This window comes from Mytilus edulis, chromosome 5 (assembly GCF_963676685.1).
Source record: "Mytilus edulis chromosome 5, xbMytEdul2.2, whole genome shotgun sequence".
Lineage (NCBI taxonomy): Eukaryota > Metazoa > Mollusca > Bivalvia > Mytilida > Mytilidae > Mytilus > Mytilus edulis.
The window spans coordinates 52,461,336-52,578,610 of NC_092348.1; the positions used below are offsets into that span (position 1 = coordinate 52,461,336).

Consider the following 117,275-nt stretch of genomic DNA (forward strand, 5'->3'; position numbering starts at 1 on the left):
CACTGCCTTCAAATTGTCTTCACTGTCCTTTAACCAGAAAAAAAACCTTGTTTTCCCCTTTTTTGCCCTGAATTCATGTATGGTTTGAGCCATAACCCCCAAAGTCAATCCTAACCATTCCTTAGTTGTATGGAATCTTGTGGTATAATTTCAGAAAGATTCATACACTTTTACACAAGTTATTGTCTTGAATCTACAACTAGAGGCTCTCAAGAGCCTGTATCGCTCACCTGATTCTACTAAGTTTTTGAAATCATATAAAAAAATATAAAATTTGGCTAAAAGTGACAACACAACCCGATTTATAAGGAAAGGAACATGTTTAATTTCATTCAAAAGTCCCCCACTGGCGGCCATCTTGGATGACGGATCGGCTACAAAGTAACAACACTTGGTCAGCACCTCATAAGGAACATTCATACCATGTTTGGTTTTATTCCATTCAGTGGTTCTCTAAAAGAAGTCATTTGTATGCATTTCCCATAGGGTCCTATGTTAAACTAAGTCCCCCACTGGCGGCCATCTTGGATGATGGATCGGCTACAAAGTAACAACACTTGGTCAGCACCACATTAGGAACATTCATGCCATGTTTGATTTCATTCCATTCAGTGGTTCTCTAAAAGAAGTCATTTGTATGCATTTCCCATAGGGTCCTATGTTAAACTAAGTCCCACGCTGGCGGCCATCTTGGATGATGGATCGGCTACAAAGTAACAACACTTGGTCAGCACCACATAAGGAACATTCATGCCATGTTTGGTTTCATTCCATTCAGTGGTTCACTAGAAGAAGTGATTTGTATGCATTTCCAATAGGGTCCTATGTTAAACTAAGTCCCCCGCTGGCGGCCATCTTGGATAATGGATCAGCTACAAAGTAACAACACTTGGTCAGCACTCCATAAGGAACATTCATGCTATGTTTGGTTTAATTCCATTTAGTGGTTCTCTAGAAGAAGTCATTTGTATGCATTTCCCATAGGGTCCTATGTTAAACTAAGTCCCCCACTGGCGGCCATCTTGGATGATGGATCGGCTACAAAGTAACAACACTTGGTCAGCACCACATTAGGAACATTCATGCCATGTTTGATTTCATTCCATTCAGTGGTTCTCTAAAAGAAGTCATTTGTATGCATTTCCCATAGGGTCCTATGTTAAACTAAGTCCCGGCTGGTGGCCATCTTGGATGATGGATCAGCAACAAAGTAACAACACTTGGTCAGCACCTCATAAGGAACATTCATGCCATGTTTTGTTTCATTCCATTCAGTGGTTCTCTAAAAGAAGTCATTTGTATGCATTTCCCATAGGCTCCTATGTTAAATTAAGTCCACTGCTGACAGCCATCTTGGATGATGGATCGGCTACAAAGTAACAACACTTGGTCAGCATCCCATAAGAAACATTCATGCTATGTTTGGTTTTATTCCATTCAGTGGTTCTCTAAAAGTAGTCATTTGTATGCATTTCCCTTAGGGTCCTATGTTAAACTAAGTCCCCGGCTGGCGGCCATCTTGGATGATGGATCGGCAACAAAGTAACAACACTTGGTCAGCACCTCATAAGGAGCATTCATGCCATGTTTGGTTTCATTCCATTCAGTGGTTCTCTAAAAGAAGTCATTTGTATGCATTTCCCATAGCGTCCTATGTTAAACTAAGTCCCCCGCTGGCGGCCATCTTGGATGATGGATCGGCTACAAAGTAACAACACTTGGTCAGCACCTCATAAGGAACATTCATGCCATGTTTGGTTCCATTCCATTCAGTGGTTCTCTAGAAGAAGTTCAAAATGTAAATTGTTAACGACGACGGACGACGCCAGACGCCGACGACGGACGCCAAGTGGTGAGAAAAGCTCACTTGGCCCTTCGGGCCAGGTGAGCTAAAAATGCTTGTTTTTGGCCTTTTTTGGACCCTTATTCCTAGACTGTTTGCCCCATAACCCTTAAAATATATCCCAATCTTCTACTTATTGTATTTAACATTGTGGTACAATTTCAGAGCAATTGAAATACTTATACACAACTTATTGTCTTGAAACTAGATAAATGATTGTTTTGGGCCCCTTTGGGCCCTAATTCCAAAACCTTAGGGACCATAACCCCCAAAATCAATCCCAACCTTCCTTTTGTGGTTATAAACATTGTGTTAATATTTTATTGATTTCAATTTATATTTTAAGTTATTATCCAGAAACCATCTGACTTCCGACAACGCTGACGACGATGACAACGTGATTTCAATGTACGACCAAATATTTTTTAATTTTTGCAGTTGTATAAAAACTTTACATGCAAAAAGTTGAATATGATCATGGTACACTTTTAATTCTTTATTGAAACAAATACAAATCACAAATATCTACTTTTTACCAGTGGATTTACCACCAGATTTTATGTCACTTTTTTCAGTGCTCTTTCCTTTTTGAGAATCTTTCTTTTCTCCATCTTTTTCATCTTTTTTAATGTCCTTTTTATCTTTGGATAAATCTTTTCCTTCATTTTTCTCTGCATCACGATTTTGTACCTTATTACTTATTAGATTATGCAATGCAATGACAGATCGAATCAGCGAAGCAAGATAAACAACCAACATCTGATCATTGGTTTTCACATAAACAGACTTTACAAAGTCCTGCAGATTAACATCTGGCAGCAAATTAAACACATCTTGCAGCTGATAAATGATTTGATGATTGACTGGTAGTTGACCTGATGATACTTTCTGTAGATAGGAGTTAATATCAGTGATGTGAGAGTGCAGACCTTTCAGTCCCATCAGTTGGTTTGTAATCCTTTGGGACAGTGAGCCAACGGATGTATCTTTAATGTCTCTGAAATTATCAAAAAAAAAAACAAGTTTAAGCGGTCTCAAAAATATTTGCTTAAAATCTCTAGAATCATTCCTGTGACAATTCTTTAAAATATATGTTCAATACATTATTTTCTCAAACTATAAATCCTCATTGAAAAAGCACTTCTATAAACATCATAAATTAACCAGATGCTCCACAGGGCACAGCTTTATACGACCGCAGAGGTTGAACCCTGAACAGTTGGGGCTAGTATGGACACAACATTCAAGCTGGATTCAGCTCTAAATTTGGACTGTGATTAAATAGTTGACACAGCATAGGTTTCTGACACAGAATGAATGTGATCTAATGAACTTAAAATTTTTGTTTTGCCTTTGAGCAATTCACTATGCTGTTGAAACTTAATCCTCTCAAAAAAATAGAAGAAATTTTCTTTTTATTTATGAAATCTGAAATGAGAAAAATTGACCCCCCCCCCCCCCAATTTTTTTCCACATCCCCTTTCCCTTATTCCAAAACTGATCTCAATTCAAATTTCTAATGGCCCCTAGCAATAACTACTCATTTAAATACATCATAAAATATTAAAATGTAAAAAAGTGCTTGTTATCACTGAATAGTAAAGATTGTTTTAATTTATCAGTTGGTAGTAAAAGTGAATATACATTGTATATTGTATAAAACAATGATTTAAGTTGATTAAACTACTATTCTGGACAAAGAAAGATAACTCCAATTGAAAATTTCTTGCTATTGCGCAATACTGTGCAATTGAAAATACTTGCCTTTGAAAAATACTGTGCAATTGAAGATTTCTTGCTATTGCGCAATTCTGTGGGGTATTGTGATGAAATCAAAAAAAGTTTAAATTTGGACCCCAATTTGGGCCAACTTGAAAACTGGGCCAATAATAAACAAGAGGCTCTCAAGAGCCTGAATCGCTCACCTTAATTCTTTTGGTTAAATCTCTCATCAATGATTATTTTGGCTTTTCAATTTATTTAAATGTTTTTTGGATCGTCCTATTTTCTTCAAAAGCCCCAAAAAATAATCATTTTCTCCTATGTTCTATTTTAGCCATAGGAGCTATGTTTCTTGACATACAAGGAAATAAAATATAAAATTTATACTAGATACTCTGAAACTCATTTAGCCTAAGTTTGGCTGAAATTGATACAGCAGTTTCAAAGGAGAAGATTTTTTAAAGTAAGTCAACATGATGAACAAATTGTGAAAAAAGTCTTTAAAGGGCAATAACTCCTAAAGGGGTCAACTGACCATTTTCGTCATGTTGACTTATTTGTAAATCTTTCTTTGCTGTACATTGTTCCTGTTTACAGTTTATCTCTATCTATAATAATATTCAAGATAATAACCAAAAACAGCAAAATTTCCTTAAAATTACCAATTCAGGGGCAGCAACCCAACAACAGGTTGTCTGATTCATCTGAAAATTTCAGGGCAGATAGATCTTGACCTGATAAACAATATTACCCACATGTCAGATTTGCTCTAAATGCTTTGGTTTTTGAGTTATAAGCCAAAAACTGCATTTGACCCCTATGTTCTATTTTTAGCAATGGCGACCATGTTTGTTGATAGATCATAACTTCGGATACAATTTACAAACTAGATACCCTAAGGAACATTCAATTAAAGTTTGGAAGTATTTGGCCCAGTAGTTTCAGAGGAGAAGATTTTTGTAAAAGATTACTAAGATTTACGAAAAATTGTTAAAAATTGACTATAAAGGGCAATAACTCCCAAAGGGGTCAATTGACCATTTCCGTCATGTTGACTTATTTGTAAATCTTACTTTGCTGAACATTATTCCTGTTTACAGTTTATCTCTATCTATAATAATATTCAAGATAATAACCAAAAACAGCAAAATTTCCTTAAAATTACCAATTCAGGGGCAGCAACCCAACAACGGGTTGTCTGATTCATCTGAAAATTTCAGGGCAGATAGATCTTGACCTGATAAACAATATTACCCCATGTCAGATTTGCTCTAAATGCTTTGGTTTTTGAGTTATAAGCCAAAAACTGCATTTGACCCCTATGTTCTATTTTTAGCAATGGCGACCATGTTTGTTGATAGATCAAAACTTTGGAAACAATTTATAAATTACATACCTTAAGGAACATTCAGTTAAAGTTTGAAAGTATTTGGCCCAGTAGTTTCAGAGGAGAAGATTCTTGAAATAGTTTACGACGACAGACGACGGACGACGACGGACGCCAAGTGAAGGCATAAGCTCACTTGTCCCTTCGGGACAGGTGAGCTAAAAATCTAAGAACATTTTTAGATTCAGCATATCAAAGAACCCCAAGGATTCAAATTTTGTTAAAATCAAACTAAGTTTAATTTTGGACCCTTTGGACCTTAATGTAGACCAATTTGAAAACTGGACCAAAAATTAAGAATCTACATACACAGTTAGATTTGGCATATCAAAGAACCCATTTATTCAATTTTTGATGAAATCAAACAAAGTTTAATTTTGGACCCCTATTTGGACCAACTTGAAAACTGGGCCAATAATTAAAAATCTAAGTACATTTTTAAATTCAGCATATCAAAGAACCCCAAGGATTCAATTTTTGTTAAAATCAAACTAAGTTTAATTTTGGACCCTTTGGACCTTAATGTAGACCAATTTGAAAACGGGACTGAAAATTAAGATTCTACATACACAGTCAGATTCGGCATATCAAAGAACCCCAATTATTCAATTTTTAATGAAATCAAACAAAGTTTAATTTTGGAACCTTTGGGCCCCTTATTCCTAAACTGTGGGGACCAAAACTTCCAAAATCAATCCCAAACTTCCTTTAATGGTCATAAACCATGTGTTTAAATTTCATAGATTTCTATTTACTTATACTAAAGTTATGGTGCGAAAAAGAAAAATGCTTATTTGGGCCCCTTTTTGGCCCCTAATTCCTAAACTGTTCGGACCTCAACTCCCAAAATCCATCCCAACCTTCCTTTGTGGTCATACACCTTGTGATTAAATTTCATTGATTTCTATTTACTTGTACTAAAGTTATTGTGTGAAAACCAAGAATAATGCTTATTTGGGCCCTTTCTCATCACTTTGCGTCCGTCGTCGTCGTCCTGCGTTAACTTTTACAAAAGTCTTCTCCGCTGAAACTACTGGGCCAAATTTAACCAAACTTGGCCACAATCATCATTTGGGTATCTAGTTTTAAAAATGTGTCTGGTGACCAGGCCAACCAACCAAGATGGCTGCCATGGCTAAAAATAGAACAAAGGGGTAAAATGCAGTTTTTGGCATATAACTCAAAAACCAAAGCATTGAGCAAATCTGACATGGGGTAAAATTGTTTATCAGGTCAAAATCTATCTGCCCTGAAATTTTCAGATGAATCGGATAACCGGTTGTTAGGTTACTGCCCCTGAATTGGTAATTTTAAGGAAATTTTGCTGTTTTTGGTTATTATCTTGAATATTATTATAGATAGAGATAAACTGTAAACAGCAATAATGTTCAGCAAAGTAAGATCTACAAATAAGTCAACATTACAAAAATGGTCAGTTGACCTCTTTAGGAGTTATTGCCCTTTATAGTCAATTTTTAACCATTTTTCGTATATATCTCACTAATCTTTTAGAAAAATCTTCTCCTCTGAAACTACTGGGCCAAATTAATCCAAACTTTGCCATAATCATCATTGGGGTATCTTGTTTCAAAAATGTGTCCGGTAACTCGGCCAACAAACCAAGATGGCGGCCATGGCTAAAAATAGAACATAGGGGTAAAATGCAGTTTTTGGCATATAACTCAAAAACCAAAGCATTTAGAGCAAATCTGACATGGGGTAAAATTGTTTATCAGGTCAAGATCTATCTGCTCTGAAATTTTCAGATGAATCGGAATTTCCGTTGTTAGGTTGCTGCCCCTGAATTGGTAATTTTAAGAAAAGTTTGCTGTTTTTGGTTATTATCTTGAATATTATTATAGATAGAGATAAACTGTAAACAGCAATAATGTTCAGCAAAGTAAGATCTACAAATAAGTCTACATGACAAAAATGGTCAGTTGACCTCTTTAGGAGTTATTGCCCTTTATAGTCAATTTTTAACCATTTTTCGTATATATCTCACTAATCTTTCAGAAAAATCTTCTCCTCTGAAACTACTGGGCCAAATTAATCCAAACTTTGCCATAATCATCATTGGGGTATCTTGTTTCAAAAATGTGTCCGGTAACTCGGCCAACAAACCAAGATGGCGGCCATGGCTAAAAATAGAACATAGGGGTAAAATGCAGTCTTTGGCATATAACTCAACCAGATGCTCCGCAGGGCGTAGCTTTATACGACCGCAGAGGTTGAACCCTGAACGGTTGGGGCAAGTATGGACACAACATTCAAGCTGGATTCAGCTCTAAATTTGGATTGTGATTAAATAGTTGACACAGCATAGGTTTCTGACACAGAATGAATGTGTTTTAATGAACTTAAAATTTTGTTTTCTCTTAGAGCAATTCACTATGCTGTTGAATATTAATCCTCTCAAAAATATGTTTGAAGAAATTTTCTTTTTTATTTATGAAATTTCAAATGAGAAAAATTGAACCCAATTTTTTTAATCACATCCCCCTTTCCCTTATTCCAAAACTAATCTCAATTAAAATTTCTAATGGAGTTTGCAACAATAACTACTCATTTAAATACATCATAAAATATAAAGATGTAAAAAAACTGCTTGTTATCACTGAATGGTAAAGATTATTTTAATTTATCAGTTGGTAGTAAAAAGTGAATATACATTGTATATTGTATATAACAAAGATTAAAGTTGATTCTGGACAAAGAAAGATAACTCCAATTAAAAAAAAATCTTGCTATTGCACAATATTTTGCAATTAGATATTTCTTGCTTACTATTCTGGACAAAGAAAGATAACTCTAATTAAAAAAAATTTGCTATTTCACAATATTGTGCAATTAGATATTTCTTGCCATTGCGCAATACTGTGCAATTGAAAAGACTTGCTATTGCACAATACTTAATATAATAATTTTAGATCCTGATTTGGACCAACTTGAAAACTGGGCCTATAATAAAAAATCTAAGTACATTTTTGGATTCAGCATATCAAAGAACCCCAAGATTTCAATTTTTGTTAAAATCAGACTAAGTTTAATTTTGGACCCTTTGGACTTTAGTGTAGACCAATTTGAAAACAGGACCAACCAGGTGCTCCGCAGGGTGCAGCTTTATATGACCGCAGAGGTCGAACCCTGAACAGTTGGGGCAAGTATAGACAAAACATTCAAGAGTGATACAGCTCTGAATTTGGATTGTGATCAAATTTTTGACATTACATGGGTTTTTTTTTACACAAATGTCAAGATTTTACAAATCAATTAAAGATTTCTTCTTCAAACTTTTTAAATCTAAAATTAAATAGTTGACACAGCATAGGTTTCTGACACAGAATGAATGTGGTCTAATGAACTTAAAAGTTTTTTTTTGCCTTTGAGCAATTCACTATGCTGTTGAATATTAATCCTCTCAAAAAAATGTTTGAAGAAATTTTCTTTTTATTTATGAAATCTGAAATGAGAAAAATTTAAACCCCCCCCCCTTTTTTTTCACATCCCCGTTTCCCTTTTTCCAACACTGATATCAATTCAAATTTCTAATGGAGTTTGCAACAATAACTACTCTTCTAAATACATCATAAAATATTAAAATGTAAAATAAAGTACTTGTTATCACTGAATGGTAAAGATTGGTTGGTAGTAAAAGTGAATATACATTGTTTATTGTATAAAACAATAAAAAAAACTTCATCAGCAACATTCTATATTGGCAAATTTCCAATGAAGTTATTTACATAAAGTTATTGGCAAATAAAAATAGAAAATGACATCATAGTCATGTCTGGCAAATGTCCAACATACATTATCTAAAAACATTTTAGATAAGATAAGGAAAATAAACTTCATCAGCAACATTTTATATTGGCAAATTTCCAATGAAGTTATTTACATAAAGTAATTCGCAAATAAAAATAGAAAATGACATCATAGTCATGTCTGGCAAATTTCCAACATTTATTATCAACTACTATTCTATACAAAGAAAGATAACTCCAATTGAAAATTAATTGCTATTGCACAATATTGTGCAATTAGATATTTCTTGCTATTGTGCAATACTGTGCAATTGAAAATTTCTTGCTATTGCACAATACTTGATATGGAATCCTGATTTGGACCAACTTGAAAACTGGGCCCATAATCAAAAATCAAAGTACATATTTAGATAAAGCATATCAAATAAGCCCAAGAATTTAATTTTTGTTAAAATCAAACTTAGTTTAATTTTGGACCCTTTGGATGTTAATGTAAACCAATTTGAAAACGGGACCAAAAATTAAGAATCTACATACACAGTTAGATTTGGCATATCAAAGAACCCCAATTATTCAATTTTTGATGAAATCAAACAAAGTTTAATTTTGGACCCCGATTGGGACCAACTTGAAAACTGGGCCAATAATAAAAAATCTAAGTACATTTTTAGATTCAGCATATCAAAGAACCCCAAGGATTCAATTTTTGTTAAAATCAAACTAAGTTTAATTTTGGACCCTTTGGACCTTAATGTAGACCAATTTGAAAACGGGACCAAAAATTAAGAATCTACATACACAGTTAGATTCGGCATATCAAAGAACCCCAATTATTCAATTTTTGATAAAATCAAACAAAGTTTAAATCTGGACCCTTTGGGCCCTTTATTCCTAAACTGTTGGAACCAAAACTCCCAAAATCAATCCCAACCTTTCTTTTGTGGTCATAAACCTAATGTCAAAATTTCATAGATTTCTATTTACTTAAACTAAAGTTATGGTGCGACAACCAAAAAAAATGCTTATTTGGGTCCCTTTCTGGCCCCTAATTCCTAAACTGTTGGGACCTAAACTCCCAAAATCAATACCAACCTTCCTTTTGTAGTCATAAACATTGTGTTTAAATTTCATTAATTTCTATTTACTTAAACTAAAGTTATTGTGCGAAAACCAAGAATAATGCTTATTTGGGCCCTTTTTTGGCCCCTAATTCCTAAACTGTTGGAACCAAAACTCCCAAAATCAATCCCAACCTTTCTTTTGTGGTCATGAACCTTATGTCAAAATTTCATAGATTTCTATTTACTTAAACTAAAGTTATAGTGCGAAAACCAAGAAAATGCTTATTTGGGCCCTTTTTGGCCCCTAATTCCTAAAATGTTGGGACTAAAACTCCCAAAATCAATCCCAACCTTCCTTTTGTGGTCATAAACCTTTTGTTAAAATTTCATAGATTTCTATTCACTTTTACTAAAGTTAGAGTGCGAAAACTAAAAGTATTCGGACGACGACGACGACGACGCCAACATGATAGCAATATACGACGAAAATTTTTTCAAATTTTGCGGTCGTATAAAAATCAAAGTACATATTTAGATAAAGCATATCAAATAATCCCAAGAATTTAATTTTTGTTAAAATCAAACTTAGTTTAATTTTGGACCCTTTGGACCTTAATGTAGACCAATTTGAAAACTGGACCAAAAATTAAGAATCTACATACACATTTAGATTTGGAATATCAAAGAACCCATTTATTCAATTTTTGATGAAATCAAACAAAGTTTAATTTTGGACCCCCATTTGGACCAACTTGAAAACTAGGCCAATAATTAAAAATCTAAGTACATTTTTAAATTCAGCATATCAAAGAACCCCAAGGATTCAATTTTTGTTAAAATCAAACTAACTTTAATTTTGGACCCTTTAGACCTTAATGTAGACCAATTTGAAAACGGGACCAAAAATTAAGAATCTACATACATAGTTAGATTCGGCATGTCAAAGAACCCCAATTATTTAATTTTTGATGAAATCACACAAAGTTCAATTTTGGACCCTTTGGGCCCCTTTTTCCTAAACTGTTATGACCAAAACTTCCAAAATCAAACCCAACCTTCCTTTTGTGGTCATAAACCTTGTGTTAAAATTTCATTGATTTCTATTTACTTATACTAAAGTTATGGTGCAAAAACCAAGAATAATGCTTATTTGGGCCCTTTTTGGCCCTTAATTCCTAAACTGTTGGAACTAAAACTCCCAAAATCAATCCCAACCTTCCTTTTGTGGTCATTAACCTTGTGTTAAAATTTCATTGATTTCTATCAACTTTTACTTAAGTTAGAGTGCAAAAACTAAAAGTATTCGGACGACGACGACGCCAACGTGATAGCAATAAACGACCAAAAAATTAAAATTTTTGCGGTCGTATAAAAATGAAGAATCTACATACACAGTTAGATTTGGTATATCAAAGAACCCCATTTATTCAATTTTTGATGAAATCAAACAAAGTTTAATTTTGGACCCCGATTTGGACCAACTTGAAAACTGGGCCAATAATCAAGAATCTAAGTACATTTTTAGATTCAGCATATCAAAGAACCTAACTGATTCATTTTTTGTCAAAATCAAACTAAGTTTAATTTTGGACCCTTTGGACCTTAATGTAGACCAATTTGAAAACGGGACCAAAAGTTAAGAATCTAAATACAAAGTCATGACAGTTAGATTTGGCATATCAAAGAACCCCAATTATTCAATTTTGATGAAATCAAACAAAGTTTAATTTTGGACCCTTTAGGCCCCTTATTCTGTTGGGACCAAAACTCCCAAAATCAATACCAACCTTCCTTTTATGGTCATAAACCTTGTGTTTAAATTTCATAGATTTCTATTTACTTATACTAACGTTATGGTGCGAAAACCAAGAAAAATGCTTATTTGGGTCCCTTTTTGGCCCCTTATTCCTAAACTGTTGGGACCTAAACTCCCAAAATCAATACCAACCTTCCTTTTGTAGTCATCAACATTGTGTTTAAATTTCATTGATTTCTATGTACTTAAACTTAAGTTATTGTGCGAAAACCAAGCATAATGCTTATTTGGGCCCTTTTTTGGCCCCTAATTCCTAAACTGTTGAAGCCAAAACTCCCAAAATCAATCCAAACCGTTCTTTTGTGGTCATAAACCTTGTGTCAAAATTTCATAGATTTCTATTAACTTAAACTAAAGTTATAGTGCGAAAACCAAGAAAATGCTTATTTGGGCCCTTTTTGGCCCATAATTCCTAAAATGTTGGGACCAAAACTCCCAAAATCAATACCAACCTTCCTTTTGTGGTCATAAACCTTGTGTTAAAATTTCATAGATTTCCATTCACTTTTACTAAAGTTAGAGTGCGAAAACTAAAAGTATTCGGACGACAAAGACGCCAACGTGATAGCAATATACGATGAAAATTTTTTCAAATTTTGCGGTCGTATAAAAATCTAAGTACATTTTTTAATTCAGCATATCAAAGAACCCCAAGGATTCAATTTTTGTTAAAATGAAACTAAGTCTAATTTTGGACCCTTTGGACCTTTATGTAGACCAATTTTAAAACGGGACCAAAAATTAAGAATCTACATACAGTTAGATTTGGCATATCATTTATTCAATTTTTGATGAAATCAAACGCAGTTTAATTTTGGACCCCCATTTGGACCAACTTGAAAACTAGGCCAATAATTAACCAGATGCTCCGCAGGGCGTAGCTTTATACGACCGCAGAGGTTGAACCCTGAACGGTTAGGGCAAGTATGGACACAACATTCAAGCTGGATTCAGCTCTAAATTTGGATTGTGATTAAATAGTTGACACAGCATAGGTTTCTGACACAGAATGAATGTGTTCTAATGAACTTAAAATTTTTGTTTCTCTTAGAGCAATTCACTATGCTGTTGAATATTAATCCTCTCAAAAAATGTTTGAAGAAATTTTCATTTTTATTTATGAAATTTCAAATGAGAAAAATTGAACCCATTTTTTTTAATCACATCCCCCTTTCCCTTATTCCAAAACTAATCTCAATTAAAATTTCTAATGGAGTTTGCAACAATAACTACTCATTTAAATACATCATAAAATATTAAGATGTAAAAAAACTGCTTGTTATCACTGAATGGTAAAGATTATTTTAATTTATCAGTTGGTAGTAAAAAGTGAATATACATTGTATATTGTATATAACAAAGATTTAAGTTGATTCTGGACAAAGAAAGATAACTCCAATTAAAAAAAAATCTTGCTATTGCACAATATTTTGCAATTAGATATTTCTTGCTTACTATTCTGGACAAAGAAAGATAACTCTAATTAAAAAAAATTTTGCTATATCACAATATTGTGCAATTAGATATTTCTTGCCATTGCGCAATACTGTGCAATTGAAAAGACTTGCTATTGCACAATACTTAATATAATAATTTTAGATCCTGATTTGGACCAACTTGAAAACTGGGCCCATAATAAAAAATCTAAGTACATTTTTGGATTCAGCATATCAAAGAACTTCAAGATTTCAATTTTTGTTAAAATCAGACTAAGTTTAATTTTGGACCTTTTGGACTTTAGTGTAGACCAATTTGAAAACAGGACCAAAAATGAAGAATCTACATACACAGTTAGATTTGGTATATCAAAGAACCCCATTTATTCAATTTTTGATGAAATCAAACAAAGTTTAATTTTGGACCCCGATTTGGACCAACTTGAAAACTGGGCCAATAATCAAGAATCTAAGTACATTTTTAGATTCAGCATATCAAAGAACCTAACTGATTCATTTTTTGTCAAAATCAAACTAAGTTTAATTTTGGACCCTTTGGACCTTAATGTAGACCAATTTGAAAACGGGACCAAAAGTTAAGAATCTAAATACAAAGTCATGACAGTTAGATTTGGCATATCAAAGAACCCCAATTATTCAATTTTGATGAAATCAAACAAAGTTTAATTTTGGACCCTTTAGGCCCCTTATTCTGTTGGGACCAAAACTCCCAAAATCAAACCCAACCTTTCTTTTATGGTCATAAACCTTGTGTTTAAATTTCATAGATTTCTATTTACTTATACTAACGTTATGGTGCAAAAACCAAGAAAAATGCTTATTTGGGTCCCTTTTTGGCCCCTAATTCCTAAACTGTTGGGACCTAAACTCCCAAAATCAATACCAACCTTCCTTTTGTAGTCATTAACATTGTGTTTAAATTTCATTGATTTCTATTTACTTAAACTAATGTTATTGTGCGAAAACCAAGAATAATGCTTATTTGGGCCCTTTTTTGGCCCCTACTTCCTCAACTGTTGAGACCAAAACTCCCAAAATCAATCCCAACCGTTCTTTTGTGGTCATAAACCTTGTGTCAAAATTTCATAGATTTCTATTAACTTAAACTAAAGTTATAGTGCGAAAACCAAGAAAATGCTTATTTGGGCCCTTTTTGGCCCCTAATTCCTAAAATGTTGGGACCAAAACTCCCAAAATCAATACCAACCTTCCTTTTGTGGTCATAAACCTTGTGTTAAAATTTCATAGATTTCCATTCACTTTTACTAAAGTTAGAGTGCGAAAACTAAAAGTATTCGGACGCCGGACGACGACGACGACGACGCCGACGCCACCGTGATAGCAATATACGACGAAAATTTTTTCAAAATTTGCGGTCGTATAAAAATCTAAGTACATTTTTAAATTCAGCATATCAAAGAACCCCAATTATTCAATTTTTGATGAAATCACACAAAGTTCAATTTTGGATCTTTGGGCCCCTTATTCCTAAACTGTTAGGACCAAAACTCCCAAAATCAAACCCAACCTTCCTTTTATGGTCATAAACCTTGTGTTTAAATTTCATAGATTTCTATTCACTTATACTAAAGTTATTGTGCGAAAAACCAAGAATAATGCTTATTTGGGCCCTTTTTTGGCCCTTAATTCCTAAACTGTTGGAACCAAAACTCCCAAAATCAATCCCAAACTTCCTTTTGTGGTCATAAACCTTGTGTCAAAATTTCATAGATTTCTATTCACTTAAACTAAAGTTATAAATTTTTGCGGTCGTCTAAAAATGCTTGTTTTTGGCCCTTTTTCCTTAACTGTTGGTACCATAACCCCTTAAATCAATGCCAACCTTTCTTCTGAGGAATTGAACCTTTTTGTAAAACTTCATTGAGATCCATTCACTTAAACTTAAGTTATTGTCTGGAAACCAAATGGGTCTTTGGATGATGATGAAGCGCGACATGATAAAACACACTCCTGTTTTATTTACAAAGTGCCGTTACTCAAAAACTTTAAATCTTATTTTCACCAAAACGTATACATATTGTTTGACCATCATAAGAAACAACTATATTAAGTTTCATGAAATTTAGATAAGTGGTTCTCAAGTTAAGGTGCGACATGTGGACATGTGGACATCGGACAGACACACAACAGCCAGACATGTGTAAACCATAATACATCCAGTCAAAATTTTAACGGGCGTATTAAGAATTGATGGAGGGAAAATTAGTATCTTTAAGCAATTTTTAATCTGAACCAGTTTTATAAATGACCCATCTTCTCTAGCAAGTATTTTTCAGAAATTCAAATTAAATGAGTTATATTTCATTTCATGCTAAGAGATACAACTTGACATCATAGGTCAAACTTTGATGTCATTCAGTATATGATGTCACGCCTGGTATGCTATAAAGGGTATGTGATATGGGTTTAGCTATACGAAAGGGGTGTGTGATACAAGGCAGGTGATACAGACTTTGGTGCACTTACTATTGAGCATACAATAATTTCTGATTTTACAGTAGTTGTTACTGAAGCGCAGTTTCAACAATTATTTTTCTGCTTTTACAAGATATTCTCCAAAATTGTGTATGCATAACATAACATAGTTTTTCTGTAGTATTACACCTAGTTATGTGAACTAATCATTTGTAATTGCTTCAAGAGGCATTCTTATGTTAATTAGATGAAAGCAGATTTTTGTTTCTTTGAAGTTCAATCTAGCTGCAGTAGTTCAACAGAAATCTTCAATCTTATTTTATTTGGTAAATGAAATAATGAGGTTCAGCATCAGCCTTTTACTTATAAGATATGATTGTGTTGTAATCAATCCTTGAAAAATTTACTAATTGATATAAATTTGAAATGAGGAATGATTATGCTATAGAAATGACATACCTATAAGTATTCAACACACATGTACTGACCATATTATAATGAAAATGTGTACATCAGTAGTGTATTGCCATACTTATCAGGGAGAACAAAAGCTATTGTATTTATTTAATCGTACTTATTTTATATCTATAGCTGATTCTGAATATAGGTTTTATTTCTTACACATACTTTTTTTTTATTATAGATACATACCTAAGTAGATGTTCTACTCCAACTTCTTCTGCTTCCTCAGCACCTATTTCACTTGGAACATGGTCAAATGTTTTAGATGTTGGAGTTCCATCCTAAAAGTATTCACATATATTAACAAAAAAACAATCAAATGTTTTCTGTGATACATGAACAGTCAGAGCTCAGACATAAACAGGTCTATTTCTGTTTTTGACTTAAAGAAGTCAATTCATGTATTTAACATAAAAATGTGTTTTCAATTTTAGACTTATCCAAGCCAGAAAATGACAGACTTGTTTAGGTCTATTTATGTTGATGAAAAAACTTAATTTTACTTGGTGGCCAAAGTACACCACCTATGACAGCAAAAACCTGTCTGAGAATTCACAAGGACTTGACCTATCTATATTTAATTATCTAATTGAACATCCTTACTAAACACAGATGTTTTACCTCATTAAGTGTGGTTCCAGGTGGTTGCACTGTAAGGTAAATTAACATTATCTCCGATTTTTTAGGCTCTCATTCATATTTTTTTTTAGAAGACAAAGCATTGTCTTTCAATGTTGTCATTATTTGATTTAGATGCATGACCTTTTTATAAATATGCGTGGGTCTTGAAGTTAACAAATTTTGATAACTTATCGTCTTGTAGGAGTCGATAATTGCAACTTTTTAATTCTGGTCAATTGTTTCTTGCTTAACAATATTCAACTTATTAAAGTCGTATTTTGTCTTGCAATAAAGGGAGACAAATCCTAAAACTTACAAGTTTAGACCTCTATGAGTCAAAAGCAGATTCAGACTCATTTATGTCTGAGCTCTGACTGATGAAAGTCATAACCAATGTTGCTATAAGCATATGATACAAGATTTTTAAATTGTAAACAATTGTTACCTTCCACATTTACAATACATAACAAAAGTCTGAACAGTTAGACTGCAACACAAGAGCTATACATGTTACTTTAAAAGAAATTTTTTAAAGTCAATAGACCAAATACTCCATAAATAGATACTTTAAAGAGCCTGTGTCTCCCACCTGCATCTTGGCCACTTAAGTAAAAAAAATCATAATTAAGAGAGGAAAACTCTATTTAAAAGCTGACAGACAATTTCAGTCATGTTGACATATTTATAAACCTGATCCTGCTGATCATTTTTTTTTTTTTTTTTATGTTTTCAATTATCTATTTACACAAAAATTTGTAAAAAAATATCATTTAAGAGCAATAACTACATTATGAGTTGATATACCATTTCATCTTTAATGATTTCCATTTAGAATTTGTTTTCCTGATCATTTTTGCTATATGTAGTTTCTATCTATTTGTATAGTTTCGAAGATAATACGCAACTAGAGGGTTTCAAGAGTGACAGCAAACTGGATTTTCCTGCAGAGGTCAGACCCTGAACCGTTGAGCAAGTATTTACACAACATATAAGCTTAAAACTGCTCTGAATTTGGATTGTGATTAAATATTCAACACAGCACAGGTTTGTGACTCAAAATGAATCTGGTCAAAGAACTAACTAGAGGCTCTAAAGAGCCTGTGTCGCTCACCTTGGTCTATGTGAATATTAAACAATGGACACAGATGGATTCATGACAAAATTGTGTTTTGGTGATGGTGATGTGTTTGTAGATCTTACTTTACTAAACATTCTTGCTGCTTACAATTATCTCTATCTATAACAGTACTTTCTGTGGAAAATGTTATTGAAAATCTTCAAATTTTAAGAAAATTGTTGAAAATTGACTATGAAGGGCAATAACTCCTTAGGGGGTCAATTGACTATTTTGGTCATACTGACTTATTTTTAGTTCTTACTTTGCTGTACATTATTGCTGTTTACAGTTTATCTCTATCTATAATAATATTCAAGATAATAACAAAAAAACAGCAAAATTTCCTCAAAATTACCAATTCAGGGGCAGCAACCTAACAACCGATCATCCAATTCATCTGAAAATTCCAGGGCAGATAGATCGTGACCTGATCAACAATTTTACTTCCTGTCAGATTTGCTCTAAATGCTTTGGTTTTTGAGTTATAAGCCAAAAACTGCATTTTACCCCCATGTTCTATTTTTAGCCATGGTGGCCATCTTGGTTTGTTGGCCGAGTTACCGGACACATTTTTTTAAAGACCAAACAGCCTATTGTTTATGCGCATCAACTAACGCAACTTGGTAGTGACATAAAAGCTCTATGACGTTGTTTCTAGCAATGAGAAAACGTCAAAGTATGACGTCCTATTTCGCGTTTTTCACGGATTCCAACATGGTGCACGCTTTTAAAAAAGTACGTCTCCCAAGAAAAGAGGAATTAAACGTCGAGCTGATAGCTTGTGGAAATTTAACACAAATGGATACAGACACTATATTTAACATTCGTTCTAATAAAAACAATAACATATAAATTTTGATCTCGACTTTTTTGCACCGATCTGCATTTCTTTTTTTTTTTTATTCTTTCACATGCGTAGATTTTGTCTTATATTTCCGCCGATCTGCATTTCATTTTTTTTTATTCTTTCAATTGTGTACAGGGTACCGGTTATTAGATAGGTGATAGTTTTTATGTTCAATTTATGTTTTCTGGCCCGTCCGTTCGTCCGTCTGTCCCGCTTCAGGTTAAAGTTTTTGGTCAAGGTAGTTTTAGATGAAGTTGAAGTCATATCAACTTAAAACTTAGTACACATGTTCCCTGTGATTTGATCCTTTTAATTTTAATGTCAATTTTTCAAAGTTTTTAAAAATTGAGTATTCAGAAGGTCAGGCCGATAAACAATTATTCCTAGAAGTTTTGACATACTGGCAACGTATGCATGTAACTGATGTCTGGATGATTATCGTTAAATAATGTCAGATCTTGCAATGAATTTAAAATTTATTTATACTGCTTATTTGACAAAATCTTATAATTATGACAAAGGGTCATTGTCGTTTGTCATTTGTTTCATTTTAAATTGTCTTAAGAAGTAATGGTAAACATTTCGCCTGATCCCACTGATCGTACAGCTAATTTCCTAATGTAAGTAGATCAACACTTTAGTTAGTTGCTAGCTTTATTTGTATATTTTGTGATAATGTCCAACTGAATTTAAATATCATATAAGGTTTACATACCTATATATGAAGATAATATTAATTACAAAGCTTGAATAAATATTGATACATACAAAGCAAGGAAGCCAACCAAAGTTTCACCCTACATGCATTAGAAAATTAGCTGTAAGGCAAAACATATAAAACAGTTGTAAATTTAACTTAATATGACAAAAACAATTGCTTCCAAGGATAATATCCAACATAAAATCCCCCGTTTCATTTAGCTAAAACTATGACCGGAAAGATTGAAAACAAATTTCGATTTTCAATGCCGGCAACAATTTTGACTTTTTTTTTATTTCCAAAATTAGCAGTTTAGATTTATAATATTTTATCCCATTTGAGAAATCTTACTTTGTAGTTTTCAACAGAAAATTATTTCTAAATTAATTTTTGAATTAAAACTTTTTGTAATTTATATTACTCTCTGGTTTATTCAAAACACGTGAGGTAGCAATAACAGGGATTGTATTTCATGATAGATGTATAACGTTTTAGAATCAAAAACTTTAATTCATATATTATACCTATAAATTTTGATAACCTTATATCTTAAATATTCAGAAATAATGAGTTCACAAACTAGATGGAATAATTTCTATACGCTCGTCTTAGTCGGGAAATAAAATGGTATAAAGAAGTCCGTCCATGCTTTTGTATATCCGGTCTGTCAACAGTAGTAAATGAGTTCGTTACGGCAAACTTCTGAAATTGACGTGATAAAAAAAACCACACTTATATAGTCTGATATAGTCAAATACTCTGTACTTAGCCAGTGCCATCTTTCATTTCTTTTTTTTCAATAATTTTGCTTATGAGGGGCAGAGGACAAAAACAGATTTTCCTAACAAAAGCGGCGAGAAAGGTTATTTCAAACAATTTTCCATTCCGACGGATGGGGTTTCTGAAGGTTATTATTGTGAGGCAACAACATCATAAGATCTGATACTGACACGTGCATTTAATCTCTTGTATTACCGGATAATAAAGTAGGTGAATATAGTTGTTAGTCTTGGAAATTTAAATGTGGGTTTCAAACGTCCAATTTGCGATTGTTTTCAAATAGTGCGCAATCAAGGAAAGTGTGTACTATGACGGCAGATGCAATGTTCTGAAGAAAGACAACTCTTTTCTTCAAAACGAACGAGAAAAAAACATGAAAATTACTCATAACTTTTTTGAAAAGTCGGTGACATACACTTTTTTTGGCTTTATTTTGTAGAGTGCACATGGCACTTTCCTTCTTGAAATTATTATGTAGAAATCACTGGTAGATATTTTTTAATACTGGAAACGTTTTTCATTTCTACGTTTTATTTTTGGCGGGAATGAAATAAAACATATTTTTAAAGATCAAAACAATATGAGTCTTAAATTCTTGAACCTGTATTTGATAGCTACAAATCTACTGTTTAACGTGAAACAAGAATCATGCTTGTAGGTTTGATATAAAGGATTTTTTGGAGAGTTTAATTAAGAAGCAAATATATGTTAATATTCGGGAAAACACGAAACTGAGGTTGCTATAGCGACAAAACTAAGTCGGTGACCCCCAATTTTTTTCATCATATTTTGTTCCTCAAATCATGAAATACCTTCACACAAAATTTTAAGGAAAAATCACTGGTAGAAATAAATAGGCTGTTTGGTCTTTTAACTAGATACCCCAATGATGATTATGGCCAAGTTTGGTTAAATTTGGCCCCGTAGTTTCAGAGAAGAAGATTTTTCTAAAAGATTACTAAGATTTACGAAAAATGGTTAAAAATTGACTATAAAGGGCAATAACTCCTAAAGGGGTCAACTGACTATTTCGGTCATGTTGACTTATTTGTAAATCTTACTTTGATGAAAATTATTGCTGTTTACAGTTTATCTCTATCTATAACAATATTCAAGATAATAACCAAAAACAGGAAAATTTCCTCAAAATTACCAATTCAGCAACCCAACAACAGGTTGACCGATTCATCTGAAAATTTCAGGGCAGACAGATCTTGACCTGATAAACATTTTTACCCCATGTCAGATTTCCTCTGAATGTTTTGGTTTTTGAGTTATAAGCCAAAAACTGCATTTTACCCCTATGTTCCATTTTTAACCATGGCGGCCATCTTGGTTGGTTAACCGGGTCACGCCACACATTTTTTAAACTAAATACTCCAAAGATGATTGTGGCCAACTTTGGATTAATTTGGCCCAGTATTTTCAGAGGAGAAGATTTTTGTAAAAGATTACTTAGATTTATGAAAAATGGTTAAAAATTGACTATAAAGGGCAATAACTCCTTAAGGGGTCAACTGACCATTTCGGTCATGTTGACTTATTTGTAAATCTTACTTTGCTGAACATTATTGCCGTTTACAGTTTATCTCTATCTATAACCAGGTGCTCCGCAGGGCGCAGCTTTATAAGACCGCAGAGGTCGTACCCTGAACAGTTGGGGCAAGTATGGACAAAACATTCAAGCGTGATACAGCTCTGCATTTGGATTGTGATCAAATTTTTGACATTACATGGTTTTTTTTTACACAAAACAAATGTCAAGATTTTACAAATCAATTAAAGATTTCTTCTTCAACCTTTTTAGATCTAAAATTAAATAGTTGACACAGCATAGGTTTCTGACACAGAATGAATGTGGTCTAATGAACTTAAAAGTTTTTTTTTGCCTTTGAGCAATTCACTATGCTGTTGAATATTAATCCTCTCAAAAAAATGTTTGAAGAAATTTTCTTTTTTATTTATGAAATCTGAAATGAGAAAAATTTAACCCCCCCCCCCCCCCCCCCTTTTTCACATCCCTGTTTCCCTTTTTTCCAAAACTGATATCAATTCAAATTTCTAATGGAGTTTGCAACAATAACTACTCTTTTAAATACATCATAAAATATTAAAATGTAAAATAAAGTGCTTGTTATCACTGAATGGTAAAGATTGGTTGGTAGTAAAAGTGAATATACATTGTTTATTGTATAAAACAATAAAACCAGATGCTCCGCAGGGCGTAGCTTTATACGACCGCAGATGTTGAACCCTGAACGGTTGGGGCAAGTATGGACACAACATTCAAGCTGGATTCAGCTCTAAATTTGGATTGTGATTAAATAGTTGACACAGCATAGGTTTCTGACACAGAATGAATGTGTTCTAATGAACTTAAAATTTTTGTTTTCTCTTAGAGCAATTCACTTTGCTGTTGAATATTAATCCTCTCAAAAAAATGTTTGAAGAAATTTTCTTTTTTATTTATGAAATTTCAAATGAGAAAAATAGAACCCAATTTTTTTAATCACATCCCCCTTTCCCTTATTCCAAAACTAATCTCAATTAAAATTTCTAATGGAGTTTGCAACAATAACTACTCATTTAAATACATCATAAAATATTAAGATGTAAAAAAACTGCTTGTTATCACTGAATGGTAAAGATTATTTTAATTTATCAGTTGGTAGTAAAAAGTGAATATACATTGTATATTGTATATAACAAAGATTGAAGTTGATTCTGGACAAAGAAAGATAACTCCAATTAAAAAAAAATCTTGCTATTGCACAATATTTTGCAATTAGATATTTCTTGCTTACTATTCTGGACAAAGAAAGATAACTCTAATTAAAAAAAAATTTGCTATTTCACAATATTGTGCAATTAGATATTTCTTGCCATTGCGCAATACTGTGCAATTGAAAAGACTTGCTATTGCACAATACTTAATATAATAATTTTAGATCCTGATTTGGACCAACTTGAAAACTGGGCCCATAATAAAAAATCTAAGTACATTTTTGGATTCAGCATATCAAAGAACCCCAAGATTTCAATTTTTGTTAAAATCAGACTAAGTTTAATTTTGGACCCTTTGGACTTTAGTGTAGACCAATTTGAAAACAGGACCAAAAATGAAGAATCTACATACACAGTTAGATTTGGTATATCAAAGAACCCCATTTATTCAATTTTTGATGAAATCAAACAAAGTTTAATTTTGGACCCCGATTTGGACCAACTTGAAAACTGGGCCAATAATCAAGAATCTAAGTACATTTTTAGATTCAGCATATCAAAGAACCTAACTGATTCATTTTTTGTCAAAATCAAACTAAGTTTAATTTGGACCTTAATGTAGACCAATTTGAAAACGGGACCAAAAGTTAAGAATCTACATACACAGTCATGACAGTTAGATTCGGCATATCAAAGAACCCCAATTATTCAATTTTGATGAAATCAAACAAAGTTTAATTTTGGACCCTTTGGGCCCCTTATTCTGTTGGGACCAAAACTCCCAAAATCAATACCAACCTTCCTTTTATGGTCATAAACCTTGTGTTTAAATTTCATAGATTTCTATTTACTTATACTAACTTTATGGTGCGAAAACCAAGAAAAATGCTTATTTGGGTCCCTTTTTGGCCCCTAATTCCTAAACTGTTGGGACCTAAACTCCCAAAATCAATACCAACCTTCCTTTTGTATTCATTAACATTGTGTTTAAATTTCATTGATTTCTATTTACTTAAACTAAAGTTATTGTGCGAAAACCAAGAATAATGCTTATTTGGGCCCTTTTTTGGCCCCTAATTCCTAAAATGTTGGGATCAAAACTCCCAAAATCAATCCCAACCGTTCTTTTGTGGTCATAAACCTTGTGTCAAAATTTCATAGATTTCTATTAACTTAAACTAAAGTTATAGTGCGAAAACCAAGAAAATGCTTATTTGGGCCCTTTTTTGCCCCTAATTCCTAAAATGTTGGGACCAAAACTCCCAAAATCAATACCAACCTTCCTTTTGTGGTCATAAACCTTGTGTTAAAATTTCATAGATTTCCATTCACTTTTACTAAAGTTAGAGTGCGAAAACTAAAAGTATTCGGACGCCGGACGACGACGACGACGCCGACGCCGACGCCAACGTGATAGCAATATACGACGAAAAATTTTTCAAATTTTGCGGTCGTATAAAAAACTTCATCAGCAACATTTTATATTGGCAAATTTCCAATGAAGTTATTTAAATAAAGTTATTGGCAAATAAAAATAGAAAATGACATCATAGTCATGTCTGGCAAATGTCCAACATACATTATCTAAAAACATTTTAGATAAGATAAGGAAAATAAACTTCATCAGCAACATTTTATATTGGCAAATTTCCAATGAAGTTATTTACATAAAGTTATTGGCAAATAAAAATAGAAAATGACATCATAGTCATGTCTGGCAAATTTCCAACATATATTATCAACTACTATTCTATACAAAGATAACTCCAATTGAAAATTAATTGCTATTGCACAATATTGTGCAATTAGATATTTCTTGCTATTGTGCAATACTGTGCAATTGAAAATTTCTTGCTATTGCACAATAGTTGATATATGGAATCCTGATTTGGACCAACTTGAAAACATGGCCCATAATCAAAAATCAAAGTACCTGTTTAGATAAAGCATATCAAATAAGCCCAATAATTGAATTTTTCTTAAAATCAAACTTAGTTTAATTTTGGACCCTTTGGACCTTAATTATGTAGACCAATTTGAAAACTGGACCAAAAATTAAGAATCTACATACACAGTTAGATTTGGCATATCAAAGAACCCATTTATTCAATTTTTGATGAAATCAAACAAAGTTTAATTTTGGACCCCCATTTGGACCAACTTGAAAACTAGGCCAATAATTAAAAATCTAAGTACATTTTTAAATTCAGCATATCAAAGAACCCCAAGGATTCAATTTTTGTTAAAATCAAACTAAGTTTAATTTTGGACCCTTTGGACCTTAATGTAGACCAATTTGAAAATGGGACCAACAATTAAGAATCTACATACATAGTTAGATTCAGCATATCAAAGAACCCCAATTATTCAATTTTTGATGAAATCCCACAAAGTTCAATTTTGGACCCTTTGGGCCCCTTATTCCTAAACTGTTGGGACCAAAACTCCCAAAATCAAACCCAACCTTCCTTTTATGGTCATAAACCTTGTGTTTAAATTTCATAGATTTCTATTTACTTATACTAAAGTTATGGTGCGAAAACCAAGAATAATGCTTATTTGGGCCCCTTTTTGGCCCCTAATTCATAAACTGTTGTGACCTCAACTCCCAAAATCAATCCCAACCTTCCTTTTTGTGGTCAAAACCTTGTGTTTAAATTTCATTGATTTCTATCTACTTATACTAAAGTTATTGTGCGAAAATTAAGTATAATGCTTATTTTTTGCCCTTTTTTGGCCCCTAATTCCTAAACTGTTTGAACTAAAACTGCCAAAATCAATCCCAACCTTCCTTTTGTGGTCATAAACCTTGTGTCAAAATTTCATAGATTTCTATTTACTTAAACTACAGTTATAGTGCGAAAACCAAGAAAATGCTTATTTGGGCCCTTTTTGGCCCCCAATTCCTAAAATTTTGGGACAAAAACTCCAAAAATCAATCCCAACCTTGCTTTTGTGGTTATAAACCTTGTGTTAAAATTTCAAAGATTTCTATTTACTTATACTAAAGTTATGGTGCGAAAACCAAGAATAATGCTTACTTGGGCCCCTTTTTGGTCCCTAATTCCTAAACGGTTCAGACCTCAACTCCCAAAATCAATCCCAACCTTCCTTTTGTGGTCATAAACCTTGTGTTTAAATTTCATTGATTTCTATTTACTTATACTAAAGTTATGGTGCGAAAACCAAGAATAATGCTTACTTGGGCCCCTTTTTGGCCCCTCATTCCTAAACGGTTGTGACCTCAACTCCCAAAATCAATCCCAACCTTCCTTTTGTGGTCATAAACCTTGTGTTTAAATTTCATTGATTTCTATTTACTTATACTAAAGTTATTGTGCGAAAACCAAGTATAATGCTTATTTTGGCCCTTTTTTGGCCCCTAATTCCTAAACTGTTTGAACTAAAACTGCCAAAATCAATTTCAACCTTCCTTTTGTGGTCATAAACCTTGTGTCAAAATTTCATAGATTTCTATTTACTTAAACTACAGTTATAGTGCGAAAACCACGAAAATGCTTATTTGGGCCCTTTTTGGCCCCCCAATTCCTAAAATTTTGGGACCAAAACTCCCAAAATCAATCCCAACCTTCCTTTTGTGGCTATAAACCATGTGTTAAAATTTCATAGATTTCTATTCACTTTTACTAAAGTTAGAGTGCGAAAACTAAAAGTATTCGGACGACGACGACGCAGACAACAACGTCAACGTGATAGCAATATACGACGAAAAATTATAATTTTTGCAGGGTATAAAAACAAAATGAATGATGTGAGAGGATGTCACTCTGGTCAACCACATAGATAATTGATGGCTTCAAGCCATCTTTTCCCCAAAACTTCTGACAGTTTTAATCAGTGATATAATTGTTTGTCTCAAATAACATCCAAAATTTCTCCTAAAGAAAAATCCCAATTACCCAAAAAATGGCTTAAAATTCCTTCCAATAAGTTTTACATTTTTCCCAAAAGTGAATGCATTGGAAGTAATTAATGGTACCGTAAATTTTGCATTCATGTTATTATTTTGATATTATGAAAGGGCCTTTGAGATCCAGGTTTCTAATCAGAATCAACACAGTGTTTGTAAAAAAATGTGGTTTTCAATGCATTAAGAACCATCATTGTTTCCATCTCTTTCGCCTCACCATAAATCACCTTTCAGATTGAAAATTCTGACAATCAAAATACTCCTGACAAAACTGTGCAATAAAAAACAGGAAAGTTTAGCAAAAAAAACTTTTTGATTTTAGTCATCGATAAGTAGAATCGCTGCCCTTTAAACAACCTCCTTTCATCACTATTACTACATTTGACATTTCTTTATGGCTCTAATTATTGAAGCATCACTTTTTATATTAATCAACATCTTACATCATGGACTTCCTCTACTGAAATGTAAGCTTCTGTAGGTAATCCTAAATCTTTAGGCTTGGCATCAATCACAACTAATACCTGTAATACATAGAAATTATTTATCATTGGCATTTTATTTAATAGTACAGAACTTAATAAACAGCTGTGCCACGAGTGCATGATGTGCCCGTCGTCTTGTGTGTGAAGTTTGATACAATAATCATAAATAGTTTCTGAGATACGTTGTGGTGAAAACACCTTTTTTTCTGACAAAAAACTCAATAACTCTAAAATAAAATTTTGAATCATCACCAAAAGGTATACAGATCTTCAGCTTAAGGATGTACACCTTTGAGGAGCCAAACATTTCTAGAATTAAACTTTTTTTCTTAATCTGATTTTTGGGTTTATAAGACTGTAACAAAATAATTGGTGAAGAAAAAATCATATGGTGGTGCACTTCTTTTTTTGGTACCTTTAAAAAGGTTGATTTTTACCTATTTTTGGGCTATTCTCATGAAAAAAATCAAAGTTCCACAATTAAACTTTTTTTTATACTTTCTATAAAGATGGAGTGGACCAATCTGAATACATTTTACTTAAAACAAGAGTGCACACTGTGACACACTGAAATGTCTCGCCTTCTTTACTAATCATTGATATTATGTTGATAGTCCTAAGTATAAAGCTTTATTTCAACGGTCACATAAACTTAACATTAACCAAGATAGCTAAATGAACCATGAAAATGAGGTCAAGATCAGATGAACCATGCAAAGCAGACATGTACAGCTAACAAAGCTTCCAAACAACAAATATAGTTGACCTATTACTTTTAGATTAGGTAAGAAAAATAGACCAAAACACAAAAACTTAACACTGTGCAATGAACCGTGCAATTGAGGTCATGGTCAAATAAACCTGTGGGACTGACATATAGATCATAATATATTTCCATACACCAAATATAGTTGACCTTTGGCATATATTAGATAACCAGGTGCTCTGCAGGGCGCAGCTTTATACGACCGCAGAGGTCGAACCCTGAACAGTTGGGGCAAGTATGGACAAAACATTCAAGCGTGATACAGCTCTGCATTTGGATTGTGATCAAATTTTTGACATTACATGGTTTTTTTTTTACACAAAACAAATGTCAAGATTTTACAAATCAATTAAAGATTTCTTCTTCAAACTTTTTAAATCTAAAATTAAATAGTTGATCATGACACAGCATAGGTTTCTGACACAGAACGAATGTGGTCTAATGAACTTAAAAGTTTTTTTTTGCCTTTGAGCAATTCACTATGCTGTTGAATATTAATCCTCTCAAAAAAATGTTTGAAGAAATTTTCTTTTTATTTATGAAATCTGAAATGAGAAAAATTTAACCCCCCCCCCCCTTTTTTTCACATCCCCGTTTCCCTTTTTCCAAAACTGATATCAATTCAAATTTCTAATGGAGTTTGCAACAATAACTACTCTTTTAAATACATCATAAAATATTAAAATGTAAAACCAGGTGCTCCGCAGGGCGCAGCTTTATACGACCGCAGAGGTCGAACCCTGAACAGTTGGGGCAAGTATGGACAAAACATTCAAGAGTGATACAGCTCTGAATTTGGATTGTGATCAAATTTTTGACATTACATGTTTTTTTTTTACACAAAACAAATGTCAAGATTTTACAAATCAATTAAAGATTTCTTCTTCAAACTTTTTAAATCTAAAATTAAATAGTTGATCATGACACAGCATAGGTTTCTGACACAGAACGAATGTGGTCTAATGAACTTAAAAGTTTTTTTTTGCCTTTGAGCAATTCACTATGCTGTTGAATATTAATCCTCTCAAAAAAATGTTTGAAGAAATTTTCTTTTTATTTATGAAATCTGAAATGAGACTGATATCAATTCAAATTTCTAATGGAGTTTGCAACAATAACTACTCTTTTAAATACATCATAAAATATTAAAATGTAAAACCAGGTGCTCCGCAGGGCACAGCTTTATACGACCGCAGAGGTCGAACCCTGAACAGTTGGGGCAAGTATGGACAAAACATTCAAGCGTGATACAGCTCTGAATTTGGATTGTGATCAAATTTTTGACATTACATGTTTTTTTTTACACAAAACAAATGTCAAGATTTTACAAATCAATTAAAGATTTCTTCTTCAAACTTTTTAAATCTAAAATTCAATAGTTGACACAGCATAGGTTTCTGACACAGAATGAATGTGGTCTAATGAACTTAAAAGTTTTTTTTTGCCTTTGAGCAATTCACTATGCTGTTGAATATTAATCCTCTCAAAAAAATGTTTGAAGAAATTTTCTTTTTATTTATGAAATCTGAAATGAGAAAAATTTAAAGACCCCCTTTTTTTTCACATCCCTGTTTCCCTTTTTCCAAAACTGATATCAATTCAAATTTCTAATGGAGTTTGCAACAATAACTACTCTTTTAAATACATCACAAAATATTAAAATGTAAAATAAAGTGCATGTACTCACTGAATGGTAAAGATTGGTTGGTAGTAAAAGTGAATATACATTGTTTATTGTATAAAACAATAAAAACCAGATGCTCCACAGGGCGTAGCTTTATACGACCGCAGAGGTTGAACCCTGAACGGTTGGGGCAAGTATGGACACAACATTCAAGCTGGATTCAGCTCTAAATTTGGATTGTGATTAAATAGTTGACACAGCATAGGTTTCTGACACAGAATGGATGTGTTCTAATGAACTCAAAATTTTTGTTTTCTCTTAGAGCAATTCACTATGCTGTTGAATATTAATCCTCTCAAAAAAAATGTTTGAAGAAATTTTCTTTGTTATTTATGAAATTTCAAATGAGAAAAATTGAACCCAATTTTTTTAATCACATCCCCCTTTCCCTTATTCCAAAACTAATCTCAATTAAAATTTCTAATGGAGTTTGCAACAATAACTACTCATTTAAATACATCATAAAATATAAAGATGTAAAAAAACTGCTTGTTATCACTGAATGGTAAAGATTATTTTAATTTATCAGTTGGTAGTAAAAAGTGAATATACATTGTATATTGTATATAACAAAGATTAAAGTTGATTCTGGACAAAGAAAGATAACTCCAATTAAAAAAAAATCTTGCTATTGCACAATATTTTGCAATTAGATATTTCTTGCTTACTATTCTGGACAAAGAAAGATAACTCTAATTAAAAAAAAAAAATTGCTATTTCACAATATTGTGCAATTAGATATTTCTTGCCATTGCGCAATACTGTGCAATTGAAAAGACTTGCTATTGCACAATACTTAATATAATAATTTTAGATCCTGATTTGGACCAACTTGAAAACTGGGCCCATAATAAAAAATCTAAGTACATTTTTGGATTCAGCATATCAAAGAACACCAAGATTTCAATTTTTGTTAAAATCAGACTAAGTTTAATTTTGGACCCTTTGGACTTTAGTGTAGACCAATTTGAAAACAGGACCAAAAATGAAGAATCTACATACACAGTTAGATTTGGTATATCAAAGAACCCCATTTATTCAATTTTTGATGAAATCAAACAAAGTTTAATTTTGGACCCCGATTTGGACCAACTTGAAAACTGGGCCAATAATCAAGAATCTAAGTACATTTTTAGATTCAGCATATCAAAGAACCTTACTGATTCATTTTTTGTCAAAATCAAACTAAGTTTAATTTTGGACCCTTTGGACCTTAATGTAGACCAATTTGAAAACGGGACCAAAAGTTAAGAATCTACATACACAGTCATGACAGTTAGATTCGGCATATCAAAGAACCCCAATTATTCAATTTTGATGAAATCAAACAAAGTTTAATTTTGGACCCTTTGGGCCCCTTATTATGTTGGGACCAAAACTCCCAAAATCAATACCAACCTTCCTTTTATGGTCATAAACCTTGTGTTTAAATTTCATAGATTTCTATTTACTTATACTAACGCTATGGTGCGAAAACCAAGAAAAATGCTTATTTGGGTCCCTTTTAGGCCCCTAATTCCTAAACTGTTTGGACCTAAACTCCCAAAATCAATACCAACCTTCCTTTTGTAGTCATAAACATTATGTTTAAACTTCATTGATTTCTATTTACTTAAACTAAAGTTATTGTGCGAAAACCAAGAATAATGCTTATTTGGGCCCTTTTTTGGCCCCTAATTTCTAAACTGTTGAAACCAAAACTCCCAAAATCAATCCCAACCGTTCTTTTGTGGTCATAAACCTTGTGTCAAAATTTCATAGATTTCTATTAACTTAAACTAAAGTTATAGTGCGAAAACCAAGAAAATGCTTATTTGGGCCCTTTTTGGCCCCTAATTCCTAAAACGTTGGGACCAAAACTCCCAAAATCTGTACCAACCTTCCTTTTGTGGTCATAAACCTTGTGTTAAAATTTCATAGATTTCCATTCACTTTTACTAAAGTTAGAGTGCGAAAACTAAAAGTATTCGGACGACGACGACGACGACGATGCCAACGTGATAGCAATATACGACGAAAAATTTTTCAAATTTTGCGGTCGTATAAAAACTTCATCAGCAACATTTTATATTGGCAAATTTCCAATGAAGTTATTTACATAAAGTTATTGGCAAATACAAATAGAAAATGACATCATAGTCATGTCTGGCAAATGTCCAACATACATTATCTAAAAACATTTTAGATAAGATAAGGAAAAAAAGCTTCATCAGCAACATTTTATATTGGCAAATTTCCAATGAAGTTATTTACATAAGGTTATTGGCAAATAAAAATAGAAAATGACATCATAGTCATGTCTGGCAAATTTCCAACATATATTATCAACTACTATTCTATACAAAGAAAGATAACTTCAATTGAAAATTAATTGCTATTGCACAATATTGTGCAATTAGATATTTCTTGCTATTGTGCAATACTGTGCAATTGAAAATTTCTTGCTATTGCACAATACTTGATATGGAATCCTGATTTGGAACAACTTGAAAACTGGGCCCATAATCAAAAATCAAAGTACATATTTAGATAAAGCATATCAAATAAGCCAAAGAATTTAATTTTTGTTAAAATCAAACTTAGTTTAATTTTGGACCCTTTGGACCTTAATGTAGACAAATTTGAAAACTGGACCAAAAATTAAGAATCTACATACACAGTTAGATTTGGCATATCAAAGAACCCATTTATTCAATTTTTGATGAAATCAAACACAGTTTAATTTTGGACCCCCATTTGGACCAACTTGAAAACTAGGCCAATAATTAAAAATCTAAGTACATTTTTAAATTCAGCATATCAAAGAACCCCAAGGATTCAATTTTTGTTAAAATCAAACTAAGTTTAATTTGGACCCTTTGGACCTTAATGTAGACCAATTTGAAAACGGGACCAAAAATTAAGAATCTACATACATAGTTAGATTCGGCATATCAAAGAATCCCAATTATTCAATTTTTTATGAAATCACACAAAGTTCAATTTTGGACCCTTTGGGCCCCTTATTCCTAAACTGTTAGGATCAAAACTCCCAAAATCAAACTCAACCTTCCTTTAATGGTCATAAACCTTGTGTTTAAATTTCATAGATTTCTATTTACTTATACTAAAGTTATGGTGCAAAAAAAATGCTTATTTGGGCCCCTTTTTGGCCCTTAATTCATAAACTGTTGTGACCTCAACTCCAAAAATCAATCCCAACCTTCCTTTTGTGGTCATAAACCTTGTGTTTAAATTTCATAGATTTCTATTTACTTATACTAAAGTTATGGTGCAAAAATAATGCTTATTTGGGCCCCTTTTTGGCCCTTAATTCATAAACTGTTGTGACCTCAACTCCAAAAATCAATCCCAACCTTCCTTTTGTGGTCATAAACCTTGTGTTAAAATTTCATTGATTTCTATCAACTTATACTAAAGTTATGGTGCGAAAATCAAAAATAATGCTTATTTGGGCCCCTTTTTGGCCCCTCATTCATAAACTGTTGTGACCTCAACTCCAAAAATCAATCCCAACCTTCCTTTTGTGGTCATAAACCTTGTGTTAAAATTTCATTGATTTCTATCAACTTATACTAAAGTTATTGTGCGAAAACCAAGAATAATGCTTATTTGGGTCCTTTGTTGGCCCTTATTTCCTAAACTGTTGGAACCAAAACTCCCAAAATCAATCCCAACCTTCCTTTTTTTCACATCCCCTTTTCCCTTTTTCCAAAACTGATCTCAATTCAAATTTCAAATGGAGTTTGCAACATTAACTATTCATTTAAATACATCATAAAATATTAAAATGTAAAAATAAAGTGCTTGTTATCACTGAATGGTAAAGATTGTTTTAATTTAATTGATCAGTTGGTAGTAAAAGTGAATATACATTGTATATTGTATAAAACAATGATTTAAGTTGATTCAACTACTACTCTGGACAAAGAAAGATAACTCCAATTCCTGCTATTGCACAATTGAAAATATTTGCTATTGCGCAATACTGTGCAATTGAAGATTTCTTGCTATTGCACAATACTGTGCAATTGAAAATTTCTTGCTATTGCACAATACTGTGCAATTGAAGATTTCTTGCTATTGCTGAATACTGTGCAATTGAAAATTTCTTGATATTGCACAATACTTAATATAATAATTATGGATCCTGATTTGAACCAACTTGAAAACTGGGCCCATAATCAAAAATCTAAGTACATGTTTAGATTCAGCATATCAAAAAAGCCCAAGAATTCAATTTTTGTTAAAATCAAACTTAAGTTTAATTTTGGACCCTTTGGACCTTAATGTAGACCAATTTGAAAACGGGACCAAAAATTAAGAATTTACATACACAGTTAGATTTGGCATATCAAAGAACCCCAATTATTAAATTTTTGATGAAATCAAACAAAGTTCAATTTTGGACCCTTTGGGCCCCTTATTCCTAAACTGTTGGGACCAAAACTCCCAAAATCAAACCCAACCTTCCTTTTATGGTCATAAACCTTGTGTTTAAATTTCATAGATTTCTATTTACTTATACTAAAGTTATGGTGCGAAAACCAAGAATAATGCTTACTTGGGCCCCTTTTTGGCCCTTAATTCCTAAACTGTTCAGACCTCAAATCCCAAAATCAAACCCAATCTTCCTTTAGTGGTTATAAACCTTGTGTTTAAATTTCATAGATTTCTATTCACTTAAACTAAAGTTATAGTGCGAAAACCAAGAAAATGTTTATTTGGGCCCTTTTTGGCCCCTTATTCCTAGAATGTTTGGACCAAAACTCCTAAAATCGATCCCAACCTTCCTTTTGTGGTCATAAACCATGTGTTAAAATTTCATAAATTTCTATTCACTTTTACTTAAGTTAGAGTGCCAAAACCAAAAGTATTCGAACGACGACGACGACGCAAACGTGATACCAATTTACGACCAAAAAATTTTTAATTTTTGCGGTCGTATAAAAACTAGCCAGTAATTAATACTTTATGCGATACCCTTAATTTATTTATAATACCGTTACGGAGACGGATCAACTTCTGGCAGATATAATTTGGGGGCGAGATTGTTACATCGACGTTAGTGTACTGGTAAAAACGTCATCAAAATCTGATTACGCTGATTTATGGAGGCCGATGCAGATGTTTTCAGATTAGTGCATTAATAATTTAATTTAACATGTGTATATGTGTATATAATGATTATTAAAATAATTTATTGAGGAACTATGATTTTTATGGTTTTTATTTGAGCAAATCAACATCAGAACACTGAAAGTCTGAAAGCATAAACTGAAAATATATTTATTTTTAACATACAATGAATAAACTTGTTGTCACATAACAGGCATAACTAGTAGGTATGTAAAAATTTAATTCAGTTGTGTGTATGTTTATTTGGTGAAAATAATAAGTCGCTAGTTATTTATCTTCAGGGGATAAAAAAGGGGGAGGGTAATTAATTTGCAAAAAAAATTAAAATAGCCTTCCAAGACTTCATAATTATTTGGACTAGCTTCCAATCTACTGTATAAACATGCAATATTTCTATTGAATTTGTTGCTTCAAAACGTATTGAAAAAATGATTCTTTGTGGATTTTTTTATACTTTAAGGGGATTTAATGATATTTTTAAATGGAGCTGCCAACAGATTGCATGCAGATATTTCAGTTACAATAATTTACTCAGCAATACTAGTTGGAAGAACAAAGAGCAAATTAGTTTACAGAAAGGAGAACATGACATGTATCCTTGTGCAAAAATAACCCAGGAATCCCAGTGGCAGTGCAATTTGAATTGGTGCATGTATATCCTGCTGGGATTTATTTTTGGAATCCTGTTTTTTTTCGGGAATCCCAGTATATTCCATTCAAAATCCCAGCATATTTCCACTGGGTTTTACATCGGGATCCCGCTTCTTTTACGGGAATCCCGAAATTTTATCCCACTACATTTACATTGGGATCTCGCTTCTTTTGCAGGAATCCCGAAATTTTATCCCAGTGGGATCCCAATTGAAATCCTACAATATCCCAGTATATTTCAACCGGGATTAACATCGGGAATCCCAGATTTTTTGCGGGATTCCCGAAATTTTATCCAGGTGGAATTAGGTGGGATCTCAATTGGAATCCAATCAAAATTCCAGCCGGGATTCCAGTGGAATTCCAGATTTATTTTCTCTTGGGTTATACTAAAGTAAGAATGCAAAAACAAAATGTCTTAGGATGACGACAACAACACCAACATCATACCAATATACGACCAAAAGATTTTCCAACACAGAATGAATGTGGTCTAAGAACTTAAACTTAAAAACTTAAAATTTTTTAAATTGGACATTTACCTATTATCATGATTATGGTCCAATATTCAAAATCTAAATATATGCAGGTTAGATTCAGCATATCATAGAACCCCAAGAATTTAATTTTTTATGAAATCAAAAAAAATTCAATTTTGGACCCTTTAGACCTCAATGTGGACCAATTTGATAACCGGGCCCAAATATTAAAAATCTACATACATGGTAAGATTCAGCATATTCGAGAACCCCATATATTCAAATTTTGTTGAAATCAAACAAAGTTTAATTTTGGACCCCAATTTGGACCAACATGAAAACTGGGCCCATAATCAAAAATCTAAGTACATGTTTAGATTCACCATATCAAAGAACCCCAAGGTTTAGACCAAAACTCCAAAAATCAATCCCAACCTTCCTTTCATGGTCATAAACCTTGTGTTTAAATTTCATTGATTTCTATTTACTTATACTCAAGTAAGAGTGCGAAAACAAAATGTCTTAGGATGACAACGACGACAACATCATACCAATATACGACCAAAAATTTTCAATTTTTGCGGTCGTATAAAAAATGCAAAATTTCCATAATTTTACTAATTCGGGGCAGCAACCAAATATCTTGTTGTCTGATTTGTCAATTTTACCTTCTCAGATTTTTTCTAAATGCTTTAATTTCACCATGTTCACAGATATAAGCCAAAATCTACATTTTACCCCTATGTTCTATTTTTAGCCATGGCGGCCATCTTGGTTGATTGACCAGGCCATTAGACACATTTACTAAACAAGATACCCCAAGGATGACTGTGGCCAAGTTTGGTTGAATTTGGTCAAGTAGTTTCAGAGGAGAAGATTTTTGTAAAAGATTACTAAAATTTTAGAACATAAAAATAGACTACAAAGGGCAATTTCTCCTTAATGGGTCATCTGACAATTTTGGTTTTGTTGACTTATTTGTAGATCTTACTTTGCTGAACACTAAATTGCTGTTTACAGTTTATGTATATCTTTTATAATTTTCAAGATAACCAAAAACTGCAAAAATTTCTTAAAATTACTCATTGGGGGGCAGCAACCCAACAACGGGTTGTCTTATTTGTATGAATATTCCAGGGCAGACAGATCTTGACCTGATGAACAAATTTACCCCATGCCAGATTTGCTCTGAATGCTTTAGTTTCAGAAATATAAGCCAAAATCTAAATTTTACCCCTTTGTTCTATTTTTAACCATGGTGGCCATCTTGATTGGATGGCCAGGTCATCGCCAAGTTTGGTTAAATTTGTCCAAGTAGTTTCAGAGGTGAAGAATTTTGTTAAAGTTAACGGACACCAAGTGATGTGAAAAAGCTCACTTAGCCCTTTGGGCCAGGTGAGCTAAAAAGACAATTAAAAACTCAAAAATTTAACTTTGACCACTGAACCATGAAAATGAGGTCAAGGTCAGATGACACCTGCCAGCTAGACATATACACATTACAAGCATTCCATACACCAAATATAGTAGACCTATTGCATACAGTATAAGAAAAACAGACCAAAACACAAAATCTAACTATAACCACTGAACCATGAAAATGAGGTCAAGGTCAGATGACACCTGCCAGTTGAACATGTACACCTTACAGTCCTTCCCATACACAGACCTATTGCTTATAGTATCTGAGTTATGGACTTGACCACCAAAACTTAACCTTGTTCACTGATCCATGAAATGAGGTTATCGAATAACTTATAATAAGAGAGAATTTAACATTACAAAAAATCTTAAACTTTTTTTTCAAGTAGTCACTGAACCATTAAAATGAGGTCAAGGACATTGGACATGTGACTGACGGAAACTTTGTAACATGAGGCATTTCTAGTATGAAGCATCCAGGTCTTCCACCTTCTAAAATATAAAGCTTTATAAAAGAAGTGTGCTAATGTTGCCGCCAGATCACTATCCCTATGTGGAGCTTTCTGCAACTTAAGTTACAGGCTCGACAAAAACCCTCGTTTTTCACCCTTTTTTGCCCCTATTTGCTAAAACAATTTCAGCCTATAACCAAGACTCAAAAAGTTTAAATCTTATTTTCACCAAAAAGTATACAGATAGTTTGACCATCATAAGAAACAACTATCATGACTATATTAAGTTTCATGAAATTTCGATAAGCTGTTCTTAACTTAAGGTACGACATGTGGACGCTGGAGAGACGGGCGCCAGACATGTATATACCATTATATGTCCCATTCAAAATTTTGACAGGGGTATAAAAACAAGAATTTTAGTGTTAGTCTCAGTCGTTTGCATTGAGTGTGTAGGCAAAGGTAATATCTTTGGTTAGCTTGCTTGCTAGCTAAACCGTGAAGTCATAATTAGGTTAATAGGTAAACTATCCTCCTAGCAGTCAGGATTCTACTTCGTCAAAATTATCTCCCCATTACGCCAGTTTATTTTCACAATCGTAGAAATGGAAGCCATTGTAGGGATGACGCGCTGCCAATTTTGCTCTTGAAAACCGATAAATTTATCCGCATAGCACCATTACAATCCTTATATGTCAGTTGTATTTTAAAAGACAAATGTATCTACTAGCTAATGAGCATCAGTTAATGATCTTGTCTGCATTGATTCAACTTAGAATTATTGTCATGTCAAATCGGTTGTCAGGTGGAATTTTTGAAAATTCAGAAATATTTTTAACCAGATGCTCCGCAGGGCGCAGCTTTATACGACCACAGAGGTTGAACCCTAAACGGTTGGGGCAAATATGGACACAACATTCAAGCTGGATTCAGCTCTAAATTTGGATTGTGATTAAATAGTTGACACAGCATAGGTTTCTGACACAGAATGAATGAGGTCTAATGAACTTAATAATTTTGTTTTGCTTTTGAGCAATTCACTATGCTGTTGAATATTAATCCTCTCAAAAAAATGTTTGAAGAAATTTTCTTTTTATTTATGAAATCTGAAATGAAAAAAATTGAACCCCCCCCCCCCCCAAAAATTTTTTTCACATCCCCCTTTCCCTTCTTCCAAAACTGATCTCAATTCAAATTTCTAATGGAGTTTGCAACAATAACTACTCATTTAAATACATATTAAAATGTAAAACCAGGTGCTCTGCAGAGCGCAGCTTTATACGACCCCAGTGGTTGAATCCTGAACAGTTGGGGCAAATTTGGTCACAATATTCAAGCTTGATTCTGTCTGAATTTGGATTGTGATCAAATTTTTGACATAATATAGGTTTTTGTCACAAAATTAATGTGGTCAAAGATCTAACAAATCTATTGCACAATACTGTGCAATTGAAGATTTCTTCTTGAACCTTTTTAAAATTCAAAATTTCAAAAATGTTGAAAAAAAAGGAAGCCCTTCAAAAAATGGAAAACAAAAAATCCCCCCCCCCCCAACTTTTTGAAACCCCCTTGGAGCAATAACCCTTAAACTCAATCCCATGCTTTCCATTGCAGTATTGAACCTTGTAGTACAATTTCTGAGAGATCCGTACACTGAAACACAAGTTATTGTCATGATTGTTTGGAAACTAGAAACATGCTTCTTTTTGGCCCTTTTTGGCCCTTTATTCCTACATATTTAGGCAATTAACCCAAAACTTAATCCCAGCCTCCCCTTTGTTATATGGTATATTGTGGTACAATTTCAGAGAGATCCATACAATTACACCTAAGTTACTGTCTTGAAACTAGCAAAATGCTTGTTTTGACCCCTTTTTGGCCCTTAATTCCTAAACTTTGGCCCCATAACCCCTAAATTGAATCCAAACCTTCTACTTGTGGTTTTAAACATTGCGGTATGATTTCAGAGCAATTGAAATACTTCTAACAACAAGTTATTATCCTGAAACTGAGAATGCTTATTTTGAGCCCCTTTTTGGCCCTTAATTCCTAATCGGTTAGAACCATCATCCCCAAAATCAATCCCAACCTTCCTTTTGTGGTATTGGACCTTCTGAAAAAATTTCATGAACCTCTATTCACTAAAACTAAAGTTATTATCCGGAAACCAATGTGTCTTGGGACGACGACGAAGCAGACGACGCAGACGACGACATCATACCATTATGCGATCCCCAAAATATTTTGGGGTCGTATAAAAGTGCTTGTTATCACTGAATGGTAAAGATTGTTTTAATTTATCAGTTGGTAGTAAAAGTGAATATACAATGTACATTGTATATTGTATAAAACAATAATTTAAGTTGATTCAACTACTATTCTGGACAGAGAAAGATAACTCCAATTGAAAATTTCTTGCTATTGCACAATATTGTGCAATTAGATATTTCTTGCTATTGCGCAATACTGTGCAATTGAAAATATTTGCAATTAAAGATTTCTTGCTATTGCGCAATACTGTGCAAGTGAAAATTTCTTGCTATTGCACCATGCTGTGCAATTGAAGATTTGTTGCTATTGCTGAATACTGTGCAATTGAAAATTTCTTGCTATTGCACAATACTTAATATAATAATTTTGGATCCTGATTTGGACCAACTTGAAAACTAGGCCCATAATCAAAAATCTAAGTACATGTTTAGATTCAGCATATCAAAGAACCTCAAGAATTCAATTTTTGTTAAAATCAAACTTAGTTTAATTTTGGACCAATTGAACTTTAATATAGACTATGTGATCCTTGTAAACTCATCGAACCTTTAAACAAACTTATAAGTAAGGGTTATCGTACCAATATTGTAATAAGATCTCTGAATATAGTTCACATTGGCACTAATATTGATATTATCATTAGCAAATTAAAACATAACTAAATTTCATTATCTTTTGAGGCGAGATGTATAGAGACACAGACACGTTAACTTTTATTTCTATAGAAGTCGCTCTTCACTATACTACTACCTGTCGATACATTTATTTTTGGCATTGCACAAGTCATGTCTTCTTTGACTATTAATGACGTTAAAATACTAAATCCCTGTGATGTGTTTTAGTCGATTTTAGTCTCTGATGCATGATTTTTTATTATTAATTGGTTTTGGCTTTTAACTAGCTGTCAGTTACTGCGATTACTCTCAAATCGTATTTTCTTGTTAATTCGACCTGTTGATACTGTTTATAATGTTCTTTGTTATTTTTTATTTATATGGATCTTGTCTGTACTCCAGCTTTGATTATTTGTAATATCTTCAATTTTTCACTTATTCTTACAACATTTGTATAAACTTCAAGATTATAAAAAAAAACGTTTTTTTTCTAAAGTTAACATTGATTGGTTAAATATTTCTCAGTCATGTCCTGCGTTTGAATTTGTTTGTTAGCTTTTTGGTCATGAATGTTTGTCTCTAATATTTAATTAACTGTGCATTTGTATTCAGATATCGCAGATCAAATTTATTCGTTCATTGTTTAATCATACGTTTTTTGATTGAGTTAAGTCTGCCAATTGATATTTTATCGTATGTTTTTCTTTGTTGTGATGTTATGCTATTGTTTCAGAAAAAGGGAGAAGGTTTGGATCCATTAAAACGTTTAATCCCGCTGCAAATGTTTGCACCTGTCCTAAGTCAGGAATCTGATGTACAGTAGTTGTCGTTTGTTTATGTAATATATACGTGTTTCTCGTTTCTCGTTTTGTTTATATAGATTAGACCGTTGGTTTTCCCGTTTGAATGGTTTTACACTAGTAATTTTGGGGCCCTTTATAGCTTGTTGTTCGGTGTGAGCCAAGGCTCCGTGTTGAAGGCCGTACTTTAACCTATACTGGTTTACTTTTTAAATTGTTATTTGTATGGAGAGTTGTCTCATTGGCACTCACACCACATCTTCCTATATCTATTTCAATTTGAAAATGGGACCAAAAATTAAGAATCTACATACACAGTTAGATTTGGCATATATATCAAAGAACCCCAATTATTCAATTTTCATGAAAACAAACAAAGTTTAATTTTGGACCCCAATTTGGACCAACTTGAAAACTGGGTCAATAATAAAAAATCTAAGTACATTTTTAGATTCAGCATATCAAAGAACCCCAAGGATTCAATTTTTGTTAAAATCAAACTAAGTTTAATTTTGGACCCTTTGGACCTTAATGTAGACCAATTTGAAAATGGGACCAAAAATTAAGAATCTACATACACAGTTAGATTCGGCATATAAAAGAACCCCTTTTATTCAATTTTTGATGAAATTAAACAAAGTTTAATTTTGGACCCTTTGGGTCCCTTATTCCTAAACTGTTGGGACCAAAACTTCCAAAAACAATCCCAACCTTCCTTTTATAGTCATAAACCTTGTGTTTAAATTTCATAGATTTCTATTTACTTATACTAAAGTTATGGTGTGAAAACCAAGACAAATGCTTATTTGGGCCCCTTTTTGGCCCCTAATTCCTAAACTTTTGGGACCAAAACTCCCAAAATCAATCCCAACTTTCCTTTTGAGGTCATAAACCTTGTGTGATTAAATTGTGGTCATAAACCTTGTGTGATTAAATTGTGGTCATAAACCTTGTGTGATTAAATTTCATTGATTTCTATTTACTTATACCAAAGTTATTGTGAGAAAACCAAGAATAATGCTTATTTGGGCCCTTTTTTGGCCCCTTATACCTAAACTGTTGAAACCAAAACTCCCAAAATCAATCCCAACCTTTCATTTGTGGTCATAAACCTTGTGTCAAAATTTCATAGATTTCTATTTACTTAAACTAAAGTTATAGTGTGAAAACCAAGAAAATGCTTATTTGGGCCCTTTTTGGCCCCTCATTCCTAAAATGTTAGGACCAAAACTTCCAAAATCAATCCCATCCTTCCTTTTGTGGTCATAAACCTTGTGTTAAAATTTCATAGATTTCTATTCACTTTTACTAAATTTGAGTGCGAAAACTAAAAGTATTCGGACTACGACGATGCCCACGCCAACGTGATTCCAATATACGACCAAAAATTTTTAATTTTTGCGGTCGTATAAAAATTCTAATTAAATATTTCGTGGAAGGGCAGACTAGATTTTTTTAGTGGTTGTTGTTGAAGACTATTTATATAAACCTTAGTTATCACACAAAAAATTATTAATTTTCGAAGACATGCATTTTCATCATCAAAATTGAAAGACTTGTCTTCAAGTACTTTTAGTAAAAAAATAGCTATTCGAACACACCTTCTCTGTTTTTATGATTCATTAGATAGCTATTTCACTTGACCCATATATTTCATCTTTTAGAACCGTGATTTTTTAGGTTATAAAGTCAACCTGTAGCTTTGATATATAACAAGAGGCTGTCACAACGACAGCAAACCGGATTTATTAACATTTATTTGTGTCCTGGCAATATCACAAGAACCATTACTGATGAATGGTGAAAGTGAAAATCGTCAATATCAAATTTGACCTCCATTTTGTCATCAGTATCAACATATTAAAATTTGAAAAGCTTAGATTGAATGGTTCATGAGTAAATGCAACAACCTGAATGGAAACGCCATTTTACGATCTTTCAAGAATCATAACTCCTGAACGGTAAAAGTCAAAATCGTCATTATTGAACTTGACCTCTATTTTGTCATCAGTAACAACATATTAAAATTTCAAAAGCTTTGGTTGAATGGTTCATGAGAAAATGCACGGACACGACGGGAAAAACCATTTTTCAATCTTTCAAGAACCATAACTCCTGAACGGTAAAAGTCAAAATCGTCATTATTGAACTTGACCTCCATTTTGTCATCAGTAACAGCATATTAAAATTTCGAAAGCTTTGGTAGAACAGTTCATGCATAAATGCATGGACACGACTGGAAACTCAATTTTTCAATCTTTCAAGAACCATAACTCCTGAACGGTAAAAGTCAAATTCGTCATTATTGAACTTGACCTCCATTCTTTCATTAGTAACAACATATTAAAATTTGGGAAGCTTTGGTAGAACAGTTCATGCGTAAATGCACGGACAACTCCATTTTTCAATCTTTCAAGAACCATAACTCCTGAACGGTAAAAGTCAAAATCGCCATTATTGAACTTGACCTTCGTATAGTTGTCAGGAATAACATATTAAAATTTTAAAAGCTTTGGTTGAACGGTTCATGAGTTAATGCACGGACAACATTTGATTGCCGCCCGCCCGCCCGACAGCCCGACCGCCCGCCCGCCCGCCGTACATCCCCAAATCAATAACCGACATTTTTGTCACAAAAATCCGGTTAAAAATGATAGAATCTGAAGCGAGATGATGTATCAAATATTCTTGCTTTGTACGTTTTCAAGACAAAATATTCAACTCAAACACGCACTAACATGACTAACATAAAAAGATGCACTCAATTTTCTCTTTTCGCTACAATTGTTACCCATTTTTTAGAATTTTTTCCTGAGTCACATATAATGGAAAGCCAGATACAAAAATTATTGAACTTATAGATTGATATGTTCTCCGTCCATGGTATTTTTTTTCAAGAAAATCGGAGGTAATGCATTTTCTACATCCAACTTGATAGATATCCATGTGGTCAACTTGATATCTAATTGTTCTGCTTAACTATGTAATAGATGAATTGAAACCTTATGCAAATGGCGTTTTTAAAATAGAACACTTCGTAATTGAGAAGAAATTGTCATTTTATTTGTTTCTTTTAACTTTTGATTTTTTTGTTACTATAGTAAACATTACAGTAAGCATTTATCGCCTTCTCTAACAAAGAGCTTTGATTCTTTTGTTCTATTTCAACCGGGTTTCCGCCTGCCTAGTCTGACAGATCAATCTATCTGTCTGTAGGACTAGACGACATCTAAAGGAGGGTGGGTAGTACACCTTACCTGACACTTTGTAGTATGGAAACTAAACTTTGTGGTATAATTTCAGAGAGATTGATACACTTTAACACAAGTTAATGTCTGGAAACTACAAAAATGCCCTTTTTTGGCCCCTTATTCCTAAACTATTGGGACCATAACCCCCAAAATCAATCTCAACCTTCCTTTAATGGTTATAAACATTTTGTGTAAAAATTTTATTGATTTTTATTTACTTATACTTAAGTTATTATCCAGAAATCATCTGACTTCGGACCACGCTAACAACGATGACAAAGCAGACGAAGTGATACCAATATATGACTTATTTTTTTTTAATATTTGCAGTTGTATAAAAAATTTGTACAAGATTACAACTTGTACGCAACATTTAAAGCATTCAGAAAATTAGTTTATGCAATATAACAAAGACTTCATACAATTTACCAAAGAATGTCTTTTAAAAAATTAGTTTTCTCCCTTTAAACTGAAATATGGTTTAACGTATTAAATAAAGTATTCTAGCATTAGATATGGACCATGATAACTCTGGTCTGAATCATCAGATTGGAATAAAATAAATCAAAGTAATATATTCAAGAACAATGAAAAACTAGAGGCTCTCAAGAGCCTGTGTCGCTCACCTGTTAATGTGTTTACAGATGTTGGCCATCTTCGTTGGTAGGCGGGGTCATTAGACACTTTTTTTTTTAAAAAGATACCCTAGTATTATGATTGTGGCCAAGTTTGGATAAATTTGGCCAAGTAGTTTTAGAAATGATTTTTATACAAGTTACAAAAATGACGAAAAGTTGTTCAATATAGGGGTCCTCTAACAATTTTGATCATGCTGACTTATTTGTAGATCTTACTTTGCTGAACATTATTGCTGTTTACAGTTTATCTCTATCTATAATAGTATTCAAGATAATAACCAAAAACTGCAAAATTTCCTTAAAATCACCAATTTTAGGGCAGCAACCCGACAACAGGTTGTCCGATTCAATTGAAAATTTGTGAGGGGATATATCTTATTCTGATGGACATTAAAATCTTGAAAGATTTGCCCTAAATGTCTTAGTTTCAAAGATATAAAGCAAAAACTGCATTTTACCACTATGTTCTAATTTTAGCCATGTCGGCCATTTTGTTTGGTAGGCTGGGTCATCGGACACATTTTATATACTGTAAACCACAGTGATAATTGTGGCCAAGTTTGGTTAAATTTGGCAAAGTAGTTTCAGAGAAGAAGATTTTTAGAAAAGTAACAAAAAATGACGAAAAGTTGTTAAAAATTTACTATAAAGGGCAATAACTCCTTAAGGGGTCGACTGACCATTTTGGTCATGTTGACTTATTTGTAGGTCTTACTTTGCTGAACATTATTGCTGTTTACAGTTTATCTCTATCTATAATAGTATTCAAGATAATAACCAACCAGGTGCTCCGCAGGGCGCAGTTTTATACGACCGCAGAGGTCGAACCCTGAACAGTTGGGGCAAGTATGGACAAAACATTCAAGCATGATACAGCTCTGAATTTGGATTGTGATCAAATTTTTGACATTACATGGGTTTTTTTTACACAAAACAAATGCCAAGATTTTACAAATCAATTAAAGATTTCTTCTTCAAACTTTTTAAATCTAAAATTAAATAGTTGACACAGCATAGGTTTCTGACACAGAATGAATGTGGTCTAATGAACTTAAAAGGTTTTTTTTGCCTTTGAGCAATTCACTATGCTGTTGAATATTAATCCTCTCAAAAAAATGTTTGAAGAAATTTTCTTTTTATTTATGAAATCTGAAATGAGAAAAATTTAACCCAGGGATGATTCCAGGAGTTTTCAAATGGGTCCCTTGAACATCAAATTGGGAATTTTTTATTCTAATTGGGAATTTTTTCAGCATAAAATCTACGACGAAATAACATTATTTTCCTGTAAAAACGGAAAATGTATATTATTAAGTTTAACCTGTACACTGATGTTCATGTTAGTTGTACCATTTTGAATAATTCTTGATGGGCTACTATTATTACATGAATATCATTGAACATGATGCACTACTCTATCATCTAAGCTATAGTTACCTAGGCCTATTACAAAAACATATATTTCAGCTGCTAACATAAACCACTGAAAATAATCATTCATCGGGTATTTCTTCAACAGCAGGTCATCTCTATAAATTTACCTTGATTCAAATGGATTTCAAATTGAACTGGTCAATTGTCGAATTCAGAAAAGTAATTACAAAAGTTCATATACTTAATTGATAAGATATTTAAAGCATTGAACCAGTGTTCTTTGAAATTATTTGAATCATCTTCAAAACTTTTGAAATAGTTCCATAAGCATGATAATGAAGACATCGTATTTCATGAATGGTCTATCATCAACATTATTTTCAAAAAACGCTCAAACTTTTGTCTTTTGAGGAAATAATTTCTTTTACAAAACAAGTATTCATCATATTATATAACCGGCTCTGCTGGGCGATCTGCTTTTACGAATTTCATACATCAATGTTATATCAAAATTTGAATTTTCTCTCTGCCGAGGTCTGCTTTGACACCCGTTTTTATCAACCTGCTGGGCGATCTGCTTTTACAAGATCAAATACTTCTATAACATATTAATCAATTGAATTCGGCTGATAAAATTGTTTGGTACTTTTTGACATAATTAAATCGTTGTTAATAAAATGCGATAGTAAACAGCATTCTTCTCCGGATTTTAAAAACGTTTAGACAACAAACTATGAAAAATTATAGTTGCCTTAATTGTTGACAGAAACTTTTCCGGAAATATCGATTTTTATTTTATTTTCCTGAATTGGAATTGGGAATTCATTTTCATGTATATTTTTTCGGGGCCGCTGGCCGATTTAAGGGCCGCTCAGCGTCCCTAAACCATATAGTGGAATCATCCCTGTAACCCCCCCCCCCTTTTTTTTCACATCCCCGTTTCCCTTTTTCAAAACTGATATCAATTCAAATTTCTAATGGAGTTTGCAACAATAACTACTCATTTAAATACATCATAAAATATTAAGATGTAAAAAAACTGCTTGTTATCACTGAATGGTAAAGATTATTTAAATTTATCAGTTGGTAGTAAAAAGTGTATATACATTGTATATTGTATATAACAAAGATTTAAGTTGATTCTGGACAAAGAAAGATAACTCCAATTAAAAAAAATTCTTGCTATTGCACAATATTGTGCAATAGGATATTTCTTGCTTACTATTCTGGACAAAGAAAGATAACTCTAATTAAAAAAAAATTTGCTATTTCACAATATTGTGCAATTAGATATTTCTTGCCATTGCACAATACTGTGCAATTGAAAAGACTTGCTATTGCACAATACTTAATATAATAATTTTAGATCCTGATTTGGACCAACTTGAAAACTGGGCCCATAATAAAAAATCTAAGTACATGTTTAGATTCAGCATATCAAAGAGGCCCAAGAATTCAATTTTTGTTAAAATCAAACTTAGTTTGGACCCTTTGGACTTTAATGTAGAATTTGAAATTTGAAAACAGGACCAAAAATGAAGAATCTACATACACAGTTAGATTTGGCATATCAAAGAACCCCAAGGATTCAATTTTTGATGAAATCAAACAAAGTTTAATTTTGGACCCTTTGGACCTTAATGTAGACCAATTTGAAAACTGGACCAAAAAACTTCAATAATCAAGAATCTAAGTACATTTTTAGATTCAACATATCAAAGAACCCAACCGATTCATTTTTTGTCAAAATCAAACTAAGTTTAATTTTGGACCCTTTGGACCTTAATGTAGACCAATTTGAAAACGGGACCAAAAGTTGAGAATCTACATATACAGTTAGATTCGGCATATCAAAGAACCCCAATTATTCAATTTTGATGAAATCAAACAAAGTTTAATTTTGGACCCTTTGGGCCCCTTTTTCCTAAACTGTTGGGACCAAAACTCCCAAAATCAATACCAACCTTCCTTTTATGGTCATAAGCCTTGTGTTTAAATTTCATAGATTTGTATTTACTTATACTAACGTTATGGTGCGAAAACCAAGAAAAATGCTTATTTGGGTCCCTTTTTGGCCCCTAATTCCTAAACTGTTGGGTCCTAAACTCCCAAAATCAATACCAACCTTCCTTTTGTGGTCATAAACATTGTGTTTAAATTTCATAGATTTCTATTTACTTAAACTAAAGTTATTGTGCAAAAACCAAGAAAAATGCTTATTTGGGCCCTTTATTGGCCCCTTATTCCTAAACTATTGAAACCAAAACTCCCAAAATCAATCCCAATCTTTCTTTTGTGTTCATAAACCTTGTGTCAAAATTTCATAGATTTCTATTAACTTAAACTAAAGTTATGGTGCGAAAACCAAGAAAATGCTTATTTGGGCCCTTTTTGGCCCCTTATTCCTAAAATGTTGGGACAAAAACTCCCAAAATCAATACCAACCTTCCTTTTATGGTCATAAACCTTGTGTTAAAATTTCATAGATTTCTATTCACTTTTACTAAAGTTAGAGTGCGAAAACTAAAAGTATTCGGACGACGACGACGACGACGCCAACGTGATAGCAATATACGACGAAAATTTTTTCAAAATTTGCGGTCGTATAAAAACTGCAAAATTTCCTTAAAATAACCATTTCACAGGCAGCAACCCAACAACAGGTTGTCCGATTCGTCTGAAAATTTCAGGGCAGGTAGATCTTGACCTGATCAACAATTTTACCCCTTGTCAGATTTGCTCTAAATGCTTCGGTTTTTGAGTTATAAGCCAAAAACTGCATTTTACCCCTATGTTCTATTTTTAGCCATGGCGGCCATCTTGGTAGGTTTGACGGGTCACGCCACACATTTTTTAAACTAGATACCCCAAGGATGATTGTGGCCAAGTTTGGTAGAATTTGGCCAAGTAGTTTCAGAGGAGAATATTTTTGTAAAAGTTTACGGACGACGGACGCAGGATGCAGGACGACGGACGACGGACGCCAAGTGATGAGAAAAGCTCACTTGACCTTTCAGGTCAGGTGAGCTAAAAAGTGTGGAAAACTGCTTTGCCAGACTGACGGATGGACAGACGGACAGAGTGCAAACCTAAAGTCCCTTTCGACTTTGTTGTGGTAGGGGACTAATAAACGTTATTTCCTTTGAAAATCCAGTTTTACCCTATGTTCTGTATATTAGCCATGTCGGCCATCTTGGTCGATAAGCAGGGTCACTGGATATATTTTCTAAATTATAGACCCCAAAGATAATTTAGGCCAAGTTTGATAAAATTTTGCCAAGTAGTTTCAGAGGAGAAGATATTTGTAAAAGTTATAGACAACAGACGACGACAACGGATGACAAGACGGACGATGACGACGGATGGCAAGTGATGAGAACAAGGGCATGATACTTATAGAATAACTAATTGAAGAATTCAAAATAGAGAAAAATATTCAACGAGTGACTGAACAACACATTAATTGACGAATGCGCTTAGCGCATGAGTTAATTATCAGTGTTGTTCGATCATGAGTTGAATATTTTTCGATATTTGAATTCTTAAATTAGTTATTCTTTTTATTACATTGGCAAATGGCAATTTTTAAGAAATTAATGTAAAACATGTAAGGAACTATATCTTTTTTCTACGCATTGTTTTGATCCGCCATTATCGACTTCTTGACAACAACCTATTGTTGTATGACGTCAGAGAGTGAAACAACCACGTTTATTTCACATGTGAAATTATCAGTTTTTATTTAACTGGGAAATCAATGTAATTCATTGCAACCATTGTAATAATTTCTTTTCCCATATATAATATTGTGCTTTACATACTAAAACATGGTGTTCTACTTACAGAATTAGGACAATATCGCCTCATCAACTCATTAACAGCAACATCATTCTGGTGAAGTTTGGGGCCAGTGTGGTACCAACCAACAACTCTCTCACGAGCTATAAAATAACAAATTTTTATATTATTTAAAAATATTAAATAAACTGTTGCCAGTGAATTATGTCTCATTTGTCAGCATAAAATTCAAATAATCCATCAGAGGGACAGTAACATTTATATAACCAGGTGCTCCGCAGGGCGCTGCTTTATACAACCGCAGAGGTCGATCCCTGAACAGTTGGGGCAGGTATGGACAAAACATTTAAGCGTGATACAGCTCTGAATATGGATTGTGATCAAATTTTTGACATTATATGGGTTTTTTTACACAAAACAAATGTCAAGCCACCCTATCATCATTATCATCTCAATTCAAATTTTAAATGGACTTTGCAACCATAAACACTCATTTCAATACATCAGAAAATTATAAATTTTTTTATAGAAAATGACATGATAGTCATGTCTGGCAAATTTCCAACATACATTATCTAACCAGGTGCTCCGCAGGGCGCAGCTTTATACAACCGCAGAGGTCGAACCCTGAACAGTTGGGGCAAGTATGGACAAAACATTCAAGCGTGATACAGCTCTGAATTTGGATTGTGATCAAATTTTTGACATTACATGGTTGTTTTTTTTACACAAAACAAATGTCAAGATTTTACAAATCAATTAAAGATTTCTTCTTCAAACTTTTAAATCTAAAATTAAATAGTTGACACAGCATAGGTTTCTGACACAGAATGAATGTGGTCTAATGAACTTAAAAGGTTTTTTTTGCCTTTGAGCAATTCACTATGCTGTTGAATATTAATCCTCTCAAAAAAATGTTTGTGTTAACTACTGTGTTTTCTATTATTTTGTTTATATTATTTTCAGGTACATGTTACTTGGTGGGTTTAGTTTATAGTTTAGTAAAGACATTAGAATAGACAATAGAATTATATTGAAGCCATAAATAGCCAATCAACAGTGGTAGCAGAGCTTATAAAGATGGCAACAGCACCTAGTTACAAGAACCCACCAGGTTTGACCAAAGATAAAAGTTATCAACAATGGAAAAATGAAGTTTGTAGAATCACTTGATCCAGGACTTGATCAACTTACTTGTAATGAAAGTCATGTACCATTCAAATTTGGTGATGGACAAACAGTATATTCATATCAGAAAGTGAAAATTCCAGCACTAATTGGGTCAGTTAAGTGCTCAATTGAAACAGAAGTGGTGGATTGTGAAATACCGTTATTGTTAAGTAAAACCTCTCTGAAAAGAGCAAGCACTATCCTAGATCTCAGCAATGACAAGGTTACCATGTTTGGACAGTTAGTGGATGTAAACCTAACTTCAAGTGGTCATTACTGTATCAACATTAAAGACAAGCAATGCACGAACAGAAATAAAAATGAGAGTGAGGAGGTTTTGATCATTGATACAAAATTATCTTTTAAGAAGAAAAAGGAGATTCTTTTAAAGTTACACAAGCAGTTTGGACATGCATCATTAGATAAACTTTTATCCCTTTTGCAAAGTGTTGGTTCTGTTGATTCTGAAACAAAGACCATTCTTAAAGATATCTGCACAAAGTGTTTAACTTGCCATAAGTTCAAGCACCCAAAAGCTAAACCAGTGGTTGCCTTTTCACATGCAAGTGATTTCAATCAAATTGTGGCAATGGACCTTCATGAAATTGACCATAACTTTTATTATCTACATGTTATTGACTTATTTAGCAGATTGAGTGCAGCTGCAATAATCAGAAGAAAGGACTCTAAAGTCATTGTAGATAAGTTCATGCAGATATGGGTTGGCGTTTATGGTGCACCTGAAGTTGGTGTTTACACAGATAATGGAGGTGAATTTAATTCACAGATATTTAGAGACATGGCAGAAAACTTGAACATGTCAGTTAAAACAACAGCAGGATATAGTCCGTGGTCCAATGGTGTAGTGGAAAGACACAACGCAACGCTTACAGAAACAATCAATAAAATGAGAGAGAGCTCTAACCTTTCATGGGAGACTTCCGTCAGTTGGGCAGTTCATGCTAAGAACAGTTTGTTGAATGTCTATGGCTACAGTCCATATCAAATAGTTTTTGGAAGGAACCCAAACATGCCATCATCTATAGTTAACAAGCCTCCTGCATTAGAAGGTACAACAATTAGTAATGTTATGGGAAAGCACTTAGTTGGCTTACATGAAGCTAGAAAAGCATTTATTGCGGCAGAATCCTCTGAGAAAGTAAGAAGGGCACTACGTAAGCAAATCCGGCCTTCAGGAGAAAAATTCACAAATGGTGACAAAGTTTTCTTCCTACGAGACAATCAGTGGAAAGGACCAGGCTGGGTAATTGGTCAAGATAACGTAGTTGTTTTTGTAAGATATGGAGGTACATATGTGCGTGTACATGAAAGTAGAATAAAAAGAGACATTGATGTTGAAAGAAAACAAAAGATTATTCATAAGCATACAGCAAAGTCAACTCCTGTGCGTAAGCCGCAAGCTGCAACATATAACAACACTGAACCAGATCATGACTTAGTATACTATGAGAGTGATGATGAAGAGCCTCATCAAAATGATACTGAGAATGATGAAAACCAAGAAAATGTTGAAGAATCTGCAGACGAAAGTGCTGATCAAGATGATTATCATGCTGGTAGCTTGAATGGTAGTTTGAATGGTGAAGATAGTCCTGAATCTGAAGGGAGAGACAGTTTTGATTTGGAAAATCAGGCAGAGAATGATATACATGAGGAAAGTATGGAACATAATCCTGGGTCACAGGCAAATGATTGTATGAAATTAAAGAAGGATCAGATAGTGAATTTCAAAATCCCTGGTGAAAATGACACAAGAGAAGCAATAATTTTAGGCAGGGCAGGAAAGGCTACAACTGTTAAAAAGAGCTGGTACAATATAGAATACAATCAGCCAGAAAATATGAGAGGTGATCAGATATCAATTGATCTAAGAACAGTCAATGATTTGAAAGTTGTTAACCAGTCAGATGACGTGAATGAAGATGTACTTTTAAGTGATATTGATTTTACTGAGGCTAGAGAGGCAGAACTGGATAACTGGAACAAGCACAATGTTTATGAAGAAGTTGAAGACAATGGTCAAAACTGTATTTCAACAAGATGGGTTTATACTATGAAAGAATTAGAGAACGAATTTCATAGAAAAGCTAGATTGGTAGCAAAAGGTTTTGAAGAAGACAGCCTAGATGAGATACCAAAGAATTCGCCAACATGTGAAAAGTAGTCTCTACGACTAATTTTATCAATTATTGCTAGTAAAAGATGGTCAATAAATTCAGTTGACATTAAAACTGCTTTCCTTCAAGGAGAGAAAATGCAAAGAGAAGTCTACTTAAGACCTCCTAAAGAAGCTAAAGCAACTGGTAAAGTCTGGCGCCTTAACAAATGTGTATATGGTCTTGTTGATGCATCCTTAAAGTGGTACGAAAAAGTTCAAGCAACATTGCTAGATTGTGGAGGAACAGTGTCCAAAATTGATTCAGCAGTATTTTATTGGTATAATGAAAAAGGTTTGACTGGTGTCCTAGCAGTTCATGTAGATGACTTTCTTTGGGCAGGATCCAGTGCCTTTGAGAAAACTGTTGTGTCCAGAATTAGGGATATGTTCAAGGTAGGGAAAGAATCCTGTGAGTCTTTCAAATATTTGGGTCTTGACCTCAGCCAAGAAAATGAAACTATTGTTCTCAGCCAGCAAGACTATGTCAGAATGTTGAAGACTGTTTTAATAGATAAAGACAGAGTTAAAACATCTCCTCTTTCATCATCAGAACAGACACTATTGAGGTCAAAAATAGGACAATTATTATGGTTAGCAAGACAAACACGTCCAGACATTGCATTTGATGTTGCTGCTATTTCATCAAAAATTAAGTCTAGCACTATTGAAGATCTAAAGAAAGTCAATAAAATAATTAGGAAGGTGCAAAAGGATCCCGTTTCACTGCAATTCCAGAATCTTGGACATAATGTGAAATTTATTTTGTTCAGTGATGCATCATTTGGAAATCTTCCAGATGGTGGAAGTCAGGGTGGTTATGTTGTGCTTTTGATGGGCGATGATGGTAAATTAAAGTGAACCCAATCACTTGGCAATCTAAGAAATTAAGAAGAGTTGTACGTAGTACTTTGGCAAGTGAAGCCTTGGCCTTAGCTGATGGTGTGGACTGTGTTATATCTTTAGCAGCTCTGTTTAAGGAATTAATGCATAATGAGAACGATTTGATGCATACTCCAGTAGATTGTTTCGTTGACAATAAAGACCTTTATCATGCAATATACTCTGATAAACCTGTTGGAGAAAAGAGATTGAGGGTGGAGATCAATGCAATAAAGCAATTGCTTCAAGGTGGAGAGCTTAAAAAAGTAAAATGGATTCAGACTAATGAACAAATCGCCAATGTTCTTACAAAGCATGGTGCTTCTGGACAAGACATCTTATGTTGTTTTGAAAAAGGACTTTTGAATTCAAGCCTTTTGTAATTAGTGCAACTGACAATAAAAAAAAGGAGAAGAAAGATCAGATAAATACTTACTATGACATTTTAATTGCCTTCATTTTCATTTTTTATTTGGACATTAACATTTCTAGTGAAAAGAGAAAAGGATTAGATTGTTAACTACTGTGTTTTCTATTATTTTGTTTATATTATTTTCAGGTACATGTTACTTGGTGGGTTTAGTTTATAGTTTAGTAAAGACATTAGAATAGACAATAGAATTATATTGAAGCCATAAATAGCCAATCAACAGTTTGAAGAAATTTTCTTTTTATTTATGAAATCTGAAATGAGAAAAATTTAAACCCCCCCCCTTTTTTTTCACATCCCCGTTTCCCTTTTTCCAAAACTGATATCAATTCAAATTTCTAATGGAGTTTGCAACAATAACTACTCTTTTAAATACATCATAAAATATTAAAATGTAAAATAAAGTGCTTGTTATCACTGAATGGTAAAGATTGGTTACAATGGTAGTAAAAGTGAATGTACATTATTTATTGTATAAAACAATAAAAAAAACTTCATCAGCAACATTTTATATTGGCAAATTTCCAATGAAGTTATTTACATAAAGTTATTGGCAAATAAAAATAGAAAATGACATCATAGTCATGTCTGGCAAATTTCCAACATATATTATCACTCCAATTGAAAATTAATTGCTATTGCACAATATTGTGCAATTAGATATTTCTTGCTATTGTGCAATACTGTGCAATTGAAAATTTCTTGCTATTGCACAATACTTGATATGGAATCCTGATTTGGACCAACTTAAAAACTGGGCCCATAATCAAAAATCAAAGTACATATTTAGATAAAGCATATCAAATAAGCCCAAGAATTTAATTTTTGTTAAAATCAAACTTAGTTTAATTTTGGACCCTTTGGACCTTAATGTAGACCAATTTGAAAACTGGACCAAAAATTAAGAATCTACATACACAGTTAGATTTGGCATATCAAAGAACCCATTTAATCAATTTTTGATGAAATCAAACAAAGTTTAATTTTGGACCCCCATTTGGACCAACTTGAAAACTAGGCCAATAATTAAAAATCTAAGTACATTTTTAAATTCAGCATATCAAAGAACCCCAAGGATTCAATTTTTGTTAAAATCAAACTAAGTTTAATTTTGGACCCTTTGGACCTTAATGTAGACCAATTTGAAAATGGGACCAAATATTAAGAATCTACATACATAGTTAGATTCGGCATACCAAAGAACCCCAATTATTTAATTTTTGATGAAATCACACAAAGTTCAATTTGGACCCTTTGGGCCCCTTATTCCTAAACTGTTAGGACCAAAACTCTCAAAATCAAACCCAACCTTGCTTTTGTGGTCATAAACCTTGTGTTAAAATTTCATTGATTTCTATTCACTTATACTAAAGTTAGAGTGCGAAAACCAAGAATAATGCTTATTTGGGCCCTTTTTTGGCCCTTAATTCCTAAACTGTTAGAACCAAAACTCCCAAAGACAATCCCAACCGTCCTTTTGTGGTCATAAACCTTGTGTCAAAATTTCATTGATTTCTATTCACTTATACTAAAGTTAGAGTGCGAAAACCAAGAATAATGCTTATTTGGGCCCTTTTTTGGCCCTTAATTCCTAAACTGTTAGAACCAAAACTCCCAAAGACAATCCCAACCGTCCTTTTGTGGTCATAAACCTTGTGTTAAAATTTCATTGATTTCTATTCACTTATACTAAAGTTAGAGTGCGAAAACCAAAAATAATGCTTATTTGGGCCCCTTTTTGGCCCCTAATTCATAAACTATTGTGACCTCAACTCCAAAAATCAATCCCAACCTTCCTTTTGTGGTCATAAACCTTGTGTTAAAATTTCATTGATTTCTATTTACTTATACTAAAGTTATTGTGCGAAAACCAAGAATAATGCTTATTTGGGCCCTTTTTTGGCCCTTTATTCCTAAACTGTTGGAACCAAAACTCCCAAAATCAATCCCAACCTTTCTTTTGTGGTCATAAACCTTGTGTCAAAATTTCATAGATTTCTATATACTTAAACTAAAGTTATAGTGCAAAAACCAAGAAAATGCTTATTTGGGCCCTTTTTGGCCCCTAATTCCTAAACTGTTGGGACAAAAACTCCCAAAATCAATCCCAACCTTGCTTTTATGGTCATAAACCTTATGTTAAAATTTCATAGATTTCCATTCACTTTTACTAAAGTTAGAGTGCGAAAACTAAAAGTATTCGGACGCCGGACGACGACGACGACGCAGACGCCAACGTGATAGCAATATACGACGAAAAATTTTTCAAATTTTGCGGTCGTATAAAAACGACGATAAACATAAATTTTTAATCTATATTACAAAATTTAACAGACCTATAAACATCCAATTGCACGAGTTGCTTAATCTATTTATATCCATGTTTATGTTTACATCGTTTATATGGTCATATAAGGTCAATTCAATAATTAATTAGATGGCGTCTTGGTTAAAATTCACACAAAACGAAGCTATATCTTATTAAGACCATGTCCTGTAAATTGTTTATTTTATACTTTTAGATAGTTTGGAAAAATGTTTTACATTGTTATAAATAAAATATGAGAATTTGAGTCAAATCGGTGACCATGAATTTGGAAGCTAGTGCCCCTTTAATTTAACTTTTAATATAGGCAGAAAACTTAATAGCTTATTATTTCAAAATCACTGGACCATGATGTAGGGACAGGGCCTTGTAGTCTAGTAGAAGTTAAACTAATATGAACTGATAATAACATGAATAATGCAACTTTATAGAAAATATCATTGATTTATCATAAGTAGCTTCTATCATGATTTACGACCAGTAGTTCCTATCAAACTATCTTAGCAGAAAAATTTACATAGAACATTGCAAATTAGTTTAAAGTCACTTGACTATGATCTAGCTAGGGGACAGGGTCTCAAAATAGCTGCCAAACTGATATGTACTTATAGTAATGATAGTAATGCAACTTCATACAAAATATCATTGATCTATGACACATAGTACTGCCTATCAAACTAACTTAAAACAGAAAACTTAACAATTATCAATGCCATCACCTTTGTGACGTCTCGCTTTTCCTGACTTTCATTACAAGCGACTTCGCGAGACAAAAACCAACATTTGTATATTTTTAATTATTACTCTTTTCAATGAATAAGATCAAACCCTATGTTCCATATAACCATAGTGGCTGTTTCTTGACATACAAGATTATTGGTGGAGGATGCCAGAGTGCCTGGAAAAACCCACTGACGTTCGATAAGAAAACTGACAATCCTAGTCAAATAAGATTGGAATCAAGTGCAGCCGCATGAGCGGGTTTTGAACTCACAACCTCAGTGTTGACTGGCTAGTGATTAATTTACAGTAGTAACTACTTAAACCACTCGGCCATCAAGGCCCCTAGTATTCATTGAAAAAATGAACTTATAACAAGCGATAACAATGTTATACATTGAGCGGCCCCCAGACCCCTCGCCAAAACTTTTTCGCCTCACGAATATACTTTGCCTCACTTTTAGAAGTGGCTAATTACGGTTTTTAGAATCACAGTATAACCTTTATATAACGATTTTAAACCTATAAGCACCCCACAACACTGTAAATATCTGTGAGAATATTTGTTTCAGCATGAAACCAATTTATTCCAAGTGGGAGTGTTCCGATTTAAATATATAACAGCGGAAAAACCTGTACAGAATAAAAGATTGGTTTCTTTTCCCCTGACTGATATTCCCTATTAATCTATCAAAAAATGTTCGTTGTTTAAATAAAGTACAAAGAACTTCTGAAGGATTTGCCTTCAACTGCAGTTATAATGTACGCTGACGGTCATACCCGCTGCAGGTTTGTGCACCTGTCCTGATTGATTCAGGTACCTGTCGTTCAGCAGTTATCGTTTGTTGATGTGGTTCATTGGTATTTTTCCGTTTGGAAATATAAATTAGATCGTTGGTTTTCCTGTTCGAATTGTGTACAATACTAAGTTGTGGTCCCTTATAGCTTGCTGTTTGGTCTGGATCAAAGCCCTGTGTAAAAGGCCGTACTTTGACCTATGTTTGTTATTATCAGGTTATCCCTCAGACAAGGGCCTTGAAGGGGTCATTTTACCATGTTTACTGTTGTAGAAAAGAAAATAGAAATACTAAGGATTTGTATAGTGCTACTCATGCTACTATACAAAACCTTTGAAAACTTAGAATTTTTTACTCAAAAAAAGGAGAAATACATTATATTTTAACTGACAACTTTTCTAAAAGAGGGGTCCACTTATTTTGAATAATATTACACTGTTAAAGTAAATGTGTTAACTTGGTTAAAGTCAAGGAATATTACAAAATTCTTTGACATGTTTTGACCATTTAATACCATATATATAGATATTATAGTTCTTTGGGAAAATATTAACCCTTTTGTACTAAAAGTGTTTTTACAAAAAAAATATATAATAACTTATATTGACCCCTCATAAAAGGGATATTCATAACATTAAGGGGTTGTTCTGAACCTGATTATGACTTGGATGGAGAATTGTCTCATTGTCAGGCACACATACATAGACCAGATTTAATTATTTAATTATTTCTTGTTGAACAGGGAAAAAATACTTCATAAATTAAAGGAATGTCAAGGTACAAGTGAAAAATCAAGTTTTAATATAGTCAAAACCTACTATTTTATGTTTACAAAAAAAAATTATAATCGCTCGCCTTTACCTTTTAAGCTAGGCCACAAAAATTTGCAAATAAAATATTTTTTTATCAAAATTTTCAAATCGCTTGCTCGCCCCAATTTTTGGAGTAAACAAGAATGTGTCCATAGTACACGGATGCCCCACTCGCACTATCATTTTCTATGTTCAATGGACCGTGAAAATTGGGGTTAAACCTTTAATTTGGAATTAAAATTAGAAAAATCATATCATAGGGAACATGTGTACTAAGTTTCAAGTTGATGTAACTTTAACTTCATCAAAAACTACCTTGACCAAAAACTTTAACCTGAACTTCGCACTATCATTTTCTATGTTCAGTGGACCAGGAAATTGAGGTCAAACTATAATTTGGCATTAAAATTAGAAAGATCATATCATGGGGAACATGTGTACTAAGTTTCAAGTTGATTGGACTTCAACTTCCTCAAAAACTACCATGACCAAAAACTTTAACCTGAAGCGAACGGACGCACAGACGGACGGACAAGCGAACGGAGGCACAGACCAGAAAACATAATGCCCCTCTACTATCGTAGGTGGGGCATAAAAATCCGTAGAACAAGAAATTAAATTGGTGTGGCCTAAAGAATAGAAAAAAATTAGTAATTGAATGAAGAAAACAAATTTGAAAATAAGAGGTGTTTAAATTTACAGAAAAGTGAAAATTTGTATTAAAAATAAAGAAAACAGAAAAAGACAACAAAACCCATACTGTTATTAAGACCCTCTTTAACTTCCCATAACCTAAAGACCTAAAAATTTAAATTTTAAAGCTAGAATTATGTAGACATGTCTTAGACATGTCTATAGTAGGTATCTTAATCATAGGAAAAAATAAAATTGAGATATCTTTCTTTATTCGGGTGTGCTCCTTCTTTGGAGGATTAAACACAGTACGTAGAAGAAGAAAAAATTATTAACACTGGCTATTGATTTTATCATTTTCGTATCATAACTGCGGGCAGTCAAAAACAATTTCTTCTGAATTTGCTATCTTTTATCAGAAAACAAGTAAAACTATGTATTTTAACAAGTTGATTATGGTTTTCGTCTTCATGTCAGTAACGCTTTCTTCATACAACTACGGTAAACATGGCAGCTTTATACAACCACAGAGGTTGAACCCTGAACGGTTGGGGCTAGTATGGACACAACATTCAAACAGGATATAGCTCTGAATTTGGATTGTGATTAAATAGTTGACACAGCATAGGTTTCTGACACAGAATGAATGTGTCATTAATGAACTTAAAATGTTTTTCTTTTTACTTTTGAGCAATTCACTATGCTGTTGAATATTAATCCTCTCAAAAAAATGTTTGAAGGAATTTTCTTTCTATTTATAAAATCTGAAATGAGAAAAATACAAAGAAAGATAACTCCAATTGAAAATTAATAGCTATTGCACAATATTGTGCAATTAGATATTTCTTGCTATTGTGCAATACTGTGCACCGCAGGGCATAGCTTTATACGATCGCAGAGGTTGAACCCTGAACGGTTGGGGCAAGTATGGACACAACATTCAAGCTGGATTCAGCTCTAAATTTGGATTGTGATTAAATAGTTGACACAGCATAGGTTTGTGACACAGAATGAATGTGTTCTAATGAACTCAAAATTTTAATTTTCTCTTAGAGCAATTCACTATGCTGTTGAATATTAATCCTCTCAAAAAAATGTTTGAAGAAATTTTCTTTTTTATTTATGAAATTTCAAATGAGAAAAATAGAACCCAATTTTTTTAATCACATCCCCCTTTCCCTTATTCCAAAACTAATCTCAATTAAAATTTCTAATGGAGTTTGCAACAATAACTACTCATTTAAATACATCATAAAATATTAAGATGTAAAAAAACTGCTTGTTATCACTGAATGGTAAAGATTATTTTAATTTATCAGTTGGTAGTAAAAAGTGAATATACATTGTATATTGTATATAACAAAGATTAAAGTTGATTCTGGACAAAGAAAGATAACTCCAATTAAAAAAAAATCTTGCTATTGCACAATATTTTGCAATTACATATTTCTTGCTTACTATTCTGGACAAAGAAAGATAACTCTAATTAAAAAAAAATTTGCTATTTCACAATATTGTGCAATTAGATATTTCTTGCCATTGCGCAATACTGTGCAATTGAAAAGACTTGCTATTGCACAATACTTAATATAATAATTTTAGATCCTGATTTGGACCAACTTGAAAACTGGGCCCATAATAAAAAATCTAAGTACATTTTTGGATTCAGCATATCAAAGAACACCAAGATTTCAATTTTTTTTAAAATCAGACTAAGTTTAATTTTGGACCCTTTGGACTTTAGTGTAGACCAATTTGAAAACAGGACCAAAAATGAAGAATCTACATACACAGTTAGATTTGGTATATCAAAGAACCCCATTTATTCAATTTTTGATGAAATCAAACAAAGTTTAATTTTGGACCCCGATTTGGACCAACTTGAAAACTGGGCCAATAATCAAGAATCTAAGTACATTTTTAGATTAGCATTATCAAAGAACCTAACTGATTCATTTTTTGTCAAAATCAAACTAAGTTTAATTTTGGACCCTTTGGACCTTAATGTAGACCAATTTGAAAACGGGACCAAAAGTTAAGAATCTACATACACAGTCATGACAGTTAGATTCGGCATATCAAAGAACCCCAATTATTCAATTTTGATGAAATCAAAGTTTAATTTTGGACCCTTTGGGCCCCTTATTCTGTTGGGACCAAAACTCCCAAAATCAATACCAACCTTCCTTTTATGGTCATAAACCTTGTGTTTAAATTTCATAGATTTCTATTTACTTATACTAACGCTATGGTGCGAAAACCAAGAAAAATGCTTATTTGGGTCCCTTTTTGGCCCCTAATTCCTAAACTGTTGGGACCTTAACTCCCAAAATCAATACCAACCTTTCGTTTGTAGTCATTAACATTGTGTTTAAATTTCATTGATTTCTATTTACTTAAATTAAAGTTATTGTGCGAAAACCAAGAATAATGCTTTTTTGGGCCCTTTTTTGGCCACTAATTCCTAGACTGTTGAAACCAAAACTCCCAAAATCAATCCCAACCGTTCTTTTGTGGTCATAAACCTTGTGTCAAAATTTCATAGATTTCTATTAACTTAAACTAAAGTTTTAGTGCGAAAACCAAGAAAATGCTTATTTGGGCCCTTTTTGGCCCCTAATTCCTAAAATGTTGGGACCAAAACTCCCAAAATCAATACCAACCTTCCTTTTGTGGTCATAAACCTTGTGTTAAAATTTCATAGATTTCCATTCACTTTTACTAAAGTTAGAGTGCGAAAACTAAAAGTATTCGGACGACGACGACGCCAACGTGATAGCAATATACGACGAAAAATTTTTCAAATTTTGCGGTCTAATAAAAATCTAAGTACATTTTTAAATTCAGCATATCAAAGAACCCCAAGGATTCAATTTTTGTTAAAATCAAACTAAGATTAATTTTGGACCCTTTTGACCTTAATGTAGACCAATTTGAAAACGGGACCAAAAATTAAGAATCTACATACATAGTTAGATTCGGCATATCAAAGAACCCCAATTATTCAATTTTTGATGAAATCACACAAAGTTCAATTTTGGACCCTTTGGGCCCCTTATTCCTAAACTGTTGGGACCAAAACTCCCAAAATCAAACCCAACCTTCCTTTTATGGTCATAAACCTTGTGTTTAAATTTCATTGATTTCTATTTACTTATACTAAAGTTATTGTGAGAAAACCAAGAATAATGCTTATTTGGGCCCTTTTTTGGCCCTTAATTCCTAAACTGTTGGGACCAAAACTCCCAAAATCAATCCCAACCTTCCTTTTGTGGTCATAAACCTTGTGTTAAAATTTCATTGATTTCTATTCACTTTTACTAAAGTTAGAGTGCGAAAACTAAAAGTATTCGGACGATGACGAAAACGAAGACACAAGACGACGACCGATTCATCTGAAAATTTCAGGGCAGATAGATCTTGACCTGATAAACATTTTTACCCCATGTCAGATTTCCTCTAAATGCTTTGGTTTTTGAGTTATAAGCCAAAAACTGCATTTTATCCCTATGTTCTATTTTTAGCCGTGGCGGCCATCTTGGTTGGTTGACCGGGGCAGGCCACACATTTTTTTAAACTAGATACCCCAATAATGATTGTGGCCAAGTTTGGTTAAATTTGGCCCAGTAGTTTCAGAGGAGAAGATTTTTGTAAAAGTTAACGACGACGGACTACGACGACAGACGACGGACGATGAGGGACGCCAAATGGTCTTTTAGTTTTGGTGCTTTCAACAATAATCATCATTCAAGAATCATGAATGCATTGACCATTGTTGTGGTTCTGACTAGTAGATGCTCTGTTCTCTGGTTCATTCATAAATAAATTCCAAATATTTAACATTGTTTAATAGATTTATCAAATGAACATGTAAGAGTTACACACATTTGTTCGGTCATTTCCAGGTGAAAAGCTCATGAAGCAACAACATCAAGCAGACATCATCTAAGTCTTTTTTACTGAAGATAAAATTGAATCCTCTTTAAAGGTTTTTCATAGATATTAGAAGATGTGGTATGGTAGCAAATAAATAGGTTCAACAAAATTACAATCAAATTCAGACTTAACATGCTTAAGGCACGTCTAATTTCATTGCACAATTAAATCATATGAATTTAATTCAACATACCATTGACCTTTTTAAACATGCTATACATATTTTCTAAATAGTCATGGTCCAAAAACCACACAGATCTGTCTTTGTCATCTTCATCAAATGGAACTGTAAAATAAGAAATTAAATACAAACAATAACATATGTAACACATTAATCAACAAGAGTGCACACACTGAAATGTCTCACCTTCTTTACTGATCATTGATATTATGTTGATAGTCCTAAGTATAAAGCGTTATTACAACTGTCACATAAACTTAACATTAAACAAGATATTTAAACAAAGACCAATGAACCATGAAAATGAGGTCAAGGTCAGATGAACCATGCCAGGCAGACATGTACAGCTAACAATGCTTCCATACAACAAATATAGTTGACCTATTACTTATAGTTTAAGAAAAATAGACCAAAACACAAAAACTTAACACGGTCCAATGAACCGTGCAATTGAGGTCATGGTCAAATAAAACCTGCGGGACTGACATATAGATCATAATATATTTCCATACACCAAATATAGTTGACCTTTGGCATATAATATTAGATAAAAAGATCAAAACTTAAAAACTTAACTTTGACCACTGAACCATGAAAATGAGGTCAAGGTCAGATGACACCTGCCCGCTAGACATGTACACCTTACAATCATTCCATACAACAAATATAGTAGACCTATTGCATAAAGTATGAGAAAAACAGACCAAAACACAAAAACTTAACTATCACCACTGAACCATGAAAATGAGGTCAAGGTCAGATGACACCTGCCAGTTGGACATGTACACCTTCCAGTCCTTCCATACACCAAATATACTAGCCCTATTGCTTATAGTATCTGAGATATGGACTTGACCACCAAAACTTAACCTTGTTCACTGATCCATGAAATGAGGTCGAGGTCAAGTGAAAACTGTCTGACGGGCATGAGGACCTTGCAAGGTACGCACATACCAAATATAGTTATCCTATTACTTATAATAAGAGAGAATTCAACGTTACAAAAATTCTGAACTTTTTTTTCAAGTGGTCACTGAACCATGAAAATGAGGTCAAGGACATTGGACATGTGACTGATGGATACTTCGTAACATGAGGCATCTACATGTATATACAAAATATGAAGCATCCAGGTCTTCCACCTTCTAAAATATATAGCTTTTAAGAAGTGAGCTAACACCTCCGCCGTAGCCGCCGCCGCCGCCGGATCACTATCCCTATGTCGAGCTTTCTGCAACAAAAGTTGCAGGCTCGACAACAAGAGTGCACACACTGAAATGTCTCGCCTTCTTTACTGATCATTGATATTATGTTGATAGTCCTAAGTATAAAGCGTTATTACAACTGTCACATAAACTTAACATTAAACAAGATATTTAAACAAAGACCAATGAACCATGAAAATGAGGTCAAGGTCAGATGAACCATGCCAGGCAGACATGTACAGCTAACAATGCTTCCATACAACAAATATAGTTGACCTATTACTTATAGTTTAAGAAAAATAGACCAAAACACAAAAACTTAACACGGTCCAATGAACCGTGCAATTGAGGTCATGGTCAAATAAAACCTGCGGGACTGACATATAGATCATAATATATTTCCATACACCAAATATAGTTGACCTTTGGCATATAATATTAGATAAAAAGATCAAAACTTAAAATCTTAAAAACTTAACTTTGACCACTGAACCATGAAAATGAGGTCAAGGTCAGATGACACCTGCCCGCTAGACATGTACACCTTACAATCATTCCATACAACAAATATAGTAGACCTATTGCATAAAGTATGAGAAAAACAGACCAAAACACAAAAACTTAACTATCACCACTGAACCATGAAAATGAGGTCAAGGTCAGATGACACCTGCCAGTTGGACATGTACACCTCCCAGTCCTTCCATACACCAAATATACTAGCCCTATTGCTTATAGTATCTGAGATATGGACTTGACCACCAAAACTTAACCTTGTTCACTGATCCATGAAATGAGGTCGAGGTCAAGTGAAAACTGTCTGACGGGCATGAAGACCTTGCAAGGTACGCACATACCAAATATAGTTATCCTATTACTTATAATAAGAGAGAATTCAACGTTACAAAAATTCTGAACTTTTTTTTCAAGTGGTCACTGAACCATGAAAATGAGGTCAAGGACATTGGACATGTAACTGATGGATACTTCGTAACATGAGGCATCTATATACAAAATATGAAGCATCCAGGTCTTCCACCTTCTAAAATATATAGCTTTTAAGAAGTGAGCTAACATCGCCGCCGTAGCCGCCGCCGCCGTAGCCGCCGCCGGATCACTATCCCTATGTCGAGCTTTCTGCAACAAAAGTTGCAGGCTCGACAAAAATGTTTGTGCATCAAATGTTAAAATAAGGATCACCAGCTCTCAAGAGCCTGAATTTCTCAGCTGTAATTTTTTATCAATGATTATTTTGGCTTTTAAGTCATTGTAAGTAAACATTAATGAGTGGCTTAATCAAAGTGCTTGTAAGCACTAAGGGTAAATATTGCCTCAATCAAATGTCAGTGGGAAGTAAAATTAAATATTACATTGGTTGTAGTTGATTTAACAGCAATTCTAGACAAATGAAGATAACTCCAATGAGTTTAAAGATGACTTTTAACAGCATATATATGTGAAATGAAGGTCGTATCACCCAATACCTAGGATACAGCCCTCGGACGTTAATCGGCATAAAACTCCCAATGATACAATGGTTTTGGAGTGCATGTTAACGCGGGTATGCCAACTACTACGTCTATCTGTACGGCTTGGATTGGTTTCTGTCATCTTAAGTAGTAAGTCGTTGATCATCTAACTGTAAACCCTCATCGAAGATAGCGGGTAAAGGAGAGCTGGCCCAGCACGTCCGTTCAGCTGTAATGACTGAGACGTGACTGTGATGAGACTTTAGCAATGACATCATTTATATTTTTATATTGGTATAGTAGATTTTTTTTTATCTATATGCAAATAATTGCATTATGGGAACTTCTTTGATGCCATAAGGTCAAATTTGCAACAACATTTGTGATTGGTCGGTAATTGTTTGGATTTTTCTTGGTTCTTTCTACACATGAATGACCAAGAACTTTAAAAAAACGCATCGGAATATCACTCCTTATTAAATATGGCTTTTGTGCAAGTGTGTGCACTGCCACTGGCTGTTAATCATTGTTAATGCCAATAATGGCCAGGTCCAGCAAAAAATGCGAGTGACATGTAATAATTACTAATTTGACACACAACCTGTCCATGGACAGAAACAGATACCTGCGTGCACATGGACTTAACCCCCTCTTTTTTCTACATGTAGAAAAAAAAATTGTAAGGGTTCCACGGAACCCAGTGTCTCGCCTACTTTTGCTGTTAATCGCAGACTCAACAAAAATGAGGAAAAACATCAATAAAAATTTCCCTCTCGATACTGTCTTTTGATTGAAAGAAGCTTCCAAGTTTGGTAAAAAATCCAGGATAGTTTATGAATCTAATAAATGTTTTATAAACTTTAACTGCAGACTGTATGTAATGTTAACTGGAAGAAAAACTAAGTCCATTTATAAGTAAAATACGGAAAAAGTGTTGGTTTTTTTTACAAAATTTACTTCTGAATAATATCTTATGATCAGAAACAAGCTTTTGTCTAAGTTTGGTAGAAATCCAGGATAGTTTAAGAACATTATACAAATTTTAAAAACTTAAACCAAAGAGTGAATGTTTTGTTTCTGGCAAAAAAACTAAGTCCATTTATAAGTAAAATACAGAAAAGTGGAAATTTATTTTTACAAAATTTTCTTCATGATACTGTCTTATGATCATAAACAAGCTTCTGTCCAAGTTTGGTACAAATCAAGGATAGTTTATGAAAGTTATTAAAATTTTAAAAACTTTAACCACAGAGTGAATGTAATATTTCCTCGCAGAAAAACTAAGTCCATTTATAAGTAAAATACAGAAAAAATGGAATTTTATTTTTACAAAATTTACTTTCGGATACTTTCTTATGATCATAAACAAGCTTCTGTCCAAGTTTGGTAGAAATTCAGTATAGTTAAAGAAAGTTATTAAAATTTCAAAAACTTTGACCACAGAGTGAATATTTGTGGACGCCGCAGACGACGACGACGGAATGTAGGATCGCTTAGTCTCGCTTTTTCGACTTAAGTCAAAGGCTCGACAAAAACGCAATTTTCTCTCTTTTATGATTGCTTCTTGCATTTGAAATTACAATCGACACAAACAGATTATACCGTTTACAATTTTAGAGTTTGACGTAGTAGCCAAGCAAAATAGTCAATGAAATCAATTTTGTCCAATGAAAAATAAGCATGACAAAGTACAGGAAAGATGATTATGAAACTGTCATAGGTGTATTTTCCCTCCCGGTTTATAAAACATAATTTTTAGTATTTTTCAGTATTTCATATCTATTTTTTTATATGTTAGATAATTTTAGAATTATATGTTTATTGTCAAAAGTTGGCTTTATTGAGGAATTAAGTATATTTTTCAGTTTTCTAATTAAATTACAAATTACAATTTAATTAGAAAACTGAAAATATGTCATAGGTGCATTTTCCCTCCCGGTGTATTAAACATAATTTTTAGTATTTTTCAGTATTTCATATCTATTTTTTTATATGTTATATAATTTTAGAATTATATGTTTATTGTCAAAAGTTGGCTTTATTGAGGAATTAAGTATATTTTTCAGTTTTCTAATTAAATTGTAATTTAATTAAATCACATAGGCAAATTAGAAACATTTGTATATATATGTCAAAATGTCTTTGAGTATATCTCTTTTCATAGTAATTGTAAATCTTGTTAATTAGGCAGACACGGAATTTGATAATTAGAGTTTAATCCTTTAATTGCATCTGATATTCATATTTTTACATTTGACATTTTGTATACAAAATCATTATTACTTTAGATTAATTTGAAATTTGTGTCTCAGCTTGAGTTCTTTTCAGTTTTGGTATAAATAGTTCGTAGAAATTTTGATACTTCACTATTAGTCACAGTAGGGAAAAAGTCACTAGTGAGTCACCAGAGAAACATCATGTAGGGACAGTAACATCATAGTCACTTCGGTGACCATCCAGTAACGACAGTAAGTGAGTTCCAGGAACAGAGTACCTAAAAGTCAAGTAGGAGAAAAGAAGTCAGCTTCACAACTGTAACCAAACAGTTCGCTCTTCAGTATCCAACCGGTGAGGCAACTCAGGATATTCATTAGCTATCACGGATGTGGTTTCAGACCCAACAACTAGAACAGACTCAAACTTAACTATACAACAACTAAGACACAGTCACCGTTACAACAGTTAGAAGCGTGAAGGAGCTGGAGTGATCCTGCAGAGTACCGTCTTATTCCAGTCTTGGTTATTCAACGATCAGTAATAACAGATTGCCTAGCGATCATCTGAAACATTGGAATGCCATCAACCCGACAACAAAGGAAACAACTCATCGGATCAAGACCTTCAACCCTGGAGCCAGTTCTATCTAAGGAAAATAACTATTTGGACAGTTTCTTCTTACAAGTGCATTTCGGACAATTCCAGCTAGTGATTATACAGAAGTGATTAGACAATTCTTACGAACAGTGACATTTAAATTCTTGAGTGCATTTGTTTTAATTATTTGGAATTAGCTTTGGCATATATTGTTATTTATTAAATTGTTAAACGTTTTAGAGTATTAACTTTGCCACTTGTGTCGTAAGTCTATTTATGGACTGACCACCCGTCCCTTGGGTCCAGCATGCATAATTAGTCCCCCTCCCCTAGCAAAAAAGCATGCCACACTGGCCCTCGGTGACAAAACTATTAACCAGGGTAATAGTCTTTGAAACTATTGCTGGCAAATAGTCTGTGGAATGAAATAGCACAACTATTTCATTATTTTTTATATAGAAAAAACATACTGAGGACAGAGGTATAATAATACATGTATATTATAAAGGTTTTTATATGACTTCAAAATGATATATATAAAAAGCAGGCAAGTTCATAAAGACCGTTGTAAATATAGTGTTTACACCCAACATGGCGACCAAGGATAACCCATATACCATGTGACATCAGGGATCTCCATGGTCTGTTTAATGATGGCCCCCACCATCGTTCAAATATATTGTACTGTATTGCGCCATCGTCAAATGACCCAGGCCATCGTTAAATTGTCTTCCACCATCGTTCAAAACTGTTGTCGTTTTTTATAGCCTGACGCCATTTTTTTAGCAATTATGTAGGTATTTGTATGTAAGTGCATAACCCTTAGGCTTTTTTTTATATTATAATCCAATACAGTCAGGGCCGTAACTGGGGTTTGAATTCAGGGGAGGCAGGGGTTTGGGGGCCGCCGATTGAGGCCCCCTAGATAGGGGGTTGGGGGGGCATAGCCTCCCCCCGATTTTTTTTTCTCTCAGTCAATGGCTTAAAATGACCCGTTTCACTTTGATTTCCTTACTTTAAGAAACGTCAGTTTTGCTTGAACCTGGAAGAATTTTTATGCACAAAAAAGCTGAGATTGCTGTTCGGGGTGAGCCAAGGCTCCGTCTTGAAGGTTTTTTCTCTTAGTAAAATGGCTAAAACTAACCCATTTTCCTTCGATTTCCTGACCGTGACTGTAAGAAACATCAGTATTGCTGGATCCTGAGAGCAATTTTTATGCAAACAATTATTATCTCTATTTAAAGATATTTTTGTTAGAAATCAAACTGGTAAGTTAAAAAAACATATAAAGCAAGATTAAAGAACGCAAGATTTTTTTTTTATCGAGGACCTTGAATTTCAATATTGTTGAAAGCTGAACAGACATGTTAATAACTACAATCAGGTACTTTCTATGCTAGTATATACTTAGTATAGAAAGTCCCTGCTACAACAAATGGGAGGCATTGACCATAATGTTCTCGTACGATCGGGAGACGTTAAAAAACGACCCAACCGCTGATTCAGACGGTAATGAATTTCCGATATCTTAAAAGATTCACAATACAAAGGTAACTTCCTCTGCTTAATTGAGCCCCTAAATAAATGTGAATAGTTATGTTTTATTCAAAATTGTCGAAGCAAAGTTTCATATATGTTCTCGTACGAATACTGAATACCACTAAGACGGACGGCCACACGAAAAAAATAAATAAAATAAATACTGAAACGGTTCACTTTCGATAAAAAATCCGGAAAATGACAGACATATCACGTATCATGATAACAATGTTAAAACTGTAAACTAGTGTTGTTTATAATATAAATTCAAGTTCTTTGTGTATATAGTCAATATTTCATTTTATTACTTCAAAAAAATTTTGGTGTAGAAAATTCAGGGGAGGCAGTTGCCTCCCCTGCCTCATACATGTAGGTAGTTACGGCCCTGATAGTTCTTACCCCTGAGAGATATCTGGATTAAGATTGCTAAACACTTGTACCTGAGCTTGTAGTTTTCAGCAAATGCTTATGACAATTTAGATTAAATAAATAAATTAATAATCCAGTTACAAAGAAAACAGTTTAACAAGTCGAACACATGCTTTTATTTTGACTTATGCAATCAGCATTTCCCTTTTTTTAGAAGTACAAAATAAGACGTAAAATATTAATATTATTTCACCCCAAGTAACTCGAGTACTGCTGTTACAATAATATAGAATTATTTTAAAAGTTAAAAAGTAAAAACAAATACAACCAGGTGCTCCGCAGGGCGCAGCTTTATACGACCGCAGAGGTCGAACCCTGAACAGTTGGGGCAAGTATGGACAAAACATTCAAGCGTGATACAGCTCTGAATTTGGATTGTGATCAAATTTTTGACATTACATGGTTTTTTTTTACACAAAACAAATGTCAAGATTTTACAAATCAATTAAAGATTTCTTCTTCAAACTTTTTAAATCTAAAATTAAATAGTTGACACAGCATAGGTTTCTGACACAGAATGAATGTTGTCTAATGAACTTAAAAGTTTTTATTTGCCTTTGAGCAATTCACTATGCTGTTGAATATTAATCCTCTCAAAAAAATGTTTGAAGAAATTTTCTTTTTATTTATGAAATCTGAAATGAGAAAAATTTAAACCCCCCCACCCTTTTTTTTCACATCCCCGTTTCCCTTTTCCAAAACTGATATCAATTCAAATTTCTAATGGAGTTTGCAACAATAACTACTCTTTTAAATACATCAAAAAATATTAAAATGTAAAATAAAGTGCTTGTTATCACTGAATGGTAAAGATTGGTTGGTAGTAAAAGTGAATATACATTGTTTATTGTATAAAACAATAAAAAAAACTTCATCAGCAACATTTTATATTGGCAAATTTCCAATGAAGTTATTTACATAAAGTTATTGGCAAATAAAAATAGAAAATGACATCATAGTCATGTCTGGCAAATGTCCAACATACATTATCTAAAAACATTTTAGATAAGATAAGGAAAAAAAGCTTCATCAGCAACATTTTATATTGGCAAATTTCCAATGAAGTTATTTACATAAAGTTATTGGCAAATAAAAATAGAAAATGACATCATAGTCATGTCTGGCAAATTTCCAACATATATTATCAACTACTATTCACTTAAACTAAAGTTATAGTGCGAAAACCAAGAAAATGCTTATTTGGGCCCTTTTTGGCCCCTAATTCCTAAAATGTTGGGACCCAAACTCCCCAAATCAATCCCAACCTTCCTTTTGTGGTCATAAACCTTGTGTTAAAATTTCATTGATTTATATTCACTTTTACTAAAGTTAGAGTGCGAAAACTAAAAGTATTCGGAATACGACGACGTCGCCAACGTGATAGCAATACATGTATACGACCAAAAAATTAAAATTTTTGCGGTCGTATAAAAATCAACTTCAGAGTTTAAAGAGTGCACATGAACGCACTGGAGTTGCTTTTTCTTTCTCAAGCCTCAAGGGTAAGGCCCTGACCAAGCATAAACAAATGAAATAATCTCATAGGTTTGACGTCATTCAAGGGTTTCTCGAGTTTAACCCTGGCTCAGTGAATGTTGTTATCGGGGTATGAGGTGTTAACTCAAGTGGTTCAAGTAAACTCAGATTGTTTAAACCTAAGTAAGTAAAGTTAGCTCAAGAGGTTCAAGTCTTCAATCTTCAACCTTTGTCGTGATGACAGGGTAATCTCTCTTGTAAATTATCCTCTGAGTCTCTTGTAAAATTATTTTCACTAATGTAGTTACTCCTTTGTACTTAGATATATCTTTAAAATATTAAAGAATCAATGTATGAAGTGAAAAAAATGAAAAAAATGGTTAATCAGGTAATCGAAATGACATGAAAAGTTAAAAAATAATAAAAAGTTAAAAAAATGTTCAAGTGAACTCGGCCAGTGAGACCCCTGCCCTGGTTTCTCTGAGATGCACAAATCCTAGAAAAAAAAGACCAGAAAGGACATTCTTTGAATACTCAAAGGGAAACTTCAATCAGATGAGAGAAGACTCAAGGGAATTTACTAGAGACCAATACTTCAATGGCCATCAAAACAACAGGAATGTAGAAGAAAACTGGAACACGGTAAAACAATTTATACTACAATGTATATAGCTAGGAACCACCAAAATTAATGTACATGTACCAACTAAAACATCAAAAGGAAAACAGTTAATACCATAAATAATAATATCAAGACCATGATAAAACGAAAGAACAGAACACACGCAAGTTATAAAAAAAAACAACAGTATAAGAATAAAACGAAAACGGCAAGAATTAAGACGCACAATTAATAAGGAAATCGAAACAGCCCATAACAACTACGTCAACAACTTGATAGGTGATATAAAACATGATACAAAACCATTTTGGAAATATATTAACAACCAGAAGGTAGACAAACAGGAAATACCACCACTGAAAACAAAATAATAAGACCACAGATACAGACCAACAGAAAGGGGAGGCATTGAACATACAGTTTACAAGCGTTTATACCAAAACGAAATATGAATCTATTCCATACCAAAAACCCTTGTAGACAAAATGAGAAACATCACAGTAACAAGCAAAGGAGTGGAGAAGATACTTAAAAGTGTTAATGCGTCAAAAGCAATGGGCCCTGAAAGAAAACATCCCAGAGTACTGAAAGAATTGGCACTTAACATATCAGAGGTAATGGCTCATTTTTTCCAACAATCCATCAACAGAAGAACCATCCCAGATAAATGGAAAAATGCTAACATACATGTACATATGTATGCCCATTATTTAAGAAGAACGACAGAACCATCCCAAGTAATTACAGACCAATATCTTTAACATGTATCACTTGCAAACTATTAGAACACATCTGACATTTGCTCGAACCTTATGCAGCATTTTGAAGATCATAATATCCTAAATAGCCGACAATATGCATTTAGAAGAAGACACAGCTGTGAAACACAACTTATTAACGTACTGTGGATTCATTAATTTTCATTGGATACCAATTTTCGTGGATTTTGTGGTTACAGGTGAACCACGAAATTAAATGTTCCACGAATGACAAATTTACTATAGGCTAGTATGTAAAAAATGTATGTAGACTGCATCAAAACCACGAAATTAAATATCCACGAACATGCAAGTTTTCCCTAATCCACGAAAATTGGTACTCACGAAAATAAATGAATCCACAGTAATACATTACATGACTGGGCAACTGCCATTGAAAACAGGAAACAAACAGATATATTTATTTTGGATTTTGAAAAAGCATTCATCACCATACCGCATGAGCTTAGCCCAGTGGGAAATACTGGGAAAACCTGGGTTTTACTGGGTTTTACTGGGAAATACTGGGTAATATAATATACTGGACTGAATTTTAAAGAGGATTCAGTAATCAAACACAAATACAATACATTTAAGATATATATAAACCTATTTTTAATTATAAATAAGTTTACTTGTTTGAGTCTTATGATACATGCACATGATGCATGTACAAATGTATACATTTGCAGGGATCTCCATGGCCTGTTTAACGATGGCGCCCCGCCATCGTTCAAATGTCATGCGCCATCATCAAATGACTCGCGCAATCGTTAAATTGTCTTGCGCCATCGTTAAATGTCTTCCGCCATCATTCAAAACTTCATCGTTTTTTGTAGCCAGACGCCATTTTTTTTATCAATTATAATAAAATGCATGTAATTGCATAACCCTGAGGCTTTTTATGTTATAATCCAATACAGTTCTAACGCCTGAGGAATATACGGATTAAGATCGCTAATCACTTGTACCTGGGCTTGTACAGGTAGATCAACAAACCAGACACGATAATACTATCTGAGGATAGACGATTCATTTGTCGAAATAATCAACTAAGTTTTAGCAAATGATTATGATAATTTAGATTAAATAAATAAATTAATAATCCAGTTACAAAGAAAACAGTTTAACAAGTCGAACACGTGCTTTGTTTTGACTTACGCAATCAGCATCCCCCTTTTTGAAGAAGTACAAAATAAGATGCAAAACAGTAAATATTATTTCATCGCAAATAACTCGAGTACTGCTGTAACGATAATTTAGAATTACTTTAAAAGTTTAAAAGTAAAAACTTTAAATATTTCCTGTAAAGAAATATCGTATCGTAATTCCGAATTCATTTCGTATATTACAATCAAATTGATACATCCGCGTTTCCGGTTTCTATTCAGACTCGAAAGATACATGTTGCACAGCATCAATTTGACAGATAAAGTCATTAAAAATCTTTTCATTTATCAAAGTTTGCTTTACAAATCTCTTTAACCTTTTACATAACCCGTACGAATCGTTTTGTTGTTGCTGCAAATCAGCCATACCGGTAATGGGTTCTGAATTTGACAGTGTCCATGAAAAATAAGCTCCACATCATATGATTTTTAATCCCCATAACAATTACCAAAAATACAAGAAATCTACATGGGGACCTTCATGACAGCTTTTGGTCATTCTCGACTAAGGGGGGACCATGAAGACTTGGCATTTGAATGGTTAAAAACGGCAATAAATGAAAATATTGATACTTCTAATTCTATAATGAAAATTCAAATAAATATAATTTAAATAAGCAATGAATTAGCATGTTCACCATTCCTTGTATGGAGGGATAAAATACTTCCGATCGCACTACACTGTACAACGTAGACACGGTTTGTATAAATGGTGAAAGTTCCTCCATCTTTCAATTTTCATCCATGGAGATCCCTGCATTTGAGAAAGAATTATTCTGACAACTCTGAGATTTTTTGTCTTCAACTAAATATAGCTAGTATAAAGTATTTAACAATTACATGTAAGAAAGTACAAATGTACAAAACTCATTAATAAGTAATTATTCAGATTAGAACACACATGTACATATGTTTATATAACAATAATCAGCCTTTTCATTTCTATAAGAGTTAATGACAAGACCCTCTAGGGTGTTTGTTTGGCCATCATAATTGCATATTAAGCAATTTAATTTACATTCCTCATAAACACTGCAATAAAATGTTTGAGATTATTGAAACAAAGCTTCAAAATTAACAAGGAATTGGGCAAATCTTGCATTTTGCCTACATAGAATTTAAGTGGAGAAGGAATGAACTTGAATGTTTAATCTGCTAGAAATGACTCTCAATGGTTATCTGATTTAAAATGTATATATATTTAGCTGTAATACTATGAAACTACAACAAGTCTTTATTATTTTGTGTTGAAATAAGCTTTAAAATTCATACTGCCCAGTATTGCCCAGTATTACCTGTTTCTGGGAGTATTGCCCAGCCTGGGGTTTTCCCGCCCAGTAAAACCCGGGCGGGTAATACTTTGCCAACCCTGACGAGCTATTAAAAAGTAAACTGCACAAATATGGTGTGCTGAAAAACATCTCATATTGGATTGACGCCTTCGTATCTACAAGATCTCAGTGTGTGGTAGTGAATGGGCCAGGGGTGAAGTCCAAAACATCGACAGTCCTATCAGGGGTACCACAAGGGACAGTTCTTGGTCCCATCCTATTTCTTGTCCATATTAATGACATAGCAGAAGATGACTGTAAAGAACTTCAGAAAGATATAAATACCCTTGGTAACTGGGCGACACATTGGGGTATGAGATTCCAACCCGTTAAATGCAATATGATGACATTGAGTCCAAAGAAGAAAATAACACCATTTAAATACACGTTAAAAGATACAGAACTCCATTTTTTAACATCTACTAACTAAATACCTATAGCTACATGTATAGCTAGGAGTTAACATCACAAATGACCTACATGTACATTGGTGAAAGCACATACACTATGCAACAAATCTTATAGGACATTATGTTTATTAAAAAGAAACTTATCAGCATGCCCACTTGAGGTTAAACTCCTGGTCTCCAGGGATATAAAGGAATGATACGACCTGTCCTAGAATATGCTAGCCCCGCCTGGGACCCATATCAAATCTATCTTCAAGATCAACTTGAAAATGTACAAAAGAGCGGCTAGGTTCATAACATATAATTACAACTACAAACCAGGAAGTATGACTTCAATTTTAGACCAACTAAAATTACCATCATTAAAAGACCGCGGAACACAAAACAGGCTGATCCTTTTCTGTAAAAGTATACACGGCCAAGCAAACTTACCATCTGACCAACTGAAAAAAGCATCAAGGACAACAAAGAACATGCACAGTCAACATATCCTCAGACTTCAAACAAAAGCCTACACACTGAAATACAGTTTCATACCAAATACAATTAAAGATTGGAACCTACTACAAATGTAGAGGGGGGATAGGACCTTAATCGGGACTCCGGGATCGGGTGTATTTAAGCTCAGGATTTCGGGATTGACCCTTCTGGGATCCGGGAATTCTTTTTTTCGAATTTTTGGACCTTGCGATTTCATGTTTTTAAGCCCTGGATTTCAGGATCAGGACCACTCCTAGCCTCGTACGTACCACCAGATATTTTCACCAAAATTCAGACAGAAGAACCAACTAAAACCTTTAGCATAATTGTAAGGGGGCCCCACTTAAGTAACTTACTTGACGCACGCGCGGTGTATTAATATCCTTGAGTGCATCACCGTAAACCTATCAAGATCAAGTTTCCTACCCGCAAGAGATAGCTCTCTTGAAGTTATTAGGTCTCATATGTTTCTGTGCCATGTACTATGTACTTATACTTTTTATTTAATTGATTAATAAATCGAAACGCAAAATTACCTGCAAAACTATTGGAGACATCGAGGACACCTTGTCGGTTTGCTCCAAGAAGGACTCCGACAACTCTTTTCATATTTCCAACCTTTCCCATTCTATTAAAATGATCTACCACACTCAAAAGAACGAGTGGATGAACAACAACTTTAGAAATTTTAGAAGGGTCTGTTGGTGGCATGTTCACTGTAGTATTTGTCTGTAGTATTTGTAGGGAAACTATATCACTAACATCACAAATTTACTGAATCATGCTCAAATATTCAACTTCCGGTCTGGTCGGTGGCGCTGCTTATGATCTCGGCCTATACAGGACATCTCGGCACACTACGTATACAGACGCAGGACATGTACATGTCAAACGCGGCATAGTACAAAATCGGCCTATACAAAATCGGCACATTAGCTATATATACTCAGCCCATTGATGAATATGGTTATGGAAATGGTTCATAAAAAGCAATTTAATTTTTATATAATAACAAAAAAAAACGATGAGAAAAAATATCAATAACTCTTTTACTATAGGTGAGAAATGGAGCATGTTATAGTATTAATGAATGTGTGTTTTTATAATGGCCCTGTTATATGTCTAAGGTCTGTAATAATGGTCGAGGAAGTCTGTAATGGCCCGAGGCAACGCCGAGGGCTAGCCTATTACAGACATCCGAGGCCATTATTACTGACCGAGGACATATAACATTTATTAACCAACTGAACAAAAGTGTATGTGTTGCTGCTAACTTGATGTACTGTCTTACTCTTTTAATGACAGTTTAGTTTGAACAAAATAATTTGTACTTCACCATTATAAAGCTTTAATATACCGAATATCCATGATATTAAGTTGAAAGACTGAGATATGTGTTAAAAAACAGGATGAACAGTGATCCCTTTATATGGTTCTTTAATGTTAACAAGGATTATAGTTCAAAGTGTCTGCATTGTTTATTTTCATTGTTTTATATATGTAAACTGTATACTATGTATAATGTTAAAAGCCATTGGCCCATATGGGCGTAAAAAGTAAAAAAAAAAGTTAACGTTGGTTGCTGGTTACTAAATTAAATAAAATACAAAAAGGTATTATACTCTTTACAACTTAGTTTTATTAACTTTATTAAAAACCCTAACAGGGCTTAATCAAATATTCAAATTCAAAATCAAATATTTATTGTCATATAAACTCTGAACAATAAGTTTGTGACAAATAATATAAACATACACAAAATACATTTAACACAGACAAACTGATTAATACAGGGCCATTACAGAAAAACAGGGCCATTACAGAAAAAACAGGGCCATTACAGAAAAACAGGACCATTACAGAAAAAAACAGGGCCATTACAGAAAAACAGGGCCATTACAGAAAAACATATAATTTTTAATACTAGAAACAGTCACTTTTGGCAATAATGCACTTATTTGGTTAATAATAATTTATCACGGTTTCCCCTTATAACTACGAATTTTCTAAATACATTGTAAAAAACGCTTTGGTCGTCAGATTTTAATCCAAATTTTCAAAATTAAATATTATGTTACACCAGGATAGATACATGAATGTCAGTTGTGACATGAATAAGAAAACACTTAAAGGGAAATTCCGCGATTTTTTACTTATCATCTAATTATGTTCATCTTACTGACATAAAAAACACATTTGCAAAGTTTTAAATTTATTTTCCTTCTAATAACGGAGAAAATCAAGTATTTGTAACTTTTTTGGTTGAATTCTCGAGTGGGTCGTGACGTTTTAGCCCGATTTGTTGAATTCTGGGAAAAAATAAAATCTGTTTAACTCTTATAGCTTATCGACAATATACGTAATTAAAAGCGCACAGCTGACAAATGGTCGTAGTTATTAACCACAATATAAGAATGAACGAAAATGAATACCGTTTTGTATTGATTGAATTAAACTCCTATAAAATTATCTCTAGTAAATGTTTTCGAATAAATTTCATTAATTATTGTTGAGATTTTTTTCATAAAATAAAATATTTATTGAACATTTTTACTGATATTGAACTGAAAATATTTCAGTTCTATTTACCGTTATTGTTTTGATAATCATTTCAATGCAACTAAGTTTCCCTTTAATTATATAAAAAAAAATGTTTTATTTTAACTATTAAATTATTAATAGATAACGCAACTTAATTCTATTTAATAGATATCAATAATGATCAAATAGTTGTTCAAGGTGCCAAGAAATATATCCATTGCATCCATTTATCAAGGCTAAGAAACAATTTCCTAACCTGTTTAAAAATAATACACGTTAATGTAATAAAAAGAAGACATAATGCAAGATCTTTCTCCTATATATTCAAACAAGTGTCAACAAATTATTAGTGACTTTTTGTCCTGTGACTTTATGTTGTCCTGTGACTTTCTGTCCTACATTTTTCCTGATCATTGATAATATGCTAGCTATGACTGCCTTATGTTAATAATCAGCATTATATTCAGTGCTCACAACATTATATGCAGTGCTCACACCATTGTATGCAGAGCTCATAACATTATATAAAGTGCTCACAACATTATATTAAGTGCTCACAACATTATATTAAGTGCTCACAGCTCACATCATTATATGCAGTGCTCACATCATTATATGCAGTGCTCACATCATTATATGCAGTGCTCACAACATTATATGCAGTGCTCACAACATTATATTAAGTGCATGCTCACAACATTATATTAAGTACTCACAACATTATATGCAGTGCTCACAACATTATATGCAGTGCTCACAGCATTATAAGCAGTGCTCACACCATTATATGCAGTGCTCACAACATTATATTAAGTGCTCACAACACTATATTAAGTGTTCACAACATTATACGCAGTGGTCCAAACATTATATGCAGTGGTCACAACATTATATGAAGTGCTCACAACATTATATGAAGTGCTCACAACATTATATGAAGTGCTCACAACATTATATGAAGTGCTCACAACATTATATGAAGTGCTCACAACATTATACGTTTTTTGTTGTATGATGAGATTGATGTATGATGAGATTGATGTATGATGAGATCATTCGGTAAACTTCGTTTTTTAGCGGAAACGTACCGAATCCATAATTGGTAAATTACGGTAATGCCCAGCAAACAAATTTAAACAGTTATTAAAGTCAATCATGTTATCATAAGGCAGTATACAATATTTAAAACTGATTGAAATAAGTAAGGAAAAGATGAAACTAAGAGGTGAATGATTGAAGTAGTTCTGTTCGTCGTAAGAAAAAACGAATGGCAAAATGTAAGTTAAATAATAAAATGTTTATTTAATGAAATATCGAAGGAAAATTTGTATGATATATTCCTCGAGTTCATTTCCTACTGAAGAACTTTAGAAAGGTGCCACTTTATACTCAGTTTTAAAAAGCTTAATTACCTTTTAAATAAAACAGTCAGCTTTCTATAACACATAAGACCGTACACATAAGTGCCATATTACGCTATAGCTTATATATGTCATTATAGAGTCGTTTTTTGGCATCGATTTTCAGAATTTGGCATTTTTACATGAATAAGTATCTATCAGATATGGAAAATGCAGTTTAAAGCATTTCATTGTAGGTGTTTAACATAACTTTACATCAATTATTCCATTTTTTTACAAGCTTTTTAGCACGCCAAGTAGTTTGTCTTCTAAGTATGATCAGCAGTCTTATATAGAAATATAAACTTTCATAAGAAAAATTTACCCTTTCAAGACCCAGTTTAACATCTTCATTAAAGTTATCATCTCTTATGAAAACGGAGTTTGTGGGATGAATAAAACGTTTACTACGTTTGTTCGTCAGTTTGCACGGTTAATATATATAAAAAAAGTGGTATGCTTGCCAATGAAACAACTTTCCACAAGAGACAAAATGACATCACAGAAATTAACAACTAAACGGCCACAGTACGGCCTTCAACAATGAGCAAAGCCCATACCGCATAGTCAGCTATAGAAGGCCCCGAAATGATAAACGTAAAACATTCCAGACATGGGGTAATTGAAATATGTAATTGTAATTGACTGTAATTAATTACAATTTATCATGTAATTGAATGTAATGTGTAATTAATTGAGCATTTTTTCAATTACATGTAATTGAATGTACTTAATTACATAGCCAAAATTGCCTGTAATTGACAATTACTTTTCAATTACAAGTCAATTACATTTGAAATTTTGGATCAAAAGATTAAATCTTGTGTTTTCTCAAAAAATTATTTAAAGCAATAATCTTAACAAATGTTGTAAGCTGACAAAGAAAAGCCTTCACAGTATACTTTCTGTATTAACACAACCATGGTAGATTCTTCATTTTGTATTGAATGATAAAAAAAAATGTAGACACATGCCATAATTTTAAAAGAAACCACTAGGAAGTCACTGTCTTGACCTTAATTAGTAGATTTAGATAGATATTTTAAGACATTGATTTAACATAATTAACTTTATTCAAGGACTTAAATAACCAATAAATATAACCTCTGGCTATTTGTTTTATTACAAACTATATAATGACTGTTTTTATAACAGTTATGTTAAACAGATATAAGGCTAATTAGAGAGATAAATATACCCCTAGGGCCTATAGGTACATGTTTAAATTCTTGAAGGGATAATGCATATGACAAAATCTCACTTGCAAAATTTGTTCACTATATATATGAATGTTGAAAGAAAACATTTTATCAGATTTAAAAATGAGCTCCAAGAGTGTACTGGAACATTTTACTGTTCCTGATGACTTCCAAAATGGAAATACTTTCAAAGGAAAATGTATGCATTGTGGCACCCTCATTAGTGGAAGTTATAAAGTTACATCCAACTTTGTTACACATATGAAGGTAATACTATATAAGAATTTTAAAAATTAATAAATTCATAATGCTTCTTTTTCATTTCTAATCAGATTTCATTTATCTTATATCCTCTAATAGCTTACATTTAAATTTGGAAAATATTTTGTTTATTAAATTAATTAGTTGTGATTAAAACTAAAGTTTATTTTTGTTTTAAGAAGTCAGATTTCTAAATCACTTATTTAAGATAAATAATTTGAATAAGCTGGGATAAAAATGAAAATCATTTCAAAAAATAAAAAATAGTGCTCTTTTTTTGTATCATTTACAATCAAATAAATTTAAATAAATGTAAAATTTCAATAGGTAAATTAAAACAATTTAATATTTTCAAGATATTAAATAAGGCCTTTTGTAATTTTCAGAGAAAACACAGAGATTTGTACATTCTGCATTCTGAGAATAAAGAAATTCAACCAACATTGACACAATGCATAAAAAAAAGTGTAAAATATTCACCGTCTGATCCAAAACAGTTAGAAATGACAAATGCTCTTATAATGTTCATAGCTGGGGATCTTTTACCACTCTCTATTGTCGAAAGTGAAGAAGTCAAGTCCCTACATCATCTGAGCCCCTGCTGGAAAAACATTTAGGCCGGAAAGGTGCAGACTGGCTGATGGAACATTTGAAAAGCTGATGATGGTCAAATGTAATGGGAAAATGCTTAAATAAGTTATATGACACAATACAAAAATGTATATACTAGTTGAACACTGTCTAATTGTTATAACTATAGAGCAATGTATAATACTTATGTACATATCATAGAATAAATGCATGTTTTCAATGTTTTATCTTAAATTTCCTTTCAAATGTAATTGAAGTAATTAATTACATTTGCCAAGTAATTGGAATTTAATTAATTACATTGGTAAAAAAAGTCAAATGTAATGTGTAATTTAATTGAAGATTTTGTAATTGTAATTGAATGTAATTAATTACTTTCAAATGTAATTGACCCCATGTCTGAAACATTCCTAATTTATGTACAAACAAACGATCGAAAAACTAACATGTATATAACACATTAACAAACGACAACCACTGAAATAAAGGCTCCTCCTGACTTGGTACCGCCACATATATACAGAATGTGCGGCGGGTTTTAACATGTTAGCGCGATACCAACCCTCCCTCTAACCTGGGACAGTGGCGTAACAGAACAACATAAGAACGAACTATGCCGGAAAATCAGTTGTAAAAGGTTTAACTCATCAAATGGGTACAAATATAAATACATCTAACAAGAAAATAGAGTGGACGTGGGCGGGTACTTGTATATCCTAACAACAAAAAGACACTATAAGTACTGATCTGAGAGTACTCGCAGTTACTGACAGCTAGTTCAAAGCCACTAACAACTCATAAAAAAAAACATGCATCTAAGTTTTGCATTTAGGTAAAGATTGAAACAAACTGTGATCGAGTAAAAAAGAATGATTTACTATTATTTGATAGTAACGATTGTCTATGAAAAAGAGTCATTTTCAATGCTCTTCAACTTTGTACTTGTTTGGATTTATAAATATTTTGATATGAGCGTCACTGATTAGTCTTATGTAGACGAAACGAGCATCTGGCGTACTAAATTATAATCCTGGTACCTTTGATAACTACTTGACCTAAATTAATTCTGGTTAAGGTACAAATATAATCAACTACAAGTCATAGAAGAATAATATCTTTTAGATCGCACTTCTTTGATAACAATGGACCTCGAAAAAAGATTCAAATTTGTGTTTAGGTCCAGATGATAGCAACAACACATAAAAGAGGAATGCTATTTGTTGCTGAGCACTTCTTTGATTTGATTTTAAGTCCACACAATTTATTTTGTAACAGAAGCACACAAAAAAACGATACTCGTTATTATGTCAATATATATAATCGTAATATAATTATATAAATGGAAAACTTCTAGTATTGTTTTACTGTGAATTCTTCTCGTTGTTGTTATTGGCGTTCTAATTCTTCTCACATACAAGCTTGTCTATAGTCTGGGGATTTCTGTTATTTTTGCTCCTAATTTTTTTTCCATATCCCATGTTAGGATCAATGTAAAAGATTGAAAATTTCATATCTGAATATTTTTTTCCTTATCTGGAAAGTTACAAAAATGTACTTTTGACGACGGATCTTTATTGTTTCTGTGGGGCTTCTTTCTCATGGATATGGATCACTCACGGGAAAAAAATTGGAAAATTGTCGAAACTAATTTGACTTTTATGTATAACATAGTCCAAATTATATTCTTAAAAGAATTTAAATTCACAAACTTGTTATTTTGCACCAAACATTGCTGTGACATGCCTTTTTAAAATATGATTGAAAATCGTAAATGTTTAAGTAAAATTCTTTTTGCAATTGCTGACCAACATTGATAAAAAAAAAATGCAATGAACAGTATACTTCTGACAGATATTTAGTTCTCCTTGAAAAATACTGGGTCATAACATATCTTAATTACAATCCCGAGTAATCTGAATATATTTATTCAGAAATGCACAATACATGTGTATAAATCTACATGTTTTAATACGATTGCAAGAAAAAATGGGGAAAAAAATGGTCGTATATTGCTATCACGTCGTCGTCAGCGTCGCCAAAGACAGATTTTTTCCGGATAATAACTTTTGTTTAGGTAGCACTCCACAGTTAGAAAATAAAATTAAAAATGAGCCACAAAATGTATTTCTAATACATTAACCTAACTGTTTGTGTTGTACATGTGCATATGTATGTAATCAGTATATTCCATAGATTTGATTTTCAAAAGTTAAAAGAGTGAAAATTAATTCCTTTTATGTGTATCCATGGCAACATTCTGCATTTATTTACCATAAAATATTGCAAAAAGGGGGGTGGACAAAATTTGGATCAAACTAGAATTTCAATGCCTTTGAGTGATACCTTTTTAGAAACTGTTTTCATAAATCTTCCTAATAATCAAATAAAAAATGGGTGTCTTTCACCTCATTTTTTCGTAAAATCCAATCACAAAGTTCGTGCGATAAAAAGTTTGAAAAAAACATTACAATGTATGGTAGGGACATGCAAATACGGACTGTCATACAGAAAACAGCCTATATTACATACATTACATAATCTTGATGTTCATATAAACCCAATACAAAGGCTATTTTGATGCTCAGCTATCCAAAAATGAATTTTGTTGCACACTAGCTCTCATATTTGAAAAATCCACAGGGGCCAAAATGCTAAACTACACACCTAACTGTGGAGTGCTACCTTTAGTAAATAGAAATCAATCAAATTTTAACACAAGGTTTATAACCACTAAAGAAAGATTGGGATTGATTTGGGGGGGGGGGGTATGGTCTTAACTGTTTAGGAATTAGGAGCCAAAAAGGGGGTCGAAATGAACATTTTTGTAGTTTCCAGTCATTAAGTGTATGAATCTCTCTGAAATTATACCACAAGTTTCCAAACTACAAAAGGGATGGTTATGATTTGCTCGGAGGGGTAGGTGGGGGAGGTGTTATGGCTCAAACCGTTTAGGAATTAGAGGCAAAAAAGAGGGAAAAAAAGGGTTTCTTGTCTTGGTTAATGGTCAATTAAGACAATTTGAAACCAGTGTAATGAAGGTATTCCAAATATATTAAGGTAATCCAGACATGTTTGATTACCTCCCTTACACTGCTTTAAAATTATGTGTAAAGATTTTTTTCCCATATCAGATTTCAGAAATTAAAAAGAAAAAAGTGGGGGATACATTTTTTCTTTTCTTGAGGTTGGGTCAGTATGTAACAGCATAGTATATTGCACAAAACAACAAAAAAAGGAGGGTATTTTTTTTTAATTTTTGGAGGGGGTGGGGCAATTCGCAACAGCGTAGTGCAAAAGCAAAAAATTAAGTATAAATTCAAATTATATAACCAATTTTTAGTTCTTTGACTACAGTTATTCTGTGTCAGAAACCTATTATGTGTCAAATATTTAATTACATTCCAAATTCAGACCTGAATCAAGGGTGAATAGTGTGTCCATTTTTGTCCGAACGGTTCAGGGTTGGACCTCTGCGGTCGTATCCAACTGCGTTCAGCGAAGCAATTTAATAAAGACTTAAATATAAATGGTGAAACTGATCCTCAAAATAAGTTTAAACTGCCCTGGTGTGGAATAAATTTGTGTTAAATTGATCATACTTCTTAATTTACTTATTTCAATCAGTTTTAAATATTGTATACTGCCTTAGTGATAACATATATAATAATAACTGTTGAAATTTGTTTGCTGGGCATTAATTTACCGTAATTTACCAATTATGGATTCGGTAATTTCCGCTAAAAACGAAGTTTACCGAATGATCTCATCATACATCAATCTCATCATACGTCAATCTCATCATACAACAAAAAACGTATTATGTTGTGACCACTTCATATAATGTTGTGAGCACTTAATATAATGTTTTGACCACTTCATATAATGTTGTGACCACTGCATATAATGTTTGGACCACTGCGTATAACGTTGTGATCACTTAATATAATGTTGTGAGCACTTAATATAATGTTGTGAGCACTTAATATAATGTTGTGAGCACTTAATATAATGTTGTGAGCACTGCATATAATGTTGTGAGCACTGCATATAATGGTGTGAGCACTGCATATAATGGTGTGAGCACTGCATATAATGGTGTGAGCACTGCATATAATGTTGTGACCACGCACTGAAAAAAATACCTAGTAATCTCTACTAGGTAAACTAGTAAACTTACTGTCCATGATATTACTAGGCCAGAAGTATATTTACTAGCCTTCTTAGTAACTATACTAGGCCAGCAAAGTAAATTTACTAGGCTACTTAGTAATTACACTAGGAGTCCCTAGTAATTTTGCTAGACTACTTGGTGACTTTACTAGTCTGAGTAAGTAATTTTACTACCTTTTAGTAACATAACTAGATCCTCCTAGTGGCAAATACGTGGTGAGACTAGTGATTCTACTAGCTTCAGGTAACTCTACAAACATTTCCTAGTAGGAATACCTCCTTCAGCTAGTAACTTTACTAGCTATAAGTACTTGTACCAGGTCACCCTCCTGTGGTACTTTTTCATACCTACATGTAGCAATGTTACTGGATTAAGGATTCTTTTTTATTTTGATTTGTATGCATAGTTTCATAGCAGTGCAATTTCTTATAGCTATTTCTCTATTGTACTGGTACAAAGTTCAAAATGATAAATCCAATTGTTTTAATAAGGGGGACTGTCATAAATGGGGGCTCACTCAAGTCATAGTTAAATTTTTCACAGTATAATCAATTAATTTTTTCCCATGAAAGGGGCCTAAGGGCCCCTAAATCCATCACTCAGTAAAATCAACAGGAAGCTTCTAGGTAGTTATATGTGTTTGTGATCTTTCAATTCAAGAAACACAACGACAATAGCAATAATTGTGAAAGATAAATATACAACAATGACCTGAAAAGACTAGCAAAAACATCAGCAATAGGTCACAATATCCTCAATATGAATTGACTTACAATGTATACTTTGGTTGCCAATGAATGCAGATAAAAATTTGTTGTATCTGTAGTGATAATTGACCATCAATGTCAATAAAGACAAAACTTTTTGTTTTCACTCTTTGTTCTTGTTGTTTTCTCTTCTACACATTCTCACTTAAATTTCGCCATGTTAGGCCTGAAAGCTTTACAGTTACATACCTAAATTTGTTAGTGTGTGAGGTTCAGCAAAATAATTTTAAAGATAAATCCTACATATTTTATTTACATAAGATGCATAACATCAGAACTGTAAAATACATTTGAGTAGACAATACAAAGTAGTTAATTTCAAGTATAGAAAAAGGTGTCCAACCAACAACAAACAAATAGGTAACATGTTCTCAATTTACTTCAAAGTAACCATTTAAATTCATGTTTCAAAACCATTAATAAGCTGTACCCTAATCAATATTAACAATATTTCATACATGTATTTAGAATATTCAGTTTCCAATTCTAAAGTTATTTCGATGAAAAAAATTTAAAACGTCAGTTTAATAAATTATAACCCATCTAGTTATTGCACGGCCCCTGTTTAAATCAATCAGCTCTCCCTGCAAAACCAAAATGAATAAACTCTCCCTCGAATTTTTATTTTAAAAAAAGAACGAAGTAAGACTTATCAGTTATTTGATGTCTTCCTACTTCAAAGTTTACATTTTAAAACACTTAGAAGTAAAAATAAAATTGTCAGGAAGTAAGTATACAGATTGTACCTAACAGTTTATAACTTTATAAAGCATGATCACTTATCATTTTTTAAAGTACAGTAAATTTTAGTTAGAGCAAACAGATCCAACTCAATGTCACCCCTCTAGAGCACCGGGATCTAAATAAATGTTACCCATCTCATATTGCACTAGGATCTAAATCAATTTCACTGTTTACTCCTACATTGATATTTTATATTTATGAAACTTTGTTTTATCTTATTTTGACCTTAATAAACTTGAACAGACCTAGGTCAAAACTGATTTCATAGTCTTAATCTATTGAATTCTAATATTGGCTTGTTTCAGTTTTTAGATGAATGAATATTAGTTGACACAAAAGTTGGTTAACATTTTCACGGAACTGTCATGATACAGATAACACTTTCTCAAAATTGTTTATACTATACATGTATGTCATTGATCACAACAAAAACAAATAATCATACTTGTACTGAAACATCAATAGATATAAATATAAATGTTCATTATATAAAAGTTTTCATGCTATATGTATCTGCATTGTTACATCGAAAAAAATCACTCAGGTTCTTTATTCGTTTGATTGCGGCCATCACTTCATGTACAACAGAACTTGTCCACGCGAATATGATATCGTCCGGCGGGAAATCCTGTTATCAGTTGCACAGCTGGTTCCTGGTAATACGATGCATCCAAGATAGTAAACATACTAGTCTAATTAGTTGTTTGATAATCTACTAGGGACATTTAATGAAGTACTAGCCAAACTAGTAATATTTACTAGGTATTTTTTTCAGTGTTGAATATAATGCTGATCATTAACATAAGGCAGTCATGGCGTTCCATAGATATAGTTGTTAGTTTGATATTTGTGATCAAGAAAACAATACCAGAAACAACACTTCTTACACAGGTTTCAATAAATCTCATGATAATATTCAATTTTAATTGGCAGCATTTCTGATAGACCAGAAAGGATTTTAAATTGTCAGATCACTGGAAGAAACAACAGTCTTAACAACTCGTAAAGAAATTAGGGTGTATATCGCAAGATTCAACGTTCAAGATTTAAGAATTATCCGTACTCAAATGATTTGTTCAAATATATCATGTTCAGTGATTTAGTTCTTTTTAACACCATCACAAGAACGGATAGGGTAAGCAATGTCATCCAATCAATGAAAACCTATCTATTCAATGGAGAGTTGTCTCATTGGCAATCAAACCACATAATCTTATATCTATTAATCACTCAAAGTTTCTCGGGCCCCCTAAGTATTATTTTGTTAGGTTACTGTGGTAGAGTGGATTTTCTGCCATTTACCCTGGATGCATTATAGTATAACTAATCGCCGTATTTGAATATAAAAAATAAGACAACGCGTGACAGAACGACGCATTGATTAAACGAGAGCGGCGTTCGGTCACAAGTTGTCTTATTTTTGATATTCAAATACGGCGATTAGTTATTCTTTTTATTACATTGGCAAATGCCTTTTTTTTATGAAATTAATGTAGAAAATGTAAGGAATTATATTTTTTTCCGACGCAATGACAATTCGACGTCTTGACAATGCTTATTGTTGTATGACGTCAGAGAGTGAAATAACCACGTTTATTTCACATGTGAAATTATCGGTTTTTATTTAACTGGGAAATCAGTGTAATTCATTGCAACCAATGTAATAATTGATTATATTATATGTACTAATTCTAAATATCTATTGCAGATGATTTATTGAAGTAGGTGATTCGTTTGCAATCTACTTGTGAGTAGGTCTTATGTTATTGGTCATTGGTGGTCTTGTAGTATTATATATATTAGAGGGAATTTAAATTAATGGCAGGTCAATTTTGGTCTTTGTTTACAAAAGTTTAAATAGTTTAAATATTTAGTATCCAGTTTGTGTAGTTACTTGTCATAGAAGGATTGAATCATTGATATTGGATACATTTATATTCAGTCAGGAACCACAAATATAGTATATTTTGGTAAGTTACATTTATTTACATTGAGACATGCAAGATAAAAGTAAGCTTCCCCAATGTCCAAGTGAGTGTGAGATTTTAGTTTGAGAGATGATTATATGATTTGATCGTTTTGAGAGTTTTTGTGTATTTGTACGGGTGAGTTTGATTTATTTTAACAGTGACCTTGACCTATGTTATGGTATGATATTGTCAATAATGACGTAGAGATTTAAATGTAAACAAGTCAGATGATATTATATTTGTTTATAAATGAAAATACCTTTTTGTAAAGATTTATTTGTTTAATAGAATCTTGTACTTATAATTATATTATTGATTTCAGATCATGATATTATGTATTGACATAGATCCATGGATCGACACTAGGATAGAAGTTTGCTAGTGTAGCTGTTGATGTTAAATATTGTACAAACTCAGTTCCACAAGTTTAAATTGACTGCATTTGTATTTTATTTATGTTTACCTGTATAACTTGACTATGATAGATATTTCATTGTCACTTTGGAAATATTACACTGGGATTATCTTCCCTGATTATGAACATTCAAGCTAGATTCACATGAAGTTAAATATTTATATTTTTATTGATGATAAATGATGATTCATTTATATTATATTAAAAGACATTATATACGTAGCTCAAATTATCTGAAATGTTAATTTGTATGTAGTTATTGTTTTTTGTTTGTAAATTTACATTTTGATATTTTCCAACCGTATACCGTTTGTACAGAAATTAAAATCTTTATATGGATTCAGTCGGATCGATCAACAAAAAACCCAATCCATGCCGTACAGATAGACGTAGTAGTTGGCGTATCCGCGCTAACATGCACCCAAAAACCATTGTATCGTGGGGAGTGTTATGTCGATTAACGTCCGAGGGCTGTATCCTAGGTGTTGGGTGATACGACCTTCATTTCACTGCCGCACGGCTTTGGTCCTGATAACGCTTCCTGTCATCTTTAGGACTACGTCCACCATTCATCTACCAGTACCCACTCATCGAGGTTAGCGGGCTGCCAAGCTGACCAAACTGGCCCTGAAAGCAGCCGTTGTGAAGAAGTAAAATCCAAAATAGTAAACAAACCAAAATCAACTCACCAAAACCAAGATGGCGGCCTCCATTCGGCGTCCTTACTACCTGTTCCTGACCCACGGCCGAAATTATTCAAACGCTCATCAATCGCCTTCGGGCACCGAGCCGACCGTGCGAGGGCTGTATAGCCAGTCAAGGTCGTTAAACACTTCCATATATATAACAAAAAGCTATCATTCAGTCCACGAAGTCACGTCTCAGTCAATACAGCTGAACGGACGTGCTGGTCCAGCTCTCCTTTACCCGTTATCTTCGTTGAGGGTTTACACCAACGACATACTATTTTAGATGACAGAAACCAATCCAAGCCGTTCAGTAGACGTAATAGTTGGCATACCCGCGTTAACATGCACTCCAAAACCATTGTATCATGGGGAGTGATATGCCGATTAACGTCCGAGGGCTGTATCCTAGGCGTTGGATGATTGACCTTCATTTCACTGCTCACGGCTTTGATCCTGATAACGCTTCCTGTCATCTATAATACTACGTCCGAGATTCATCTACCATGCAGTACTCCATCATCGAGGTTAGCGGGCTGCCAAGCTGACCAAACTGGCCCTGAAAGCAGCCGTTAGTAAAGAAATAACAACAAAAATAGTCAACAAAAGAAAATCAACTCACCAAAACCAAGATGGCGGCCTACATATGGCATCCTCTACTACCTGTACCTGACCCACGGCATAAAATATGCTAAAGCTCAACAAACGCCTTCCGGCACCGAGCCGACCGTGCGAGGGCTGTATAGCCAGTCAAGGTCGTTAAACACTTCCATATATACAAGAATCAATTATTCAATCCACAGTCACGTCTCAGTCATTACAGCCGTGAACGGATGTGCTCAGCCAGCATTCCTGTACCCGCTATCTTCGATGAGGGTTTACATAATAATAATAATAATAATATAATAATAATAAATTCTTTATTTAAAGAGGGTAACTCAATTAGAAATAGTCTAATTTTCATTGAGGCCCTCAAACAAAATACATGCATACAGTTAACATTCATACATTAATTTACAATATATATTACTAGTATATACACAATTCAATCATTGAAATATACAAAGGGTAATAAATGACAATATTTGATATAGTTTTGTTAAAGGAAAACAAATTAGTTGACTTGCATATAATTTTCAAGAAAATGATTATAACTATGTTTCTTGAATAATTCCACATTAGGACATTTTTTTATTTCGAGTGGTAAATTATTCCATACTTTGGTTGCAGAATAATGAAAAGATTTTTTTATAAAAATTTGTATTTGGTCTTGGAACAAAAAGATCATTATTAGAGACAGATCGTAAGTTGTGGCGTTGCACATCATCAATATTTAGTATTGCTAAGTAATCAGGTGTTAGCCCATTTACAATTTTATACATTAGAATTGATTGTTGGTATTTTATTCTTTTGGTAAAGGATAGCCATTTTAAAGAAGAAAACATGAAATTAGATGGAATAGAAATATCGCATTCCAGTATAATTCTTGCTACTCTTTTTTGAAGTTTTATGATTTTATCTGAATCTTTTTGTAATAAATTTCCCCAAACTGAACTACAATAGTCTATATATGGTAGAATATATGCATTATAAAATAGTTGCCTTGTGTGTATTGGCAAATATACTTTAATTTTATATAAAAGTGATACTTTAGACGAGATAATTTTACATATACGATCAACATGATCTTCCCAGCTTAAATTTTCATCAATGTCTATTCCAAGTAATTTGAAAGAATGGACATTCTCAATACATGTTTCGTTGACGGTAATACATAATTCTGATAGTTGTTTAAGTTTTTGTTTTGAACCCAATTTCATACACTTAGTTTTTTGTGCATTGATTTTCATACTGTTATTGTTACACCAAGATTGTATAGCATTTAAATCATTTTGCAATATGCTGTTTATTTTTTCAATGTTTTTATCATGAAAATGCAATGTTGAATCATCAGCATATAAATCCATATTGGATTGTTTAACATGAAGTGGTAAATCATTTATATATATAAAAAATAACAGCGGACCTAAAATAGAACCTTGAGGCACTCCATACTTTACAAACGATTTATCAGATTTAATGTTAGCGTATTGGACTTCTTGTTGTCTGTCAGACAAATACGATTTTATCCAATCTATCATATGTTTTCCGATATGATAAAATTTTAACTTTTCTAGAAGTATGGCATGGTTTATAAGGTCAAAAGCCTTACTGAAATCTAAAAACACTGTACCAACTATTTCTCCATTATCTAAATATTTTAACCATTCGTCAATTAGTTTAGTTAGCGCTGTTTGGCAGGAATGACCTTGTCTGAAACCTGACTGGGCGATATGTAACAATTTTTTATTGTTAAGGAATTCATATAACTTTGTACATACATGTCTTTCGAAAAATTTAGATATGGTATTCAAAATAGAAATTGGACGATAATTTGAGGGAATATCTCTTGGTCCTCCTTTATGTATAGCAGTTACTCTTGCAAGTTTTAATTTTTGCGGAAAACGATTTGAAGTTATACTTTTGTTTATTAAAAAAGTTAGTGATGGGGATATTATTTCTGCACTTAGCTTTAAAAATTTGGGACCTATTCCATCTAAACCTGCGGATTTATTAATATTAAGATGTTTTAGTTGAGAACACACCTCTCCAATGGAAATGAGTTTTAAATGAAAATTTTCAGTTTTCTTTAATTTTTCACTAGTAAAATTTTGTAGCATAGAAAAATCCATATCTGAAGTATTATTTCCAATAAGTTTTTCAGCTACGGATGAAAAATGAACATTAGGAGTATTTACAATATCTTGGTTGTTATAAACCGTTTGATTTTCATACTGCATTTTAGGTGGAAAAATATTATCCTCTTTTGGATTTAACTCTTTAATATGATTCCAAAGTTCTTTACTATTTTTGGAACTAGTTATGGCGTTTTGGTAATATTCCTTTTTTGCATTAAATATTAACGACGTTGTTTTATTACGCCACTTTTTAAAGTTTATCCAATCTTTTTTTGAATGATACATATTCCTATAATGAATGGAGTTTTTAATTTCTTCATTAAACCATTCGGCTTGTTTAAATGTTTTTACTCTTTTAGTTTTCATTGGTGCATGCTTGTTTATAACTTGATTAAAAAGTTCATACCATTTGTCGACAGCAATATCAATATCATCTTCAATTTCAACAATATGAAAAGGGGTTTGATGTAAGTCTGTACAAAAGGCATCTTCATTAAATTTTTTGAAACACCTATACTTTATTTCGATATGATTTTCTTTTTTCATCTTTATATTGATTTTTCTATTTAAGCATACAGGATAGTGGTCACTTAAAGCATATGAAGGTACATGACAATGGACAATATTTTCAGGATTAGTAGTGTAAATATGATCAATTAGAGTTTTAGATTTGTCACAAATACGTGTTGCAGTGCAAATTTGTTGTTGAAGATTAAAATTGTTTATGAAATTGATCCATTTTTTATTCTCAATTTTAATCAAGTCAATATTAAAGTCCCCCATTAAAATTATCTCTTTGTTTTCTGAAAGAGCTGCATTAAATTCTTCCTCAAAAAGATCTATCCAGGACTGAGGGGAATTTGGTGGTCTATAAATAGTACAAATGAAGAAAGGTTTAGATTTTGGAAATTCTACCTCTAACCATAAAGTTTCTAATGTATTAATGGATAAATCAGAACGATTTTTAACTGCAATAGAATCTTTGACATAAACCAATAGGCCACCACCATCCTTACACTGGCGATCTTTTCTGAAAATGTTGTATTCCGGCACTTTACATTGTTCATTGTTAATGTCAGGTTTTAATAATGTTTCAACTAATCCAAATAAATCTAAATATTTGTTATTTATAGTAATTATATTTTTTAACTCGTCAAATTTAGATAAAATATGTCTAACATTAAGGCATACAGCATTGAAACCTTTACATTTTAGATTAAGACAGTTTTTTTGATAATGTTTGTTTCTATTACAATTAGGTTTTGAGCTGAGGCTATTAGCATATTTACCATTTTCTGATTTTTGACAATTTTCTGTAGAACTTTGGTTTTTAAAATTCTCAGCTACAGACATACATTTTTGAGTACATATACATTTTGATGTATTACAATTTGGACATAAATTAAGAAGTATATCGAAATTGTTATGAAGTAGTAATGATTTACTATGATTTGATACTTTGTCTACAAATTGAAATACATCAGATTTATCCTAAAGTGTGTGACAGTCTTTACAATGATGACCATAAAAGCCACAATTAAAGCAGATACCATTGAATGTATTTGCAATGGTTTGTCTTTTACCATGCTGATCATTACTTTCATTATTGGACTGAGAAATAGTTGTTTGGTTGAAAATGTTTACAACTTTGTTTATGTTTCTAAGTTAAAGAATTGTACCCTGATTAGTGAGGTGTATTCCATCACGGTGGTAGTAAGAAGAAACGAGATCGCCGCTCTGGAGACAAAAGCATCTGTTTGTTTGATGATTTTTAACTTATGTTCAGTAGAAACCCTGTGTAATATTGCATTATAAATTTCTGTATCAACATTCCGTCTTGGACAAATCTCAGATACAGCAATGTTTATGCCTGGGTTTATCGATTTGACAGTTTTTATCATATCATCATATTTTTCTTTGAAAGCTTCTGGATGTATCCTTGACGAGGCATCATTTCCACCAACAACTAAAATAATACTTTTGTAATGTTGTATATTAGATTTTTTAATCTTTTCTGTTAATGTTGGTACTGTTGCGCCTCTATTTGTTCGTATGTGAACATCTTTTCCAACTTTGTTTGCATCGATGCCTTTAATTATGGAACTTCCTATTATCAATGTTTTTTCTTTCCGTTCGTCTGGAAATATTTGAGAGTTTCTTATTGTTGTATGTGATTGATCTATATATGTCTTTGATGTATTGGCTGTGTTGCAGTTAACACTACGATAATCTATATTTTCATTTGATTTTTCCACTTCAAAGTTTTTGGCGTTGTACTGTGTACGGCTTGGTAAATCTTTTACTCTATCGGCGAGGCTTTGTATTTTGTTATGAACGTGACTAAGATTTTTGTCCTGGTCAACTTTAACCAACTTGACACTGTTTTCAATGTCATATAAATGTTGTGTTTGGTGTTCGTCAATAGTACACATTTTTTTTGAAAAAGCGGTAATCCTATCGTTGACTTGATCGATCTTATTTTGGAAATCTTGTTTGTCTTCTATACATTGTTTGTCTATTGATTTAACGAGTTCAAATAAACTGTCGGTTTTATCTAATAGTTGATGTAAAAGTGATTTGACAGAATTTTCATCTTGCGTGATATTTTCACGTGCATGTAACAATTCATTAACATTCTGTAATGGTTGGCGTACTGTATCGGAGTGAATTTCTTTTATATCTTCTTTCTTTTTTATGTTACTGATATCTTTGGTTGATATCTCAGAATTTTCTTCATTGATATTCTTATTTTCCGTGTTTGAACATGTATTAGATGTACATGTAATAGACATAATAGATTTAGCTTGCGAATGTTCAATGTTTTCACATGATTTTTCATTTGTCTTGGTTGAATTTGAATGATTTTCCTGTTCCGGAAAGTTTACAGAAATCATGTCATAAATGCATTTATTAAGCATATTCAGATCAACTGGTTTTCCATTGATTTGATAGTTTTCCATACAGTTATTATAAGTACTTCTGGAAGATGATCATTGATGAACACAAGTAACTTTTTTCCATTTACCAGTAAGGACGAAGTTGTATGGTACATATTTATAGAAAAACAACTAAGTTTTATATTTCGGCCTCGTGTATCAAATCCTTCACATTTTATTTTATATTGATCTTCAACATTGACAGTTTCTGATTTATCAAATACCTTTTTGTATATGATGTTTCCTTCATTTTCTTTTCTTTTGTTATCATAAAAAGTATTTAGTGCCCATCTAAATGATTCATAGCAGCTAGCGCTTAACCATATTCTAAGTCCACCGCCTGTTAGATTGTATCGAAAATGCTCATTTTGGGTTGCATCAAGTTTTTTTTGAAGAGATCTTTGTTTATTTAATGAATAATCTTGTGCAATAGTTTCATTTGCAATTAATGTTTGTTCACTTTGAAGAGATATGGACGTCGCCATTTTTAGAACAATAGTTGCTAACTACGCAACAATTAAAAGTTAATTTGTGACGTTCTGTTTCCTAGATACTGCAGTCCATACAAATTCAACGATGTAGAGATTTATGTTCTATTCATTTTTTTCTATGAAAATTAGCTAAGAGTGCAATAAATGTCCTACCAGAAATAAGCGAATATATCATCCTTTCTGTTGTAACTTTTTTCCCTGATTTATATTGTGTCTGGACACTTTTTCGTCTAAAAACTACTGCCGAGGTGAAGCCGATTTTTTTTCCAACCTTCCATTTTGCTTGACGTCACAATCCCAATGATGAATGGCTGTTTAATGTAAAGAGTCAAAAATTAGTTTTATGGTTCAATAAATTCAAAATAAATTATTGCCATTCATTATAAATAAATTTCTATCAAAAAAAGACTCAAAGATATATTTTAATACGAATAACAACGTACACAGATGTTTGCGTATAAATACACACCGTTAGAGTGGGCGTGTCGCCATAAAAATTAATAACATTGAAAATAAAGCTAATTCTTTTAACCAATCAGAAGACAGTAAATACACCAAATTTATTTATAGTTAGATGATCAACGACTTACTACTTTAGATGACAGAAACCAATCCAAGCCGTACAGTAGACGTAGTAGTAGGCGTACCCGCGTTAACATGCACTCCAAAACCTATTGTATCATGGGGGAGTGTTATTCCGATTAACGTCCGAGGGCTGTATCCTAGGTGTTGGGTTATTAACTTCATTTCACTGCCTCTCGGCTTTGGTCCTGATAACGCTTCTGTATCTGTATCTGTATTTGTATAGTACTGGAAATGAACTCAAAATACTGAGTAAAACTTATCCAGGAAGTGTGTGTGCGCCACTGATGTAACTAGTCTCGCGATATAACTGCCTTAAAACTTTCCACAGTTTTACAGTTCACGGCAGTATTTGGTAGTAAGTTCCAGTCGATGATAGTTTGTGGAAAAAATGAATGCTTATATATGCCAGTATTTGCTGATAAGAGATAATTTGTTTGACGTTTGAAGTTTTGGATGGTCTAGTATTAAATTCTATGTGATGTTCAGTGGGGATGGCTACCAGGTCGTTCACTATTTTGTACAGTAGTACCAGTCGTTGTTCGCGTCTTCTTTTCAGAAGAGGTTTCCATCCAAGGTCCTTCATCATGGAGGTGACACTACTCGTGCGTCTATAGTCTTTGAAAACGAATCTAGCTGCTCGTCTTTGTATGTTCTCTATGCGGTTTATGTCTTTTTGTAGATATGGGTCCCATACAGTGCCTGAGTAATCTAATACTGAGCGAACAAGCGAGATGTAGGTGGTTTCCTTAAAATATTTGTTGCAATGTTTAAGATTCATTCTGATAAGGCAGCAACCATTTGATTTTCTGGGGGGGGGGGGGGGATGGGGCATGGGTTTTTTTTTCTTTCAATTTTAGCATTACATATATTGGCAGCTGAGGGTGAAACAAACAAATTTTTTTTCTCAGAATCAAAAACAAATTATTTTTTTCTCCAAAAAATGGAAACAAACTTTTTTTTCCAAAAAAAACCATAGCCCCCCCAGAAAATCAAATGGTTGCTGCCTAATGTGAGATGACCATTTCAAATTATCGCTAATGATTACACCTAGGTATAGATTTTCACTGAGCTTTCTGTGTAGCTCTTTTATGTTGTTTAAATTTTGTCCAGTCATCTGGCTTTCCTGTATGTTTAGCTTTCTGAAACAGTTTGTGTTTTCTCCTAATTTTCTTTTTTACGCTGTTTGATAGCCAAAGTAGATTATGTCTCTTATTTGTTATTTTCCTTGGTACATTAAGATTGAGTGTTGTTTCTATACCGTTTTTAAGGTTGGTCCACCTTTCTTCAACAGAGGTGTACATGCTACTATTGATGATGTCAGCGCCAAATTTTATAATGTCAGCTTTAATCTCCTCCCATTTTGCTTTCTTGTAAACCGTAAAACGTATATTTCCCTTGATTTTGGTTTATTATATTGTGGTTTTAAATCTGTATCAAGAACAATCATGTTGTGATCTGATATTCCAGGTAGTGTGTTACATGACTTTACAAGACTTGGATGGTTTGTTAGAAAGAAATCAAGGATGTTGTTTTCCCGGCTTGGTTTTAGTTGTAGTTGTTCCATGCCAAATTCTTCAATGAATTCAAGAAGTTCTTGGTGGTGTTTTACTTGTGGTTTTCCTGATTTGACCGTGTTGTTATTCCAGTCAATATGAGGAAGGTTGAAATCTCCTGCAAGTATAATAGGTTTATTTTTGCTGTTTTCACTCACATTTAGTACTGATGTTTTCAGGTTATGAAGTGCGTCTATGCTTGCATTTGGTGGACGGTAGTAGGAACCTATTATGACGGATTTGGTATTTGTTTGAATTTCTGTCCATTGTAGTTCGCAATTATTTTCACTGTTGTCGACTGCGGTAGTAGTGAATTTATCATGTACTGCAATGAATACGCCTCCCCCGTTTTTGACGTTTAAAAGGACATCAAATGAATATTTGAATGAATAAATATATATAAGTAATAAATATATAATATCTGATGAGTTTTGTGGTTTGGTCACACTTCAAAATCTGTTTTTGATACAATTTTTATCGGAGTTCTTCAAGGTAGATGATTCCTTTCGCGCATGCGCAAACACATCTATAATACTACGTCCGAGACTCATCTACTGGTACTCCTTCATCGAGGTTAGCGGGCTGCCAAGCTGACCAAACTGGCCCTGAAAGCAGCCGTTGTGAAGAAATAGAAACATCAAAATAGTCAACAAAAGAAAATCAACTCACCAAAACCAAGCTGGCGGCCTACATATGGCGTCCTCCACTAACTATTCCTGACCCACGGCATAAAATATGTTAAAGCTCACCAAACGCCTTCCGGCACTGAGCCGACCGTGCGAGGGCTGAAAAGCCAGTCAAGGTCGTTAAACACTTCCATATATATACAAGAATCAATCCAATCCATCACATTCATATCGATTCAGTCACGTCTCAGTCATTACAGCTGAACGGACGTGCTGGGCCAGCCCTCCTTGACCCGCTATCTTCGATGACGGTTTACAGTTAGATGATCAACGACTTACTACTTTAGATGACAGAAACCAATCCAAGCCGTTCAGTAGTCGTAGTAGTAGGCGTATCCGCGTTAACATGCACTCCAAAACCCATTGTATCATGGGGGAGTTTTATGCCGATTAACGTCCGAGGGCTGTATTCTAGGTGTTGGGTGATTTACCTTCATTTCACTGCCTCGCGGCTTTGGTCCTGATAACGCTTTCTGTCATCAATAATACTACGTCCGAGTCTCATCTACCAGTACTCCATCATCGAGGTTAGCGGGCGGCCAAGCTGACCAAACTGGCCCCGTAAGCAGCCGTTGTGAAGTAAAAGAAACATCAAAATAGTCAACAAAAATAAAACAACTCACCAAAACCAAGATGGCGGCCTACATATGGCGTCCTCTACTACCTGTTCCTGACCCACGGCATCAAAATATGATAAAGCTCACCACTGACTTGAAACGCCTTCCGGCACCGAGCCGACCGTGCGAGGGCTGAAAAGCTAGTCTAGGTCGTTTAACACTTCCATATATATACAAGAACTGTACAATGCCCAAAAAGGCGCAAGTCAGGGCCGACCTTGCAAGGGCTGTATAGCCAGTCAAGGTCGTTAAAAACTTCCATTTGTGTTGACAAGAACTGTTATGAAGTTTAAAGGTTAAAATATAGGATGTTTTAACTATGTAAGACCATGTGAACTTAAGGTTTATGTACCGGCCTTCTGTAGCCATTTTTGTACGAACTTTTCAAACTTCAATTGTATCAAAACTACAGATATTATGAATAATAGAGATAGGCCATTTTGTACATATTCCAAGGGGAAACTTGATGCAAAGCATTATTTTTTACTGTTCCATTGCATTTAATAGAAAAAGAGAACTTTTTATAGAAAATCCACAACCTTTATCCTTGTACTCTCATATTTGGCAATTTGATGACTGATAGATATAGGATTATTGCATGCAGTGCTAGCATTGATTTCCTTAAAACAAGTTTATAAATGTAGTTATTGGTTAAGACAAGTATAGATATGGCCAAAATCAAGTACACCTTTTAGGGTGCGCTCGACTTTAGTGACTCATCACGAGGTGTTTTGGAATTTACAGGTTACTTAGAACTTTTTGTAAAAAATAAACACTAGCACATCATAGAAAATCAAGTGAGTAATTTATGTTTCAAATTTTATAACAAAAATCTCTGTATTAAAGGCTGTGGATTTTCTATAAAAATCTTGATTTATTTGCCACAAAGTCCTCTTTTTCTATCAAATGCAATGAAACAGTAAAAATAATGCTTTGCATCAAGTTTCTCCTTGGAACATGTACTAAATGACCTATCTCTATTATTTATTATATCTTTAGTTTGATACAATTGAGGTTTGAAAAATTCGTACAAAAATGGCTACAGAAGGGTACATAAACCTTAAATGATAATAAAAGTGTAATGGACAGTACTTTTAGATATTGAATTGTATCGTTTATTGTATTATCTTTACCAGTGTTTATTTGTTATTCCAGGGTTAGTGTATGTAATTGTAAGATGAATGCATGTGATGTACAATTGATGAATAAAGAACCCTATGACTCAGATGACTTATTAGTATTTGATGAAGCGGACGTTGACGCGTTCGAAGCGATAATCAGGACAATATTTAAGATGACAACAATTTCGAATGCCTCTCTAGAACTTATTTGAGTATATAAATATGTCAATGTGCATGCTAGTTTATTTATTCAATTATACAATTGTTGTTAGTTTTAGATATTGCATAGAACGTTTGATAAAACTGCTAGATGCAAAACGCACAGACATGGTGCAATTTCATACGTTTTATGAGATAAACAATGCTGAATATCTTTTCGTGCATACACCTTTGCGTAATAATACCTTAAGCAATAACAAATAACTATACTTTGAATTACTACGTGCCTTCAAATGTTCCCTAGAACTGAGGATAAACGCAATATCATATATATATATAGTAAATAAGTTTTCTCTTACTGTATTGTTCGTTCCATTAAATGTGTCGCGTTCGTTGTGCGTTTTAAAAAAATCACTGTACAGTTCGTTGACAAAAACCGTCACAAATCACTTTCTTGTCAAGGTATTCGAGATGATGTCGGCGACCCTTTTTTCTGTATTGTATTGTGAATGTTTATCCGTTAAATTAGTCAAAATAGTTGATCTTAAATCACCAGTCACCCAAAGCCAAAATTGCAGTGTTTAACCAGCGTACATCTGATAGGAATGTTTCTATTGAAAATTGGGACTTTCAACGTTATTCCAGATGAAATGAACAGTTAATAAATATATTCCAGGGGAAATAAAGTTTCAAAAAGTATAGAACAGTCATTAAAACATTAATGACTTCCTTTTCACAATTTGAGGCTCTTCCAAATGCTGATGTTGGTCCAAATTCGCATAGACGAAAGCAGACACAGGAGCTCGTTGAACTTAGTTTGCCGAATGCCTTAGATAGCATTCCAACTGCTTTATCTATGGGTGTTTTTGTTGTGTTTTTTTTTTTACATATAAAGCTTTTTAGATGTGGTGTGATGGCCAGTGATACAACTTTCCACCAAAGTTTAAATGAAGTGGGTGGATAAAGCAATTATTATAGTCCAATGTACAACATTTAACAGTGAGGAAAACCTTTACCATATAGTCGGCTATAAAAGACACCAATATAAAAAAATGTAAAAAACAAAACGAGAAAACTAACGGTTATTTATTTATAACTGATTTATTATTTATCAAAGAAAATAAAAATATGACAGATCTATATAACCTATGTTATACAGGCCCATGCCGTAGGACCGACACGACAAAAATGCGGCGGGATTAAACATGTGAGCCCCAACCCTCCCCTTAAACTGGGACACTGGTGTAACAGCACAACTTATAAAAAACATTTAAAAAAACCTGTACAGTTGCAATTGTCTCAACTCAAAATGTCGGTACAAGGCACAAAAACCATATACATAAAATATCGACAAAGGAGTAATTGTAGTAACTGATAGTTATTTCAAAGCGAATTAAAACTAAGAGGTAAATCATGTATCTAAAGTATTAGTCAGTGAATATGTTCCAGACCGTATGAATATTTGGACCGTACGCGTACGGTCTGGGCCGTATGCCGCGTACTTTTTCAAAATACTCATACGGTCGGACCGTACGCGTACGGTCTGACTAATAGTATAGTGTTATTTACTGGCTGTTTCTGTATTGGCCAGTTCATAACACTTTTATTAAATGATTATAAGAGAATTAAAAACCGGAAGTGAACGTCCCGTATTAGCCCATGGGCCAATACAGCTTTTTTCCCGCTTTTTTCCGTATTGGCCCTCGTTTTTTCCGTTTCAAAACTTTAAGACATTACAAAACATTGCACATCATTTAACCTGTTTATTTTATGACTTTAATTTAAAAAATATTATACAAATGTTTTTATGCATAACGATACTTCCAGAGTTAAGTAATGGCGTAATAAAATTGAAAACCGGAAGTGAAAGTCCTGTATAATACGGCTTTTTTCCCGCTTTTTTCTGTATTGGCCCTGTTTTTTTCCGTATTGGCCCTGTTCGAAGAGCAATATTAAATCTTGATTTATATCGGCAGTGAAACGTTTTTAGTATTGCACACATATGCTGATTTATCCGTATTAGGGCTTATTTGCTCATATCATTTAATAATAAGAAAGAAGTATAAAAGAAATATCGACAAAGGTCGAATGGGAATATACGATCCAATGTCTCGTGTACTTTACGAACCCTTGAAAAACTTTTTGAGAGGTCCATAAATGACCTGTTGAAAGGCAACATTTGTGTCCTTATTCTCATTTTATCCAGTGGTAGTCCAAACTTCCCTGACGTAATTCCGGAGGGCCTCCTTCCAGGACCTACATGTAGTATGTGTTGCTACTTTGTTCTTATCTTGTACGCGTGTCATTAACAAATAAAGGGGTCCAGAAATTGTTAAGTATCAACTGTGAAACGTTTCAATTTTTTATTGATAACTATTAAGACATGAAGAAACAAAGCAAATGTCTAAGGTCAGGTTGATAGTTGATGATTGATGCTTTACTCAATTGCATAATTTACCGATGACGCCAAAGGTAACTGGGGAATATAAATATGGTCCTTTTGGTCTTCTCCGAAATAAGTCAAAATTTAAATGAAATGTATATGGGTGGGTATAGACTTTAAGGTGCTTAGTGGTACCAGAATTACCAATCATGTAGATTTTGGCATCACAGTAGAAAGACTGTAATGTTCTAGGAAACTAAGCATAATCTTTATACCTAAAAAATTAAAAAAAAAAAAAAAAAACTTAATCGAAGAAAGCAATTCAGTTAATATAAAGAAGTATCTCTTCATCTTTATATCTTTACATTAAAGAAACTGTATTACTATTGACGGCTATAAGTTACATGTTCATTGTATACACATATTATCTAGCCTGAATGTAACTCTATTGTAATCTATGACCTCCTTGGACCCGCCTCTGAGAGTCAGGCCAAAAGCCTATAATCCATTAATTGTTTTTGATTGCCGTCTACATCAAAAAGAAGATGTGGTATTGAAACAACTCTTCGCAAGAGACCAGACGACACAAAAATGAACAACTATAGGTCCCCGTACGGCCTTCAACAATGAACAAAGCCCAAACCGCATAGTCAGCTAAAAAATCACACAGAAATGACAAATGTAAAACAATTCATAAGAGAAAACTAACAGCCTAGTTTTTGCACAAAATAGTGGACACACAAAAAAATATATAACCACTGATAACAAGCTCCTGGCTTTAGATAGGCACATACAGAATATTGCGGGATTAAACATGTAAGCGGGCACCTAACCCACCCCTAACCGTACATTGACTGTCGTATGGTAAATATTTTCTAAAATGCTATCAAATTAGATATTCGGACGTGTCGTATCTGTATGCTTAGTCATATTTGCATCTGTCGAGTTAATGTATTTCTACCAATTCAACTTTCGTATACATAAGGATTTTTTTTTACATGTACAAAATACCTCCAAGAGTGTTTTAAGAATTGAATGCTTCTTTTTGTAACTTCATTGGGGTGTAAAAGCGTTGACCGAAGTACATTTTGTATGAAGCGCGGAAGCATTCAATACTTATAATTACATTTTTTTAGCAATGATCATGAAAACACGAATTTTATTATTGTTTTTTTTTTAATTCACCTGTGCACTTTACTGTGGGCCCACGTGTTATCATGAATGAAAAGTTTTATTGAGCAATGCAATTGCTTACGGAATAACACATGATGTGCAGTTAGCCAATCAGAATAAAGTATCATAATGAAACATACATCTAATGTAATTATTCGACAATACAACGGATATTATGGGTTGCTGTCTGCATGTTATGGTTGTAAATTTTTTTTTTTTAAAACATGCATATTGGTTATAATCATATAAAAGCATTATTTCATACACGCAAAATTCATTGACAAACGCAATATTGTGTACAGTATAAAAAGGTGTAATGACAACGAAGCGTACACAACATGAAAATAAAGACACTTTAAAACGTGTATTTTTTTGTTTCTAGACACAACACAAACATACGACCTTTATAAGTTTGTTAATTTTAACTATGAAATTTTCAAAAATTTATGTTATAAAAACTATGAGGTACAAGAAACATAAAATTTTGAATATTTAAAAATACCAAGCCCGTTTTATCATTGATATCGTCGTGCGTTATTTGATGTTTGTATATAAAAATTCCACATATTTGAGAAACCTTTTAGTAACTAATGAGTATTATGGCAAAGAATATATTGGAGCAAAATATCTGAAAAATAGATATTGGATTTTCTTTAAAAGTATTTATTTCTTACTGTCTGAACTCAGTGTTACACGATGTGTTCGATTCCGGAACGCGTCAACGTCCGGTTTCATCTGTATCGGGGTTATACGCACGAGGATAATTCTGTCGCTAGGATAGGACCAGAAATCCCGCAGAAATAGTACCGGCAAATGCGTAGTAATCATTCATGTTATGTGGGGGACCAGGGGTTACCCAATGTTATTGCTGTATGTAAGTTTATATGGGGGACCAGGGGTAACCCAATGGTATTACTGTATGTAAGTTTATATGGGGGACCAGGGGTTACCCAATGTTATTGCTGTATGTAAGTTTATATGGGGGACCAGGGGTAACCGAATGTTATTATTGTATGTAAGTTTATATGGGGACCAGGGGTAACCGAATGTTATTACTGTATGTATGTTTATATAGGGGACCAGGGGGTAACCCAATGGTATTACTGTATGTAAGTTTATATGGGGGACCAGGGGTTACCCAATGTTATTGCTGTATGTAAGTTTATATGGGGGACCAGGGGTAACCCAATGGTATTACTGTATGTAAGTTTATATGGGGGACCAGGGGTTACCCAATGTTATTGCTGTATGTAAGTTTATATGGGGGACCAGGGGTAACCCAATGTTATTGGATCGGTCCAGTTTTTCGCCCGGAAAAAACTGGCATGGGGGAAGAATGGCTATAGGACACCAGCATTCAGTTTAATTAGGAAATTAAATTCTGACCAGGTATTTCTGTTTTTACTGCAAATAAAGTTTGGTTCTGAGGAGAAACCGACATAAAAAGTTTAGTGAGAAAATATTGTTTCGGACAAGGTATGGTTATTTTTACTATGAATAACGGTTGATACTGAGGAGGTACCGACATAAAGTTTACTTACAAAATTTGGTTTTGGTAAGGTATAAATGTTGGGTTTTTTTTTGTAAATTAAGGTTGGTCCGGATGAGGTATCGATATAAAATTTAATTAGATAATTTAGCAGCGGTACCTACACGTTTACTTAGAAAATTAAGTTATAATAATTTATTTTTTTTAATTTTTTTTGTGCTAAGGAGGTCAAAATTTAGTCCGGATCAGGTATTGCTGTTTTTACCGTAAATAAAGTATGGTTCCGAGGAGGTAACGATATTGGATTAATTAAAAAAAAATGAACATGTATTGCTGTTATTACTGCACATAAAAGCTGGTTCTGATGACGTACCGACATAATTGTTTTCTAAACAAAAATTGTTCGAACAATGTATAGTTGTTTTTACTTTATATAACGGCTTGTTCTGAGGAGGTACCGACAGTCAATTTACTAAGAAAATTCAATTCTTACCAGGTATTAAAATGTTATTGTATGTAAGTTTATATGGGGACCAGGGGTAACCGAATGTTATTACTGTATGTATGTTTATATAGGGGACCAGGGGGTAACCCAATGGTATTACTGTATGTAAGTTTATATGGGGGACCAGGGGTTACCCAATGTTATTGCTGTATGTAAGTTTATATGGGGGACTAGGGGTTACCCAATGGTATTACTGATTGTAAGTTTATATGGGGGACCAGGGGTTACCCAATGTTATTGCTGTATGTAAGTTTATATGGGGGACCAGGGGTAACCGAATGTTATTATGGTATGTAAGTTTATATGGGGGACCAGGGGTAACCGAATGTTATTATTGTATGTAAGTTTATATAGGGGACCAGGGGGTAACCCAATGGTATTACTGTATGTAAGTTTATATGGGGGACCAGGGGTTACCCAATGTTATTGCTGTATGTAAGTTTATATGGGGGACCAGGGGTAACCGAATGTTATTATTGTATGTAAGTTTATATGGGGGACCAGGGGTAATCGAATGTTATTACTGTATGTATGTTTATATAGGGGACCAGGGGGTAACCCAATGGTATTACTGTATGTAAGTTTATATGAGGGACCAGGGGTTACCCAATGTTATTACTGTATGTAAGTTTATATGGGGGACCAGGGGTTACCCAATGGTATTACTGATTGTAAGTTTATATGGGGGACCAGGGGTTACCCAATGTTATTGCTGTATGTAAGTTTATATGGGGGACCAGGGGTAACCGAATGTTATTATTGTATGTAAGTTTATATGGGGGACCAGGGGTAACCGAATGTTATTATTGTATGTAAGTTTATATAGGGGACCAGGGGGTAACCCAATGGTATTACTGTATGTAAGTTTATATGGGGGACCAGGGGTTACCCAATGTTATTGCTGTATGTAAGTTGATACGGGGGACCAGGGGTAACCGAATGTTATTATTGTATGTAAGTTTATATGGGGGACCAGGGGGTAACCCAATGGTATTACTGTATGATAGTTTATATGGGGGACCAGGGGTTACCCAATGTTATTGCTGTATACATGTAAGTTTATATGGGGGACCAGGGGTAACCGACTGGTATTACTGTATGTAAGTTTATATGGGGGACCAGGGGTTACCCAATGTTATTGCTGTATGTAAGTTTATATGGGGGACCAGGGGTAACCGAATGTTATTATTGTATGTAAGTTTATATGGGGGACCAGGGGTAACCGAATGTTATTATTGTATGTAAGTTTATATAGGGGACCAGGGGGTAACCCAATGGTATTACTGTATGTAAGTTTATATGGGGGACCAGGGGTAACCGAATGTTATTATTGTATGTAAGTTTATATAGGGGACCAGGGGGTAACCCAATGGTATTACTGTATGTAAGTTTATATGGGGACCAGGGGTAACCGAATGTTATTACTGTATGTAAGTTTATATAGGGGACCAGGGGGTAACCCAATGGTATTACTGTATGATAGTTTATATGGGGGACCAGGGGTTACCCAATGTTATTGCTGTATACATGTAAGTTTATATGGGGGACCAGGGGTAACCGACTGTTATTACTGTATGTAAGTTTATATGGGTGACTAGGGTAAAACAATGTTATTACTGTATGCAAGTTTTTATGAGAGACCAGGTGTAAAACAATTGTATAACTGTGTGTAAGTTTATATGGGGACCAGGGGTAAAACAATTTTATTACTGTATATTTAGTTTAAATGGGAGAAAAGGGGTAAAACAATGTTATTACTGTATGTAAGTAAATATTGGCAGGTGTAACAAAATGTTATAACTGTATATTGTAAGTTTATATTGGGGACCAGGGGTAACCGAATGTCATTAGGCAACAACCTTTTGAAAAAAATATTTTGATGGCCTAGCTGACCGAAAAAAAAATTATATTTTGCACTGAAGCTGAAAAAATTTTTATGCTGTCACCTGCTTGAAAATTTTTTTTTGCACTGCTGAATTTGAGAATGGTGAAACTAACAACAGACGAGACAGTAAAACGGGCAGATTATAAACATCTGTCTACTATACAGATTAAGCTAAGATTTCTATTTATAGATCTTTATACCTTATCACTTTTTGTATGTTCCTATAATAGTGTTTGATCCAGAAATATTTATAAGAATTCCAAATCTCCCGCATATATATGTTACTACTGTAAGACCATACTTAAAACTGCAACTATTATAAACATGAAATGGTCATTTTATAACAGGAATAGATATGGTATCATAAGCAGTCTTTTAAGATAGCCCTGATTGTGTATGACACAGACTTGTATACTGGTAGTATTTTCTGTTTGGAATGTCAATTATCATAGTTGGAAACAGTGGATTTTATAAGTTGGAGCTACTCACTATTTGCCATTACATATGGCAATGGTGGCCACTTCAATTGCAGTATTAAAATTTAAGGATACCTGTATGACGGACTCCGAGAATATCATAATGTAGAAAGTGGGCTAAAAAAAAACAACTGAGACAACAGCCAATGCCAGGATATAGACAGATCCATGCACTTTACATTTTACATCAATTAAAAAATTAAAATGAATTTTATGTTAACTTTATGGTTTTGTGAAGAAAAAAAATTGTATTTCTGTTCCACATTATAGGAAAAAAAATTTTGCTTTCCTTCTCATAAGAAAAAAAATATTTTGTCGGAAGAAGGTTCTGAAAAAAAAATTATGAACACAATGAAAATCCCAGGCCCCCCAGATAAGAAAATGGTTGTTGCCTTACTGTATGTAAGTTTATATTGGAGACAAGAAGTAACCGAATGTTATTACTGTAAGTAAGTATCTATTGGGGACCAAGGTTAACTGAATGTTAATACTGTATGAAAGCTTATATGTAAGTATCTCTTGGGGACCAGGCGTAACCAAATAATACGTCTTTATGACTTATATATTTCTTTTTGAGGCAAGGGGACCAGGGATACCCTAATTATTTCTATAAGCATTTTCTATACAGGATCGGGGATAGCCCAACGTTATTTCTATATGCATGTTCTATAGTTTACCAAGGGGTAACCCAATGTTATGTCAAAATGTAAGTTTTAAAGGGACCAGGAAAAACCCAATGTTCTGTCTATATGAAAGTTTCTATTTAGAAACAGCGGTAACGCAATGTTATGCCAAAATATTAGTTTCTATAGGGGACCAGGGGTAACTAAATGTTATTACTGTATGTAAGTTTCTATGGGGGACCAGGGGTAATTGATTATTTATTACTGTATGTAAGTTTATATGGGGGATCAGGGGTAATCGAATGTTAATTACTGTATATAAGTTTATATAGGGGACCAGGAATAACCGAATGTTAACTGTATGTAAGTTTATATGGGGGACAAGGGGTAACCCAATGTTATTACTGTATGTTAGTATCTTTTGGGGACCAGGGGTAAACCAATATCACCGAAGAATGGGTTTCTTGAAAGCGGGCTCTCTGGTGGTGGTGACCCAAGTAAACCAGTACTTACTGTATGTAAGTTTATATGGGGGACCAGGGGTAACCGAATGTTATTACTGTGTATATGGGGACAAGGTGTATAACAAGAGTGGACACAGACCAGTATGGATAGTATTTAGCATTATGAGAGATTTACATAAAAATATGAGTAAACTAACTAAGAAATACCCCCATCCAATATTTAAGGACACTACATTCAAGCTTGATACAGATCCGAATTAGGATTATTAAATTCCATTATGATTACGGTCCAGAGGTAACGCAATGTTATGCCTATATGTTAGTTTCTATAGGGACCAGGGGTAACGCAATGTTATGCCTATATGTTAGTTTCTATAGGGGACCAGGGGTAACGCAATGTTATGCCTATATGTTAGTCTCTATAGAGGACCAGGGGTAACGCAATGTTATGCCTATATGTTAGTTTCTATAGGGACCAGGGGTAACGCAATGTTATGCCTATATGTTAGTTTCTATATGGGACCAGGGGTAACGCAATGTTATGCCTATATGTTAGTTTCTATAGGGACCAGGGGTAACCCAATGATAAGTCTATAGATACGACTTATGTAATTTTTGAAAGAGGACCAGGGAAACTAAATGTTATGTAATTCCATTATGATTACGGACCAGGGGGTAACGCAATGCTATGCCTATATGTTAGTTTTTGTAGGGGACCAGGGAAAACCCAATGTTATGACTTTACGACTTATGTATGTTTTTAAGGGGACCAAGGTTAACCCCATGTGACATCTATATGATCTTTGTATGTTTCTATAGGGGACCAGGGGTACCCCAATGTTATTTCTATATGCATGGTTTATAGTGGAAGAGGGATAGCCCAATGTTATTTATTTATATATGCATGTTCTATAGTGGACCAAGGAGTTACCCAATGTTATGTCTATACGACTTATGTATGTTTAAAGGGGACCAGGGGTAACCCAATGTTATTTCTTTATGTATGTTTTTTTGGGGACCAGAGGTTACTAAATGTTTTTTTCTGTATGTTGCTCTAGAGGACCAGGGGTATTCCAATATTATTTCTGTATGCATGTTCTATAGAGGACCAGGGATAGCCAACCTTATTTCTATATGCAGGTTCTATAGAGGACAAGGGGTCAATAACCGAATGTTATGTCTTTATGTAAGTTTTGATAGGGGACCAAGCGGTAACCCATACAATGTCTATATGTAAATTATGTCTATATGTAAGTTAATATAGGGACCAAGGGTAACCCAATGTTATATTTGTATGTAAGTTTCTATGGGGGACCAGGGGTAACCCAATGTCATGTGATTGACTGTATGTGTGTTTTAATATATAGGAGCCCCAGATAGGAGCAGGGGTAATTTCATTTAACTATAAACAGGTCTTGAATTGCTTTTCTTCATCTCAGTCACATTAAGACCTTCAACATGGAGCAAAAGCACACTATCTACTGGGATCTTGGATAACCAAACTGTTATTTCATAAAGCAATTTTCTATTTATATACTGTGGTAAGCTTTAACTAACAAAATACCATGTGTTTCATGTAAATGACACTGTTGGCATATACATTTAATATGTTCCGTGCTTTAATGTAGTGCATTCCATGATATTCAAGGGATTGTCACATTTCCTGACCCCTACTTTCACTTCTTGAACTATTTTTTTTCGCGTAGGTAAACGGTATTAATATGCTATATATCAGTGGATTTCTGGTCCTATCCTCGTTGGGATTTCTGGTCCTATCCTAGCGACAGAATTATCCTCGTGCGGGTTATACAGGGTGTCCTTGGTAGTACTTACTATACAAATCCTTGGTAGTATTACGTAGTGAGGCAGAACTGATTTTCAACTGATTTTTAAAGCGGATGTCCGTGGGGGCATTCCAGTATCATGTTTGCTATAGCCTAGATTTTGATTACGTAACATTCGTTTTGGGGTATTTAACCGATCTATAAACATGATGAATACGTAGACATCATCCAGTGCAAACTAACATTCCTTATCACTTGTTACGTTGTTATAAGTTCATTTCTTCAATGAATACTTATCAAATACTTTTTAAATAAGATAAATTAATAATATTAAAATGTTTTGTTGTATGTATATAAAATAAATTCATCATAGATACCAGGTAAATTTTGTATATACGCCAGACGCGCGTTTCGTCTTCAAAAGCCTCATCAGTGACGCTCTAATCCAAAAAAGTTTAAAAAAAAAAAAAAAAAAAAAAAAAAGGCCAAATATCAAGTACGAAGTTGAAAAGCATCGAGGACCAGAATTCCTAAAAGTTTATATACGTATAAGTTAAAAATCATCTAAAATATCTATGCACACGCATGCGGAAGAATATCTCAAGAACGTTTTCAATTATATTGTTTGATTTAATACTAGTCTGCACTCAGTAGATATAACTTTTTTACCCCTCTGAACTGAATATCCTGGTTTTTTTTAGATTTTTACAGTTTCTTTTTTTTCAGAAAATTATCCGACTTTTTTTTTAAACAAAAATGCTTTTGACTACACCTTAATATTCATAATATTTTGAGTTCATATTCATGGTTCAAAAAACGCTGAAATCCAGGAGCTTCTGGGGGCTTTGCCTGGACCCACTGCCGATTGGGATTCAACATTTGTCTAGCTACGCAACTGCAATCTCACGGAACGATAACTCTGCATGCAGGATTTTTTGCTGAAAATACGAATTCCTACTCAACTCCATTCTATTAGAAAAATCGAATTATTACAGAAGAGACTTTTCTGTCTGAGTGTCCACCATGCACTTGCACTGCACTATTATTAATATAGTATAATAGAATGATATACAAATGCATGAAAATCATATATATATGTAAATGTAAAATATCTATAAATGTTTCAAACTAGATTTTTGTTTGGAGAATTGTTTACAATATGATTTTAATACCAATATACTTACAAAACTACGTAGTGGAAGCTTGAAATTATATTTAGAAACAGGTCGCTATGACAATATTCCTAGAGACAATCGTGTTTGTAGATGTTGTAAAATGAATAATATTGAAGATGAATATCATTTTGTGTTAATTTGTCCTGCATATAGAACACTTAGATGTCATTTTTTGCCAAAGTATTATTGTTCATGGCCAAATACACGAAAGCTTATTTTTCTGTTACAAGCTGGGTCAAAAAGCTTAACTAAAAATCTATGTAATTATCTTAAAGCTGCATGGAAACTAAGATTGCAAATTATCAGTTACGTATACTATATTATTCATTTTATCATAAGTTTTCTCTGCATTATTTAATTTATTTAATTGTTCTCTGTATTCTGTCATATTTGTCATATATGTATATATGTATTATGCTAAAGCAATGTTGTTGCTAATGCAATAAAGATTCATTCATTCAATATCGTATATAACAATAATCCAGAGTATACTGATTTTTATCACTACAATATTGACTAATATATATTAGTCATTAAGGGTGAGGTTGAATTCCCTGTATAAATTAATTTATCATCCACGCGCTAACTTGTCCAAGAAAAAAATTATATCTGTACATTAATAATTAACCTCACTTTCAGGTATAGAGGTGTAATTTTTTTTTTTTGAATCAAGTGCTTGTCGGACGATCCGCAAGAAATTGTCATCCGATGTTCAGTACTCCCTTTTTTGGGACGATCAATGCATTTGAATGGAGACATATAGTTGGACCCTCCCCCCTTTTGTCCTGGTTGGGAACCCCACTTTTTAAAATGGCTGGATCCGCCCCTGATGTGTGTGGAGGATAATATTTTCTTTTTATTGTAAATCATGACAATTTTGGGCATGTTTAGAGTGCTGTTAAATATAGTCATTGGATACATGGACTACATGACTATCTTAATTTAGGCAGCAACCATTGATTTTCTGGGGGGGGGGGGGGGGGGGGGGGGGGGGGGGGGGGGGCTATGGTTTTTTTTTTCCTGTGCAAACTTTTTTTTTAGCGACAAACCGAAGACAATTTTTTTCTTTCAATTTTAGCATTACATATAGTGGCAGCTGAGGGTGAAACAAACAGTTTTTTTTACTCAGGGTCCAAAACAAATTATTTTTTTCACCAAAACCTGGAAACAAACTTTTTTTTCAAAAAAAAACCATAGCCCCCCCCCCCCCCCCCCCCCCCCCCCCCCAGAAAATCAAATGGTTGCTGCCTTAAATATTCCGATTTACGGCTGGTATTACCTCTCATTTTGTCCATTATGAGAGGTCAAACTACTACCAATTGATGACACTTCTTGTGTTTTAATTGGTACAGCAGAGGCGGATCCAGGGGGTGGTCATCCGGTGCCGGTGACCACCCCCTGGGTTTGCAAAAATGGTGCAGACCATT

At 33.3% G+C, this 117,275-nt stretch overlaps 1 protein-coding gene across 1 annotated transcript; it reads right to left on the bottom strand.

The window, feature by feature from the left end:
• Positions 1-2,324: 2,324 nt before the first annotated feature.
• On the bottom strand, positions 2,325-79,085 carry LOC139523918 (26S proteasome non-ATPase regulatory subunit 7-like). Its single transcript, XM_071318316.1, has 6 exons — positions 78,797-79,085; positions 64,571-64,663; positions 50,541-50,638; positions 27,115-27,195; positions 16,141-16,232; positions 2,325-2,840 (listed from the first exon to the last, which is right to left on the bottom strand). The coding sequence occupies exons 1-6, from the start codon at positions 78,969-78,971 to the stop codon at positions 2,369-2,371; spliced, it is 1,011 nt and encodes a 336-aa protein (XP_071174417.1). The 5' UTR covers positions 78,972-79,085; the 3' UTR covers positions 2,325-2,368.
• Positions 79,086-117,275: the final 38,190 nt, after the last annotated feature.

Bases quoted from the DNA above. Each gene is read 5' to 3' on its own strand.
- LOC139523918 (XM_071318316.1), bottom strand. From the start codon at position 78,971: ATGCCACCAACAGACCCTTCTAAAATTTCTAAAGTTGTTGTTCATCCA. The intron at 64,664-78,796 runs GTAATTTTGCGT...CTTATTTTACAG, and splicing joins TGTCTCCAATAGTTTTGCAG to TTCCATTTGATGAAGATGAC. The intron at 16,233-27,114 runs GTAAGATGTTGA...GAATACTTTTAG, and splicing joins CAGTAGAGGAAGTCCATGAT to GATGGAACTCCAACATCTAA.